Here is a 121,896-nt window from a genome sequence, read left to right as displayed (position 1 = left end):
GCTTAGTGGTTAAGTACTACGGCTGTTAACCAAAAGGTTGGCAGTTCTAATCCTCCAGGCGCTCCTTGGAAACTCTATGGGGCAGTTCTACTCTGTCCTATAGGGTCGCTATGAGTTGGAAATGACTGGACGGCAGTGGGTTTGGTTGTTTTGGGGTATTCCCAAAATCAGGGATTCAGTCACTGAATAGTTGGCTTCATGATATTTCAGAATTTTGTCTAAGGTCAAATATTCAAATACTGCAGGTGTCAACTTGGTATTGTTTTTTGTCTCTTCTCCCTTCCTGATACAGTAGTCGAGTATGCAGCTCCTTGGCCTGATTTATTGATCTTTTGGTCTAACAGGCCTCTGAACAAAATCATGGCAAATTCTGGTTTGCAGTTAGGTAAGACCAGTCTGCTAAATTCATGGACCAGCTCCAATTCCAGCTCCCTGGGGGTGTGGCTACAGATTGACTCCAGGCCTCTTGCCCAGTCTGTCCTGCGGATAGAATAATACTTAATCCTTACTTCAGTTTATGTCATAAGAATAACGTCAAATAAAATACGGTGAGATGAGGATAAATGCACTATGGTATTACAACTAGTGCTTCGAACTCGGTTCCTGCGAAGAGGGTTGTTCAAACCAAAAACCAAACCCAGTGCCGTCGAGTCGATTCCGACTCATAGCGACCCTACAGGACAGGGTAGAACTGCCCCAGAGTTTCCAAGGAGCGCCTGGAGGATTCGAACTGCCGACCCTTTGGTTAGCAGCCATAGCACTTAACCACTACACCACCAGGGTTTCCATGGAGGGTTGTTAGGGACTCCTGATGACTGGGCCTGCCCCCTTTTTGAAGCCTGATTTGACTTGCACAGAAAGTACCGTGTCTCACTCTCAGCCATTGGGTAGGTAACTGAAGAGTTTACAAGACTCGGAAACAGGCACCAATGTCTGGACTGCGGACCTCGAGATGGCCGGTGGACGGAGAGGAAGCTCTTTCCCTGTCCCTTCGACTTCACCACCAGGCACTGCCATCTCCATGGTAACGCCGGGGGAGGTGCGAGATGCCTTTCCCCTCCGCCCAACAACCCGCCCCCAGGCTAGACTGACCAATGATCGAGTGAGTTAGCAAGGGGCTAATATGATTGACGAGGGAGTGGGGCGCGGGGAAGCCCGCTACCGTCGCGGTCCAATTGAACCTGAGGCCGGGTCGTCATCGACCAATCAGCGGACGGAACGGACTGCGACGTGCCCGCCCATCACGCTTGGCGTTGCCTGGAGCCGAAGTGGGTGTAAGCTAATGAGGGGGAAGCTCGGCATTGAAAGAGCGGCGCTGATTAGCGAATCCGGATTGTTGTTGATGAAAGCCCACTTGTGATTCGCCGTAAGTAGAGGCAACCCCCCCCCCCCGTGGGCTGGAACAGACCTGACTGAAAAGCGTGAGTAGAGGTCCGGGGAGAAGGGAAGCCAGGTGATGGGGCGGAGGTAAAGATAGTGGGGCCGCTGGGGAGGGAGAAGGATGGCGGAGGGTCGGGCTGCCCAGGCTGGAAGAACTGTGGGCGGGTGGCTGTGCGCGGACCTCACAGACCAGCCTCACCACCTTACTATCGGCGGCCAATCAATACTTAACTGGAGGCAGGGAAGGAAAGACCGTTTTTTCCTGCTCTTAAGGAGGTCAGATGTCAGTGCCTGATTCAAACATCTTATAAGTGAAGGTCTAATCTTTATTCAGTTATTGGGTGAACATGCTGTAGATTAGACTTGGAATATTTCTTGTCGCCAGCTTGAATCCCCTGCATGGCTGGAGAGAGCGGCTAGTTAACTAGTATGTCCGCAGGCAGCTGCGCTAGGAGCCCCTGGTGATGTAGCTGAGAAAGACCGAGTCACTGCAGCGATTTCAAATCATAGAACCGCCCAGGAGAAGGGGTGCGAGAATGCGATCTGGCTTCACCCAAGACTCTTTGGTGAATTCAGGCCTAGCAGTCTCCCAGTTCCCCTTAAGTTGCTGTCCGACTCATGGTGACCCGTTGTATGCAGAGTAGAACTGCGCCATAGGGTTTTCAAGGCTGTGAGCAGTTCACTCCTTAACCACGTGTGCCACTCAGGGACTCCTCAGGTATTCGTTATGAGTATATCATATTGTATACACCCTTATCGATGGATATTTTTTTTCCTGATTTTTTGCTATTGTGAACAAAGCTGTAATGCACATCCTTGTACATGCCTCTCTGTGAAAGAGTTTTTCTAGAGCAGTAGTTCCCCAAGGGTGTGGTACTTCCCTTTGGGGGCATTTTAGAATTTATGAGGGCATGTTGTTGTTAGGTGCCATCGAGTCAGTCCCAACTCCTTGCAACCGTATGTAGAACAGAAGGAAACACTGCCCTGTCCTGCACCATCCTCATAATCGTGGTTATGCTTGAGCCCGTTGTTGCAGCCACTGTGTCAGTCCATTTCGTTGAGGGTCTTCCTCTGTTTTGCCGACCCTTGCTTTATCAAGCATGATATCCTTCTCCAGGGATTGATCTCCCCTGATAACATGTCCAAAGTATGAGACGTAGTCTCACCATCATTGCTTCTAAGGAGCATTCTGTCTGTACTTCTTCCAAGACAGATTTGTTCGATCTTTTAGCAGTTCCTTGTATATTCAATATTCTTCGCCAACACCATAATTCAAAGGCGTCAGTTCTTCTTTGGCCTTCCTTATGCTTTCACACGCATATGAGATAATAGAAAACACCATGATTTAGGTCAGACACACCTTGGTCTTCAAGGTGACATCTTTGCTTTTCAACACTTTAAAGAGGTCTGTTGCAGCAGATTTGCCCAATGCAATTGCATTGTTTGATTTCTTGTCTGCTGCTTCCATGGGTGTTGATTGCGGATCGAAGTAAAATCAAATTCGTCACAACTTCAATCTTTTCTCCTTCCTCATGATGTTGCTCATTGGTCTAGTTGTGAGGATTTTTATTTTCTTTGTTAAGGTATAATCCTCACTGAAGGCTGTAGTCCTTGATCTTCATCAATAAGTGCTTCAAGTCCTCTTCACTCTTAGCAAGCAAGGTTGTGTCGTCTGCATAACACAGGTTGTTCATGAGTCTCCCTCCAATTCTGATGCCCTGTTCTTCTTCATATAGTCCAGCTTCTGGGATTATTTGTCCAGCATACAGATCGAGTAAGTATGGTGAAAGGATACAACCCTGATGCACACCTTTCTTGGTTATAAACCGTGCGGTATCCCCTTGTTCTGTTCAAATGGCTGCCTCTTATATTATGAGGGCATATTTAGTTATTATTGTGATGGGAGGCATGACTGGGGTTGACACAGCAGGGCCTGGGGATGCTAGATGTTCTGCAATGCATGGGACAGTCCTTCACAATGAAGATTTATCCTGCATCCTGTATAACTTTTGAATATTCCACAGAATACTTGTTTAGGTGAAAAATCTGTTTATAATTCTCTGAGCCTAGATGTAACTCCATTTTCCGTATAAACAATGTATTTTGTTGTTGTTGTTGTTATAGTTTCATATAGTAGAACTTCCAGGAATACTACTGTATTCTAAATGAAGGGAAATTATACTTAGTTGTGGCTTGGAACTTTAAGAAGAGTTGTTCACCACTCTAGAAAATCATGTAACTAAAGGCAGCACAGCTCATGGTATTCAAGTTGCCAGTACAACACACCTTCATCAGTCTGCTTTTGCATTCATTGTGATCCTAAGTGTAGGTACAAACATCTAATTACTGTGCTTTATCATGTATTCTAGTGTAGTCAGTCTGAGCATTTGTATATTCAAACATATGCTATTTTATTATAAAATTATATATATATGTTACATAATAGATCTAGTTTTATTATTTTCCAATTTGATAATCCTTTGTTCCAACACCATCTGTGAAATCATTTACCCACTAAATCATAAAACTACATGTAAAGCTGTCATTTATAAAGTTCTTATAACTGCATGGATCTATGTCTGGGTCTGCTCTTCTATTCCACTGGTCTACTTGTCTGTGTGCCACTGTCACAGTGTTTTAGGTGCCTTGACTTTATGTAATGTGTCATGGTAACATGAAACCAGGTTTTCATCCTAGTTCTCAGAATTGTTTTGGCTATTTTGGGCCTTTAGGCCTACCATATGAAGTTAGGATCGTTTTCAAGTTCCACAAAAAATTATTTTGCAAATTTGGTTAGAATCTCATTGAATTTATACATCAATTTAAGGAAAATTGATATCTTTCAATTTTGAGCCATCCTATCGAGGAATGTGTTATTTCTCTGTTCAGATCTGGGTTATGTCTTCAGATTTTTAAAATAATCTGTCTTTGAATAAAGTTTTATAGTTTTGTCTATAAAAATCGTACATATCTTTTGTTGGATTTAGTCTTAGTTACACATATGCACATATCTTTTTATTACTGAAAATTTCAAATATATGCAAACGTATAGAAACTAGTGTAAATATACCCCCATGTACCCGTCACCCAGCTTCAACAATTAACTCATGGCCAGCTTTGTTCCATGTTAGTCCCCTTCACCTCCTCTCCCCCAGCTAATTTTGAAGTTCCTAGACATCACTTTTTTAAATCTAGAAACATCAGTATATATGTGTTCATATATGTATATGTCATAAAAAAATCTTTTAAAAATATAACCACAATACCATCACATTTAAAACTATATATTTTTCACTTAAAAATAAGCACTGATTTCCTGATACCATTAAGTGTCCAGATACTGTTGAAATTTCCCCAATAGACTCATAAAAGGTTTTTCGAGTTGGTTTATTTGAATCAGGACCCTAACAAGGTCCCTATATATTATATTTGGTTAATATATCTCTTAAGACTCTTTTTTATTTTTCAATTGAACTTTAGATGAAGGTTTATAGAACAAACTAGCTTCTCATTAAACAGAACACATATTGTTTTATGACATTGGCTAACAACCCCACGACATGTCAAAACTTTCCCTTCTCAAAAGACTCTTTTTTAAAATAAACTTTTTATTTTAAAAAAGAAAAGTACGCAAATCATAAGTGAACAGCTAGGTACGATTTAATGAAATGAACAAAACCATGTAATCAATATCCAGATCAAGAAATAGAATTTTATCAGCTCCCCAGAAACCTCCTTAATGCCCTCCAGTCACTATTTTCCATTGTGTGAGAGCCCCAAAATTGAGGTGCTTGACTATCAAAATGACTGACTCGGTCTGAGCCCCAGCTCCATTTTAAACCTGTATTTGTTTCCCCAGTAACCATTAACCTTAAAACAAACTTAATCATGCAACTAAGGAAATATTTTTCTCTGCAGTTAAGCTAAGGATGTGAGAAAAATGTCTCGGCACAAGTCCCTGATCAGAAATCTCCTGCGTGAGCAATTCTCAGGGAATGTTTGCTAAAGATACTATCTTAACAGAATGGTCTCAGAAAGAGTGTCTTGTAATTTCCCTGTGACCACTCTGTAAACCCCAGTTTAGTCACGTACTTCGGTAATTTAGAAGACTAACCAATCTAGGGAGCCCACATATATACTTTAGGCCAGTAATATTAACAGCCCCGCTTCGAGTTGTCCTGCCTCCTACTACCCTAATTTTATAACTTCCAGTCAGAAAATTGTACCTGAAGTTGCTGATTTAACCAAATAAATATGCCTTTCTAACTCCACTACCTCAGAGCATTTAGTTTCACTGTGGTGGACTAAGCATCCCTCTGGTTCAAACTGCCTTGAACCTTTAATAAATCTCTTTACTTTTATTTTAACAGAGTACGTGTTCTTACTCTAGGACATTTCTTGGTGCCAGATATGTGGGATTCGAAGGCAAATTATCTTTGGCGGCCCCTGGGACATCAAGGACGCAGAGTTTCAGTACAGGTGTGGGCCCCTTCAGCCCTTCTGTCTCAACAGAATCCCAGAAGTAGTCAGAGATAAATAGTCTCTCTAGTCGAGCTCCACTTCCTTGCACAGATGCTCTTTGAGATTTATTGTTGAATTTCTTTCCTTTTGTAGTTTCATTTTCAGTTCATACTCTGAATGTTTGGACGAGTTCGTTGCCAAATTGAATTTGGTGAGCCTGTTACTATGATTCTCCTGGGTCTTAGAAGCTGCAAGACAAAACTTGGGCACAGATGGATCAGTAAAAGCCGATGGGTGGTTACCAGCTGCAAAAGTGGTTAAAGACTCCCATGACAGGATAAGCCAGATCATGAACTGAGCAAGAATACTAGGCTACCTGCCGGCTGCAAGCCAAAGTTCACATACTGAAATTACATATTGGTTAAAGCAAAACGCTAGTCCCACCCTGCAGCAAACTCTTTCTAGAATCTTAAAGACTCTGGAAGAATCAAGGTCACAGCCCATTAAGTTCGAGCTCACTTGTCTTCTTTAGTGTACATTCAGGTTTCACCGCACATTCAGGTATCTGCACGTTCAGGCTTTGGTTCACATTCTGGTTTTATAGCACATGCAGCTCACTGTTTTAGTACGAAGGGGAATGCCAGTTCTGAGGAATTGATGGGACCACCTTCAGGCACTCCAGCCACCCACATGAACAAGCTCTTTGGTCCTTGCTCCTGCTTGTTTTTGGAGAGCCGGCATACTTTTACTAAAGACAGCTTAGAAAATCAGTGGCCGATATTGGGCTCTTTTGACCTGAACAAACTAGTTTTCTTGTGCAGTCAATTAGAAAAAAAGGGCTCCCAAATTTGACAACCACAATGGGATGCCTGTTTTTATTGGTATATGGAAGCCTCTAAAAGGCATCAAAAGTCAAATGGCCTCAATGCAAGACACTGTTTCCAAATTAACAAAGAGACAAAAAGAAATGGAATGTCAGCCACCTACTTTTGTTCCTCAGACCCTTAATCCCTCTGCTCCTCCGTGGGCTGGTTCTTCTTTATACCCATCTTTGTCTTCTTATTCTCCTACTAACACCCTTTCTGAATTCACTTTTTTCCTGAATAACCTTCTGAAAGGTTAAGAACTATCCCTGAGATGCCTCTCAAGCTCCATCCCACACCAAGGTCCAGAGTTAGCACTAGGGAAACTACCAGTGAACCTGGTGTGTCCTTTATTCCTTGGATTCACACTGAATTGCATAGCTTTGTTAAACATTTTCCACATTTGCATAAGGACCCTTATAAATTTGCTAAAGAATTTAAAATCCTTCTTGAAGCATACCAGCCTGGATTGCCAGACCTATATCAATTAGTCCATATGCTAATCAGCCCTGGCAATGCCCAATTCTGGTTAGAACATGCTGATAAAAAGATCCTCAAGCCAGTCTTGCCTTGGTGGTGTAGTGGTTAAGTGCAGTGGCTGCTAAGTGAAAGGTCAACAGTTCGAATCCACCAGGTGCTCCTTGGAAATTCTATGGGGCAGTTCTGCTCTGTCCTATAGGGTTGCTATGAGTTGCTATGACTACAGTTCCCTTACCAAAGTAAATTTAGTCCCTTTGGAAGTACTAAACCTGGCACTTGCCATTACTGTAAAAAACCTGGGCATTTTACGAAAGATTGCATAAAATTAAAAAAATAAGTTGAACAACCTGTCATCAGGTGGAACCAAATCTGAGCAGAAATGAAAAGGCTCCAAGGAAATGACAGAGACTTTAAATCCTCAAGGAGAAACAGTTTTGCAAGTAAATGGAGAACCTTGTAAATTTTTTATTGATAATGGCATTGCCCTATCAGCAGTAAATCCCTTATGTTTACAGGGCCTCTGCCCCGGAGTACCCAGAGTTCCAAAGTTGTGGGGGTAGCTAACCAAGTACATACCCTGGCTCATTCCCAACTAGTCCCTATTTCTTTGGGCTCTATTGAAGACATGCACTCATTTTTACTTAGCTCTAATACTCCACTTAATCTATGAGGTGAAATCTTCTATCTAAATGGAATTGCCATTTGCAATATACTGATAAAGGGGAGCTCTTACTGTATTTGCTAGGCACCCATAAGCAAACAGATTTTGAATCAGATAAGAAGGAGGCTTTTTGTTACCTGCAGGCACTTAACTGCCTCTGCAAGAATGCCATCTTTCTGCTGCTTCTCTTTTAGACTCTTTCCTCTGTACCAGAAATTTTATGGTCTTCTATCTCTACAGATGTTGACCGGGTACTATCAATAGACCCAAATAAGATCCAGATTGATACCTCTAAGCTGTTACCTAAAACTTCCTAATATCCTTTGAAATAAGAATCCAAAGAAGGGCTTGCCCCTATTATCCAAGATTTCCTTGCTAAAGGATTAATTATTCCTTGTACCACCCCTTGCAATACTCCTGTTTTCCCTGTTGAGAAACCAAATAACTGGGGCTGGAAGTTTGTACAGGACTTATGGGCCATCAATTGCATTGTTATTCCTAGATTTCCAATAGTTCCTAATCCTTACTTCTTTCTAATGTCCCTCCTGAGACCACTTATTTCACTGTAGTAGACCTCTGAAGTACTTTCTTTAGCATTCCTGTACACCCAGATAGCCAATATTTGTTTGCCTTCACTTGAGGAGATCAACAATATGCCTGGACTGTGAAGTTCTAAGGCTTCACCAAATCTCCTACCTATTTTTCTCGGATTTTGCATGCAGACTTGCAGCGCTTACAATTCACGCATGTGTCTATTGCAATATGTTGATGATCTGTTGATCTGCTCTAGTTCCCAACAAGCTTGTCTTCAAGACAGTATTCTTTTACTAAAATATTTGGCTAATGGTGAACACAAAGCCTCTAGGAAAAACTGCAGTTGGCTCAGCCATCTGTTAAATGTTTGGGACACATAATCTCAGCAAAAGAAATCACCATTGACCCCAAAAGCAAAGAGACCATCTTAGCTTTCCCTGTTCCTACCACCAAAAAACAATTGAGAAGGTTTTTAGGACTCAGCAGCTATAATAGGACTTGGACACCAAATTTTCTTTACCAGCACAGCCTTCATATCAATACTTAAAAAACTTCTGAAGTGGATTCTTTCCAGCTTTCAGAGGATGGCAAGGAAACTATACGGAAATTGAAAGGGTCTGTAGTAGATACTTTAGCTTTATGATTTCCTAATTATAATATGGATTTTTCGCTTTTTATACAAGAGGTATCCGGGAATGCCTTAGAAGTCCTCACACAGAAGTACGGAGGACAACAAAGGCCAGCTGGCTCTTACAGTTTACAACTAGACTCAGTTGTGGTAGGATACCCTTCTTGCCCTAGGGTGGTTGCTGCCACTGTTAGGCTAGCGCAAAAAACAGCAGACATAGTTTTAGGAAATTTTATTGGTGTTTATATACCTCATGCAGGTTCTTCCATTTTAAATTCAACATTGACCCAGTGTCTTTCAGCTAGCAAACTCACCTCATATGAAGTCCTCCTTCTGGCTGCTTCTAATATCCACTTGCACACTACAGTGTCATTAAACCTGTCTACTCTTTTTACCCACTCCAGACGACAGCAGTCACCCTCATGACTGCTTAGACTTAACTGAGCAGCTTTTGTCTCCTAGAAATAATTTAAAAGAAAATACTCTTGTTAACTCTGATTTGTTTTCTATTTGTGGTTGGGTCATATTTGAGACCTGCTTTAGTTTTTTTTTTTTTTTTTTTAGTTATCTAGTGCTGCTATAACAGAAATACCACAGGTGGATGGCTTTAACAAAGAGAAATTTATTCTCTCACAGTCTAGGAGGTTACAAGTCCAAATTCAGGGTGTCAGCTCCAGGGGAAGCCTTTCTCTCTTTTTCAGCTCTGGAGGAAGTCCCTTGTCCTCAGTCTTCCCCTGGTTGAGGAGCTTCTCAGGCGCAGGGACCCCGGGTCCAAAGGATGCAGTCTGCTCCCAGCGCTGCTTTCTTGGTGGTATGAGGTCCCCAACTCTCTGCTTGCTTCCCTTTTCCTTTTATCTCTTGAAGCCACACCCCAGAGAAACTCCCTTTACCTTGGATCAGGGAGGTGTCCTGAGTAAGGGTGGTGTTAAAATCCCACCCTAATCCTCTCAACATAAAATTACAAAATAGAGGACAGCCACACAATACTGGGTATCATGGCCTAACCAAATTGATATATACATTTTTGGGGGAACATAATTCAATCCATGACAAGACCCAACCCCAAAAGCTCTCATTATCAAGGAGGCTATGCCATTACCACTTCCATGGAAGTTTTAGAAAGCAGCACCCTTCCTGAAGTTACTTTGGCATGGATTCTGTATAGTTGATGATTTTGGTATGAAGCTCTTCTATTTCCCTTTGAGATTGCTGTTGTTAAAGTACAAGCTCATCAGACTAAGGGAATACTTCAAACAGAGGAGATTAAAGGAAACAATCTAGCTGATAAAACAGCTAAACAGATTGCCTCCCAAATCCTCCTAGCTCCCATGATGGCTAGAGGAAACTTCATGCATGACCATGCTAGCCCTGGAGAGCCAGGTCATAATGAAAGGAGGGAAATAAAAAGCATTCATGACATTTATCATGGAAGATTGTACTCTTAGTGAAGTTACCTTAGATGACCTTCTCAAAAGACAATAAATTGCCCCAATCACAGAAGTTGAGAAATGGAAATAATCAGGTTGTTTTTTTTGATACATCCACTAGATTACAGATATGACCTAAACAAAAACCTGTCCTTCCTAAATGTTCACATATCCTTATAGCTCTAGCTTTACACATAAACTTCCATGTAGGAGGGGACAAGCTGATTGAAACCTTAAATATTGGTGGGGAAAAATTTTTGAAACTGCTGAAAATGTTACTAGCCACTGTTCCCTTTGCCCTCTTTACAGCCCTAGGAAGCATCTCCAGATGTCTTCTGGGAAATACCCATTGCCCCCTGGACCTATGCTTGAATGGCAGTTAAACTTCATTCAGCTTCCACCTACAAATGAACATAAATATGTGCCAGTAATGATTTGTTTATTTTCACATTGGGTGGAAGCTTTTCCTTGCAAAACGCTACTGCCACTTTTGTGGCAAAGAAGCTTTTAGAGAATATCATCCCTATCTGGGGAGCCCTGAGAACTCCTTGCAGTGACCAGGCTACTCACCATACTGGGCAAGTGATCCAAGAAGTATGCAAGATTTTTCCAATTTATCAAAGACTGGCACTGCACATACCACCCACAATCTTTTGGATTAGTGTGAAGAACAAATGATGTAATTAAAGCACAAATAGCTAAACTTTGTGAGTCCTTGACCCTGACTTGGACTAAAGTCCTTCCTTTAGTCCTCCTAAATTTGAGATCTATTCCATTTGGAAAGTACAAACGCACTCCTTATGACAAAGTAACTGGCAGACCCGTATCCTTGCCATATGTGGTTTACAAGGAACCCAACTTAATCCAACAACATATACTTGAATATTGCCAAACCCTGATGTATTATTCAAAAACTTATTTCCCTGCAAAGAAACTATTAATAACGATGAAGCTAAATCTCATTTTTTATCCCAAATTTCCCCAGGTGATTTTGTCTATTGGGAAAGGCATTAACTAAAGAATTCCTTAGAACCTCACTGGAAAGGACTCTACTTAGTACTTCTCACCGACTCTTGAGTAGCCAAGTTAGAAGGTGTGAACTCTTGGGTTCACCTTTCATAGCTAAAGACAGCCAAGGAACCTGTGTGGACTTGTGTATCCACTGGGGACTTATGGATCACCTATAACTGCCCTGGTGGCTAGGAGCGGATGACTTCGGAAGCAGACAGCTCCTCCCAATATCACAGAATAAGACCGCATGCAAGGTTTTGATATTGTTGAACTTTGTTTAGTTTCAGTAATTGGTAAATCCAATTTATGATTCTAATCCTTACATTAGTAATCCTCATCACTGTCATATTTTTAATAGCCATATTGTGTTGTTTTAATTAGGAACCCACTCATATAGGCTGCTGAAGTCTTTGGACTTTGCTTTATAGTTTTTGCTATACTTTTTTTAAATTGCTTTATTACATTATTGTGGCATAATCCCCCATTTTAACATTTTGTTCTTCCCGTGCAAATAACTGAAGGAGGAATTTGTTTTATTGTAGCCATTATTTTTATGATAATTGCCTTATTATATTACTTCTGGTTAGTGTTCTTGCGTTATGAAGCTTTCCTCAAGTGTTCTCTTATTGTATACCGTGACTCTTGTTAACCCTTGGAAAGAAATGCTTTTGTTACAATACCTCAATCAGCAGCTAGCACTAGTAATCTGACTGATTGCTGGATTAGCCATCAAATCCCAAAAGCGGGACTTGACAATTCTGATCCATTGGCATTGCCCATCTTTAACTTTCATACCTAGTGCCATTGTTAATATCTATGCCATTCCCAAATGAGCCATTCATGTCAGGCTGTGGCATCTATCTAACTTCCTTACCTATCCTTTGTTGTTGTTATTATTAGGTGCTGTTGAGTCACTTCCAACTCATAGTGACCCTGTGTACAACAGAACAGAACTCTGCCGAGTCTGTGCCATCCTCACAGTCGTTGCTATGTTTGAGCTTGTTGTCGCAGCTACTGTGTTAATCCTTCTCCTTGAGGGTCTTCCTCTCTTTCACTGACCCTTTACCAAGTATGATGTCCTTCTCCAAGGACTGGTCCCTCCTGATAACATGTCCAAAGTACATGAGATGAAGCCTGGTCATCCTCTCTTAGAAAAGGAGCATGCTGGCTGACTTCTTCCAAGATAGATTTGCTTGTTTTTCCAGAAGTCCATGGTGTATTCAACATTCTTCACCAACACCATAATTCCAATGCATCAATTCTTCTTTGGTCTTCCTTATTCATTGTCCACCTTTCACATATACATGAGGCAATAGAAAATACCATGGCATGGGTCAGGGGCACCTTAGTCCTCAAAGTGTCATCTTTGCTTTTTAACACTTTAAAGAGAACTTTTGCAGCAGATTTGCCTAATGCAATGTGTCTTTTGATTTCTTGACTGCTGCTTCCCTGGGCGTTGATTGTGGGTCCAGGTAAAATGAAATCCTTGACAACTTCGGTCTTTTCTCTGTTTATCATGATATTGCTTATTGGTCCAGTTGTGAGGATTTTTGTTTTCTTTATGTTGAGGTGTAATCCATACTGAAGGCTGTAGTCTTTGTTCTTCATCACTAAGTGCTTCAACTCCTATTTGCTTTCAGTAAGCAAGGCTGTGTTATTTGCATATCACAGGTTGTTAATGATTCTACCTCCAATCCTGTTGCTGTGTTGTTCTTCATGTAGTCCAGTTTCTTGGATTATTTGCTCAGCATTGAATAAGTATGGTGAAAGGCTACAACCCTGACACACACCTTTCCTGTTTTTAAATCATGCAGTATTTCCTTGTTCTGTTTGAATGATTGTCTCTTGATCTATGTACAGGTTCCACATGAGCACAATTAAGTTTTCTGGGATTCCTCTTCTTCACAATGTTATCCAGAATTTGTTATGATCCACACAGTCGAATGCCTTTGCATAGTCAATAAGACACAAGTATAAAAATGATGTGGGGGTGGTGTCTGACCTCCTCTAACTTTACAAGGGGGAAGGAAAATCAAGATCAACAGCCCAAGGCTGATTCCTATGAGGCAGAGGTCAGACATGCCTCCTCTCTCCACCATCTTTAACAATTCTGACACCAACCGTCTCTCCCACAGCATTCTTTACTTATTGCAATAATTCATTGCAGTGGCCGTTCAGAACTCATAGACAATATTCACGATTATGGGGCTTATTAGGGAAGTAACAGGTTACAACTCACGTTCAGGAATGCTCAGGATACAATTCTTCCTTCAGGACACCCTCTTCTCAGCAGTGCCCTCTGGCCCTTGGCCTCTGCCCTCCTCAGGCAAGTGTCACAAAGCTCTGATAAGTGCCTGGAGGTAGCCCACTCCACCAGTAAGCATTTGCCTGAAGGCACTCAGCTCTAGTTCTGTGGATCAGCAAACCTAACTCCACCAAGGGCTCGGAGATACTCTACTCCACCAGCAAGGCTTCTGCACAAAGGCACTCAGCTTTCTTGCTCCATGGGCCAGGAAGCCCACTGTGCCATCTCCTGCTGGTCTCGCCTGGCACTGCTTTTTGCCATGTTCAGTGTTACAGCTCTCTCTCTCTTGGTCTCCTGGTTCCAGGAGCTTCTCAGTGCAGGGATCCCAGGTCCAGTGGACATTCTCTGCTCTTGGCTCCACTTCCCTGGTGGTGGTGGGGTACTCTCTGCTCTGGAATTGCCTCTCTTTTAAGCCTAGTGGGATGGCAAAACTGACCAATCTCCTTGGGGGGCCACAATTACCTCATTTGCACAGTGCCACCCAATCACTTCGGTGGGAGTTACAAGACCATGGCAAGAAAGGCCACACAAAAGTGATCCATCACACCATAATAGGTAATCATCTTTCTGGTATTCTCTGCTTTCAGCCAAGGTCCATCTGACATCAGCAGTGATATCCCTCATCCTATGAGCTCTTCTGAATCTGGCTTAAATTTCTTGTATTCCCTGTTGATGTACTGCTGAAACCATTTTTTAATTATCTTCAGCAAAATTTTATTTGCATGTGATATTAATGATATTGTTCGACAGTTTCTGTATTCACCTTTCTTTGGAATGGCAGAAATAGGGATATCTTCCAGTTGGTTAGCCAGGTAGCTATCTTCCAAATTTCTTAGCGTAGAGGAGTGAGCACTTCCAGCATTGCATCTGTTGGTGGAAATATCTCACTTGGTGTTCTGTCAATTCCTGTAGCCTTGTTTTCACCAATGCCTTCAGTGCAGCTTGAACTTCCTCCATCAGTACCATCAGTTCTTGATCATATGCTACCTCCTGGAATGGCTGAACATTGACCAATTCTTTTTGGTACCGTGACTCTGTGTATTCTTTTCACCTTCTTTTGATGCTTCCAGTGTCGTTCAATTATTTGCGCATAGAATCCTTCGATATTGCAACTGAGGCTTGAATTTTTTCTTCAGTTCTTTCAGCTTGAGAAATGTCAAACATGTTTTGCCGTTTTTGTTTTCTAACTCTAGGTCTTTGCACATTTCACTTTAATACTTTACTTTGTCTTCTCAAGCCACCCTTTGAAATCTTCTGTTCAGCTCTGTTACTTCATCATTTCTTCCTTTTGTTTTAGCTACTCCATGTTCAAAAACAAGTCTCAGAGTCTCTTCTGACATCCATTTTGGTCTTTTCTTTCTTTACTGTCTTTTATGACATTTTGATTTCTTCATATGTATTCTTTGATGTCATCAAACAACTCGCCTGGTCTTTGGTCAGTATGTCAAATCTAGTTTTGAGATGGTTTCTAAATACAGGTCGGATATACTCAACTTTGTGCTTTGGCTCTCATTAACTTGTCTTAATTTTCTTCAGCTTCAACTTGAACTTGCATATGAGGAATTCTTGGCCTGCTCTGCAGTCAGACCCTGGACTTTTTCTGACTGATAATATTGAGCTTTTCCATTGTCTCTTTGCACAGATATAGTTGATTTGATTCCTGTGTATTCCATCTAGTGAGGTCCATGTGTATAGTTGCCGTTTATATCGTTGAAAGAAGGTATTTGCAATGAAGAAGTGATTGGTCTTGCAAAATTCTATCATGAGATCTCCCACATAATATCTATCACCAAGGCCATATTTTCCAACTGCTGATCTTTCTTCTTTGTTTCAAACTTTCACATTTCAGTCACCAGTAATTATCAATGCATCTTGCTTGCATGTTTGATCAATTTCAGTTGGTAAAAATCTTCAATTTCTTTGTCTTTGGCATTAGTTGTTAGCGCATAAATTTGAATAATAGTCCTATTATTTTGTCTTCCTTGTAGGCATATATATATTATCCTATCACTGACAGCGTTGTACTTCAGGATAGATCTTGAAATGTTCTTTTTGAGGATGAATGCTACACCATTTCTCTGCAATTTGTCATTCCTGGCATAGTAGACCATATGACTGTCCAATTCAAAATGGCCAATACTAGTCAATTTCAGATCACTAATGCCTAGGATGTCTCTCTTCAAGCATTCTATTTCAATTTTGACAACTTCCAGTTTTCCTAGATTCATGCTTTATACATTCCACGTTCTGATTATTAATGGATGTTTGCAGCTGTTTCCTATCAGTTTGAGTTGTGCCACATCAGTAAATGAAGGTCCTGAAAGCTTGACTCCATCCATGTCATTAAGATCGACTCTGATGACATGAGGGGCTCATCTTCTGGCACTATATCAGACAATATTCTGCTCCTATTCTAAGGTTTTCACTGTACTTTTTTTTTTTTTAGACGTAGATCACCAGGTCCTTCTTCCTAGTCTGTTTTGGTCTGGAATTTCCACTGAAACCTGTCCACTGTGGTAACTCTGCTGGTATTTGAAATACATGCAAGCCACTGTAGCACAACAAACTGACAGATGAGCGGTGGACTTATCCTTTAGTGCCCTGCTTTTATCTCTCTCACATTTGGACATGCCCTAAAGTTACACTAATAGATGCCCTATTCCCTTTGTTGGCCATGACCAATATTATACAGCACTGTTATACTTTTGGAATGCTAACAATCAAGAAGCTCCAGTTTTTCTTCATCTTAAGAAAAATCAGAATTAGCAGGGCTGTCTATTTGCAATGACTCCTTTACTGGAAAAACGGCTTGAAAAACAAACCAGACTATCCCTTTTCCAATACTTAGATTGGAACAGGAATGATCTGTGCACTCCCTGGATATACATTTTTATGTAGGGTTCAGCCTATTTGAAAGAAAACGACGGTATCAGGCCTTATACTCGGGCATTACCTTCTTTAGACAGATGGAGCATATATGGCCAATGTACCCTGGGGAGTCCCGTTAAATATCCACTCTTATGACGAGAGCACCCATTGGACCAGAGATTTAAAAATTCTTACCAAATACAAAAGAGATCTCGTAGAACCTAACAACAGCCCTATAACACACCCAGGGATGACTGGGCATTTCTCTGAGGCCTCTTACCACTTGTTGGTATCCCTGAACTTGAAAAATCTATTCACTATTTGTCTACTACTATGTTGTTGTTGTTTTTTTTTTATGTTACAAATAACCAGTGAACTTATTGATAAGAAGCATAAAACAAATCTTTAAACTCCGTTGCCAAAATTGTGTTAGAATATAGAATTGCCCTTGATTTTATTTTAGTTTAGCAAGGAGGACTACATGCAGTTGCCAGTACTTCTAGTTGTACTTGGGTAAACATATTGGGAGAAGTAGAACAAGACATCAGATGAGTCCACCAAAGGGCCACCTGGCGCTAAATACCTCCTATGCATAACTCCCTGTAATGGATTGAACTGTGTCCGCCCCCCCAAATATGTATCAGTTTGGCTGGGCCATGATCCCAGTATTCTGTGGTTGTCCTTCATTTTGTGATTATAATTTTATGTTAAAAAGGATTAGGGTGGGATTGTAACACTCAGGTCACTTTCCTGATCCCAAGGTAAAGAGAGTTTCCCTGGGGTGTGGCCTGCATCACCTTTTATCTCTCAAGAGATAATAGGAAAGGGAAGCAAGCAGAGAGTTGGGGACCTCATGCCACCAAGAAAGCAGCACCAGCAGCAAAGGGTGTCATTTGGACCCAGGGCCCTCCACCTGAGAAGCTCCTCGACCATGGGAAGGTAGAGGACAAGGACCTTCTTCCAGAGCTGACTGAGAGAGAAAACTTCCCCTAGTGCTGATGCCTTGAATTTGGACTTTTAGCCTACTTTACTGTGAGGAAATAAATTTCTCTTTGTTAAAGCCATCCACTTGTGGTATTTCTGTTATGGCAGGACCAGATGACTAAGATACTCCCCTTTCCTAGATATTTTTAATTGGCTGCCTCCCCAAGTTGGATCCTAGATTAGATCAATATTATTGATGGGATTATGATACTGACTGGTGTCATAATAATTATTACAGAAAATGGAATAGTATAAAGCAACGAGAATGAACAAACTATACCCAGCTACACCCAAAAATTAGGATGAATTTCACAAATATTGAAAGAAGCCAGAGGCAAAAGCATTCATACTGTATGGTTCCATTTAAATAATATTCAAAAACAGGTCAAACTAATCTTTGGGGTTAGAAGTGAAAATTATAGCTATTGTCATTGTTAGGTGCTTTTGAGTCAATTTCAACTCATTGCGACAACATGTGACAGAGTAGAACGGCCCCATAGTGTTGCCTAGGCTGTATCTTTACAGGATCAGATTGCCAGGTCTTTTCTCCTGGGGAGTTGTTGGGTGGGCTCGAACTGCCAGTCTTTCTGTAAGCAGCCGAGCACTTAATCATTGCATCACCAGGGCTGCTTATACCTAGGAATAGAAGAGGTGAATCTGAATCTAGTGTATATGCATATTCAGCTTTGTAGATACTGCCAAATAGTCTCTAAAGCAGTTGCCACACTGCTCCTCCAGCCTACTTCTGTCTCCAGTACCCATGTAGGCCTTTGGGCTGCAGCTCCTGCTTACCGCTCAGGCTTCGAGTTACTTTTTTTATAGCACTTAAGGATTTTCCTTTATTGCTTTTGAGCTCTGCTGTGTATTAAAACTGCTTTGTTCTTTTTTTCCCAGCGTTTCTATATGCTTTCCGGGTGGGAGGTATTTCCAGCATTGGGTCTGTCCAGCTCATTGACCAGAAGTTAGAGTTACCTTTCAAAAATTAGATATGACCTTATCACTCCCTCACTTGACTTTTGTGGGCATTTTAGCACTGCTTCATTTATTCCTTTAACTAATATTTATTGAGTATAACTTCTGTTCTAAGAACTCAGGATACAGTGATGAGCAAGATATAAAGTCCCTGTTGTCATGGAGTTTACCATTCTAGTTGGAGAGACAGAAAATAAACCTGTAAGCAAATAAGTAAAAATTATAGACTGAGAAAAAGACATTAACATTGTGACGTAGTGGAGAGTAATTGTTGTGGGGGCTCATTTTAGATGAGGCAGTCAGGGACTACCTCTGAGGAAGTGACTTTTAAACTGAGATTGGAAGGATGAGGAGACACGCCTTGCACATGGTGGACTCCTTGTTTGGGGCAGGAGTCCTTGAGCGGTGCAAAGGGTTAACATGCTCAGCTGCTAACTTAAAGGTTGGAGATTCGAGTCCACACAGAGGCACCGTTATGGAATGCATTGTTGTTAGGTTGTTGGGTGCTGTTGAATCGGTTCTGACTCATACCAACTCTGTGTACTACAGCACAAAACACTGCCCCGTCCTGCACCATCCTTACAGTCATTGCTATGTTTGAGCCCATTGTTGCAGCTACTGTATCAATCCATCTCGTTGAGGGTCTTCCTCTTTTTCACTGACACTCTACCAAGCATGATGTCCTTCTCCAAGGACTGGTCCCTCCTGATAACATGTCCAAAGTACATGAGATGAAGTCTCACCATCCTTACTTCTAAGGAGCATTCTGGCTGTACGTCTTCCAAGACAGGTTTGTTCATTCTTCTGGAAGTCCATTGTATATTTGATATTCGTCAACACTGTAATTCAAATGCAATTCCTCTTCTTCAGTCTTCCTAATCCATTGTCCAGCTTTCGCATGCATTTACAAGGCAATTGAAAATATCATGGCTTGAGTCAGGCACACCTTCGCCCTCAAGGTGACATATTTGGTTTTTAACACTTTAATGAGGTCTTTTGCAGTGGATTTACCGAATGCAATATGTTGTTTGGTTTCTTGACTGCTGCTTCCATGGACATTGATTGTGGATCCAAGTAAAACAAAGTCCTTGGCAACTTCAATCTTTTCTCCATTTATCATGATGTTGCTTATTAGTCTGCTTGTGAGGATTTTTGTTTTCTTTATGTTGAGGTATAATCCATACTGAAGGCTGTAGTACATGCTTCAAGTTTTCATCAATTTCAGCAAGCAAAGTTGTGTCATAGGTTATTAATGAGTCTTCCTCCAATCCTGATGCATGTTCTTCTTCATATAGTCCAGATTCTCTGATTATTTGCTCAGCATACAGATTGAATAAGTGTAGTGAAAGGATGCAACCCTGACGCACATCTTTCCTGATTTTTAAACCATACAGTATTCCCTTGTTCTCTTCAAATGACTGTCTCTTGTTCAATGTACAGGTTCTGCAGGAGCACAATTAAGTGTTCTTCACAATTGCTGTTCTTCGCAATGTTATCTATAATTTGTTATGATCCACACAGTTGAAGCCTTTACATAGTCAATAGAACACAGGTAAACATCATTCTGGTATTCTCTGCTTTCAGCCAAGATCCATCTGACGCTAGCAATGATATCCCTTGTTTCATGTCCTCTTCTGAATCCAGCTTGAATTTCTGGCTGTTCCCTGTTACGGTGTGATCGATTACTTTTGTGTGGCCTTTATAGCCATGGTCTTGTAACTCCCACCCTGGTGACTGGGCAGGACTGTATAATAGGGTAATTGTGGCCCACTGTCTTAGTCATCTAGTACTGCTATAACAAATACCACAATTGAATGGCTTTATCAAAGAGAAATCTATTTTCTCACAATCTAGTAGGCTAGAAGTCCAAATTCAGAGTGTCAGCCCCAGGGGAAGGCTTTCAGTCTCTGTTGGCCTTTTCATCAGTCTTCCCCCAGAGTAGGAGCTTCTCCATACAGGGACCCTGGGCCAAAAGGTCAAAGGACTCGCTCTGCTCCCAGCACCACTTTCTTGGTGGTATGAATTCCTTCCTCTCTGCTGGATTCTCTTTCCTTTTATCTCTCAAAGGTGGTGCAGCCCACACCCCAGGGAAAGTTCCTTTACATTGGATCAAGGATGTGGCTTGGTAAGGGTGCTACAACCCCTCCCTAAACCTCTCTTTAACATAAAATTACAATCACAAAATAGAGGACAAGCACAGAATACTGAGGATCATGGCCTAACCAAGTTGATACACATATTTTGGGGGGGAATAATTCAATCCATGACACCCAACAAGGGGATTGGTCAGTTTTGCCTTACAAGAGAGCCAATTCCAGAGCAGAGAGGAGGATCCTACCACCACGAAGGAAGAACAGCCCAGAGCAGAGAGTGCATCCTTTGGACCCAGGATCACTGTGCTGAGAAGCTCCTGGAAGCAGGAGACAGAGAGAGAGAGAGAGTGTGTGAGCTGTAACCCTGGATATGGTAAGAAGCAGTGGCAGGAGAGAACCGGCAGCAGGGACCCAGCAGCAGGAGACGGTGCAGTGGGGTTCCCGGCCCATGGAGAGAGAAAGCTAAGTGCCTTTGGGGAGAGGCCTAGGGCCAGGGAAGGGCATGCCTTCGAGCACAGTTGGGAAGAAGCTGTCCTGATGGAAGAATTATATCCTGAATTGTAACTGTTACTTCCCTAATAAGCTCTGTAATTATGAGTATGGTCTGTGAGTTCTGTGTGGCAGTTGCAATGAATTACGAAACCCAGCAGAGAAGTTGAGAATGCCGTGCAAGGGGCCGTTGGTGTCAGAATTAGTAAAGATGGCAGAGAGCGGAGGATTGTCTGGCCTCTACCTTATGGGAGTCAGCCATTTTTATACCTGTCTATGTATTGCTACAACTGTTTTTGTATTATCTTCAGCATAATTTTACTTGCATGTGATATTAATGATATTGTTTGATAATTTCCACATTCTGTTGTATCACCTTTCTTTGGAATGGGTAAAAATATGGACCTCTTCCAATTGGTTGGCCAGGTAGCTGTGTTCCAAATTTCTTGGTATAAACTAGTGAGCACTTCCAGCCTTGCATCTATTTGTTTAAACATCTCAACTGATAGTCTGTCAATTCTTGTAGGCTTGTTTTTTTTTGGCCAGTGCCTTCAGTGCAGCTTGGACTTCTTCCTTCAGTACCATTGGTTGTTGATCATATGGTTGAACATCGACGAATTCTTTTTGGTACAGTGACTCTGTGTATTCCTTTCATCTTCTTTTTCTTCTTTTAAATTTTGTTGTGCTTTAGGTGAAGGTTTACAGCACAAATTGGTTTCTCCTTTAAAAATTTATATACAAGTTGTTTTGTGACATTGGTTGCAATCCCCACATTGTGTCAGCACTCTCTCCCTTTCCACCCTGGCTTCCCTGTGTCCATTTGTCCAGTTTTCCTGTCCCTTCCTGCCTTCTCATATTTGCTTTCGGGCAGCTGTTGCCCATTTGGTCTCGTATACTTGACTGAACTAAGAAGCACATTCCTTTGTTTTATAGGCCTGTCAAATCTTTGGCTGAAAGGTAGATTTCGGGAATAACTTCAGTTCTGAGTTAGCAGAACTCGGGGCCCATAGCCTCAGGGGTTCCTCCACTCTTTGTCTTTTTTTGTGTGAATTTGGAATTTTGTTATTAGTTTTTCTCCTGCTCTGTCTGAGACCATCTATTGTGATCCCTGTCAGAGTGGTTGGTGATGATAGCCTGGGCACCATCTAATTCTTCAGGGCTCAGGCTGGTAGAGGCTGTGGTTCATGAAGTTCATTAGTCCTTTGTACTAATATTTTCCTTGGGCGATTGATTTTCTTGATTCTCCTTTGCTCTGGATGTGATGGGACGGACAGGTATATCTTAGATGGCTGCTCACAAGCTTTTAAGACCCCAGATGCTACTCAACCAAAGTAAGATGTAGAACGTTTTCTTTATGAACTATGTAATGCTAATTGACCTAGATGTCCCCCAAAACAATGGTCCCCAGTCCTCAGCTCCAGTAACTCGGTCCCTCAAGGTGTTTGGATGTGTCTAGGAAACTTCTATGACTTTGCCTTGGTCAAGTTGTCCTGACTTCCCCTAAGTTGTGTTGTCTTTCGCTTTACCAAAGTTAACACTTGTCTACTGTCTAGTTAGTGATTTCCCCTCCCCAGCCCTTCCCTGCCTCATAGCCATCAAAGATTGTTTCTTTCTGTGTGTAAACCTTTTCTTGGTTTTTTATAATAGTGGTCTCATGGAGTATTTGTCCTTTTGTGATTGACTTGTTTCACTCAGCGTGATGCCCTCCAAATTCATCCATGTTGTGAGATGTTTCACGAATTCATCATTGTTCTTTATCATTGTGGTGTATCTATTGTGTGTATGTACCATAGTTTGTTTATTCGTTCATCTGTTGATGGGCATTTAGGTTGTTTCCATCTTTTTGCTATTGTGAATAATGCTGTAATGAACATGGGTGTGTGTCTTAGGCTGGTTCTCTAGAGAAGCAAAACCAATAAAGCACATAAATATATATAGAGAGAGATTTATATCAAAGAAACGGCTCACACAGTTGTAGAGGCTGGGATGTCCCAAGTCCCTGGATCAGGATAGAGGCTTCTCTCCATTCAGGTAGCCCCAGGGTTGGCAGGTTGAAGAGCAGGGCTCCCACTCTCAGGCTGTGAAGATCAATTAATCCCAAGGTCTGCAGATAAGCTGGTAGCTCAAGTCTAAAGAGCCGGAGTTCAGTCAAACAGGAGGTAGCCACAGGATCCAAAGTGAGCAAGAAAACCAGAATGTCTGCTTATATTCAGATGCAGGCCACACCTCCAAGGAAACTCCCTTTCAACTGATTGGCTACTCACTGCAGATTCAATCATGGGAATGATCACATATAAACACTTAGAATCATGGCCCAACCAAGTTGACACACAGTCTTAACCATCACAGTGTGCATATGTTATTCATGTGATGGCTCTTATTTCTCTAGGATATATTCCTAGGAGTGGGATTGCTGGACTGTATGATATTTCTACTTCTAGCTTTTTAAAGAGGTGGCATATCATTTTTCATAGTGGTTGTACCATTTTACAATCCCACCCACAGTGAATAACAGTTTCAGTCCCCCACAACCTCTCCTGTATTTGTGTTTTTTTTTTTTTTTGTCCATGGAATATTGGGTGAGATAATACCTCATTGTAGTTTTGATTTGCATTTCTCTAATGGCTAATTATCAGGAGCATTTCCTCATTTGTCTGTTAGCCAATTGAATGTCTTCTTTGGTGAAGTGTCTTTTCATGTCCTTTGCCCATTTTTTAAGTGAATTATTTTCTTTTTGTTGTTGAGTTGTTGAAGTAGTCTATAGATTTTAGAGATTAGACCCTTGTGAGATATGTTGCAGCCAAAAAAATTTTTCCCAACCTGTAGGTTCTGTTTTTACTATTTTGGTGAAGTCTTTTGATGAGCGTGTTTAATTTTTCATAGCTCCCCATTATCTAGTTTATCTTTTAGTGTTTGTGCATTTATTATGGTTTCTACCTTCTTTTGATGCTTCCCTCATCGTTCAATTTTTTTTGCCCATAAAATCCTTCAATATTGCAACTTGAGGCTATAATTTTTTCTTCCGTTCTTTCAGCTTGAGAAATGCCAAGTGCATTCTTATCTTTTGGTTTTCTAACCCCAGGCCTTTGTACATTTCATTGTAATACTTTACTTTGTATTCTTGACCCACCCTTTGAAATCTTCCATTCAACTCTTTTACTTCATCATTTCTTCCATTCATTTTAGCTACTCTACATTCAAGAGCAAGTTTCAGGGTCTATTCTGACATCCATTTTGGTCTTTTTTTTTTTTTTTTTCTATCTTCTTAATGACCTTTTGCTTCCCCCTCCCCCCAAGTTTTATTCCCTTTGTTGTTGTTTTTGTTGAAAATATACACTGCAAAACATACACCAATTCAACAGTTTGTACGTGTATAATTTAGTGACATTGATTAATTCTTCAAGATGTGCAACAATTCTCATCCTCCTTTTCTAAATTGTTCTTCCCTCATTAACATAAACTCACTGTCCCCTAAGGTTCCTATCTAGTCTTTCAAGTTGCTGTTGTCAATTTGATCCCATATAGATAGTTCTTAAAAGAGCATAATGCTCAAGGCAGACCTTTTTTACTAGTTAAGCTAAACTGTTGTTTGGTTTTAAGATTACTTCCGAGGATAATTTGGTTTAAGTTTTTTTTATTATTATTAATTTTTATTGTGCTTAAAGTGAAATTTTACCAATCATGTCAGTCTCTCATACAAAAATTTATATACACCTTTCTATACGCTCCTAATTGCTCTCCCCCTAATGAGACAGCACACTCCTTCCCTCCACTCTCTATTTTTGTGTCCCTTTGGCCAGCTTCTGGCCCCCTCTGCCCTCTCATCTCCTCTTCAGACAGGAGATGCCAACATAGTCTCATGTGTCTACTTGATCCAAGAAGCCGGTTCTTCACCAGTATCATTTTCCATCCCATAGTCCAGTCCAATCCCTGTCTGAAGAGTTGGCTTTGGGAATGGTTCCTGTCTTGGGCTAACAGAAGGTCTGGGGACCATGACCTCTGGGGTCCTTCTAGTCACAGTCTGACCATTAAGTCTGGTCTTTTTATAAGAATTTGGGGTCTGCATCCCACTGCTCTCCTGCTCCCTCAGGGGTTCTCTCTTGTGCTCCCTGTCAGGGCAGTCATCAGTTGTACCCGGGTACCATCTAGCTCTTCTGGTCTCAGGCTGATATAGTCTCTGGTTTATGTGGTCCTTTCTGCCTCTTGGGCTCATAATTACCTTGTTTCTCTGGTGTTCTTCATATTTCCTTGCTCCTGGTGGGCTGAGACAAATTGATGCATCTTAGATGGCCGCTTCTTAGCATTTCAGACCCCAGACACCAGTCTCCAAAGTGGGATGCAGAATGTTTTCTTAATAGATTTTATTATGCCAATTGACTTAGATGTCCCGTGAAATCATGGTCCCCAAACCCCACCCCCACCCCTGCTAGCCTTCGAAACATTCAGTTTATTCAGGAAACTTCTTTGCTTTTGGTTTAGTCCAGTTGTGTTGACCTCTCCTGTATTGTGTGTTGTCTTTCCCTTCACCTAAAATAAAACTTATCTACTATCTAATTAGTGAATACCCCTCTCCTTCTCTCTGTTCCTTCCCCCTCTCATAACCATCAAAGAACACTTTCTTCTCTGTTTAAACTATTTCTTGAGTTCTTATAAGAGGTCTTACACAATATTTGTCCTTTTGCAACTGACTAATTTCACTCAATATAATGTCTTCCAGATTCCTCCATGTTATGAAATGTTTCATGGATTCATCATTGTTCTTTATCGATGCGTAATATTCCATTGTGTGAATATACCATAATTTATTCATTCATCCATTGATGGGCACCTTGGTTGCTTCCATGTTTTTGCTATTGTAAACAGTGCTGCAATGAACATGGGTGTGCATATATCTGTTTGTGTAAAGGCTCTTATTTCTCTAGGATATATTCCTAGAAGTGGGATTGCTGGACTGTATGGTAGTTCTATTTCTAGTTTTTTAAGAATGCACCAAATCAATTTCCAAAGTGGTTGTACCATTTTACATCCCCATCAGCAGTGTAAAAGTGTTCCAGTCTCTCCACAGCCTCTCCAACATTTATTATTTCGTATTTTTTGGATTTATGCCGCCCTTGCTGCAGTGGGAAACCCTGGTGGCATAGTGGTTAAGTGCTACAGCTGCTAACCAAAGGGTCTGCAGTTCGAATCCGCCAGGTGCTCCTTGGAAACTCTATGGGGCAGTTCTACTCTGTCCTATAGGGTAGCTATGAGTCAGAATTGACTCGACGGCACTGGGTTTGGCTTTTTTGGGGGTTGTTGGAGTGAAATGGAATCTCATTGTAGTTTTGATTTGCATTTCTCTAATGGCTAATGATCGTGAGCATTTCCTCATGTACCTGTTAGCTACCTGAATGCCTTCTTTAGTGAAGTGCCTATTCATATCTTTTGCCCATTTTTTTTATTGGGTTATTTGTCTTTTTGTAGTTGAGTTTTTGTAGTACCATGTAGATTTTAGAGATCAGGTGCTGATTGGAAATGTCATCCCTAAAAATGTTTTCCCACTCTGTAGGTAGTCTTTTTACTCTTTTGGTGAAGTCTTTGGATGAGCATAGGTGTTTGATTTTTAGGAGCTCCCAGTTATCTGGTTTCTCTTCTGCATTTTTAGTAATGTTTTGTATACTGTTTATGTCATGTATTAGGACTCCTAGTGTTGTCTGTATTTTTTCTTCCATGATCTTTATTGTTTTAGATTTTATATTTAGGCCTTTGATCCATTTTGAGCTCGTTTTTGTGCATGGAGTGAGGTATGGGTCTTGTCTCATTTTTTTGCAGATGGATATCAGTTATGCCAGCATCATTTGTTAAAAAAAACTGTCTTTTCCCCAATTAACTGACTTTGGGCCTTTGCCAAATATCAGCTGCTCATATGTGGATGGATTTATGACTGGATTCTCAATTTTGTTCCACTGGCCTATGTATCTGTTGTACCAATATCAGGCTGTTTTGACTACTGTGGCGGTATAATAGGTTCTAAAATCAGGTAGAGTGAGGCTTCCCACTTTGTTCTTCTTTTTCAGTAATGCTTTACTTATCCAGGGACTCTTTCCCTTCAATATGGAGTTAGTGATTTGTTTCTCCATCTCATTAAAAAATGTCATTGGAATTTGGATCAGGATTGCATTGTATTTATAGATCTGTTTTGGTAGAATAGACATTTTTATAATGTTAAGTCTTCCTATCCATGAGTAAGATATGTTTTTCCAGTTATGTAGGTCTCTTTTCGTTTCTTGCAGTAGTGTCTTGTAGTTTGGTTTAAATTTTAAAGATTATCTCAGGGCAATCCTTTCAGGGATTCATCCAGCCTCCATGTCCTCAGAAAGCCTAGAGTCCATGAGAATTTGAAATTCTGTTCTGCACTTTCCCCCTTTTGATCAGGAGTCTTCTATAGAATCTTTCATAAAAATGTTCAATAGTGGTAGCTGGGCGGCATTCAGTTCTTCTGGTCTCATGACAAAGGAGGCAGTTGTTCATGGAGGCAATTGGCCACACATTCTATATCTTCTTCCTATTCCTGACTCTTCTTCCTGTGTTGTTCCAAGTGAATAAAAAAGAAGAGACCAATAATTGTGCCTTGAGTGACCACCTGACAAACTAGGTGATAGAACACAAACACTAAACACATTATTAGGCCATTTAACTGAATGTTGCATGAAATCATGACCATAAACCTCCAAATAAAGGAACCAAATCCCATGAGGTGTTCGGTTGTACATAAGCAGTCTCAGCAGCTACATTTTTTTTTTTTTTTTTGCACTGTTGTAAATATATCTGTCATGGATTGTCCTTCAAAAATATCTGTCAACTTAGCTGGGCCATGAGTCCCAAGACTGTGTGATTGTCCACCATTTTATGTGATTTTCCTATATGTTGTAAATCCTATCACTATGATGTAATAAGATAGATTAACAGCAGTTATATTGATGAGGTCTACAAGATCAGGTAGTGTCTTAAGCCAGTCTCTTTTAAGATATAAAAGAGAGCAGAAAGAAGAGAGCAGAGAGACACAGGGACCTCATATCACCAAGAAACCAGCACCGGGAGCAGAGCGCATCCTTTGGACCTGAGCTTCCTGGGCTGAGATGCTCCCAGACCAAGGGAAGACTGATGACAGGGACCTTCGTCCAGAGCCGACAGAGAGAGAAAGCCTTCCCCTGGAGCTAAGGCCCTGAATTTGGACTTGTAGCCTACTGGATTGTGGGACAATAAACTTCTCTTTGTTATAGTCATCCACTTGTGGTATTTTGTTATAGCAGCACTAGACGACCAAGACAATATCTATCACACAACTTTTGCCAGTTCAACTTTTTATAGGGGTACAGCTTACTGATAGCAATTACGATAATTGTTTATGCAACCCTGCCCTTAATCAATTTGATTTTTTCATCACTGTTAACACCCTTTTTCCCCTTCTCCCATACCTCTGGTAACCACTAATAAATATTTGCGTATACAAAAGTTTGCTTTTTCTATACATTTATATTTTCTTGTCTTTTTATATAAGTGAATTCATACAATAGCTGTCTTTTTGTGATTGTCCCATTTCACTCAGTGTAATGTCTTCAAGCTCCAGTCATACCGTGGCATGTTTCAAGTCTTCATTTCTCTGGTTGGGTAGTATTCCATTGTATGTATGTACCACATTTTGTTTATCCATTCATTTGTTGATTTACATTTAGGTTATTTCCATCTTTTGGCTATTGTGAATAGTGCAGCAATGAACATTGGTGTACAAGTCTCTTTTTGAGTTCCTGCTTTAAATCTTTTGGGTGCATAGCTAAGAGTGAAATTTCTGGGTCATATATGAGTTCTATTTTTAGTTTTTTGAGGAACCGCTACACTATTTTCCACAATGGCTATACCATTTTCCATTGCTACCAGCAATGGATAAGGGTCCCAGTTTCCTCATATCCTTGCCAACTTTTTTTCTTTTCTTTTTTTATCTTAGCCATCCTAGTGGCAGTGAAATGCTATCTCATTATGCTTTTAATTTGTATCTCTCTGATGTCTAGTGACACTGAGCATCTTTTTGTGTGTTTGGTGGCCATTTGAATGTCCTCTTTGGTGATATGTCTATTCAAGTCCTTTGCGCATTTAATGATTGGGTTGTCTTTTTGTTGTTAAGTTATTGAAGTTTTATATATATTTTTGGTTATTAGATTATTTTTGGATACATGGTCTTCGAAGATATTCTCGAAGATATTCTCCCAGTTGGTAGCTTGCCTTTTCACATTTTTGGGAAAGTCTTTTGATGCACAAAAGTTTTTAATTTTACCTTTTATTTTCTTCACGTATGATGTCCTTCATGTTATCCCACAACTCGTCTGGTCTTTGGTCATTAGTGTTCAAAGCATCAAAGCTACTCTTCTTCTTTTTTTTTTTTAATTTTTATTGTGCTTTAAGTGAACGTTTACATATCAAGTCAGTCTCTCACACAAAAACTTACATACACCTTGCTACATACTCCCAATTGTTCTCCCCATAATGAGACAGCCCGCCCCCTCCCTCCACTCTCTTTTTGTGTCCATTTCGCCAGCTTCCAACCCCCTCTACCCTCTCATCTCCCCTCTAGGGAGGAGATGCCAACATAGTCTCAAGTGTCCACCTGATCCAAGAAGCTCACTCCTCACCAGCATCCCTCTCCAACCCATTGTCCAGTCCAATCTCTGTCTGAAGAGTTGGCTTTAGAGTGGTTCCTGTCCTGGGCCAACAGAAGGTCTGGGGGCTATGACCACCAGGGTCCTTCTAGTCTCAGTCTGACCATGAAGTCTGGTCTTTTTATGAGAATTTGGGGTCTGCATCCCACTGCTCTCCTGCTCCCTCAGGGGTTCTCTGTTGTGTTCCCTGTCAGGGCAGTCATCAATTGCACCCGGGTCTGGTCTCAGGCTGATATAGTCTCTGGTTTATGTGGTCCTTTTTGTCTCTTGGGCTCGTAATTACCTTGTGTCCTTGGTGTTCTTCATTCTCCTTTGATCCAGGTGGGTTGAGACCAGTTGATGCATCTTAGATGGCTGCTTGCTAGCGTTTAAGACCCCAGACGCCTCTCTCCAAGGTGGGATGCAGAATGTTTTCTTAATCAATTTTATTATGACGTTGGCTTAGATGTCCCCTGAAACCATGGTCCCCAAACCTCCGCCCCTACTGTGCTGGCCTTAGAAGCATTCAGGTTATTCAGGAAACTTCTTTGCTTTTGGTTTAGTACAGTTGTGCTGACCTCACCTGTATTGAGTGTTGTCTTTCCTGTCATCTAAAGTAGTTCTTATCTACTATCTAATTAGTGAATACCCATCTCCTACCCTCCCTCCCTCCCCCCTCTCATAACCATCAAAGAATATTTTCTTCTCTGTTTAAACTATTTCTTGAGTTCTTATAATAGTGGTCTCATACAATATTTGTCCTTTTGCAACTGACTAATTTCACTCAGCATAAAACCTTCCAGATTTCCATGTTATGAAATGTTTCACAGATTCATCACTGTTCTTTATCAATGTGTAGTATTCCACTGTGTGAATACACCATAGCTTATTTATCCATTCATCCATTGATGGGCGCCTTGGTTGTTTCCATCTTTTTGCTGTTGTAAACAGTGCTGCAGTGAACATGGGTGTGCATATATCTGTTTGTGTAAAGGCTCTTATTTCTCTAGGATATATTCCAAGGAGTGGGATTGCTGGATCATATAGCAGTTCTATTTCTAGATTTTAAGGAAGCGCCAAATCGATTTCCAAAGTGGTTATACCATTTTACATTCCCACCAGCAGTATGTAAGTGTTCCAGTCTCTGCACAACCTCTCCAACATTTATTATTTTGTGTTTTTTGGATTAACATCAGCCTTGTTGGAGTGAAATGGAATCTCATTGTAGTTTTGATTTGCATTTCTCCAACGGCTAATGATCATGACCATTTCCTCATGTATTTGTTAGCTACCTGAATGTCTTCTTTAGTGAAGTATCTGTTCATATACTTTGCCCATTTTTTAATTGGGTTATTTGTCTTTTTGTGGTTGAGCTTTTCCAGTATCACGTAGATTTTAGAGGTCAGATGCTGATCCGAAATGTCATAGCTATAAACTTTTTCCTAGTTTGTAGGTAATTTTTTTACTCTTTTGGTGAAGTCTTTGGATGAGCACAGGTGTTTGATTTTTGGGAACTCCCAGTTGTCTGGTTTCTCATCTGTGTTGTTAGTAATGTTTTGTGTACTGTTTATGCCATGTATTAGGGCTCCTAGCTTTGTCCCTATTTTTTCTTCCATGATCTTTATAGTTATAAATTTTATGTTTAGGTCTTTGATCCATTTTGAGTTAGTTTTTGTGCATGGAGTGAAGTATGGGTCTTGTTCCATTTTTTTGCAGATGGATATCCAGTTATGCCAGTTTCATTTGTTAAAAAGACTGTCTTTTCCCCATTTGACTGTTTTGGGGCTTTTGTTAAATATCAACTGCTCATATGTGGATGGATTTATGTCTGGATTCTCAATTCTGTTCCATTGGTCTATGTATCTGTTGTACCAGTATCAGGCTGTTTTGACCACTGTAGCGGTATAATAGGTTCTAAAATCAGGTAGAGTAAGGCTTCCCACTTTGTTCTTCTTTTTCAGTAATGCTTTACTTATCTGGGGCCTCTTTCTCTTCCATATGAAGTTGGTGATTAGTTTCTCCATCGTATTAAAGAATGTCGGTGGGATTTGGATTGGATTTGCATCAAATGTATAGATCGCTTTTGGTAGAATAGGCATTTTTATAATGTTATGTCTTCTTATCCATGAGGAAGGTATGTTTTTCCACTTAGGTAGGTCTCTTTTGGTTTCTTGCAGAAGTGTATTGTAGTTTTCTTTGTATAAGTCTTTTACATCCCTGGTAAGATGTATTCCTAAGTATTTAATCTTCTTGGGGGTAATGTAAATGGTTTTGATTTGGTGATTTCCTCTGGCGATGTTCTTTTTTATTAATGTAGAGGAATCCAACTGATTTTTGTATGTTTATCTTGTATCCCGATACTCTGCTGAACTCTTCTATTAGTTTCAGTAATTTTCTGGAGGCTTCCTTAGGGTTTTCTGTGTATAAGATCATGTTGTCTACAAATAGAGATAATTTTACTTCTTCCTTGCCAATCTGGATGCCTTTTATTTCTTTATCTAGCCGAATTGCTCTGGCTAGGACCTCCAGCACAATGTTGAATAAGAGGGGTGATAAAGGGCATCCTTGACTGGTTCCCAATCTCAAGGGGAATGCTTTCAGGCTCTCTACATTTAGGATGATGTTGGCTGTTGGCTTTGTATAAATGCCCTTTATTATATTGAGGAATTTTCCTTCTATTCCTATTTTGCTGAGAGTTTTTATCATGAATGAGTGTTGAACTTTGTCAAATGCTTTTTCTGCATCAACTGATAAAATCATGTGATTCTTGTCTTTTGTTTTATTCATGTGATGGATTACATTAATTGTTTTTCTAATGTTGAGCCATCCTTGCATACCTGATATGAATCCCACTTGGTCATGGTGAATTATTTTTTTGATATGTTTTTGAATTCTATTGGCTAGAATTTTGTTGAGGATTTTTACACCTAAGTTCATGAGGGATGTAAGTCTGTAATTTTCTTTCTTTGTGGTGTCTTTACGTGGTTTTGGTATCAGGGATATGGTGGCTTCATAGAATGAGTTTGGTAGTATTCCATCCTTTTCTATGCTCTGAAATACTCTTCTCTGAATATTTGGTAGTACTCTTCAGTGAACCCTTCTGGGCCAGGGCTTTTTTGGGGGGGGAGGGGGGAGTTTTTTGATTACCTTTTCAATCTCTTCTTTTGTTATGGGTCTATTTAGTTGTTCTACTTCTGTTTGTGTTAGTTTAGGTAGGTAGTGTGTTTCTAGGAATTCATCCATTTCTTCTAGGTTTTCAAATTTGTTAGAGTACAATTTTTCATAGTAATCTGATATGATTCTTTTAATTTCAGTTAGGTCTGTTGTAATATCGCCCATCTCATTTCTTATTTGGGTTATTTGTTTCCTCTCCTGTTTTACTTTTGTCAATTTGTCCAGTGGTTTATCAATTTTTTTGTCTTTTCAATGAACCAGCTTTTGGTTTTGTTAATTCTTTCAATTGTTTTTCTGTTTTCTATTTCATTTAGTTCATCTCTAATTTTTATTATTTGTTTTATTCTGGTGCCTGAGGATTTCTTTTGTTCCTGTCTTCCTATTTGTTCAAGTTGTAGGGATAATTCTTTGATTTTGTCCCTTTCTTCTTTTTGTATGTATGCATTTATTGATATAAATTGACCTCGGAGCACTGGTTTCACTGTGTCCCAAAGATTCTGATAGGAAGTGTTTTCATTCTCACTGGATTCTGTGAATTCCATCCTTAATGTCTTCTATAATCCAGTCTTTTTTTGAGCAGGGTATTGTTCAGTTTCCAAGTGTTTAATTTCTTTTTCCTGCTTCTTCTGTTATTGATTTCCACTTTTATGGCCTTATAGTTAGAGAAGATGCTTTGTAATATTTCAATGTTTTGGATTCTGCTAAGGCTTGCTTTATGACCTCATATGTGGCCTATTCTAGAGAATGTTCCATGTGCACTAGAAAAGAAAGTATACTTGGTTGCTGTTGGGTGGAATGTTCTGTATATGTCAAATCTACTCTTGAGATGGTCTCTAAATTCAGGTGGGATATACTCAAGGTTGTATCTTGGCTCTCGTGGACTTGCTTTAATTTTCTTCAGCTTCAACTTGAACTTGTATATAAGCAATTGATGGTCTGTTTCACAGTTGGCCACTGGCCTTATTTTGACTGGTGATGTTGAGCTTCTCCACAGATGTAGTCGATTTGATTTTTGTGTATTTCATCCAGCAAGGTCTACATGTATACTCACCATTTATGTTGTTGAAAAAAGGTATTTGCAATGAATAAGTCGTTCATCTTGCAAAGTCCCATCATGTGATCTCCAGTGCTGTTTTATTACCAAGGCCATATTTTCCAGCTATTGACTCCAAATGAGAAGAAACAGCTGGAAACATACATTAATAATTGGAACTTGGAATATACGAAGCATGAATCTAGGGAAATTGGAAATTGTCAAAAATGAAACAGAACATCCTATAATCGATATCCTAGGCATTAGTGAATTGAAATGGACTGGTATTGGCCATTTTGAATTGGATAATCATTTGGTCTACTATGCCGGGAATGACAAATTGAAGAGGAATAGTGCATTCGCTGTTGAAAAGAACATTTCAAGATCTATCCTGAAATACAATGCTGTCAGTAACAGGATAACATCCATATGCCTACAAGGAGGCCCAGTTAATACAACTATTATTCAAATTTACACACCAAACACTAATGCCAAAGAAGAAGAAATTGAAGAATTTTACCAACTTCTGCAGTCTGAAATCACTTAGATATGCAATGAAGATGCATTGATAATTACTGGTGATTGGAATAGATTGAATTGTGTCCCCCCAAAATATGTGTTTTAAATCCTAACCTCTGTGCCTGTGGTTATTGTCCCGTTTGGGAATGGGTTGTCTTTGTTATGTTAACGAAACAGGATTAGTGTAGGGTGTATTTTCAGCCAATCTCTCTTGAGATATAAACTAAAAAAACCAAACCCAGTGCTGTCGAGTCGATTCTGACTCATAGTGACCCTATAGCGACCCTATAGGACAGAGCAGAACTGCCCCATAGAGTTTCTGAGGAGCACCTGGTGGATTCGAACTGCCGACCCTTTGGTTAGCAGCTGTAGCACTTAACCACTACGCCACCAGGGTTTCCTTTTGAAATATAAAGGAGATTAAGAAGCAAGCTAAGAAGCAGAGATGGGGGAAGATAGATGCCAAGCTGCATGAAGGTCACCCAGGAGCAGAAGCTCAAAAGAGACAAGGACTTTCCTCCAGAGAAAGAACCTTCCCCTAGAAGCAGCACCCTGAATTTGGACATATAGCCTCTTAAAACAGAAAATAAATTTCTGTTTGTTAAAGCGATTCGCCTGTGTTATTTCTGTTATAGCAGCCATAGGTAATTAAGACGGAGCCTTGGTGGCACAGTGGTTAAGAGCTTGGCTGCTAACCAAAAGGTCGGCATTTCGAATCCACCAGCTGCTCTTTGGAAACCCTATGGAGCAATTCTACTATGTCCTATAGGGTCGTTATGTGTTGGAATCGACAGCAATGGGTTTAGATAACTAAGACAGGTACTTGAAGAAAGAACTGGTGCTCTACTTTTGAAAAAAATCAGCCATTGAAAACCCTATGGAATACAGTTATACTCTGATACACATGGGGTTATCATGAGTCAGAATTGACTTGACAGCAACTGGTTTGTTTGGGGTGGAAGGTTAATTCCAGGCAGTAGAAACAGCAAATACAAAGATGCAGAGATGGGGAAAAACTTGGCATGTTAGAGTTACTGAGATGGCATCTGTGTGCCTCTAGTGATGGGGAGAATACTACCCAATGAAGTTAGAGAGGCAGATGGGAGCCAGGCTTCTCTCCTGCCACCCCCTCCCTGCCCCCGCTTCCCTTTACTCTGTCAACTTGCCACACTTGAGTCTTTCCCAAACCTGCCGATGCAAAGTTGTCTTCTTTATGAAAGCCCTTCTCTCTATCTCCTCTCTGTTCCCACGGCCCTTTTTTTTATCCCTTATCAGAATGTAACGTGGGTAGATAGCTGCTTACATGACCATTCTCTCCAACAGACCATAGGCCCGTCAGTTAGATGGTGTGTCTTGATTACCTTTGTGACCCCCAGCTTTCAGCACAAGGCTTTACATGGTGTGCACATCATAAATCTTGGTAGAATCTTCTTTTTTTAAGCAGGTCATGCTTAGGGCCTCCTTAGCAAAGCCTTTATAACAGAAATTCTCTTAGGTAATAATTTTTGTAGTACTTCAACCATCAAGGTAAGGAAAACCAGCAACCTAAGGAGGAATTTGTTTGCTTAAAACTTGTCTCTGAAAGGGAAAGTTAGGGAGGCACCATAGCACAGTGTTACCCCATAGTGGATTGAATGAGCCCCCCGCAAATATCAGCACCCCAGAAACCCCCTTCATACAGAAACTGTGGCTGACCTTATTTGAAAATAGGGTCTTTGAAGATGTAATTAAATTAAGGATCTCGAGGTGAGATCATCCTGAATTATCCAGGTGGGCCCAAACTCCAGGCCCTAACTCTTAGGAGAGTCAGAAGAGGAGACAGATGCACAGAGCAGAAGCCCATGTGAAGACAGACGCAGAGACTGCAGTATTGCAGCCACAAGCCAAGGAAAGCCTGGAGCCCCCAGATGCTGGAAGAGGAAAGAAAGGTTTCTCCAATAGAGGCTTCTAACAGAGCTGCGAGGACACCTTGATTTTGAACTTCTGGCCTCCAGAGCATTGAGAGAATGAAGTTCTTGTGTTTTAATCCACCCAGGTTGTGGTAATTTGTTATGCCAGCCTTAGAAAACTAATACATACCCCTTCTCAGTTATACCTCAATTATCTCTTCTGTAAAGTGGGTATGTTAGATAATACCTGCCTCAGAACGTTATTGCCATGATTAAATGATTCAAAAAATGATTCGAAAATAGTGATGACTGCTATTGGTCGTCTTCTTCAAGGACTCAGGAGTTCTCTTCCTTTTGTGAATAAAAACTGAACAGTAAAAAAAAAAAAAAAAAAATTTTTTTTTTTTTTTTTTACAGTAGAGTAGGAAATTTCTGCCTTTCCCATTCCGTGGATTTAACCTGAGAGTGCCAACTTCCACCTCTGCAGCGAACTCCCAGGTCCTGGCACCTTCCAGCCGTCCTTAGTTAGGGTTCTATATCAAGGGAGAGGGCAGTTTTCTCCTGCCGGCTGGGGGAAGAAGTCGAACTAGGGCTCAGACACCAAATGAGAAATAACACATGTAGACCAGAAAGCGGCTGCTCAGTCCCCTGCCCAAAAGGAACATTTTGGGTTCTAAATTTCTAGTTCCTATTAAGGGATTCGAGGAGCCCTGGTGGCTCAGCAGGTAAACACTCGGCTGCTAACTGAAAGATTGGTGGTGCTCTGGCGGGAGACAGATGTGGCAGTCTGCTTCTGTAAAGATTTACAGCCTTGGAAACCCTATGGGGGCAGTTCTACCCTGTCCTATAGGTTACTGTGAGCCGGAATTCACTGGAGGGCCGTGGGTTTTTGTTTGGTTGGTTGGTTATTAAAAGACTCTGGAACTGGACATTGCTGAAGATTAATGACCTGTATTGATTAATTCCCCTAACACACCAGTCATCAAAAACTTCTCCATAATAAGTTAGGGCATTGTGTATTTACCTGACTGCCTCAATAAACACTGGGGCGGGAGCGTGGGGAAAGCAGGCAGTAACTGGAGCTGAAGGACGCTTTGGCTGCCTGTGCGCGGGCGGCCAGTGGCCTGAGCATCAGCTGTGGTGCTGACGCCTCCTTTCTCCCCGCAGAATGGCTGGCACCGTGCTCGGAGTGGGTGCAGGCGTGTTCATCTTGGCCCTGCTCTGGGTGTTAGTGCTGCTGCTGTGTGCCCTGTTATCCCGAGCCTCTGGTGTAGCCAGGTAAGGCACTCCTTCATTCCAGCTGGGAGTCCTAGGTAAAAGCAATTAGAGGCAAATTGCTGACACTCATTAAACATTTAGAATTCAGAAGATCGTTTCTGTAATTACTAGCAGTTTGAATGAGTTGCATTTTAACCTCTTAAGTACCAAGGAGCCCTGGTGGTACAGTGGTTAAGCATTTGGCTGCTAACCTAAAGGTTGGCGGTTGGAACCCGCCAGCTGCTTGGTGGCAGAGAGATGTGGCAGTCTGCTTCGGTAAAGATTTCCAGCCTCAGAAACCACATGGGGCAGTTCTCCTCAGTCCTGTAGGGTCACTATGAGCAGCGGGTATCAGCACTGTGTTAAATATGCTCTGAAGCAGAGGTGGGAGGGGAAGGGAGGAGACGGAGAGTCACAAGAGATGACAAGAAAATCTGCTTTTGTTGCCTATTGAATTTCATGTGTGTGTGTTCTCTAATTGTTTAGATTTATGGCAGATGCTTGCCAGTCCCTAAGGCTCTAGGCCTGGACCCAGAGAAACTAAAGAACATGTAGTGGCTTGGGCTGGCCCTGTAGGAGGTAGTGACTTCAAATAGTTAGGCCATGAACTGACTCAGAGTAAAACGGCAGCATTGAACTCTCCAGCCAGGCATACCAATTTGAAGCAGAGAGTTATATAATTTACTAAAGTATTCTGGTCTGAAAACAAAACCAGAAGTAGGGGCAAGAGAGAGGCTGCTTTGGTTTTTCAAGATTATGTGCAGAGGCAAAAGTGAAAACGACAAATTCTCATTCTTAGATATTTGGAATGACCTTGTTAAGCATAAATGCATCCTGTCTACGGCAAGCGTTTGGGAATGGAAGGGAAAGCATGTCTCAGTTTGTTAGGCAGGGTGGACAGCAGGTATGGGGCATTAGTAAAAGGGCTGAAACACAGAATATTGGCCCCAGGGAACAACCAGGCCAAGCCTAACCGATATGAGGGGAAACCAACAGTGCTTTGTCTTTTTGAACCCAGGTTCTCTGTCATTTTTGTATTCCTTGGTGCTGTGATCATCACATCAGTTCTGGTGCTTTTTCCCCGAGCCAGTGAATTCCCAACCCCAGAGGTGGAAATTAAGGTAAAACTCTTGGTTTAATTTCCTTCCTGCTTTGTAACTCTTGTTCTCTTGACCCAGGCCTCCACCCTGCCCTACAGTGGTCCCTGATATCACATTGGCTGAAATGTGCTACAAGAACTTAACTGTAAAGTTAAAACGATGATGGGCAAGCCCAAAAAAAAAAAAACCTATTTGCCTTTTTTTTTTTTTGCCTAGGAAAGGAATGATATTCTGAACCTCACCTGCAATGTCACCAGGCAGAGATTTGCCTGGTTTGAGCTCACCTCCAACTTGTACCATGTTGAATGAGCAGTGTCTAAAAAGATCCCTCATACTCTTGGGGACAGAAAGAGAGAGTCAGGAATAGGACGAGGCCAGGTCCCTGAGATTGAAGTGCTTCCATTCCTGATAGCCTGGCTCAGATACCTTGATCCCAGGCAGACATACGTATGCCCCACCCTCTGGGTGCTGACTTACATGCTTTCCATCCTCGGGTTTGAATTTTCCCACTCATGATATGGAGAGAATAATTTCGACAGAGAACAGCAGTAAATAAGAGGAACATGTCTATGGAAAGCAGAAGTTGTAGACAGACAAATTCAGTAATGACCGTCATCTGGGAGCTCCTTTGTCCCTAATCCCGGGGCCACATCTGCCAGCACCCACCTCTTTAAATAGACCTTTATCATTTCTTTCATAATCCTTCTCAGGAGCCCCTTCCCATTCTGACTCATTCATGATTTGGGGTTCTGGCTTTACCATGCACAGTCCTCTCAGACCCCTAGAATCTTGATAATGGCATTGACTTCTTATGTCCTATTATCCCTTCTAGGAGCTTCTTCTCTCTCAACTTCCATTTAAATTTTAAAATAGTAATGACAATAGCTAACATTTTTGAAGGGATTACTATGTGCCAGATCTTGTGATAAGCATATTGTTTGCATTATCTCGTTTAAGCCTCAGGACAACTCTAGGTATTAGGAAGTAGATACTATTGTTATTCCCATTTTATAGGCAAGGAAAGTTAAGGTAACTTGTCCAAGGTCATACATACATACATATATATGAGGCAGATCAAAGATTCAAACCGAGGTCAAAACCTGAATTGTAAGGCTTAATCTTAAAATGCATTATCTTTTGTCACCATAAACTCTTCAACTTGCCATTTGACCCCTCTTGTCTACTTTCCTCTCAAAATGGCATTTATTCCACCTCTGTCCTCTCTTTAGTGGCCCAAGATGTCAGTATTTGGGTCTTTTCTCTTGGAAGGCAGAAATTACTACTAAGCTATGATTTTTTTCTTCATATAACGGTACACAAAATTATAATTTCTGAACTACAATTGATGCACACACTTCTCACTCTACCTAGGACTAACGATAGCAAAGGAAAGAAATTAGTTCGGAAAACTCCAAAGAAAATAATACCACACAAATTTAAGGAATTCTTTCCATACCTGCCAGATTTTTTGTCAGCGTTTGAAAACTACTCCAGCAGTCTTAAGTACTATCTCTGTGAGCTAAGGTGTGATTCCCGCCTCAGTTTCCCTGTCTTCTAAATGGGAAGAGTGATGTAGGCTGCCCTGTTTCTGGCTCACTGCCTATGTGAACACTGGAAGGCGGGCACAAAGCAAATGCTGTTCTGCCATCAGTCCCTCTCTCCTCTGTCATATGAGTTTCAGAACCAGGAGAGAAAAATGGGGTTTGAGCAAAACATGCTCGTCAGCATGGCCAGCAGAGTTGGAGTTTTCATTTTCAGATTTTGAGAACTGGGCTTTGCAGCAGCCTGGCTCAATACTATATCCATAATACATGACCTGCACCTTCTGCACCCAAGGCCTGCTAATTGGCTAATTAAAAAGTGAAACTTGCCGAACGAGCAAACATGTAGCCCACGAGAGACCTGTTCAGTACTGGAGCCAAGGTCAAACTTACGTTAAAGCTGTCTTATCAAACTGACCTTTGTAAGTTGAGTGTTGTGGTCATCTCTGGAGCAGCTGAGGTGTCTGCAGCCCTTGTCTTCTTGGTGTCTTTGGATCTCAGTGATCATACCAGTGCTCGGATTTGACAGGTGCTTTTTTGTGTCACTGTGTGAGTTTGTGTATCAATCACTGTGTTAGTTTCTTATTACTGCTTTAACAAGTTACCACAAACTTAGGGGCCAAGACAACTCAAACGTATTATGGTTCTATAGGTTAGTCCAAAATCAGCCTCACTGGGCTAAAAATCAAGGCATTGGGAGGGTTGTTTTCTTCTGAAGGCTCTAGGAGACAGTCCATTTCCTTGCCCTTTCCAGCTTCTAGAGGCTGCCCATGTTCCTCAGCTCACAGGCCATTCCTCCATCTTTGGAGCTAGCAATGTAGCATCTCTGATTCTGCCTCCATCTCCTCCTCTGATCCTCTCTTCTACTTTTAAGAACACTAGTGATTACATTTAGGCCCATCCGCATAATCCAGGATAACCTCACCATCTCAAAGAGAGTTGATTAGCAACAATAATTCCCCTTTGCCATGTAATCTAACATATTAATACATTTCCGGATTAGAATGTGGGCATCTTAGTTTTTTTTTGGAGAGGGGAAGCATTATTCTAACTACCACAATCACCTTTCAGATATTTTGGATTCTCTTCTAGGTACTGGGTTCTTAAAGCTTCTGGAAGCTATGAAGTTACCCAGTCACTTGGTTTGTGTTGCTGCTCCATTGTTGTTATTGTTAGGTGCTGTCGAGTCAGTTCTGACCCATAGCGACCCTATATGTACAACAGAACGAAACACTGCCTGGTCCTGCGCCATCCTCATGATGGTTGTTGTGCTTGAGCCCATTGTTGCAGCCACTCTGTCAATCCAGCTCAGTGAGGGTCTTCCTCTTTTTTGCTGACCGCCCACTTTACCAAGGATGATGCCCCTCTCCAGGGACCGGTCCCTCCTGATAACATGTCCAAAGTATGTGAGATGAAGTCTTATCATCTTTGCTTCTAAGGAGCATTCCAAGACAGATTCTTTTGGGTGTCCATGGTATATTCTTTCCTGTTCAAATGTGAGCACCACCATTTGGATCTGGGGAGAGTACAGCTCTGAAAGTATGCAGCAGGGAAGTGATAGAGCCAACACTAATTGTAGGTTTTTGTCAACAAAGGCCAGGGAGCCAACTGTCTGGTTTGAGGTAAGTTACCTATCCTCTTCATGTTTTAGTGTCTCAGGTAAGTGGCCATTTTCCCTAGAATGCTGGGTAATGAATTTTAGGGGTCAGGGCTCTTTTGATGAAAGCTTCAGAGAACAACCTTTTCATTTGGAAAATGAACCCTCCTGGCTGGCAGTGGGTTGTTGATTGTTGGGGCTGGGTCTTAGGTAGAAGGGAGTTTATTATACTATTGTATTTTTACATATGTTAGAAATTCTTTGTAGTAAAAAGTTAAGAACAACAAAATGAGTCTTTGCAGAACCAAGCAAGCTTCTCATTTACACTTTCAAATAACTGATTTCAGAACTTTTATGTCCTGAACTCATCCAGGGACCTAACAGTGTTCATGAACCTCCTAAATTAAGCCATTTGTTCCTTGTGTCCTGTTAGTCCTTCCTTTACCTTGTATCTCCTGCTTAGAGAGTTGAGAAAAAGATTCTTTCCTGTCTACTTACAGAGGAGAGTCAGGGCAGATGTTACAGGAAGTTATGAAAAAGCTCGTGTTCCATTCATCACGGAGTTCAGAGTAGCACAGCCAGGCTGCTGAAGTGATAGTAACTTCATTTTGTTTTCTTTTTCCAGATCGTGGACACCTTTTTCATTGGCCGCTATGTCCTGCTGGCTTTCCTCAGTGCTATCTTTCTTGGAGGACTCTTCTTGGTTCTAATTCATTACATCCTGGAGCCTATCTATGCCAAACCACTCCGGTCCTCCTGATCACTCTTCAAGAAAACCGAGACCCTGTTTTGATGCCACTGATGAACAGAAAGGCACTCTTCAGACCCTTATTTTGACGGTCTTCATGCCTTAAGGTCTGAGGAATCTCCGTGCATCCCTCTGAAAAATTCCTTGAGTCCTGGGTTCTAAAATCAGGGTTGCCAAATTATTCCTGTGGGGAAAACTTCTCACCAGCTTAAGAAGGAATGGTGCCGTCTTCTTACCACCAGTACTTCTGGTTTCCTACCTGTTTAGAAAGGCAAAAAGTAACAGTGATCTGCATAGAGTAGATTTTCAATCAGGATATTACTAAGTGGATTTTGGGAAAAGGAGCATTTTGGCTTCTGTTGTCAAATATGCAGAAGTACCTGACCCTTTTGGGTAATATGTAAAATTACATGTTGAATGTATTGATGTATTGAAATGATCAGAAGATCATGTGGAAAGGAAAGGTACTCAAAGCTCAAAGGTTGTTTTAATATGGTTATTTGGAAGACTCGTTCAGATGTTGGTTATTGGATACTCTGTGCATATTATTAGTCCACAGAACTGTAAAAGCAAGGGGGTCTCACTTCCCTCTGGGCAAGACAGAAACAATAACCAAACAGGTGACTGACTTCAAAGTCTTGGCCACAGGTTTTGGAATGTACATTTCAAGTTTGCTTGGGGAATTAAAGGAAATATATAGAAATGTTGGGTTTTTTGTCTTACTGCTCTGTACTTTCTGGGTTCTTTTTCTTCTGGGAGTTGGTGACCTCTGTGTATTTTATTTAATTACTATAAGAGTCCCTTCTGGGTTATTGTCATCTCTCTTCATCCTTGTAGCCCTTTCTCCAAAGCTGGTGAGGAATGTATCTTCTCAGGACTAAATATAACTTTATAGCTGTCTGAGAGCCTTGATGAGGTGAGGCTTGTTATTAAGTGGAGGAGCTGTGGGCTGGTTCTGCTTTGGAAATCTTGCCCCGACTCCCTGAGCTATTCGAAGAAGAGTTTCCTGGCCTAAAGTTAAGAACTAAAAAACAATTTGGAAAGAGAATGTTGTCTGAGCACATGCTATATGGCAGTAGAACACTAGTTGCTTTGAAGTTTATTTAATTCTTCCAACAACCTATTTTTCATCACCCCCATCTTAAGGCAGAAAAAACTGAGGCTTAAAGAGATTGACTAACTTGCCCAAGCTTCACATAACAGCAAAACAGTGTGAAAACCCAGGTGTGGCAGACTCCAAAGCCTGTCTAGGATTAGAAAGAAAACAGACTTTTTTTTTTCCAGAACTTTGAGAGTTTTAGAAAGACTACGACCATTTCTCTTTAGCTTTCTCTGCTGGCTCCTTGTCAATGTGGGTACTCAGCCCTGTCACCCAAGGGGATAGGTAAGCTCTAAAGCAAAACAGGAGAGAACTCATGACTTTTTTGAGAGTTAAGGGCTGGTGAGGGTCAGGTATGGTTATCCCTACACTTCAATTATCTCTTTATCTTATTCAGCTTGAAAAACTTTGCAGATAAGGCTTTATCACAGAAACCTTCAAAGGAAATAGTTTCTTAATCTGGACCAGGGTGCACAGGGAAGACAGAAGAAAGCTCCTTCCAGCAGATTAGAGGAGAGGAGAATGCAGAAATACTGAGGGAAGTGGGGTTAACCATGGGATCTCCTGCTGCTGTGCTACCCTCTGGACACTTGTGCTGAGCCTCCAGTGATCTGCACCCCCAGGCCGAGGTGCTGAGCCAACCCAAGAGGAACACGACTCCGGACAAGCACAGCCTGTCATTTGTCACTTTCTCTTGCTGAAAAGCAAATCTGGGAAAACTCTTACAGTTCGCTGACCACGAATCTATCTTTTTTATTCTTCAAAAAAAGTGTCCCACTTATAGCCATGAAGGTTTGTGTGACTATTTTCATGGAGGAAAAAGTGCGTGAAGGTTCAAACTGAATTCCTTTCCAATCACCAGCACTGTATCACCTAATGCTTTTTACACACATGTGACTGTCAGGCTTGTGTATCAGGGGCTGGCTTTCAGCAAAAATGATACTTTGTAAAGTGTATTTCACTGGGTAAATGTAAATCAGTGATAAGATTACTATCTACCTGTATACTCAAAGCAGTCAGATCCAACCTGGAAAAACCCCCTCGGGGTTGGGATAAGAAGTGGAACCTGTGAGGGCACAAAATGAATTTCACTGGGAGTTTTCCATACCCCTCTGTAATGGATGTCTGACATGGTGCCGTGGATGCTCTCAGCCTTCCTGGAGATGATCCCTTAAATACCAGCAAACCATCCCACTGTCCCATTACACATTCTCTGGCTGTGCTGTACTGGTCCCTACCCAGAGGGGACCCCAGGGAAAGAGACTGGAGTGATCCTGTTTAGAAGATGGAGAGTAGGGTCACTATGAGTCCCAACAGACTCAACGGCACCTAACAACAACAACATATAAGAAAATAGCTTATTTCTTAGCCTTTTAAAATTGTATCCTGACAAAAGCTAAAAGAGCAGGGTACTTTTCTATCCCACAAGAGAGATTTGTCTGATCATTTAGGTGGTGCTGTTTTATTTTAGAAGTTTCTCAAGCTGGCAAAATACAATCTGTGGTCCTGACTTTACTTGGTCATTTTTGACATGTTTCCTAAATTTCTCAGCATAACAATGGAAGTAAAGCTAACATTCTTTATTGATGCATGGTGTTAGATCTTTCATCTGAAACTGTACTAGGATTATTGTATCATTATTCAGGGACCACCCCTGGTACCTGAATGCATAGCCACTCCTTCACGCATCCAGCCATTCATTCAGGATCTATTGTTTGCCTATAGGGTATAGAGCACTGTTCCTGTGGGGTTACACCCCAGTGAAGAACTAGGCTCCGAGGTGCCTAGGCCATCTCCCAGCTCCATGCCAGGATGAAAGCATCCAAATGATTTTTCGGTGTTTTTATTCTAACACAAAGTAATCCATTTCTCCTTCTGTTCTTTAAGACATAAACTCTGTCAATTCAATTTCACTGTTGTTGCGGTTGAAGCGTTTTTGTTTTGTTTTCTGTTCACTGTGTAAAGAAACCTGCTCAATTATGGTACAGATGAGAAAACAGGCAGAGGAAGGGGAAGGAACTCAAAGTTTCACAGCTCATTAGTAGTAGGGCTGAAACCTGACATCAGGACTCCTGACATCTCATTTCCCAGTTTAAAGATCATTTCAGCTTCCAGACAACTACTTATTTTTACATTGGTTAATACCATGTCTTATGCCATCTCCCTAACCTATTTTCAAAAAAGTTAAAAGTTTTATTAAGGAATTTTAATTACCATGTACCCTACAAATAACATTTTATCGTAACTTCTTGGTTTAAACCTTTAAGTATTTGGCTATTGTTACATAGGGGCCAATTTCTAGATGTGGGAATGGGAACTGTAAGGAAACAAATCTGGTGAAGTGTTGATTATCTTCATTAAACCAAAAAAAAAAAACCAAATCCATTGCTGTCAAGTCCATTCCGACTCATAGCAACCCTATAGGACAGAGTAGAACTGCCCCATATAGGAGCATAAAAAACTCAGGATTGGAAGAGTTCAATCTTAAACCTTTATTCATCCCAAAACTTGGAAATAAGCCTATTCTTCATGTCCTGAAATCACAGTTTTTATTATATTTAGTAAATGTGCTTGTCATTTTTCTAAGTGCTTTGTATTAACTTATCTCATCCTCATACCGACCCTCTGCTGTAGGTACAATTAATATCCTTATTTCACAGATGGGGAACAGGCAGACCGGTCAGGTGACTTGCTAGAGATCACTAGGTAAGTCGCAGTCGGGACTTGAAAGTCAGGCAGTTTGGCTCTAGAGTCTAAGCTCAGGAGGGACCAAGGCTGGGCAGTGCCAAGCCACTTGATAGAAATACCAAGGAGAATTAGCTGAGTCAAAACCCAGAATCTTACGAGATTGGGCAGGTCTGGAGCAAACCAGTTAAGACTCATGGGACCTTGGAGACAACTTCATCAATCAACCCTGGTTTTGGTGCGTGATTACTGTGTTTCACCCACTTCCCTGGGTGGCACAGTTTGCACTTGTCTACTAACCTAAAGGTTGGTGGTTTGAACCCACCCAGGGGCACCAGAGAAGAAAGGCCTAGCAATCTGCTTCTATAAAGATTACAGCCAAGAAAACCCTGTGGAGCAGTTCTACTCTGTAACACATGGGGTCACCATGAGTCGGAATCAACTCAATGACAGCGGGTTTGGTTCATTTTTTTTAGGGTTTGGCTTCCCCTTGCTTAGAGATACAGTTAAGCTGCTAGTAACTGGAGTTTTCAAGAAGACATACGTAGCAGTCACTCCTTTCAGCACTGACCACCTGGAATCTTTGATGCTTGGGTTGGTTTTCAGAGGACCTATGGAAGGATCAAGGAGCCCTGGTGGCTCAGTGGGTAAGAGCTCTGCTGCTAACCAAAGTGTTGGCAGTTCGAATCCACCAGCTGCTCCTTGGAAACTCTATGGGGCAGTTCTATTCTATCCTATAGAGTCGCTATGAGTCGAAACTGACGGGATGGAAATGGGTTTGCTTTGGGTTTTTTTGGTATAGAAGAATCAAAGGCCCAAACCAACAGTGCTTTTTCCTTGATCCCTGTCTCTAGCAGATCACTGGTGGTAGAAGTAGGATGGTTTTTTTCAGGGGAAAAAAAAAATGTGTCCAAGTCTTCCCCCAGCCCCAAATACGTACTCTTCTCTCAGTTTCCTGAGACCTAGGAAATGACGGCAAGAGTCTAAGTCAGGACTGAACACTACTGACAGAAGGAGCAAGTTCACATATATGGTTTCCTCACATCCTGTTGGCTATTATAAAGGATGTGCACGTAGTTGGCCCAGACCTGCCCTCAGAGAACTCACTGGAGCAGTTACACAGGCAGCATTTATGCTGCACCTCAACCCTACAAGGCCCTCCCCTCCACTTTAATTTGGAGGGGGGTTTCTTTTGTTTTCCTGGGTTTCTTTCCTGTCTTCAAGTTGATCGTGCCCCAGTTCACATGGGAATATGTATTGGCTTCCTACCGCTGCTGTAACAAATTACCACAAACCTAGAGACTTAGAGCAACACAGATTTATTATCTCACAGTCCTGGAGGTCAGAAGTCTGAAGTGGCTTCACAGGCCTAACATCAAGGGAGGCTCTGAGGAGAATCCGTTTCCTTGCCTTGGTTCATGGCCTCTTCCTCTATCTTCAAAGCCAGGAGTGTAGCATCTTCAAATCTTTCTGACATTCGTGCCTCTCTTTCATTTATAAGAAGCATCATGATTACAGTGGGCCCACCCTGATAAGCCAGGATAATGCACCCATCTCAAATCCTTAATCACATTTGCACATATTCCAGGAATTAGGACATGGACATCTTTGGGGACCATTATTCTGCCTCCCATAAAATATATGGCCCATTCTTCCAATGCTAAGGGTCGCATACTTCTACCTTCCATCCACACCCTACCCTACTCCTTGATGTACAGATCTGCCTCTTTATCTCCAGGCCACTCTCCAATTTGCAGGGTTCCCCCATCCGCCCTTAGCGGTAGCCGCAGAATGCTGAGGCCTATCAACAGCTTCTTTCCCTTTCTTTTCATTGCTTCTTTCTTCCCCCCATGCTAGCCCAGCCTCCCAATGGGTCTCTAAAGGAGAAATGCAAAGAGTTACTGCTTTTTAATTACAAGAGTTATTGTAGCATCTATAAGGAAGAACACTTTAGGCTTAATTGAGACCAAATGTGAGTTAAATTAAATGAATAACTAATTAATGTAATGCTCCTGCATTAGCCCCATGTGAGCATTGAGGCCCAGAGAAGGCACGTACCAGGCCCCTGGTGAACAGTCAGTGCCCAGGGCGGAGGTGGGGCAGGGGCCTGGGAGATAAGTGCAAAAGGGCAGATCTCAGGGCTGGGGTTCCCCAACTTTCCCCACCTATGGCCCAAGTCGTCATTTCTAAGGTCAGGCTCTAAGTTCCCACAATGCCTTTTGCATATGTCTGGCACCACATGTATCTGCTGGTATATGGTTGGGTCTTGTTCATTTTCCAGTCCCTAATAGCTTTTTTTTTTTTTTTTTTTTTAATAGCTAACACTGAGCCCTGATGGTGCTGTGGTTAAGAGCTATGGCTGCTAACTGGAAGGGTGGCAGTTCAAATCCACCAGCTGCTCCTTGGAAGCCATATGGGGCAGTTCTACTTTGTACTATAGGGTTGCTGTGAGTCAGAATTGACTTGACAGCAATGGGTTTGGCTTTTCAGCTTAATAGCTAACATAACATATTAGGGGCTTGGTAAGTACTCAGTTTAGCCACCCTCTTCCACCTCCCCTCACCACCTAATCACCCAAGTCCTAATAATTCTTCCTTCATGATCCTTTCACATGTATTCCTCCTTTTGTCACTGGACTCACCCTCCCTCCAGCCCCATCCCTTCATAGCTGGACCAAGGAATAGTGCCACCTCTCAACTCGAGTCACTAGCTCTCTGTATTATTTCTTGTATTGTTTTTAAATGTTTTCATATTCCTATCTTCTCTTCCTAACTAGACAAGTTCCCCAAGGGCAAGGATGTGTTTAATGCTCACTTGTTTCCCTTCACACCGACCCTATGAAGTAGGTGATGTTACCACCACCTTCTAGATGGGGAAACAGCTTAAAGCTAGTTAAGTGGTGATGCAGGGGAAGAGAAAATACCAAAAAAGCCAAAGGAGGACCAGTATCCCATCCCTCCTACCCTGACCTCTGTCTGCAACAGAAAGCTGAAAGTTGCAGGTGAAGACACCTCCTGTCCTCTGCCCACTTTCAGGAGGCAAATGGCAGCACAGGCCCACATTGGGCTCTACCATGGGATTATGTCACCATCTAGTGGCTCATACAAGCAACACAGCTTCTCCTGAGCTAATTGACCAAAATGAGGGTATCAGATCAATCTTTGTGGTCTTGAGAGAAGCCTTCATTAGAGCTGAACATAACACCATGTACTATGGCTCCTAGCCTGTAGGCTCTGAGGCCTTAGTGAGTATCAGGCAGTACGAGACCGACGTATTTGTTTTACCGTCAGAGCCTGGAAGACCCATTTCACTGTTCAGGGATTTGTATCCAGTTCACACACTGGCCCACAGACTGTCCCAGTTAATGTAGTGGTTGTATCTTGTATGGGCTCTAAGCTCCTAGTGGGCTCCACATGTCACTGATATCACCGGCATCCCCACAGTGAACGCCCATTGTAAACAAGCCTCAACACATCAACACGGTGGTCCGGGGCCATCACCTCCAGCAACCCAGGTGAGCCCAGCTTGCTGCCACTGTGCCACGCCCCACAAGGAACAGTACATGCACAGCTGGCAAAAGGAAATCTGTACTGTGCTGCCGGGCAGCTTGAAGGATCAGAGGTAATGCCAAGAGCCAGCCTGGCAGGTAGCAATCCAGGTTTTGGGGTTTGAGGAGTAAATACATTCAGAGTAAGTACATCAGGTACACAGGGTAGAAAACAGGGGTTACAGGTAACTCCAAGCAAGTGCACAGGTAACGGCTACTTGGATGAAGCAGACAGTTCTCTCATGACTTGCCAGTCTTGTCACCCTCACTCCTTGTGCTCAGGGCACAGTATGACTCTGTTTTCTACTTTCACTCTGAGTAGAGCTGTCATACACTAGTACTTTTAGTCATACTCTGTCCCTACCCCCACCACAGCACTGGTCCCAGAGGGCTGGACTAGGGTGAAGCAAGGGAGGACTCACTGTCAGGGTTGGGCAAGCCTGAGGGTGAGGACACCTTTACCTTTTGTTCTGTCAGCCCCTGCCTGGCTTTACCCTATTCCTAACCCTGAAGGATACAGCAATAATACCTTAATCAAAATGGGTAAGGAAGTTATAAATAGGATCCAGTGGAGGGTTGAAGAAGAGGGTCCAACTTGGGGAAATACAAACAGAAGCCCAATTCAGGGACAAAGAGACAAAGGGAGGCCAGGTGTCTCTGAAGCAGGGTGAGATATCCACCTGTCACTAAAGGGACAGGTTGATTATAAGAGATTTAAATTCAACGTGGGAAGAAGAGATCTACCTTTTCCAGTCCTTGGCCCCATAGAACCTCTGCCTTCTGTCTTGGAAGAGCCTGAGCAAGATGGAGACAGCACTCAGCTCTGAGCCCCATCCCATCTGCTTGCAGCTCCCAGAGAGCAGGCCCTTTCATCTTTGGTTTTCTCATCCTTGGCAGTCCCCTTCCCACGGAGAAGCTCCTAAACTCTTAGCAACTGCTGGGCTGTGCCGCCCAGCCTAGCTGGTATTGGGTCAAGAGACTTTGCCTCACCCATCTGTGGAAGTGTCCATTGTCTCTCCCATGGGGAGCACTTTGGGGCCCAAGGGGAGTCCCCCATGCTTCTCTTCCAGTAGGGGCTTCAGATTTCTCTGTACCTGCATGAGGAGGAGAGAGGCAATAGAAGAGAAAACAGGAGACTGAGGTTAATAAGCTGAAATGATGGGGTTGGGGAAGACAGGTTCCGAGGGTCCGTAATGACTGCCTTTCATCTCTGCCTTTCCCCTCTTGACAGGGACAGCAGCGAGAATAACATTAACCTTTTGACATTTATATGACATTTGGTAGCTGTCAAAGTAAGATCACATATCCCTTCTCATCTCAGCCTCCGCTCAGCCCTGCCAGGGACTTAGGGATAAGTAGCCCCATTTTACACATAAAGATGTGGAGGTACAAAGACACTGGGGGATATACCTGAAGTTTTATAGATGAGAGTGAGCAGAGAAGTCAGGATTGTCTAGGGACAATACAGTGCCAGTCCAGTGCTCTCTCTGCTGTAGCCAATGACTCACCACACAGTAGCCTTTCCTCATAGAAGGACTGGCTTAGGACAGCAGTGATACAGAGAACAGCAAATAACTCCACACACCTGGGCTCCAATTGAGGTTCTGCCATGACAAGCTGAAGGTCTTAGGCATATTCCATGATTTCTGAGCCTTAGTTCTATCATTTCTAAGCTAGAATATCTACCTTTCAAGGTTGCTTAAAGGTAAGTTAATATGCCCTAAGTCTGACTTGATTCTAAACACAGAGTAGTTGCTTCCTAAATATTTGTTCTTTTCCACTTCAAGCTTCTTTTCTTCCCCTCCCAATGACCCCTCAGCCCTGGCCCAGAGGAGCATGGGTGGAAGGAACACAGAGTGACACTCTTCCAACCTCCTGCCCTCCTCCAGGGCAGGCCAGGGAGCCACTCCTAATGCCTCCTACTCTCAGTTTTTCTCCCAGTGAGCCTGGATGATGCCTTTCTTAAGGAAAGTGCTTCTCAGATAGCACTTTAGTCACCACGACCCCAGGAGATTCTCCCTCACATTCACCATCCAGGCCAGGTCCAATGCTCTGGCCACTTGTTCATTAGCAAGAGGCTCCTACTTAGAAGAAGAGCCAGAAAGACCACTGAAAGAGGGTTTCCTGACCACCAGCTCCAGCACGCAGCAGTCCCCGCCTCAGCACTAAACTATTCATACCACCTCTATGACCCTCCCACCACTGGACACAGAGCAGAGAGCATATCAGGATGGGTACCGACCCACTTGATTAGAATTTGTTGCAGAGGCTTTGATTAGTATTTGCTTTTCCCTGCAGACCCAGAGCAGAGGGGACAGACGACCTTGGCCTCTGAACTTCAGGAGGCACTTGCACCTTGGGGTCTGAGTTCAGAGGAAAGATTGTTTCCCGCCTCTGCCTCCTCTGTCCTGAGAGAACAGAGCTCTGATGCTCTCCCTAAGAGGGGAGGCTGCCAACCTCTGTGGCATCTCAGACCCCTTTGGAAACTTCCCAAGCACCATGCTCTGTTCAGGTTGTAGAAGTGACCACCAAGAAAAAGAAAGTTGGAGAAATCACATTAGAGGACAGAAGATTTGCATGCAGACCCCGTTCTCATGAGATATTAGCCACGGACTTGACGGAAATACTCACAAAAGTCATGGGACTTGAGGAAAATACTATCGCGGGTGGGTTAGGGCCAGACTAGAGCTATGGAGACACATAGAGGACAATAGGGGATACAGGTTAGTGGGGCTGAAGGGAGGGTCCAGATAGCACGCCCAGGGCCTGGCTCAGCTCCCTGCCATTTGGACTGGAGCCAGTCTCAGAATGGGGTTAGGCAAGCTGAGCATTTGTTTTGACTCCAACAGGAAGTGAGGGTGGGAGAGGTGGGGCTTCAGCCATCTAGGGGGCTCACCCTCTGCTCCTGTTCAGGGATGCCTTCCAGGCCAGGATCTCTTTGTACACCAACCGGCAGAGGAACTGTGGGGAAGAGAAGGCGACACTAGCACCCAATGCTGGGTGACCAAGAGAGTAGCAGCTGGGAAAGGGGTAGGCACAGAGGTTCACTTGGCAGGGCACCCCCCATGGGAGAGAAGGTGGTTCTGAGCAAAGGGCTGCTGCTCTCCTTGTCCCAGAACCCACGTGGCCAATGCTTTGGGCCTCCGGGGTTCCAGCCCCCCAGTACCCACCTGTGTACCTTAGGAGCTCTTACCAAGCAGGCCAGGATGTCGGCCGAGATGAGCATGTAGAAGACATTGTTCCAGCCCGTGGGGGAAATAAGCCCGGCCAGCAGAGGCCCCAGGGCTGCACCTGTATGGAGCACAACCCATGAGATGGATCAAATGAGGACCCTGGCTCTCCCTGCCCACAGGAATCTTCCCAGGACAAGGCTCAGGCTCGGCTGTCAGAAGCCAAGCACGAGAGTCACAGACCTATGGAGCCAGTGCCGTCGATGATGGCCGAGACAGTGGAGAGCGCCTTGGCGTTGCCCTTCAGGCTCTGGTGAGTGCCCTGGGGGAGAGCAGAGGAGGAGGCCTGGCTGAGCAGAGCACCCAGCAGGACCAGGATGGGAGAGGGGCAGATTGGAGGAAGGAGGCCATAAGGGCTTGGGGTTGAGAGGAAAAAGGGGGCCTGAGGTAGATTCTGAAGGACTTTGTGGATCTCGCCTCTGCAGACTGCCCTGCAGAGAATGAGGGCAAGAGAGGGAAAGGGGAAAAGATGCCAGAAAAATGGGTCTTCAGACAGAGGCCCTGACCTCCACCCCCACCCCACCCGTGGGAGATGGCCCTGCTCACCAGGTCAGCTGAGACCGCAGTGGTGATGAGTGCATAAGGGCCGTTGACCAGGGCCCCACAGATGATCAGCATGACTAGGGCAGAGATAGTCCGGTTATCATGAGAGGCCACCACCAGCCTCGGCCCCAAAGCAGGCGAGCATTCCCAGGCATCAGGCTTGAGAGCCTCCACTTCCTGGCCCCTCCCCCTGATGTTCCGAGCCCAGCCTCAAAGGGTAGAGCCAAGGGGTGCCCTTCCTGTGGCCTGGCAGAACTTGATGCTGTCTCCTCACCTATGGAGCTGGTCATCCCTCTTTGGCCAATGTAGTTGTACAGGAACATCTGAGAGGAGGGGGTGGAGAGCTGTCACAGCCAGGCTCTGCCAGGGGCTGCCCTTACTGGCACCACAGAGACCACTTTATTCCTTTTGCCTTTATACCCAGACCCTTCGAGACTTCAAGTGTCCGAAGGATGGAGGGCCTAAGATGTGGTAATCTCTTGTTTTTCTTTTTCCCAAAACATCTTCTCTCACATATAACTTCAATCTCTTATTCTTTGCTTGGTCAAGAAGTGAAGCAGCTGGTCTCCCTCTGCTCCACCAAAGCCACATAGTCACTCATCCCTTCACAAAACTGTCTGGCTCTCTTCCCCAGGTGCCTGCCTTCTGCTGACCCCTCACTTCTCCTTCTCCCCAGATGTGCACACACTCGAGGAAACAGGTGCACACACAGTTCAGGCCCACAGGCACACACTTGCATGCATGCACACACTTTGTTCTGAAGGACATACGTACCATGGGGGCAGCCACGATGAGCATAATGCAGCAGGTGGTGGCCCTGCCACTGGTATAGTCAGAGATGAGCCCGGCCAGGATGCCACCTGGAACACACACCCCACTTGCATATGCCACCCCGGGTGGGGACACAGCCCTCCCACTTGCTGTGCATCCCAAGCTTGGCCCCATCACCCTGCCCAGCTCCAGCCTGGGCCTGGGTACCAAGGTCCCAGAGAGCTTCTTGTTTCCCAGCCCTTTCCTTACACCAATGAGAAGACCTACACACAAGAGCCACTTTCTTAGGGCCACTCAATCGAGCAGGAGCAGGATTGAGAATAAAGCCAGAAGCCCTTTTCCCCCTGATGCCACCTCCCCAGGTGAGTCCCGTTGGCCCTGTCCTTTTCTGCACCCCATAAAAGCAGAGGGGGATGCAGCAACCGCTGGCAGAGCAGGAAAAAGTCTCACCTATGATGCCACCAACATCAAAGAGTGTAGAGAGGTTCCCGGCCTCCTTGGCATCAAAGTGAGCTGGGGAGAACAGAACTGCAGTCAGACCTGGGCCTGGGGCAAACATCTTGGCCTGCCATAGCCAGAAAATTCCCTTCAAAGCATTCAATCCAGTCCCGCCCCTCCTTTCAGAGGAAGGACAGAGGACCAATGGAGAAGTGGCTGGCTCAAGTCACACGATGAGTCTAGCCGTTTAGGACCAGAGCCCGGCCTTGCTCTCCATCCGGTATTGCCCTCTCTCCCCTGCAGAGTGACCTTGGCCTTGGACTAGCGTTTCCCCGTGGAAGCACAGGATCCAGCCCCCAAGAACACAGCCTCACTGGGCCATCTCTCCCAGAGAGCAGAGCTGCTCCCACTAACCTCCCCCTGCCTGCGCCCTATACCAGCCGCCCTTCCCACTCTGCTCCTGACCTAGAGCAGCCCCCGCACCACAACGAGGGCTTCACACCCATTTAGGTCTCTGCCAATAAACAGAGACAGGAAGGAGACATGAAGGAAACAGGGACTTGGTTCTAGATTAAGAAAAAGGACTGTCCAGAAGCCGGAGTTATAGCCCAGCCCCCAAAGTTGATTCATATTCTGAAGTCAGCATCAAGCCACAAAACAAAGAGTCTCAGTGACCAGGACCTGCCCTGGCACTCTACTACAATCTGAGAGAGGCTCCACAGACACAGCTGTGGGGCAAGCCACAGCTTGAGTTGTGGTCATGATTAATCACCGCAGCATCCTGTTCAGAACAAATGCAGGGTGTGACAGCAGCCTATCCCTCCCACAGCCCTGGATGTGACGTCTTTAAGCCTGACAGAGCTTGGAGGCTTGGGGGGCTGGAGGTAGGGGAAGGGGCCGCTCCCTGGTAGAGTTGCCCCACCTATGGAAAAGCTGACCAAAGCCTCCTTCTTCAACCATGAGAGTGACCCCATCTGTGCATCCTGGGGCAGAACAGGGGCAGCAAAAGGCAGATGCACAAGGGGGACACCCTGCCCAGTCCAACAGACCCAGGCACAAAGGTACCAGTCTCCTGAGGCTCCCAGCAGCCCCTTGGGAGAAGAGAGCAGTGGTCACAGCCAGGCTACAGGGAGCATGGTAGCTCAAAGGCTCAAGGGACTCCTGGAGGTATTCAAAAAGCAAACCTTTTCTAGCACCCAACCCCAAAACTACCCACCTATGAGCCAAGAACCTACAGGTGGGTTTCTCCTAGACCAGGAGACTAGATTAAAGGCTGGAGAAGAGGACAGGGGGATTGCAGAACTGAGCCCTCAGTTCCCAATCCCCACACATGTCCAGGGAAGGGGAGGGGGCTGGAATCAGGGTCCAAGGGGTAGCACGCAGGGTTTGTTGCTGTCGTTCATTAGCTGCTGTCAAGTCAGCCCCTGACTCAAAATGACCCATACACAACAGAACCAAGCACTGCACCACCCCCATGATGGGTTATGTATTAGATTGTTGTGATCCACAGGGTTTTCACTGGCTGGTTTTCAGAAGTAGATCGCCAGGTCTCTCTTCTTAGTCTGCCTTAGCCTGGAAGCTCTGCTGAAACCTGTTCAGCATCATAGCAACATGCCAGCCCCCACTGGCAGACAGGTGGTGGCCATGCATGAGGTGCCTTGGCTGGGAATTGAAGTCTTCCATGTGAAAGGTGAAAATTCTACTGGTTTAGGTTCCTATTTAACAAATCTCCTTTGCCCGGAGGAGAGGTTCAGCAGAAATCATGCTTGGGTACTGGAGTCACATGCACCACCATGGCGGTTCCCCCTACCGCCAGAGACCCCTTTCTCCCACCTGCTTTCTTTCCTGCACTTACCCACATTGAAGATGTAGAGGGGCAGCCAGTAGAGGAACGTGTAACTGACCAGCTTGGCGAAGAGCAAGCACAAAGAGAACTCTATCACGCCCTGGGGAGCAAGCCAGAGGGTACAATGGAAAAGGTCCAAGACCTCCTTGGTCCAGAGCTGACCCCCAGGGGTGGCTCAGCACCACCCAGTAATTCCCATCACCCACTGCACAAAGCAACCTCTGATATACATTCAGTCTAAACAAAAGCAATGCATCTGCTACTCAAATGCAAGGCCAGCGTCCTTGAAGGCAAGCTTCCCAGACTACCCTCCCCAACCACTACCCACTCTGAACATCTCTGGTAAGGAAATCCTGAAAACCACAGATCATCCTACTGGCCCCTCCCTGTTGTCCAACAGAAGACTCCAGACAGCCTCTCTTTCATCCCCCCGCTCCCACACTTCTCACCGGGATTCGGAGTGCCCCAAGGAAGCTGATGGCGGCAGGCTTGACACTCGGTTCCTTGGAGCATCTGGCAGTGGCCTCCAGGTTGCTTTCTCTGTCTGAGCAGGGGCCATTCGCAGGGTCCTCAGGGTTGTCCTGGTCCCCTCCTGGAGTGCTCTGAAAAGGGATGAGCCCTAGTAGTGGGGCAAGTCTGTGCACCGCCTCCCAGCAGCTGGCAGGGCAACCCATGTGAGAGAGGTGGGTCTCCTGAGCTGTAAGAGGGATCTGGCTCTCTCCTGGGCTGGGCTGACCTCCTGCAGGCCCATTGGGTTGTGAAGCAGCCAACCCCAGGGCCTAACATTAGGCCTGTGAGGTAACTGTGGGGCCCCAGCTCCCTCCCCCAATTCCCCATCTCTCTCTGGGACCACCCCCTCTGCATGAAGCAAGAAGGCAGGGTGGGGCTGGGAGGGCTCACACTTACATGGTGCTGAGGAGGGGTACAGTCCACATCTTCTGGGTCTGAAAGAAAACCTTTTAAGAAGCTTCCCAGTGGAACAGGCCCGTACCTTGCCCTGGGTCTATGCCAGTTTGGAGAGCCAGCCCCCAGTGTGGACAGCGTACTTCCCAGCATGAGGAGGCTGGGCACTGGGGTCAGGAGGCTGTGTTCTCCTAACAACCGGCTCTATCACCACTGCCTCTGAGACCTCAGTCTTCTTACCTACACAATGGATAACACCTGGCCTTGCTGACTCACAGCTGTCAGAGAATACAGACAAGCTGTTCACCAAATGTAAGAGATTAGGTACTATAAGGACGTACCTTCAACCCCACCTTCCCCTCCTCCTCACACCCCTCAGACCCAATCAACGTCTGCTGAGCGCTGACTATGGCCCAGGCAGTTTACCTACATTACCTCACATTAACTGTCAAAAACCATACGAAGCAGGTATCTTACTCTTATCTTACAAATGAGAAAGCTGAGGCTCAGAGAGGTTAACAAGTCTGTTCAAAGTCACACAGTGAGTCTGCCAATTCCATGACCACAATCTCTCCACTATATCCAGCCGCCTTCTCCCAGAAACCAGGGAGAGGAACTGGGAGGCTCAGCTATGGGGTCTGTGGAGAGGGATGGATCCAGGAACCCCACCTGCACTCACATTCTATGAGAAAGAGGAAGGTGAAGACGCCCACGGCCGCAGTGATGACACCAGGCACGATGAAGGACAGGCCCCACTGCTCATTCACCCAGATGCCGGCAATCAGGGAGCCCATGATGTTGCCCACAGATGTGTGGGAATTCCAGATGCCCATGATGAGGCCTCGCCTGGAAGGGAGGAGAGGGGAGAACAGAGAAAAAGAGAGGAGACAAATACAGTTCACAGCAACAGCCTCAGCCAGGCTCAGAGCTGGCTGCCTGCAGCTCCTCAGAGGCACCAAAGCCTGGGACTCCTAAAGCCCTGAAAGGCGTAAGCCAAGACAGGGAGTCGAGACGGCTTGGCTGGTGTCAACTGCTGCAGCAACGCCGGAGGTCCTGCTTCTCATGTCCGCTCGTTCCTCGCCCCTCCCCAAGCAGCACACAGGGCTTCCCCGTGGAGGGCTCACTATACCTGGGGGCAAGGGACACCCCACCCCCTTTCCTCTCTTCTGTCCACTGATCTTACTCTAAAGCCATGGCCTCACCTTGGGGCTATGTCTGGAGACATTTTTGATTGTCACACTGGGGGTTGCCACTGACACCTTTTGGATAGATGCTAGAGATGTTGCTAAATATCCTACAGTACAAGAGGAATTATCCGGCCCCAAATGTCAGGAGCGCCGAGGATGGACAGCCCTACTCCAAAGCAACAGCTTTTCACAAAAGCCACTTTAAGGAAAAAGGTTTCATTTTCGTCTTCATTCAAAATGGAAATTCCTCTATAATGAGGACAAAGTATAAGAAAGGTTGCCCAGATTAAAACTTCACACTGAGAAAATTAGCACAACTGTTTAACCCCTAAAACTGGGCACTTCAGAATCAGCAAGATGGAGGCAGCTTTCTAGTCTTTCACCCTGAAGTTACATGAGGGGTCAGGAGTGACCTCCTGACTAGCCACAGCCCTTCTGGGACTTTGCACTCCTCCCCCCAGTTCACACTCACCTTCCCTTCCCAAACCAGTTGCCCACGCAGGTCACCACAGAGGGCCAGCCTGTGGTCTGGACAAGTCCATTACAGATCTGCGGGAGGAAGGAGGTGGGGATCGGCGCAGGCTTGGCCACACTGCCAGCTTCCTGCTCTGACCCCTGCTGGGTTGTGGAGGGTAAACATCCATGTCGAGGGGCCCGCCACACCCCACACTCCACATCTCACCCTCACCTCATGTGCTTGTACACACACACCCTAATGTCACGGGCTGACTTCTTCTCTAGCCCAAGATCCTTCAGAGCAGAGACTGAGCCTCTCATGCAGCTAAAGCGACCCCAGGGTGGGGTCCAGTTCAGACTTGCTAAGTGAATAAATGCGTGAATGTCAAGATTGGGAAGGAGGACCCTGGGGAGTGTGACAGAAGGCACTCTTGACCGGGCACCAAGAGCTCAAGTCCCAAATCTGCTGTGACCTGGGGAGGGTAGCAGGACTAACCATCTCTGAGGCCTTTTCTGTGACTGGAACAAAGGACAGAGTGCAGGAAGGGACCCATACCTGGATGAGCACAAAGTACCAAAGCATGTGTATGTTCCAGAAGTATCCCATGCCAAAGAAGGCAGTGAAAAGGCCACTGAGCAGCATCCCGGCTGACAGGTAATAACGAATGGGGAGGCGCTCCCCAAAAATCCCACTGGAGAGACAGAGGTAGATTTGTGGTTAATCTCTGCTATTTCTACTCCTTGCCTCTCTGCCATCTTGGTTCTTCCCCTGCCACACATTGCACTGAAACTGCTCTGGCCAAGGTGACCACCAGTGGCCTCTTTGTTGCCACATCTCAGGACAACCTGAGTCCTCCACTTCCCAGATGTCTCTGCTTTATTTGACACTACTGATCTCTCTCCTTGAAATGCTCACCCCGGGCCTTCACGTTACTGTTGCCTATTTCCTCTTCCTTTGCTGACCATTCCGTCTCACAACCCTCTGGGTAGTCTATTCAATCACTTTTACAGTTTTAACTGCCACCTATATATTAAATTCAGTAGGAAAGCCTAGTGATCTACTTTAGAAAAAATCAACCTTTGAAAACCCTATGGACCACAGTTCTACGCTGACACACTTGGGGTTGCCATGAGTTGAAATTGATTCAACAGCAACTGATTCCCCCCCCCCCAATATATTAAATACCTACAACTTTATGTCTTTAGTCCTTATCTCTCCCCAGATCTTCAGGACCAAATGCCTTCTGGGAAACTTCACTTAGACCCAAAACATTCTAAATTCAAAATTCAACACTCCACCCAGGCCACTTCCTTGAGCCCTTTATCTGAATTAATGGCATTGCCATCCATCGACCACCCCAGCTGGAATGAGCTACCTCAGCCTCCCCTCCCTCTCCTTCCTACTCTTCACATTCAACCTCCAAGATCCATTCATTCTACTTCCTAAATATTTCTCCAGTGTGTCAGATCTCTTCCATCTGTTACTACTGTTCTAACTCAAGATCTCTTGAAAGCTCACCTGGGCTATTGCCAAAGCTGTTCCTTAGTATGACAGGCTTCCAGTCCTGCCCTCCTCAAATCGATCTTCAGCCTCACCCTCAGGGTGATCCACTTTAAACGTGGATTGGCACCAGTTACCTCTGCATCAAACCCTTTGATAGCTCCCGTGTACCCACAGCACGGCACACGAGACCGTCTGTGAACAACCTCGGTCTTCGGGTCCATCTTCTGCCATGACCTCCCTCAAACTTCCAGCACTCTGGAAAACCTGTAATATTTCCTCCCATAGATCACACTGCTTCACATTTACATGACTTTGCTCTCCTGTTGTTTTTGCTTGGCTCCTCATCTGCTGCAGCCAAGCCTAATTCCTCTTCTCAACTCAAGTACTATCTCCTCCATTATCATCTCACTGGCTAGTCCCTTCTCCCTAGCCCCAGCTTGGACTAAGTGACTCCCTGAGCTCTCCGGGCACCCTACAGGCACCTCTGTCAAAGAGCCACCACCTTGCTTTGTAGTTGCCGCTTACATTATCTAAACATTGGTCACCCCCATTAGGCCGGGAACCCTTTGGAAGCAATACCCTGCCTTACTCATCTTTGATCTCTGGCAGTGAGCACCATGCTTACTATGCAAAATCTCCAATGGCTGCACCATTGTGGGCACAGGAGAAGATGAGATTTTCTAAGCTCTCCCTGCCCCAAGATCATCTTCAAGGGATCCTAGCCTGGCACAAACTGTATTCCATCCATGCTCACCAACATGGCCATCTGGGTGAAGAAACTCAAAAGAATAAAAAATAAAGCATCCAGAAAAAAGAGTTACTGAAAGCAGGGAAGTGCCACACTGAGGAGCAGTGTCAGGGGCCATACTATGGGAATAAAGATGGTTGTGGACTGACAGTACACACACAAGTCTTGGTCTCGTTTCCATCTGAGGGAGCCATCAGCTTTTTCACTTCAACCCCTGGTCCCCTGGCTGCCCAAGTTAGTCAAGAGGGGCAGCAGCTCTGACCCTCTGACCCTGGGATGGCCCCAGGCTTGGCCTCTCTCATTACCTGATAAACATGCCGATGGCATAGGCCACAAGGAAGGCATTGTCCACAGCCCCCAGTAACTCCTTGTAGTTGCTCTTGTCTGAAAACAGAAGGGAGACAGAATGCTGACTGCTGGCTGCCCTGCAGGAAGCTCTTCCTGGCTCTGGACAACCCCCTCCTGGAGAGACGGGAAGGGGAGTTAGAGAAGAGCGACTTCCCCTGTTCTTACCAAATGGAGCCCAGCTGCACCACGTGGTGTCATTGATAGTATGGGTATCGTTGATGGGCCTGATCAGATCAGAACAGTTCTGGTGCAGACGACTCTGGAGAGGCAATGGGGTTATCTGGTCATATCAGACCCCTCAGCTCTGAGAGGAGCAGCCTCCTACCCAACCACGCCAGGGCCTCTGCCCTCTCACCTCATCCCGCCCCCAGGCTCCACACTCCTCCCTGCTAACACCTCTCTCTGCAGGAACTGAACACAGAACTAAGTGGTCGTATCAGACCTGATAGTGAAGGCCAACAGGAGTTCACGAGCACAACGCATATAGCCCAGGGTGCCTGCTCTCTTATTCCAGCCATACCCACCAACACGGCTGCCTGGGTGAACCCTTTTTCCCAGGGAAACCTTCCTGGGAAAAGGACTATTGAACGTGGGGATCTGCCAGGGGGGAGAAGCAGTTTCAGTGATCATGTTAAGGGGATGAGGATGGTTATGGCTAAGTTTCAGACCATTCCACTAAAGGGTGTTTCTGCTGGGTCCAGCATCTCCTCCATTCGTTCTTGCCACCAGCCCAGCCTCACCTTGACAACACTGATGGGCTTCCTGGACATATGGTAACAGGTATAAACGAGGAAGGTAAGCAGCAAGATGAAGCCTCGGAACCTGCAGGAAAAGGTGGGCATCTGGGTTAGCAGGAAGGCAGGCCCAGCAGCCCACTGGTGGCCATACCAGCAGCCCCAAGACCTCAGCACCACCAACTCTTCACCTTCAGGCTCCCCTGTAGACACAACTTCCTTGTGGCAGAAACCAAGGGGGAGGTGGAAGCAAATGCCCAGAGGCCAATGTGTTCAAGAGGCCGTTTCTCCCTGGTCCCTGGTCCCACCCCCAGCAGGACAGTACTTCGTCCTGCTCTTGCTACCTTCCATCACCTCTACTTTTCTGTGGCCTCACGAATGTAAGGATGCTTGTGTGTGAGTGAGGGAGAGAAAGAGAACGATAGCAATGGGGCTGAGGTGTTAGAATTGTTTTAAAAATGTCAGAAATGGTAAGGGAGGGTGGGTGGAAGGCTGAAGTGGGAGAAGGGTCCGTCTTTAGGGTGAGATCAATACTCCTCTTAAGCTTAGAATGGTGCAGAAATAGCACCTGCTTTGGCCCGTTTAGAGCAGAGGCTGACCACAGTCAGAAATGAGTCAACAGAGGGAGAGCTGTTGACTGAGCTCAGGTCCTTTTGCTTAGTCCCTGCCGGGTCATTCCACTGGACAAAGTTCATTCTTTCCAGCTGTGGCTCACACATCACATGGGCCCCTCCTCTTCCCATGTCTCCTGACAGGGAAAGAACAGTGCAACTCAGCACCGCTCAAAGTTTCCACTGTGCTCCCAGCCTATCCCCTTCTCCCGAGCATCTGGAGGGGCCACTCAAATGCCTTCCTGAGTCACTGTCTACTTCCCCACAGAGCATCAGCTGAGCTGTCAGCAGCCGGCAGCCACGTGGAAAATAAACCTCAGCATGGACCCCCAGCCCAGGAGAAAGGCCAGGCATTACAAACATCCAGAGCCTTGGTTTAAGGACCCCTGAGGCCCCCTGCATTCCTAGGTTCCATAAACCTAAGGCACAGGACACGAGATTTTCCCTCTTCTGTCTCTAGAAATCTGCTGCCAAGGTTCCACCTGTGAAATAAAGGGTCATTTCAGCAAAGCCTGGATTAGGTTGAATTTAGGCCCCTTCTCACTTCACCCCTGGACATGAGGAGCAGCTTCTGAGCTGGCTTTTCTGTCTCCACTCTCTCCGCTGCCCCACAGTTCATTTTCTTAAGAGAATGAAGTCACACATGGCACCCCCTCCATTACTTTGCTTAAAATTTGGCAGCGGCTCTCCATTTCATTACAAATGAAGTTCCGACTCTGTAGTCCAGAATCCACGCTTCTATACAATCTGGTCTCTGGCTACCAGTTCCAGAGGGTATACGGGTGGATCTCAGAGGCCTTCAACAGGGAAGCTGGGGTGCCTGCCACAGTGACTGGCATCAGCAAGCTTGGGGCAGCAATGATTTCTGGGTCCCACCAACTGGCACAGGGCTCCACACTCCTAGTTCAAGGACTTCAGAATCTGGGGGAAAATTCCCTGAGAGAATTTGGGGACAGTACCTAGTAGATGGAAGAAAATTATAGCCCTACAGAATACACCAATCCAGCACCCTGCCCAGGATCTTGCCTGGTCCAGTGGAAAAGGCTGGTTGGAAAAAAGAGTTCTCTCGCTAATTTACTGTGTGACCTAAAGCAAACCCCTCGATCTCTTCTGGCTCTGGTTTCCTCATCAGTTGCACATGGAGGAGAGCACCAACCCCATCTACCCCACCAGACAGGCGAACACAACATCAGCCTCGCCCCATCCCTGGTTGTTCACCCCTCACAACCCCAGGGCTCAGCTGAGCCTACGCCAACCACATGAAGGGACCGGGGCCCTTGCCTGCCTGTGTGGCCACCAAACCTGGAGACAAATCAGATCCTCTCTGGGTCTGAAAGATCCCCGGTGGCTGCAGCCCCATGGAGGCCCCTGCTTGTGACGGTTCCCTCATGTCAGGCCCAGCTGTGCAGTCCTTGCTGCTCCTGAGCCTTAATGGTGTCTGGAAAGCCAGGCTGCAAATCAGGAGACACACCAAGCACTCTCAGGAGCTGGTCAGAGCTAACGACAGGCCAGGAGGTATGGCCTGGCTGCCAGCAACCCATCTCCTCCAGGACCACTCACCACCATTGGAGGGCTTCACCCACAAGCCCCAGGCCCTTGTCCTTCCAGGAGGGAGCTCTGAACACACTTCCCTGACTTTCACCCTCCCTACCTGCTCCACGTCCCTTTAATCTGGAGTACTCTTCCTCCCAGCCCTGGGCAGCAGAAGCTGTGCCCACTTCTGACACCTGATTCCCTTTGGCAGAAACAGGGCTGCCAGCCCACTTCCAGCACACTGTTTCCATGTGCCAGGCACTGAGCAGGAGTCTCTTTACTCCTGGAACTCATGGGGCAGGGGGCGTAGGGATGGCTAGAAGGGGCGCAGTAGTGCCATGACAGGAAAGCCCTGGGGGACATGGAAGCACAAAGGAGGGACCCCGAGCCCAGCCAGGATGGGAGCAGTGTCTGGAAAGGATTACTGGAGGTGAGGCTTCAGTTGAGTTTCAAAACAAACAGGGCTGGCCAGGCAGACCAGAGCTGGAGTGGGAGGATGTGCCAGGGAGCAGGAACAGTGAGTGCAAAAGCACAGAGGCATGAAATCACGCCACCTGTTTGGGGAACTCCAAGCAGCACAGGATAGCTGGAAGGTGGGCTGCAGCCAAGCACAGAGGGAAAGGTGGCTGGGAAGAGGCAGGGGCCATGGAGTTAGGCTCTCTCTTCAAGCAGATGGGAAAACAGTGAAGGAGCCTGGGGTTTTCTAGGTCAGGGAGCTCTGACACCCTCCAGGCTAAGGCAAGCGAAGACCCAGAACTTCACTCTGCTGATTTTTTGGGAAGCAGCAGACCGGTTTCCTCACTGAGGGGTCGGGAGAGCTTCCTGTGCCTTCTTCACCTTATACCCTCGGCAGGGAGACCCTGGGGAGTGTTCCAGGGAGGTGATGTCTACAAAAGAGCAAGGACTTCAGAATCAAGCAAAGCCTGGTTTGATTCCTTCAACCTGTTTCCCCGTCTGAAAAACAGAGAGTTCGTCACCTTTCTCACAGGGCTACTGACAGGTTACTGAGATGATGCTGTCATAGGTCTTACATAGTTCCTGATGCCTAAAAAAAATGCCTAGTGGGCACTAAAAATGACAGCCAGTGTCATTTCTGTTTTCAGATGAGGACGAAGACCTGGGGCAGGGGCGGGGGGCGGGGGGGAAGAGCCAGGCAGCCAAGATGCTCTGCTGTGGAGGTGAGTGGGATGGGGGTGGCACCACACTCCCCAGGGGAGGGGGGTGGGGACTCCAGGCCCTGGGTCAGCTAGAGGGTAGGGATTTAGAGGCAAGCACAATCCCCTCCTCCCCACCTGGGTCTAGAAGAACACAGGATACCCCTGAGGCTACCACCCTCACCTTGCTGGAGTGAGATCCAGGTGCCTGTGGGCAATGGATCTGCTAAGGCTTTCCCATAGTCTTCCTCCAGAGCCAACAGGGAGGGATCGGCAGAGGTCTATACTGACATTCTGACCTGCAAGATTCCTGACCTGTAAGTTCCAGCCTGGCCTACTCCAGGCTCCTGGCCTGACCTCCCTCCCAGCTCTGATTTCTGTCCCCAGTAGAAAACTTGACTACCAAGATGGCCAGAGACTTGTGATTCCTGGGGAACAAGGGTTCTCAGCTGTGCCATGTGCTGGCTAGAACCTCTGGGACCTTCTGCCTGGACTCTGGGAAACTGAGGCTCAGGGTGCTGGGTGGTGAGCCCAAAGTCATATAGCTGCTTTGGCAGAGCACACTTGAATCCAGGCTCCCTGACTTGGTCCACTGCTCATTCCAGTCCACATTGCCAGCTATTCCAAGGTGCCACAGTTCTAAGGGAACTGGGGCCATCAGTCAGGGCAGGGGCTGGGCTAGGCTGAGACTCTTGCGGAAACACCAGCTGCCTCTCCAGCCACAGGTTTCACTTCTCTTCTCTCAGCTCTTCCCTCCTTCATCAAGAGGCCCCAGCAGGGGACCAGGGGAAAGAAGCACAACTGGGTCTGGCCTAGCTGGCCCCAGAGAGGCTGTGAGGGCGACACAGGTCCTGGGCCAGGCTGGGCATGCAGGCCAAGGGATGACATGCCAGGCAAGGCCCCCAGGTTGTTCCAGGTGGGACCAGCTGTCCTGTGACCCTCTGAGTCTTTGCTAGCTGGAGGTGGCACTTCTTAAAGTCCCACATCCCACCACTCAATACTGGTTACTGAGTAACCAGGTCAGATAGCGAGGTGGAATAGCTATTTGTAACTATTAGCTGATGGGCCAGTGTATAATTTTGAAGGAACATGATAATGGTTTTATCGACCTTGTTAAGACCTTGCACTAGGAAGGTTTCTGGGGTAGGAGCAAGAGACAGTGTGTCCTGAAATAGCAACATACAAAAACAACCGACGAAAACCCCAGAGGACCCATTTTCACTACCATTACAACAACAAAGGAGCCCTGGGGGCTCAGTGGTTAAGAGCTAGCTCTGCTGCTAATCAAAAGGTCAGCAGTTCAAATCCACCAACTGCTCCTTGGAAACTATGGGGCAGTTCTACTCTGCCCTGCAGGGTCACTATGAGTCAGGATCGACTCTATGGCAACGGGTTTGGTTTTGGTCTGGTTTACCATAAAAAGAGGCAATAGAGAAACAGCACATCAGAGGGATGGTGACCTCAGCAAAGGGTGGACACAGGCCCTCTTTCCCTGGTGGCTTCCTCAGTCTGTGCTGCACCAAGTCAGGGCCCAGCCCCTGGATCCTCCTTCCTAGCTTTGCAGCCACACTGCTGATGGTCCCCAACCCAGGTGAAGCCTGTGGGGACTTAGGCTCCCTCACTGACCACACCACAGCATCCCCTGTCACAACCAGCAGCTGCAGGTAGATGTCTAGGGCTGCTCAAGCGGCTGTGTGGCACGCTAGATGGTTGTGGTCACAGGTGGCCTTGGTAAGTGGACTTGGTGGCATTTCCTTGCAGGTGTGTGTTCCGGAGCTCAGCAAATCTGAAAAGGATGAGGGCTGGGCACAATAAGAGCGAAGCTGGGGCCAGTGGTGACACTGTCATCACCCCCACCCCCTGCCAAATCCTCTACTGCCACTGGGAGACATCTTGGCAGGGAAAGGCCACCTGGGAACAGATACCACAGAGGCAGAGCCTCAACTAGGCCTTCAGTACACAAGATGGAAAGGGAAAGGCCTGGCCTGGGAGGGGCTCTGAGGGCTGAGGACGCAAAGCTCTCTTGGGGCAGAGACTCCTCCACCTGTTGCCTCTCCTCCACCTGGACTCTGGAGCCTGCTCATAGAGTTGACTCACAGCTTGGGCCCAAGATCCTTCCTAGAGAAAGGACCCACTGGCTAGTAGCCACAAGGAACCCAGGACTTTCCAGAAGAAATTAGTGGCTAAAATGATCTTTGTTTAAACCCTGTTGCTGTCAATTCCGACTCATAGCGACCCTATAGGACAGAGTAGAACTGCCCCACAGAGTTTCCAAGGAGCGCCTGGTGGATTCAAACTGCTGACCTTTTGGTTAGCAGCCGTAGCTCTTACCCTCTATTCCACCAGGGTTTCAGATCTTTGTTTAGGAAAGAGAAAAAAATAAAAATAAAAAAGATGGATTGTTTTGCTATGAGAAGAAGGCTGAATAGGGGACGCCTGGATGATGAGACTGAAGAAAAGTCCTGGCCTTATCTGCGGTGTGAAATTTCCTCTAGGCAACGGGAATAACTTTGGAAGAGAGTGTGAGAGTCGGTAAATTTGGAAGAGGTAGTGGACCAGGTATTCACTTGGTCCCTCCTCTGAAGAAAGGCTGTTTAAACAACAGTTGATAATGGCCCTGCCCAGGGAATACGTAAGATGGTGGCCTTTCTTTCATGAGGCCTAGCACCAGCCCAGGCAGCCTGCCCACACCTCACCCATCACCTGCCCCCACCCACTACTTCCTCTGAGCATAAAGGATCCAGGGGCCAAAAGTAGAGCAGTAGCACCTTCCCCTCCCCCAGCACATAGACACAGACACAGACACACACACACAAGCTCAGGGACAATCAGAGGGAGTGTCATGAGCTTCAAGCCTCTCCCCCTGGTGTCTGTCCTCAAGTCTATGGTTACTCTGTGACTGCTGAGCTCTGACCTCACTGCTCAGTGGGTACAGTCAGACTGGGAGAAACCAGGTCCGGCCAACTACACAGACGAATCCCAAACCCTTACTGTCTTCCAGACCAGAGCCTGGGGCCTGACTCAGGCAGCCCAGCCCAAAGCCAGATAGACACACAGTCTGCTGTGTAAGGAGGGAAGAGGAACCAGCAGGGTGGAAGGGGGAGGGTGCAGCTGGGGAGTACAGTCATGAAGTTGGGGGGGGGGAAGGGAAGCTGCAGGTCACGTGGCAGCCTGGACCAGCCCTGAGAGGCTGCAGGGCTGACAAGTTGGGGGAAGGGAGCAGGGTCATGGACTTGGTTCTCTGGGTTCTCTTCCAGGATCCCGTGCTCCTCCCCAGAGCACCTGCTTACCACCACAACTCATTTTCAAGCAGGCTTTTCTCTGCCCTTACCAAGCACCGCTTGGCAGTAACCAGGAAAATCACAGAGGAGAAAGCTGCTTAGGGCCCCTGATATGAGACAACCACAGAATAGGGAAAAGAACACTAGACTTAGACCAGAAGTTTTCATTTCTGGTTCTGCTACTTACTATGACCTAGGGCAAGTTTCTTAACCTCTCTAAGCCTCAGCTTCATCTTCTTTAAAGCAGGATAATAAACTCCTGCCCCACAGGACTGTTACAGAATTAAATGAGGCATATGGGATGTGCGTGTATGTGGCACACAGCAGGTTCTGGGCATGTGTCTCTGTAGGATGGGCTGCAGCCTGGCCCTGGGAGTCCTTAGCTCACCCCAGAGGGCAGAGCGTTCATCTCAACAGCGGCTACCAGCCAGCCTCGGCCTTTTCCAGCTCCCACGGGAAGATTAGGGTGTAGGGAAAAACAACGCGAGGCATCATGGGAGGTCACAGCCTCTGGCTCTCCTGCACCCCCTCTTCCTGCTCATCAGGCTGCTCTGCCCCGGTCCCTCCCTCCCATAGCTCCTCTCTGGGTCCCGGGCTGGGCCCCTCACAGAGCTCCAGGAAACAGGCCCAGCCCCACGAGCACCACCACTGTCATCTCTCTGGAAAGATGCGGGTCTCCAGCTGTCCCCAGACACGCCCACGAAGACACGGCACAGAGGGCAGGGACCCGGCCGCTAGGGCTCGGGAACCTCCAGGAACTCTGGGCTCCTTGCCTGACACGCAGGATCTGACAGAACCCACGGGCTCCAGGAGGAGGAAGCCGGAAAATCTGTCTGGGCAGAAACTCCTCAGAGACTGGGGAGTCGGATGTCTGCTTGGACATAGATGCTTCTGCATACCTGGCACCACCTCCTCCCATGTCCAGGGACTGCTCTAAGGCACCCTGTGTGCCTGCGTCCAGGCTGCAGGCTGCCAAGCCTGAACTGCCAGCCTCTTGTCTTCCCTTCATTCCTTGTGGCTCCCTGAACTTGCAGAGTCCCTCCGGGAACAAGTCACAGGCGACCTTCTCCTTCCACCTCTGCCCCCACAGAAATTCAGAAGTACCTAGCAATTACCAAGCACCGACTATCTGCTAGGCTAAGGGCTTTTAGTATTTTCTTACTTAACTTCACCAAAACCCCGTGATGTAGGTGCAGTTGTTATTCCTGCTTATTAGATAAGGAAATTGAGCCTTAGAGAGATTAAGTGATTTGTCGAAAGCCAAATGGGTGCCTGATTTTTCTCCACGGCACACCATTACAGGCAGTCCCTGGATTACTAACGAGTTCCATTCCTAAATCTGTCTTTAAGTTGAATTTGTTAAGTCAGAATAGTTAGGTATGGTTCGTATGGAATGTCAGTCAAATGTCTGTCTTGGTATACAGTGTAACTTTCTACGCACAAAAAACATTAAAGAAACACTTCCAGATACACTAAAGCGTCTTTGACATGCAGTAATAATACACATTTTGATGCCTGAAACAAAGTAGCACCCGTTTGTTAATACAAACCATTCTATGTACCTGAGATTTTTAATACAATAGGTTTTAGGGGGGTTGGTTCACAACCACGAGTTAAATGTAAGTTGGATGTTCGAAACTCGGGGATTGCCTATATCAGGACAGTATAAAGGCTGTGGGCTTAGGAGGCACGCTAACCTGAGTTCAATTTCCAGCTCGGTCATTCACTAGCTATGAGACTCTGGACTAGTTACATTACTTCTCTGCACTTCATTATACCCACATCTTGGATGGAGAAACAGATACCTTACATTCTATAAGAATTGCAAATAAACACCACCTGGCACCAAGTATCAGGAAAATTAGCTAGAATAATAACCCCTAACTAATGTTTACTTAGTGATTAATGAGCCTGGCGTTCTAAGTACTTTACACATCCTATTTCATTTTATCCTCATAACAATCCCATGAAGTAGTATCATTATCTCCATTTTACAGATGAGGAGTCCAAGGCCCAGGGCCAATCCACCCTCCAGCTTCCTGTGCCAGGAAGGCCTAGCTAGGACTGTTTTCTTCACTTCTGCTTAAATGCCTTCCTTGGGACACATGAAAACAGCAAGTTTGACAGAGGATTCATTTCTAATTTTATTTCAGACTGTGAGTCTTTCTCCTATCTCTGCCTACCCCAGCCTATATTTTGTTTAACACGAGAAAGGCGAATTGTGTTACCATCTATCCCTAATAATAACATTGGCATTGATAATGATAATAATAGCTGTCACTTATTGCATGCTTATTGTATGTCAAGGAATTCACACATATAATTGCTAACATTTTTCATGCTAGACATACAGAAGGCAGCTTTCTTCAAACTCACCTCACTGAGTTCTACATTCTCCTAGTTAGTCTTCCAAATGACGTAATACATATGAACCATCGCCCCCTTCATAGTCAGCACATGGGTTGGGCAAATGGTTATGCACTTGGCTACTAACCATAAAAGTTAGGGTTCAAATTCACCCGGGGGTGCCTTGGAAGAAAGCCCTGGTAAACTACTTCCAAAACATCAGCCTTTGAAAACCCTGTGGAACACAGTTCTACTCTGACACACATGGAGGCGCCATGAATTGGAAATTGACTCGATGGCAACTGGTCCTGGTTTTTGGTTTCTAACACTGTTGACTGATGTGTACACACCCTCTCTCCAGGCTGGTCCTTTGTTCTGAGAAGGCAGGACCATGTCTTAATTGTCTTTGTTGCCCTCAGAGTTTATCATAGGAGTCCAAAGCTCAACTCATCCGGAAGGAAGTAAAACACTCATTGAGTACCCTTCCTCAGCCGCTGGTGGTCAAGAATGTTCACATCTATCATTACATTTAAGAAGCCCTTGTGGTGCAGTGGTTAAGTGCTCAACTGCTAGCTCTTTTAAAATACAGTTATCCACTCCTTCCCCACTGTCTCTGTGAAATATACTCTACTTAAAGGTTATAATTCACAGACGTGAATGAGACTCTGCCAAGAGCAAAAGTGGCAGAGAGGTACAACTTTGTACACAAGGTAATGAGACGTGCTTTTGTTTCTTACGGGAAAAACAGAGAATATTTTATCCCCAGGTAAAATGACTGGCTGTTCCAGAACGAGAAAGAAAACAGTGAAGGACAAACCTGAATGGATACTGGCAAGGGCTATACAAAATGACTGCTGTAATTGGTCTCAGTTATTAGTACATGTGAAAAAGGTTGCATTGGCAAGTGTTTAAGTGTGTTGTAAACACGCTTATGATAAAAAATAAATTAAATAAAAATTTTCAAAAACCTGAACGGATAAATTTGTATGTTTGTAAAAAGGGAATTTTATTTGCCTTGGATTATAGCATGTGCAAGTAACGAGTCTGAAAAGAAGCAATTAAGTATGTGAAAATTTTCCCAAAGCTGACTCAGTTTTGATGGGTTTATTCATATTATTTAAAAATGAGGTTGTGGCCCCTTTAGCATTATATATATTTATACAAAATTAAACTTTGGTTTTCTTGCTGTTAAAATGAGAAACTTTTCTTGGAATAGTGGTTGTTGGTCTGCTCTTAAGAACAGGTTGTAAAAGGTTATTTTTTTACTTCTGGGTAATCTTTCCAGATAGCAACGATGTTGTTTCTTACCAGTATAATTTTCTATGCTTTTTAAACTGTATTATTCCTGATTACTGGCACAGCGTTGAGCTATGGCTGCTAACCAAAGGGTCAGCAGTTCAAATCCACCAGCTGCTCCTTGGGAACCCTATGGGGCAGTTCTCTTCTGTCCTACAGGGTCATTATGATGAAGCCCTGGTGGTGTAGTGGTTACGATCTTGGCTGCTAACCAAAAGCTTGGCAGTTCAAATCCACCAGCCGCACCTTGGAAACTCATTGGGGCAGTTCTACTCTGTCCTACAGGGTTGCTATGAGTTGGAACCTACCCGGCGGCACCCAAGAACAAGGTTTCTCACTTAGGAAAGAGCTAAAGTTCTTTACAATTCCCCTTCTATGTTTATTTTTAAATGTTTTCTTGTCATTTTCAAATAGACAAATACTGTATTTTCAGGCACCCATGGTCCGATCTTAAGTTGTCTCCTGACAACTTTTGATTTTTGCCCTATCCAAACCAAATCCTAAATGTAAAATAAAATTTTTAAGATCTCTTTTGTACCTGAAATTATCTTTGAGATGTCCCAGAGGGCCCCTTTCATCTTATGAAGAGAGAGGTGTTAGAAACTATTAGGTTTATTTGATGTTGCTATTGATGAGTTATATGGGAATAATTCTCAAATCGGAAGAGCTGCTCAGCCTTCTCTAGGTTAAGTTTACAGAGGTAAAATGTTATTTATATAAATACTTCAGAAATTATATGCAGTATGAGAAATTCCTACAGATTTCTCAACGCCTGCTCTGTCCACATGTTTCTACTTATCGGCATCCTGGTAAATGCTGATGACAACTGTATAGTGTTACTAGTCATGATTTCAGTTCCAATTCAAATGTTACCTTGGCTGCAACCTTACTTATTTAATTTGAATCTAGCATCTTCTAGGTCAATGACTTTCAAAATGGGGTTACACATCAGACTTTCTTATAGGGTTTTGTTAAAACACAAATGTTTAGGATCTATTCTAGACTCAAGGCATCTCTTTACTTGATATTCTTGGTATATTTTTGGAGTATTATATAAATTATTTCTAAGGATTATTATATGTTATAGCTCAAGGTTTTTTCCTTTGTAAAAATTATGTCCATCCGTTTTTATAAATCAGGTGTAGTGTTCACTGCCTTCTTTGAAAATAGCCTTATGATTTTAGACATTTTATCTAGAACTGTTTTTGGATCTTGTTTCACACACCATAAAAAATAAAAATTTAAAAAATCCATTGTGGTTGGGTTGACTCTGGCTCATGAAGACCCATGTGTGCAGAGCAAAACTGTGCTCCATAGGGTGTTCAAGGCTGATATCTTTCAGAAGCAGATTGCCAGGTCTTTCTCCCCAGGCGCCTCTGGGTGGGTTCAAACCACCAGCCTCTTGGTTAGTAGTTGAGCACTTAGCCATCTGCACCATTCCTGTTAAGAATTCTCATCACATCTTTCACTTTTGAAAATTATTTTACTTATAACTTATTTTGGGAAATAAGTTAACCAGCATCTTTTTAAGTCTCTGTCACTGATGTGTGGTTTTTGTTGAACTCTGATGCTTCCCTAAAGGCTCTGTAATCAGCTATAGGCCAGAGTCCTTGAACAGCCAAGGACTAGCTCAGAAAAACACCGTACCAGGCACTGACGCATGGGTACAGGCTTCTGGTAGCATCGCTTAAGACAACTTTAAGAGAAAGTTCTGGATTTCCAGAGCTCTTTAGTCAAGAAGCAGACAGGCTCGTAAAACTGCTAACCCAAGATGGAACAGAACAAGGATCAATCACATAGGACTGAATGAACTGATGAGGGAAGACTGTCATTTATGTTTGCAATATTGTTGATGTTGCTATAATGTTCTACTTTGTGGGTATATAAGGAAGCCCTTTCTCTTTCTTATATTATCTATCATCAGAAGAATTTAGTAGACTCTGCTTTTACAAACTGAAATGAAACATTTGTAAATGATATGGTATGCTCCCTGCCTGACCCCTGCCCTCCCAATTCAGAAACTCTTACTGTGTCTTCTCACTGTTCATGACAATATGGTTGTTTCCACAGGTTGAATAAGACCCTGTCCTCTTTTTTACCAGGACATCACTGCAAAAAATTGGTTAAGTAGCCAAGGCTTTGCCTGGAATATCATATTTGACAATGATGGTCATTTAATCAGACATGACCAGCCCCTTTTGAAGAACTAAGGTTGCCTCTAAGAAGCCAATGCTAATAAAAGTCTCCCAGGAAAACTGGCTTACTGGTTTCCCGGCCTTATAGGCAAGTATGGAAGGTTACTCCCTTGCAGGCCCAGGTACCTCAGGATATTTAGGAGACCTCGAGAAGAGATGAATTTTCCCACGTTTTCACATATGGCAGGTGAAACCCAGTGAAGACAGTTTCTCGGTATGGCTTCCTAGTCTCAGGACAGTAAAGAGTAAAAACGAAACCAGACCCACTGCCATCAAGTCGATTCCGACTCATAGCGACCCTACAGGACAGAGAAGAACTGCCCCATAGAGTTTCCAGGGAGCGCCTGGTAGATTCAAACTGCCGGCTTCTTGGTTAGCAGCTGTAGTGCTTAACCACTATGCCACCAGGGTTTCCGTAAAGAGTAAAAGGCGTTATAAATTCCAATCTGAGATTCCTTATGAAAACTTCCAGCAAAGCAAACATACAAAAAAAGAAAAAAAAAAAACCCAAACCTGTTGCCATCGAGTTGATGCCAACTCATAGCAACCCTATAAGAGAGAGTAGAACTGCCCCATAGAGTTTTCCCCAAGGAGCACCCGGTGGATTTGAACTGCTAGCCTCTTGGTTAGCAGCCATAGCACGTACCCTCTACGCCACCATAAGAAGGCCTATATAGTAAATTAAGAGTCTTGCTGCACCTAAGTAATCAAACCAAACCTCATGAAACCCAGATTTATTCTGTGATCGAGACTAATCTTTCTTTGAGATTACTTTTTATCAAAATGAGGAAGAGCCCTGGTAGCACAGTGGCTGCTAACCCAAAGATGAGAAGTTGGAAACCCTATGGGGCAGTTCTACTCTGCCTTATAGGGTCACCCTGAGTTGGAATCGACTGGGGTGACTCATAAGCAATAGGTCATAGAAAAAAAAATTTGTTTCAACAGGAAACCATGCATTGTCCAGAGGGTACCCCACCAGGTTATCCGACTCAAGGCTTTCACTGTCTTTGGGCTATTTTCTAATTCTGAAATGGTAAGTAACTGATAAGTCATAGAAAATAACCTGTGCAGTCACAGAAGATTAATAGTCTTTCTTCCCAACCTATAGAAAAATCGGTTTCCTCAATATTCCTATAAATGGGTATGATCTTCGGATTTTCTTTTCAACAAGTTACAACTTATCTGCTGGCTCCCTCATTATGATTAAAATAAAATCTTTAAGACATGTTCCTTTTTATACCTGTAGGAAAGTCATGACTGTTCCTTTTTCAGAAAAATATCTTTTAACAGTCCCAAACTGAAAAGGGACCAAGGAAATGAGTGACGAAGGCTGGACGTGATGAGGACAGTCATCACCAAGGACATCACTAAATGAAAAGCACTCAGGTGGCCAGTGATTCCATTTTGCCCAGGGCTGAGCAAGTTGGAGACACAGGATTTCCAGCTTTAAAACCATAAGCTGATCACCTTAAAAGCACCTGCCCTACCTTAAGCGGGCTCGTCTCAATTCCTATCAATTTAATCTAAGCTTTTCAGCCTCGCATTGCACTGTAATCTGTTTTATTTGTTGTTTTTGCTTCCCTCTCTCCCTAGAAGCCAGGAATCTGGCTATACATGCTACATTTTATAATTTCTAAATGATGGCAAACAGCACAATATTTAAACACACTGTGTACAGAAGCAAGATTTCTTTATATCTTCTTTTAAAATATCAGTTTGTTTTGAATCGAAATTTATTAACTCTTTTCTAGAAATAAATTTAAAATTGTAAAAAAAAAACTGAAATAAAACTTGGACATGAAATAGAAACAAGTAAACCCAACCTTATGTCCACTGGTCATGTGACGCTTCAGAGACATCTTCAAGAAGACTTGGAATACAATTTTTTCACTGTACATCTTTATCAGAACAAAGTCTTAAGAACAAAAAGAACTACAGTGAAATGTTAAACCTCCCTCAGGAATTTTACTGTTTGAGTAATAAGAGTATTGATAGTTTGAAGTTATTTTCTCTATATTGTACGCTAAACCGAACGTGTCATCTTATTATATTCATGATGGAAGGAAGATTTCCCGTGTAAGAAAAAAGATCAAGCAAACCGCTCCAGCGTGCAGCCTCCGACGACCAGCCGGCTGGAGCCCTTCACCCCACCACACACCCCACCTGTTGAGGTCTTATCCAATCGGTAGGAAAGCAGCTGTTGGAGTGAAGGAGCAGAGGAGATGGTCGGAGAGGCTTGCCCTTCCTAGGTACTTCTCTCTGAGCTTGGAAACCCTCAGGGCAAGCTCCCAGGACCACTGAGTTATGGCCTCTGTGTTACCCAAGGGCTAAAGGCACCCAGAAAGGCGCCCAGCGACTCCACTGGCCACTTCCCAGCACTTCCACCACCCCCTGGCCTCGGTTCCCTAGTCTGCAAGTCCCCGGGTGCTCAATGACATCAAAGTGGGGCGCTCTGAAGGTCTGCCCTGGGGTGTGCGTGTGCGTTTGAAGAGGAGGATGGCGAACCGCGGGGACGCTCCTAGGCAGCCTGTGGCTCACGGGAGGAGTGCGGAAAGCCGAGAGTCAGGTAGCGTGTGTGAGCACCGGTCCAGGCTGTGCCCCTCGCTGCAGGAGCCCAGGGCCACAGCCCGCCAGAATCCCCGGCCGTGGCCGGGACGCCCAGCCGGTCTAGTCTAGCCTCCCAGGGCGCCACCTCAGCGCCCGGCACGGCTGGAGCCCGGGGCGGTCCCGGTCGGCGGGGAGCTGCTCCCGGGCCTCCCTCCCAGCCCAGCTCACCAGCTGTCCCTGGAGAAGGCGCGGAGGAACCAGACGCCTGGGGCCAGGGAAGCCCGCATCTCGCCAGCTGGTCCTGGAAGCGGAGATGGGGAGCGGGGAGAGCGCCGAGCGGCCGCGGCTTCCTGCGCTCGGCGAGTTTAAATGCCCCGCGGCGGCCCGCCCCGGCCGCGCCTCCGCCCCCTTGCACCTGACCGCCCCCTGGTCGCGCTGGGCCGGAGCGTGCTGCCCAATGCTCCTGCCAGTTCTCCAGCACGTGGGCGTCCCTGTGCTTTGCCTCCGGGCGGGGACTGATCACTCTCAGTGTCTGGGGGCTCCTCTTCGCCCTGCACTTTCCGGCTCACTGCCAGCGGGGGGAACTGAAAGCCAGGATGCCAGATGTGACCGGCTCTCTGTGACGTACCTGCCAGCCCACAGCTGGCCCCTACCCTGAGTAGTGGCTCCCGACACAAATCGGGAAACTGAGGCACCCTGGAGGGCTAGCTCGACGGCACATTCCGCTGATCGGTGTGCGGGCGCCCCCTGGGAACACACAAGGTTTCTCAGGGCCCTACAATATTGCCCAGAACACCCGTTTCAGGGCCCAGCTGAGCTTCCTGTGCCTCTCAGATTGCAGACTCGACACCCAGCCAGCCAGGATCCTACCACCCCTGCTTCTCAGAAGGGCTGGCCTCCCCACCGACTCCCAGGGGGGACGGTGTGACAGTCCTTCTTGCTCTCTCTCTGGCGGCAAGCAGCCAGGCAGCAGAGGAGGGCCACTCTCGGGCTACCAGGTAGGGAGTTCTGTGCTCACCAAGCCCAAACCAAAACCACCCTCACTGCCATAGGGCTGATTCCAACTCATAGCGACCCACTCGCCAGGCTCTGATAAATGACTCTCCCTGGCCTAAAGGTTTCTGGGTGTGCTTCTACCTGTAAACTGAGATACTGTCAAAGCCTTGGATATGAGCTCAAGGTGAACCACAGAAGGGTGGAGAAGGCAGCATGCCCCTGGACAGTAAAGTTGTTAATAGAACATAAAATAGGAATGTTCTGTGCAAATGGGTTTCAGCCCTAACCCCACCCTGCCCCTAACTCCTAGGAGTGACCAGGCCCAAGTGCAAGGTCAGGGAAGTGAGGCAAAACTCCACCAAACAGGTTAGGGCCCAGAATGATGGGCTTGGCTGTTACCAGCCCTGGAGTCAAGCAAAAAGAGGGTAAGTAGAGTTGTAAAACCCTCTGTTAATGCCAGGCAATCAGGGGCATGGGTCCAGTGGCAGAAATGAAGAGAACAAGTCAGGGACAGGAAGTAAAGGGACAGAGAGGAAAGAAGAAAGGGGATTAGAAGAGAGATATAAACACTAGATTAGGTAAAGTACGGAAGAACACCAAAGGGGGAGTATAACAGCACTAAGTATATACCACACGCTGTGCCAAGGTGCACACCTATTTAATTCTTACAAGTCAGTGGGGTTGACATTATCCCTCTGGGTAGGGTGAGTATAGACTGTGGTTTGCCTGGAGCAATCCCAGGGGACACCTGCTATCTCAGAATCGATGATGAACTGGCTGTAGGGTCAATGACACCCAGCAGACATTAGGCTTGAAAGAAGGCAGGTTAAGGGGCGGAAAATAAACAAGAATAATGATGTGGAAGACAGCTACTTGTTTCAAGAGACTAAAGGGAAGGATAAAACTGGAATACAAATCAGGCAAGGAGGCAGCTTAAAGGTAGCTGGCAATGACAGAGCATGGGAGGCGCAGCAGAGGAAAGAAGAGACCATCTTCAAAGCTACAGAGGTGCCATCCAGAGTCTGGGAGTGTGAAATATCTGTCTCCCCATTTCTGAAGGAGAGAACCCAAGGAATAAGGCTCCTTACCACTCACTTTTCATGCCCCTTTGGAGAAACTGTGTTAGTGGCTCTCAGAGGACCATGCTTACCCAGGACTGGAACTATCAAAGAGGCATTAAGAATATGCTCTCAAGGAAGAAGGAAGAAAACTAATGATACAAGGGAAAGATTAGTCCAAAGGACTAATGGACCACATCTATCACGGTCTCCACCAGACTGAGTCCAGTACAACTAGATGGTGCCCGGCTACCACCACTGACTACTCTGACAGGGATCACAATAGAGGATCCTGCACAGAGCTGGTGAAAAATGTAGAACAAAATTCTAACTCAAAAAGAAAGACCAGACTTGCTGGCCTGACAGAGAATGGAGAAACCCCCAGGAGTATGGCCACTGGACACCCTTCAGCCAAAGATTGGACAGGCCCATAAAACAAAACAAGACTGAAGGGGTACACCAGACCTGGGACAAGGACTAGAAAGCAGGAGGGGACAGGAAAGCTGATAATAGGGAACCCAGGGTTGAGAAGGGACAGTGTTGGCATGTTGTGGGGTTGTTAACCAATGTCATAAAACAATATATATACTAACTGTTTAATGAGAAACTAGTTTGTTCTGTAAACCTTCATCTAAAGTACAATAAAAAAAAATAAACAAAGGAAGAATATACTCTCATGGTGGTATGGCTGTTATTCATGGTGTGCCAACAAGTCACCGGGAGCAGGACCAGTCCTGAAACAGTCTTTGCCTTGTCCCGGTTAAGTCCTGTGCATTTTGGCACCAAATCACTGTTTAGGGGTCACGATGGCAGCTAGAACACTCCTACTATTGTTGGAACTCTTTCTTAGTTGCTCCTAGGGGTGAGCTGAATGAGCTCTTTGCTTCCTGCTGCATGGCGGAGTGACAAAGAGGGATGCCATGGCTCAGGTATTCCTTTCACTCACCTACACAAGCTCTCCACCCTTGACTCACCTTCCTGTTGTTACCTGGCACCTCTGCACGCACCACCTCCCCAAGCTCTGCAGGGGTGTGGACAGTCCCCAAAGGAAATAAGGAGAGAACGAGATGAGCTACTGAATCAGAAACTAAAGGAAAAGCCCTTCAGTTTTTAAGTGGATAGCTCTATAATTGGTCAAAAATCACTTACTACAGTTTAGTGTCAGACATTTGTGACAACGGAGTTGGCAGTTAATGGCCATTTAAAACTACTAAATGCCAGTTCCTCCTGCTGGCAACCTTCACAGGAGTTTGGAGGTAGCCAGTTAGTTGTTTGGGTCCTTCCAGACATGGCAAAAGCATCCTCAGCTGTTTTTTTCAAAGGGGCAAAAACACCTGAACACCTGAGAAAGTCTAGGAGAATAATTGCCACGAGACTAAGCCAGTAGGCAACAGAACTCCAACCTTTAAAGGAAAAGAAATTTCACCACACACGCAAGCATCATTCTTTGAACACTTTATCCTCCTACTTCTGTCTTACTAACAGAGAATAGCAGAATATTTTTGTGATAGAATCAAGACCCAGATTCTTGATTGAGGGGTAGGAGTTGGGATATCAGAAGAAATAGAAATTATTCAATTTTTTAAAGACTCAATTTCATGCTAACCTCTTGCTGCCAAGTCGATTCCAACTCATAGTGACCCTATAGGACAGAGTAGAACTGCCCCGTAGGTTTCCAAGAAGCAGCTGATGGATTTCAACTGCCAACCTTTTGGTTAGCAGTTGTAGCTCTTAACCACTGTGCCACCAGGGCTTCAATTTCATATTAGACCTTTTTATTGAGAGGCAGAGTGGCATAGTGAAAAGTACCTGGGCTTGGAGTCAGAGTTAATCTTGGCCGAGATACTTAGTACTTCTCTGAACCTCAGTTCTCTTACCTGTAAAATGTATATAATAGCACCTACCTTGCAGAGTAGCTGTAAGAATTTAAAGTTATGCATATAAAAAGTGTTAACACAGTGCCTGGCCATAGTAAGTAGGTTCAGTAAGTTGAGCAATTATTATGTGGGCATGATCTTACATACAGTATTAGGATCAGATATTGACCACAACTGAGAAAACCAATGGCCATAATAAATGAGAGCAAAATATAGGTGTCAAGGATCAGACTCCTTAAAAAGCGTCAATGAGTATAACAGAATAGGTTTGACCTGCAAAATCCTTAACATCGTGTGCGTGTGTGTGTGTAAATGTGTATGTATGTGGGTATCCACGTATATGTGTGTGTATATAGACAACCCATAGTTACTGTAAGCATCATGATAACAGATGTTGAGTAACATAGGGTTGGCCAGGATGATTGGATGAGTCAAGTAAAGTCTCATAAAAATCCAAAAAGCTATTTAAAAATATGTCAGACACTGAAATCTCTCTAAGTCAACATAGTCAAAAGATAGATAAGCAAGGTGACCATGTATCCAAAAAGGTTTTGTTTCTCAATAAAAGCCAATGTTATGGAAAGGTTTGGCAAAGAAAGTCCCAGCCTTGATGTAACTGGTCAAAAGTTGGGGTTTCATGATACTCAAGACTGACCTAATGGCCAATTATAGCCTGAAGAATGGACTTTGGGGACCACTGTCAGCAATCAAGAGTGCAGCCTTGCTTTCAAATATCAACCTCCTTTAGACACCAGTGGTGGCAGCAGGTATCTATGAGGATAACTTGAAAGCAGGCAGTCCTCAGAAAAAAAGGAGTGGGATGGGGAAGACGGTAAATTATTAAAATCTCCCAAAGTCACTTTGTTCAGGGCAAAAATAAGAAGGAAAATATGGTAATGACAAAAATGAGGTAGCCTCTGGCAGACTAGTCACACAAGTTGAGGATAGTTTTTCATTGCTCTAGTATCTGGAAGTAACCATTCATTTAATAAACATTTGTTGGCAATCACAACACAGTGCCGCCTCCACCTACCAGGGCAGTATCAGAGGAGGCCTGCTAGAAGAGATTTAAATAGATTCAGAGTTTCATAACCTAATTCCAAAATGTCTAAGACCTAAATGTACAGGATTCAGTTAAAAACTACTCCTCATACCATGAACTAGGAAAATCTCAGTTTGAAAGAGAAAAGACAATCAACAGATGCCAACAAGAAGAAGACAGATGTTAAAATTATCTGATTAGGATTTCAAAGGAATCATCATAAAAATTCTTCAATGAACAATTATGAACATGCTTGAAAAAATGGGAAAAAGAGAGGAAGTCTCAGCAAAGAAATTTTTGTTGTTAGTTGCCATCAAGTTGGCTCCAACAGCAAAGGAATAGAAGATACCAAACAGAAATTTCAGAACTGAAAAAATACAATAACCAATAATAAAAATCTGAATGGATGGGCTCAACAACAGATTGCAGAGGACAGAGGAAAAGAACCAGTGACTTTAAGATAAAGCAAAAAAACAAACCCAGTGCTGTCGAGTCAATTCCAACTCATGGCAACTCCATGTGTTACAAAGTAGAACTATGCAATAGGGTTTTCTTGGCTGTAATCTTTGTGGAAGCAGATTGCCAGGTCTTTTCTTCCACAGCACAATTGGGTGAGTTTGAACCTCCAATCGTTAGGTTAATAGTTGAGCACAAACTGTTTGCACCATCCAGGGACCTGAAGTTGAAGGTGTTGGTGATGGCAGTTGTCATCAAGTCATTTCTGACTCGTAGTGGCCCCATGTATGCAGAGTAGAACTGCTCCATAGGGTTTTCAAGGTCCATCGCCAAGCCTGTCTTCTGAGGCACCTCTGAGTGGGTTCAAACTGCCAACCTTTCAGCTAGTAGTCAAGTGTTTAAATGTTTGTGCCACTTAGGAACTCCTTGAACTTAGAAAATAGAACAATAGAAATTACCTGATCTGAATGATAGGGAAAAATAAATTGGGGGGAGGACAGGAGGAAAAAAAAAACAATAGCACTCCAGAGACCTGCAGAGCTATAGCAAAAGATCTAACATTTGTGTCATCAGAGTCCCAGAGGAGAGGAGAAAGAAGGTGGGCTAAAAAAAATACTCAAAGGAATTATGGCTGAAAATTTCCTAAATTTGGCAAAAAAAAAAAAAAAAGCATAAACCTATAGAATAAGAAAACTGAGTGAACCCCAAAAAGGATAAACCCAAAGAAATTCATGCAAAGACACATTATGTTCGAACTTCTGAAAACTAAAGACAAAGAAATCATCGAAGCAGGAAGAGAGAAATGACATCTTACCTGTGGGGAAAAACAATTCGAATGACAATGGATTTCTCATCAGAAATCATGGAAGCCAGAAGGAAGTGGCATAATATTTTTCAAGTGTTAAAAGAAAAGAACTGTAAACCCAGAATTCTAAATACAGTGAAAATATCCTTCAAGAATGAAGGTGAAATCAAGATATTCTCAGATGAAGGAAAACTAAGAAAATTTGTCACCAGCAGACTTATCCTAAAAGAATGGCTAAAAGCAGTTTTTCAAACAGAAAGAAAATGATTTTTCAAAAGCAATCTTGGAACATAGGAAGGAAGAAGAAACAAAAGAAAGTAAAAATACAGGTAAATAAAATATACTCTTGTAATCCTCTTGAGGTTAAATTGCATTTGACAATTGAAACAAAGATTGTAACATTATTTGTGATAAGGTTTCTACAGTTTATTCAAGTTAGTAAAATGTAAACACTAGCAGACTGTAGTAAGTTATGTATGAAAAATGTAACACCTAGAGCAATCATTTAAAAATCTATTGAAAGAGATACACTTAAAAACACAACAGATAAATAAAAATGCAATTCTAAAAAATGTTCAAATAACACATGGAAAAGCAGGAAAAAGAAAACAGAAATGAAAAACACAGAAAACAAAAAATAAAATGGCAAAGTTAAGCCCTAACATATCAATAATTACATTAAATATAAACAAAAGCCAAACACACTGACACCAAGTTGATTCCACTCATGGTGACCCCATGTGTTACAGAGTAGAACTGCTCCATAGGGTTTTCTTGGCTGTAATCTTTATGAAAGCAGATGCCCAGGACTTTCTTTCACAGCGCTGCTTTGTGGGTTCAAACTGCCAATCGTTAGGCTAGTAGATGAGTGCAAACCGTTTGCATCGTCCAAGGACCTACATTAAATATAAATGATCTAAGTTCACCATTTGAAAGAGGTTGACAGAGTGAATAAAAAAGATGACCAATTACACGTTGTCACTTTCTTAAAAAAAAAACAAACATACACTTACCATGCAATCCAGCAGCTGCAATCCTGGGCATCTCTCCCAGATAAATAAAAACTTATATTTACAAAAAAACCTGTTCACAAAAGTCCATAACAACTTTATGTGTAATAGCAAAAAACTAGAAACAACCAAAATGCCTCCAATAAGTGAATGCTTAAACAAACTGTGTTACATCCATACCACGGAATATTACTAAGCAACACAAAGGAATGAACTATTGATACATGCGATAATTTACAGATACATTTCAATGATGTTATGCTGAGTGAAAGAAGCCGATATCAAAAGGCCACAGAGTATATGATTTCATTTATGTAATGTTCTCAAAAGGAAAAATTACAGAGATGGAAAACAGATTAGTGGTGGCCAGGGGTTATGGATGGTGTAGAGAGAAGGATATGACTGTATGCAGGCAACACAAGGGAGATCTCTGGTGAGAAAACAGCCTGTATCTAGATCGTGGCGTACTTACACAAGCTAACACGTGGTAAAATGGCACAGAACAGTACACATACATTGTACCAATGTCCACTTTCAGGTTGTAATATTGCCCTATGTTGGTAGGTGCTGTTGAGTCGGCTCCTACTCATAGCACCCTATGTTCAACAGAACGAAACACTGCCCAGTCCTGCGCCATGCCCACAATCGTTGTCATGCTTGAGACCGTTGTTGCAGCCACTATATCTATCCATCTCGTTGAGGGTCTACCTCTTTTCCGCTGGCCCTGTCCTTTACCAAGCATGATGTCCTTTTCTAGGGACTGATCCCTCCTGACAACATGTCCAAAGTATGTAAGACACAGTCTCACCATCCTTGCCTCTAAGGAGCATTCTGGCTGCACTTCTTCCCATAGTTATATAAAATGTAACCATTGGGAAAAGCTGGGTGATGGGTACACAGGACCTGTCTGCATTATTTTTGCAACTTCCTGTGAATCTATAATTATTTTATTAAAATTTTTTAAGTTAAAAAAAGGGCTGTTTGTTAACTTTTAAGTTCCTTTTAGTAATTTGCTAATTTTAGAAATGAAGGATGGCAAAAAATTTACCTTTTAAGTATAAATCTTGCCTTTTGAGAATATTTAAAGCACTTGGCTGCTAACCAAAAGTTCGGCGGTTCGAACCTACCAGCCACTCAGCAGGAGAAAGATGTGGCAGTCGGCTTTGGTAAAGATTTACAGCCTTGGAAACCCTAGGGGGCAGTTCTACTCTGTCCTCTAGGGTTGCTATAAGTCAGGATTGACTCAACAGCTGTGGATTTGGTGGTTTGGTTTGAGAATATGCTATGGTTAGCTGTCCATGTTAGTTCAAGTTTATACCTACCTAACTTTGCCCACATCAGTACAGATTTCAGTATTTTTTCTTAGAACCCAAGGTATTACAACTCTTATCTAGCAGCTCCCTCTGCACCTCTGGATGGTTAGGAGAACATTCCTTCCCATTCTTCAGACAAGAAGGTTAAAGCTTAGGGAGAACAGGCATACATGACTCACGTGACGATAATGGTGGAAAGATGAGATATCAGCTCTCCCCAAGGGCCACTTCATTTGTAAAATCAGATTGGCTTTGACCAATAAAGCCTCCAACATTGCTCAGGGAAGTTGTGGGAATGCCTCCATTCCTTATATTGCCCCTGTCTTAGTTCTACAGTTGGGAACACATTTTTCTTGTGACATTATGAAACAAGAGGAATGAGACAGGGAGAACAGGTTGGACAAATGAAAGTTGGAAATCAGAGTTTAGAAATCCAAAACTTGTACTTCAAAGAACTATGATGTTTTTCACCAGCAAGGATTAGATGGTCTTCAGGGGAAAAGTTTTACTAGTGGGATGGACGAAGGTCTGAGTCAAACCAATGCCACACAATGAAGACTGAAGATATCCCTGCTGTCCCTGGGTGTCTATTCCAGATCTGGAAAAACTCTAATTCTTGTTTACTGTGGCCCAACAAAAACTTCGTCCTCGGATTTCTCCACAAAACTCTCTAGCACTGGCCTGAGATCCTTGGCGCCTAGTACACTGTTGGCATTCTTTGTGAGGAAATATGTAAAGGACAGACAGCAAGACTCAGGAATCAAGATTGAAATTCCTGGGAGAGAGAGTTCTGAGCCTAGACCTACGTTCTTGGAAACTCATTCTCAAGCCCAAGTCTCCTTTTCTTCAGAATCAGCTAAATGTTCCAATTATCTAAATGTTCACTGTATGCTAGAGTGTGCCCAATAATTTCTCTCTGCTTACTGAGCACTACTACTAACGCTTTCCCCTCCTTCCTAGTAGTGAACTAGAACAGTTCACTATGAACGTGGACAGGTTCTTCCTAGTTGATAAAGACAGAGCTTCAGACAAAAAAAAAAGAGATGGTCAGGCATCTCTAGAACAACAGAAAACTCACCCGTTTCTTTATCAATTCTTTGTATCTTGCATAGAATGTGATTTAAAACACACACACACACCCCTCAAAAATTTAAAAAATCCAGTCAGGCCAAAGACAGATGAACTCTGAATGAATATACTGCTGTTGCTGTTAGGTGCCATCGAGTTGGTTCCGACTCATAGCAACCCTATGTACAACAGAACGAAACACTGCCCAGTCCTGCGCCATCCTCACCATCATTGTTTTGCTTGATCCCATTGTTGGAACCACTGTGTCAATCCATCTTGTTGCAGGTCTTCCTCTTTATTGCTGGCCCTCTACTTTACCAAGCATGATGTCCTTCTCCAGGGACTAATCTCTCCTGATAATATATACAAAACACGTGAGATGTAGTCTTACCATCCTTGCTTCCAAGAAGCATTCTGGTACTTTTTCCACGAGAGATTTGTTTGTTCTTTTGGCAGTCCATGGTATATTCAATATTCTTCACCAATACCACGAATCGATGGTGTCAATTCTTCTTCAGTCTTCTTTATTCATCGTCCAGCAGCCCAGTAATTGACAAGTATGACTGAGGTCTGTGCTCAGTACTGGGTTATGCACTTCTATCAGGGAAAATGGGTTGGTGAAATATGGCACTGAAGCAGTGTCTCAGTGAAGACGTAGGGAGTTAGCTGTCAGAGACTGGGATGGGACAGAAGGTAAGGGGAATATACATATAATAGTTGACAGCTTTAAAAGCAGAGGTGAATAACAACAGCCTGTAAAAACAAAGGAAGACAGTCTAAGATGGTCAAAGTAAGAGGGACCAGCCTTACAGGTGAGTGAGAAGGTCACTGCCTGGTAGGCCCAGGAACCTTAGGATATTTTGGGGACCTCGAGAAGAAAGGAATTTACTCACATTTTTAGGTACTTAAGGTGAAACATGGAACCCTGGTGGCGCAGTGTTTAAGAGCTCAGCTGCTAACCAAAGGGTCGGCAGTTTGAATCCACCAACTGCTCCTTGGAAACCCTATGGAGATAGTTTCTTGGCCTGGCTTCTTTGCCTCAAGATAAAACAAAGAAAGACACAAACAAACCCATTGCCATTGACTAGATTTCGACTTGAAGCTACCCTATAGGACAGAGTAGACCTGCCCCATAGTGTTCCCATGGAGTGACTGGTGGATTCAAACTGCTGCCCTTTGGGTTAGCAGCCATAGCTCTTAACCACTGCACCACCAGGCCTCTCTAGGGCTCCAGAGCAAATATTAAAAGGTCTTTAAAAGTCAAATCTGAGATTCCTAATGAAAACGTCCAGCAAAGCAAAGTTAAGAAGGCCTAAGTGATAAATTAACACTCTTGCTGAACCTGTATAAATCATCAGATCTGATCTTATGAGACCACCTTATTTTACAATCAAGAGTAGGCTATAGAAAAAAATGTATGCCTCAGCGGAAAATTATGCATTATCTAGGGGACACTCTTCCAAGTTGCCTGATTTTAGCATTTAGTTATCTTTGAACTATTTTACAATTCTGCAAATTATAGATAACTGATAGACATGCAAATTATGCTCTGTCAGGTGGAGGTTTAATTGACTTTCTCTCCTGCCCTGTGGAGAAAAACCAGTTATGCCCTTATTTGCATACTCAATTGAACATTCCTTTATCCATATAAATCTGTGCATTTTTTTCCTTGGAACCTGTTATAACATCTGTTTGATTCCCTTATGAGTTTAAATAAAATCTTTAACAGATGTTCATTTTTATTTCTGTAGGAGAGTCATGATTTTGCCTTTTTCTGAAAATTATCATTTAACATACATAAACAGTTATCATGTAAGGCAGAAATAAATGTGTGCTAAGTAGAGTTGTAAGTAGCATACTATTGTTGAAGTATTTGCTTCTGATTGAGTGAAATCAGGTAAGTCTTCATAGAACAAGCGGTAGTAGTGCTTTGCCTTAAGGGTGAGCAGAGTTTTAAAACTGAGAATTGGAAGGTCATTTCAGGCAAATGAAAGACCTCTCTTGCTAACTAAACTAAATGTTGTTTGCCAGTACCCAGCTCCCTAGAATTCCAAGGAAAAGTCAAGTTCAGCCCTGTGAGATTCATATACAGGCAATACCAACTTGGAAGCCACCCCGGTGATTTCTTTATAAATCATTTTTCCTGGGAAGGCTTACAGTTCCAACTGCTCACCTGAGAAAGGGCTCCTGGCAAGCTCAGAAGCATGAGGCATATCGGTAACTGGGGTAACTGGCTCACCAGTTCAAAGCAATGTGTCTTCAGATAAGCATCACAACCTATTTCCTATATGCCATACAGCAGAATTATACCACATAGTATAACCACGGCCTAAGGAGAACACCAAGCAAGAAAACACATAGCCCATCCCCTGCTGCCTCTGCGGGCCAGGTATGGAGGGATATGGATCCAATTTTATCATACTCCTGGAGCCAAATTAAGTTTCATGAACAGCTATTCATCTATACATTTCCATTTTGCCAATGGTCAAGACAAAGAGGTAGGCAAGGGGTTCAGAAAATGCAATAGATTAGAAAAATACATATTTAGCAGAGCATTAACTAAATCTCAAGCTATGGTTGTTTACCTGTGTCAGATCACATTCTCTGATAGATTTTCCAGCCTGGGCCACCATATGGAAATCTGCTAGGCTAAAGACAAACACTTCCACAGCTCTCAGAGACCCATGTCTAGCTAAACTACTGATTCCACTGTGCTGGTTCAAGCACCAAACCTGCTCTTCCTTAAACTCTCTCTTCTCTTGACCATCTATTGTTAATCTTGGTCTCTGCCCTGCTTCTTGCCTTACGTCTGTATAGTCTCCCTTCCAGTCTCACCTCTGTTTCTGGCTCCCCATCATCTGTCTGTGACCCAAGTTACTTGAAAGGTAAGAACAAGGAGTTACAGCTGTATAGAAAAACTTCTTGACTCTGAACCCCAAAAGACAGAAGGTTAAGTTTTAACTGTAAGACATGAAGTCCTAATGAGTGACAGCAAAAGATGTATTGCCATCTGTATGGCAAATGCTTTGAACTCCTTACAGAAAACAGTGTCTACCTGGGAAAACAGGGTAAGGCTTGTTCCTCCTCAGGCTGAACCATAACCCAATCTGGAGGAAGTGATAAGGTGGGTGGATTTTGCCTAATGAGGGTATATACAGCTTTGGGTGAAGATGGATTTAGAGGTAGGCATCATCTAATTCTCTGGTTGAGCAATAAAGAAGGCGTGCTAATTTGCAATTTAAATGGCACACCCATCCATTTGGCAAGAAGGCACTCTTTTCCCTTGATTCTCCACCTTCAAAAAAAATTTAGCTTTGGCCCAGGGTAAGATGGAGCAATGAATAAAATCAAATCACCAAACGCAGTATCATCATCACCTACACGTACACACACACAAAAAACAAGTGCTCTCAAGTCTATCTATTTTGACTCCTGGTGACCCCAGGTGTGTTGGAATAGAACTGTGCTCCACAGGGTTTTCAGTGGGTGATTTTTCAGAAGTAAATCATTAAGCTTTTCTTCTGAGGTGCCCCTGGATGGGCTCGAATCACCAACCTTTCCAGTTAGCAGCTAAGCGTGTTAAGTGTTTGCACCACCTGGGGCTCCCACCGTTACCTAGGGGCATAGAAAACTTCTCCTCTCAGGCAGTTATACAAAAGGCAAAATGAGACGTTCCTGTGTCCCTATGCCTACCTAGTTCATTCCTAGCTGGGACAGCTGAAACATCAAGGATTCCGTGTGGGCCTCTTGAATTGTTGAATGATAGTGATAACAAGAAATGAATAGAAATATTTGGATATGTAGGACCAAGAACATGCAATGGTGATGCTGCTGATGATAATGGAGGTAGGAATTCTGGTAGTAGTGTCCAGCGTTTATTCACTTAGCATGTGCCAGGCATTTTGCTAACTGTTGAATAAGCACTATCTCATTTAACCCTCCCAACAACTCTATGAGCTAAAGACTACCGTTATTCCCATTTTGCAGATGATGAAGCTGAGGCTCAGAGAGCTTAAGTAACTTGCTTATGGTCACACAGCTGATAAGTGGCAGAGCCAGGATTTAAATTGTGACTTCTGTCTTAAAAACTGAACAAACTATCCTATAGCAGTAGGGCTTCTGAGGACAGAGCAAGAGAGTCTTAAAAATAAAAAGCAAATTTTTGATCTCTTCAAGATAGTATTCAGAGGGAACATAGAAATATAAATGGTTTTTCCATCCTTGAACTGAATCAAATAAATACTCTCTCTTACTCCCATCTCACCCTAAAATTTCAAAGCTTCTTTTACGAAATTACCGTTTTGTTCTTTTTGTCATTTCTACTCTAATGTTCTTCCCATGATCTTCCATCCTTGATTCTTCCAGCTCTTATACGTCTGCGAATTTATGAGCTACACCTTATAATGGGTTGATGGGTTTACTGGACATCTTATAAAAACAAGTGACAGATGCCTATCTGATTACTCAGGGTGTGAGTTATGTCAGTAAACATCCATGCAGACCTGATCTGTTGGAATAAATCTAATTTCTATTTAATCAGTCTTTCTTATGGGAAGACCACAAAACACTGACAACTTCTAGGTTCTAGTCACCCCTTGATAAAAACTAAACATGTCAGAAGTCCCCGAACTAAGGGATACTACTTTCCCATCTAAATCTCCTGTTATTTAGGTGGGCAGGAGAGGATAATCATAATGTCAATAAAGTCATTTCAGGCTTGTTTTCTAAAATAAATGACTTTTTAAAAGAAAATCTAATAGACAAAATATGTAGAGCGATTAGTATGGTGAAACCTTCACACAGCCATCACCTAGATTCACTACTATCAAGTTTACTTCATCTCTTTTGTCCCGTTTTGTTGAATTATTTAAAAATAAAATGGGAACATTATTTTATTTCATCCCTAAATACTTCAGGGGAGCCTTGGTGACACAGTGGTTAAGAGCTTAGCTGCTAACCAAAAGATCGGCAGTTCAAATCCACCAGCTGCTCCTTGGAAATCCAATGGGGCAGTTCTACTCTGTCCAGTAGGGTCACTGGATAGCAAAATTTTTTTTTTTTTAATATACTTTAGTATCCATCACTGTATAGATATTTCTCTGATTGCTTCAAAGATATATTTTTACAGATTATTTATTCACTACAGGATTGAAACAAGGTCCACATATTACATTTGGTGGTTGTTACGTATGGGTTTACCTATGTTAGTATCTGTTGATCCAGAGCCATCTTCCCAGTTTCTAAATTCAAGCCATTAACTTGCTGAAGAAATTGGGTCCATTTTTTTTTATAGAATGACTCATATTCTCCATGTCTGTTTGCTTCTATGTGATGTAATTTAACTTGTTTTCCCTTCTCTTTATTTTCCATAAATGAAATCTCTGTGGCTTTTCTCTTATGTATTGTCATTATCTAAACCAAAAAACACAGAAAATAATTTGAGGGGCTATTTTCTCAATTCTCCCAAGGATGGTACATAAGTAGTACCATTCTAGATGAATAGGACAGAAGTTAATTTATTACTTACAATGGATTGCTTAGGGCATTAGGGCTTAATTCTTTCCTAGAACCCTTGTGAGAAAGGCTGAAATGCTTGATTATATTCAGTTTCAACTTTTTTGGCAAAAATACTTCATAAAATGTACTGTATGCATCTTACTGCATCACATCAGGAGGCACAAAATGTCTGCCTGTCCCACTTTTAGTGATGCTAACATGGATTAGTGGGTTGAGATGATGACACCGTCTAATAGTTTCATCCATTAATGACTGTCGTGTATGCTTGAGCTGGGGAGAGCCTATGTCAAGAACTGAGTGATAACTTCCAACAAGGGTGATCTCATCTTGGGGCCTGGAAGAAATGATGGCCCATGCAGTACAAGACCAAACTGCCTCCATCAAATAGAATCAATTTGACTTCTCTGTGGCATACCCCCAATTGTGGTTGGTAATACTGAGAGCAAGACCAGAGATGGACTATTCATTTCCCCTTTAAGAGAGCTTGAAAAATATAAATCAACATATTCAAAGACTTTTACCCAGTAGAATGGGCCCAGAATGACAGAAGGACACATGATTTTGTCTTTCTCTACAATATTTCCAATTTTCCAAATTTTTTTTCTTCTGAGAAGCATGAAAAAATGTCCAAGATGGGACATAAAGTGAAGTATGCTCACTACACTTAGAGGAAAACTAAAGGGAAAGATTTTGCTTCCATAAACAGTCTAAGTAAATAAACAGGGAAAAGTAATACCTGCTACCTCCTTTAAAAGCCCAAAGCCAAGCCATTGCTGCCGAGTCGATTCCAACTCACAGTGACCCCTACTCCTTCCTTTATCATAACTTAGATGGCTAGAAGAAATGAAAACAGCAGTTTCTGGGCTCTGTAACCAGTGGGTAGTCAATAAAGTTGTTGCCAGTTTTATTCCTGCCCATTATAAAAGGGCTAAACAGGTAAGGGTGAGGCCTGGAGGATTAAGTAATATACTGAAACAATACAAGGGAGTGGACACACAAGTTTTCAAAATCAAAGTAGCTGGAACAAGCCACTTCAGGTTGGACTGCCTGGGATAATATGCCAAGCACCAGCTGGTACCTGAACATCCCCTGTTGCTGCCATAACCCTGGAACTGTCTCTATCACATACATGTCCCATCTCTTGGTCTGGATTCTGGAAGTTCCCTTCTGGGTAAGAGCCAAGGTTGAGCTTTCATGGGGTTGTTCCTCTCTTGCTGGACTCATGCCCATACTCTCCCATACCCTCTTGTTCTGCCCTCCTATTCCCCTTTGATCTATAGAACACGCATCTACTCTGTCAACAAGATCAGTGCTGCCGTCACAGCAGAGGAGAATGCCTTGCCCTTATCCTACTGTCCACAAGTAAAACCTACCTCTATACCTCTATAGTCTACAATAACTCAGCAGAAACAGCAAGTGAAATGCAAACCTTCAGAAAGAGTGAGGCCAAAAGTATACAACCTAATTACTTCCAACAAAGAAAAATCCTAAACCAGGTGGCATCACTGGGGAATTATACCAAACATTTATAAAAGTGGTCCCAATTTTTCTTAAACTTTTCCAGAAAATAGAAGAGGAGGGAACACTTACTAATGCTTTCTATGACAGTACATTACTCTGATGTCAAAGATACCATTAGAAAACTACAGACTGATATTCCTTTTGACTAAAGATGAAAAAACCCTTAACAAAATACTAGCATATTAAAAGGATTATACACCATGATCAAGTGGGATTTATTCCAGATATGCAAGGGTGGCTCAACATTAGAAAATCAATCACGTTAATAAAATAAATGAAAAGAACCACATGATCATATCAATTGGTACAGAGAAGGTATTTGACAAAATTTAATGCCCTTTCATGATAAAAACGCTCAACGAGCTAGGAATAGAAGGAAAATTCCTCAATCTGATAAAGAGCATTTATGAAAAACCAATAGCTAACATCGTACTCAATGGAGCAAGACTGAGAGCTTTCCCCTTAAGATCAGGAAAAAGACAAGGATGCCTGTTCTCACCCCTACTATGTACTAGCTAGAACAATCAGGTAAGAAAAAGAAATAAAAGGCATCCAAATAGGGAAGGAAGAAGTAAAACTATTCCTTTTCACAGAGGACATGGTCCTATGTCCAGAAGACCCCAAAGAATCCACAAGAAAACATTGGAATTAATAAATGAATTCAGCAAAGTGGCAGGATACAAGGTCAAACACAAAATTCACTCAGGTTGTTATACATCATCAAGGAGCAATCTGAAAAGGAAGTCAAGGAAACAATTCCATTTACAATAACACATAAACGAATAAAATACCTAGGAATAAATTTAACCAAGGAAGTGAAAGAAAAGAAAAAGATTTGTGTATAAAACTATAAAACATTACTGAAAGAAATTAAAGAAGACCTAAATAAATAGAAGGATTCAGTGCTCATGGATTGGAAGACTTAATATTGTTAAGATGTCAATACTACCTGAAGCAATCTATAGATTCAATGGAAGACTCATCAAAATTCCGACAGCCTTCTTTGCAGAAGTAGAAAAGCGAATCCTCAAATTTATATGGAATTACAAAATCGAAAAAAACAAAACAAAACACCAAACCCAGTGCCATCGAGTCGATTCTGACTCATAGCAACCTTATAGGACAGAGTAGAACTGCCCTATAGAGTTTCCAAGGAGCGCCTGGCAGATTCGAGCTTCTGACCCTTTGGTTAACAGCCGTAGCACTTAACCACTATGCCACCAGGGTTTCCATGGAACTACAAGGGGCCCTGAATAGCTGAAGCAATCTTGAAAAAGAACAAAGTAGGAGGACTTACACTTCTTGATCTGAAAACACATTATAAATCTACAGTAGTCGAAAGAGCAGGGTACTAGTATAATGATCGCCGTAGACCAATGGAATGGAATTGAGTCCAGCCAGAAATAAACCCATATATCTGTGTTCAAATGATTTTTGACAAGGCTGATGAGTCTGTCCAATGAGGAAAGAACAATCTATTTAATAAATGATGCTGGGAGAACTGTATTTCCACAAGCAAAAGAATGACCCTGGAGCCATATCTCATACCATATTCAAAAACTAACTCAAAATGGATCAAAGACCTAAATGTAAGAACTGAAACCATAACACTGTTAGAAGAAATCATAGGAGTAATGCTTTAGGACTTAGTTTTTACAATGAATTCTTAGATATGATACTGAAGCAAAAGCAACAAAAGAAAAAGTAGATAAATGGGACCTCACCAAAATTAAAAACTTTTGTTCATCAAAGACTTTATCAAGTAAGTGAAGAGATAACCTACAGATGGGGGGAAAATTTTTGAAAACTAGGGCTATGGTCACTAACCAAAGGATTGGCAGTTCAAATTCTCCAGCTGATCCTTGGAAACCCTGTGGGGCAGTTCTATTCTGTCCTCTAGTGTCTCTATGAGTTGGAATCGACTTGAAGGTAATAGGTTTGATTTGGTTTGGGGTTTATATTTCAGATAAGGATTTGATATCCAGAATATATAACAAACTCTTACAACTTAACAACAAAGACAAACAACTCAATCAAAAGTGGGCAAAGGACTTGAATAGGCATTTATCCAAAAAAAGAAATACAAATGGCCAACAAGCATATAAAATGATGCTCAATGTCATTGCCCATTGCCCATTGCCCTCAAGCCAATTCCAACTCACAGGGACCCTATAGGTCAGAATAGAACTGCCCCATAGGGTTTCCAGGAGGCACCTGGTGGATTCAAACAGCCAGCCTTTTGGTTAGCAGCCGTAGCTCTTAACCACTACACCACCAGGGTTTCCTCGATGTCATTAGTCATTAAAAAAAAAAAACCTTTGCTGTCGAGTCATTTCTGACTCATAGCAACCCTGTCTTAGGCTGGTGTGCTAGAGAAGCAAAACCAGTAAAGCATATAAATATATGTAGAGATTTATATTAAGGAAAGGGCTCACATGTTGTAAAGGCTGGATCTTGGGTCAGGATGGAGGCTTCCTCTGAGTCATGTAGCCGCAGGGGCTGGCAAATCCACGAATGGCAAGTTAGATAGCAGGGCTCTGGCTCATGGGCTGAGAAGACCAACGAATCTCAAGATTAGCAGACAAGATGGCAAGTAAACTGCTAGCTCAAGACCCAAGAACTGGAGGTCAGACAAACAGAAGCCAGCTGCAGGATCCAGCACAAACAAAAGCCCACAAATCTTTTACACATTTTGGAGCCCTGTCATTGATGTGTAAATATTTATTATGGTTATGTCCTCCTTGTGTATTGGCCCTTTAGTCATTATATAGTGTCCTTCCTTACCCTTTGTGGTGGGTTTTACATTAAAATCTATTTTGTCAGAAATTAATATTGCCTCTTCTGCTCTTCTTTGATTGTTGTTTGCTTGATGTATATTTTTTCCATACTTTGAGTTTTTTTTTTTTTTAAGTTTGTGTCTTTAAGTCTAAGGTGTGTCTCTTGATACCCATTGCCCATTGCCATAGAGTTGATTCTGACTCATAGCAACCCTATAGGACAGGGTAGAACTGCCCCATAGAGTTTCAAAGGAGTGCCTGTTGGATTTGAACTGCCGACCTTTTGGTTAGCAGCCGTAGCTCTTACCCACTATGCCACCAGGGTTTCCTGTCTCTTGCAGGCAGCATATGGACGGATCCTGTTTTTTCATCCATTCTGCTACGCTCTTGCTCATTATCGGTGCATTTAGTCCATTTACATTCAGCGTAATTATTGATAGGTATGCTTTTAGTGTTGTCATTTTGATGTCTTTTTTTGTGTGTGTTGTTGACACTTTCTTTGTTCCACTTAATTTTCTGTGCTGAGTCATTTTTCTTTATATATTTTCTTTTCCTCTTTTTCATTGATGTTGATTTTGTATTTGCTGGTCTTTATGTTTCTCTTGTTTTTTTATTTTGATGTGCAGGATTGTTACTTTCCTTTGTAGTTATCTTAATATTTACCCCTATTTTTCTAAGTTTAAACCAATTTTTTATTTCTTTATATCACCTTGACTTCTTCTCCATATGAAGGATCTCTGACAACATTTTTTAGTCCCTCTTTTTTATTTTAATATTTCATAATTAAGTCTGTGTTTCCCTGTTTCAAGTGTTTTAGCTTTGATTTATTTTTGTGATTTCCCTAACTGGGTTGCTATCTGGTTGCTCTGTCCTGTGCTCTAGTTTTGGGTTGTTATCTGATGTTATTGACTTTCTAACCGGAGTTCTCCCTTTAGTATTTCTTGTAATTTTGGTTTGGTTTTTGCAAATTCCCTAAATTTCTTTTTGCTTGGAAGAGTCCTAATTTCACCATCATATTTGAGAGACTGTTTTTCTGAATATATAATTCTTGGCTGGCAATTTTTTTCCCATCAAGACTTTATATATGTCATCCCAGTACCTTCTTGCCTACATATTTTCTGCTGAGTAGGCCGAGCTTAGTCTTCTTGACTCTCCTTTGTAGGTGAATTTTCGTTTATCCCTAGCTGCTTTTAAAATTCTCTCTTTATCTTTGGTTTTAGCAAGTTTGATTATAATACATCTTGGTGACTTTCTTTTGGGATCTACCCTGTGTGAGGTTAGATGAGCTTCTTTCACAATATCAGGGAAGTTTTCAAACCTTCAACAATTCTCTCTGTATTTTCTGTTATCCCACCCGTTCTGGTGCTCCAATCACTCATAGGTTATTCCTCTGGATAGAGTTGCACATAATTCTTAGGGTTTCTTCATTTTTTTTAAATATTCTTATCTGATTTTTCCTCAAATATGCTAATGCCAAGTAAAAGCCCACAAATCTCATCAGAAAGTCCATTTACATATTCGATGCATGCCACACCCCCAAGGAAACTCCCTTTCAACTAATTGGCTACTCACAGCAGATGCTATCATGGAGGTGATCTCATTATAGCAAATCTCATCATGGAAGTGCTCACATAATTGTATGACTGCCAAACTACATCATAACAGCCAAACCACTGAAAGTCATGGCCCAGCCAAGTTGACACACAACCTTAACGATCACAGTCCACCCCTTGTCAACTCGGCAACTGTACGTATCTCCTTAAATCATACATCATCTCTGAATAAAGACAATTATAAAGTCACCCTTGCTCCTAACATGATACGACAAATACACGTACAACCAAACACGCACTAGCCCTTTTACATCTTTCATTTTATCAGTGACACTAAAATAAAAAGCAAACTCGTTGCTGTCAAGTCAATTTAAACTCATAGGGACCCTACAAAAGGGAATAGAACTGCTCTGTAGAGTTTCCAAGAAGCACCTGATTGGCTCAAACTTCTGACCTTTTGGTGAGCAGCCATAGCTCTTAACCACTACATCACAGGGTTTTTTAAGAAAAGAAAACAAAAATATCTGATGCACGCATACAAGGAAGAAATGCTCCTAACAATTACAGTCCTCATTTCTGAAACTGGTCACATGGTCATAACTGGTATTTAGAACTTCCACCACCCATTCCATATTCCCTTTGCCCTCAGCAAGCACCTCAGCTGGTTGTGGTTCTTTGCCTGGTAGGGTGACCAAACCTTCATTCCTGAAGGATCTGGGCTGCTTTTAGTCATGTCAGAATTGAGTTACTATAGTTTTCCATTAACTTTAATCACAGAGCATGGTAATACTAAGAGATGCCCTAAGGGATCTCCTGCATTTCAGACATAGTCTTCTTTACCTCCATTATGTAATATCAATCTAATTTCCTCTTGGTTATCAGGATCAGTCACACCAGCCAATACGGTAACTCTTCTTTGCCTGCTGATTCAGAAGCACAAGGAGCTCAAAGTGGCCAGGTAGCATTCTTAACTGCTAGTTCAATGGAATCAGCAATGTGTCTCCAGAAGGGAGCATTCTTCCCTTTGGAACTAAGACCTCTGGACCTGCAGAGCATAGGGTTGTGGCGACAGGAAGCAAAACTTTTGTGAGTGGGTCACTAGGAGTAATAGTGAATAGTGCCACTCCCATTTCCACCCCTTTACTCCTGGACCCATGAATCCTGGGTATAGGAGAAACAGCACCATATTTTGGGTGATGGTTTAGAGCATGTACAGCCTCCTGGAGAACATTTCCCCAACCCTGCAAGGTATTGCCACCTACCTAGCACCATAATTTTGTCTTTAGAAGGCCATTTCATCATTCTATCAAGAGAGCTGCTTCAGGATGTTGGGGAACATGGTAAGGCCTGTGAATTCCATGAACATGGGCCCATTGCCGTACTCATCTGCTCTGAAGTGAGTGCCTTGATCCAAGGTAATGCTGTGTGGGATATCATGATGGTGGATAAAGTCTATCCACATACCTCTTCCTCATACCTCCTTGTCTCCAATTTTCCAATTGTGTTCCTTCCAAGTCCCTAATCACCCAGCCAAACCAGTGGGAGTCATGGCCCAGCCAAGTTGACACACGACCTTAATGATCACAGATCCTGTGAGACAGAGTAGAACTGCTCCATTGAGTTTTCAAGGAGCAGCTGGTGGATTCTAACTGCTGACCTTTTGGTTAGCAGCCAAGCTCTTAACTGCTGCACCACCAGGGTGCCATCATTAGAGAAATAAAAATCAAAACCATAACGAGGTGTCACACCCACTAAGATAGCTATATAAGATTTTTTAAAAAACCCAAAAAAACAGAAAACAACAGGTGTTGGTGAAGATTTGGAAAAATAGGAACCCTCATCTATTGCTGGTAGGACTGTAAAATGATACACCAGCTGTGGAAAACATTTTGGCGGTTCCTCAAAAAGTTAAACATAGAACTACCATATCACCCAGCAATTCCACTGTTAGGTGTATACCCAAAAGAACTGAAAGTAGGAACACAAACCAATACTTACTTGTACACCAATGTTCATTGAAGCACTATTCACAATAACCGAAAGATGGAAACAGTGTAAATAACCATCAATAGATGAATGATATCTTAGGCTGGGTTCTCTAGAGAAGCAAAACGTATCACTGTATATACATATATATATGTATACACACACACTTTGGTTTTTAACACTTTAAAGAGGTCTTTTGCAGCATATTTGCCTAATGCAACGCATCTTTTGTTTTCTTGACTGCTGCTTCCATGGATGTTGATCGTGGATCCAAATAAAATGAAATCTTTGGCAACTTCAATCTTTTCTCCATTTATCATGATGTTGCTTATTGGCCCAGTTGTGAGAATGTTTATTTTCTTTATGTTGAGACAGACAGAGAGAGATAGACAGAGCTTAATCTCAAGAAGTGGCTTATGAGGTTGTAGAGGCTGGCAAGTTCCAAGTCCATGGGTCAGGTATCAGGCTGGAGGCTTCCCCAGACTCATGTAGCCGTGGGGGCTGATGAACCCAAGATCTGGGCCCCACTAGAAACTAGGAGCTTTTGAGTCACTTGATAAATAGACACACCCAGATGAGGGATATGTTGCCTCCAAAATCCAAAGAGGCCCACCAGGCATTGTGCCTCCTTTTAGTTGTAGGAGGAGCCAGGTGTAACAATTTATCCTTCAGTTTAGAAGAAATATCTTCATATGCCCCACAACACTGGACTCCTAGAAATTTCACTGAGGTCAAAAGTCCCTGAATTTTTGTGGGATTGATTTCCCATCCTTTACCACGCAAATTCTTTACTCATAATTCCACAGTCATTGATAATTCTTCCTTACTAGGCCCAATCAGCATAATGTCATCAATGTAATGGATCAGTGAGACCCCTTGTGAAAGGAAAAGGTGATCAAGGTCCCTGCAAACTAAATTATAACATAAGACTGGAGAGATAGTATACTGCTGAGGTAGGACAGTGAAGGTGCATTGCTGGCCCTGTCAGCTGAAGGCAAACTGCTTCCGGTGTTCCTTCGAAAACAGAATTGAGCAAAAGACATTGGCCAGATCGGTAGCTGCTTACCAGGTACCAGGAGATGTATTAATTCTCTCAAGCAATGAAACCACATCTGCAATAGCAGCTGCAATTGGAGTCATCACCTAGTAGCTGTAGTTCTTCTTAGGTGTTTTGCAGTCGGTTCAAACAGAGAGCAACCCTAAATACAACATAATGTAACAGTGCCTGGTCCTATGCCATACTCAAAATTGTTATGCTTGAGGCCATTGTTACAGCTGCTGTGCTCATCCATCTCATTGAGGACCCTATAGTGTACCAAGCCTGATGTCCTTCTCCAGAGACTGGTCCCTCCGGATAACGTGTCCAAAGTATGGGAGACATAGCCTTGCTGTCTTTGCTTCAAAGGAACATTCTGGGTGTACTTTTTCCAAGACAGATTTGTTCATTCTCTGGCAGTCCATGGTACATTCAATACTCTTTGCCAACATCATATTTCAAAGGCATCAATTCTTCTTCAGTATTTTTCATTGTTTAGCTTTCAGGTGCACATGAAGCAATTGTAAACACCATGGCTTGAGTCAGTCGCACCTTAGTCCTTAAAGTGACATCTTTTTTTTTTTTTTAACACTTTAAAGAGGTCTTTTGCAGCATATTTGTCCAATGCAATGGGTCTTTTAATGTCTTGACTGCCGCTTCCATGGGCATTGATTGTGGATCCAAGTAAAATGAAATCCGGGACAACTTCAGTCTTTTCTCCATTTATTATGATGTTGCTCATTTGTCCAGTTTTGAGGATTTTTGTTTTCTTTATGTAGAGTTGTGATTCACACTGAAGGCTGTAGTTTTTGATCTTCATCAATAAGTGCTTCAAGTTCTCTTCACTTTCAGGAAGCAAGGTTGCGTCATCTGCGTATTGCAGTTTGTTAACAAGTCTTCCAATCACAGTGCTGGGTTCTTCATATAGTCCAGCTTCTCTGATTATTTGCTCAGCATACAGACTGAATAAGTATGGTGAAAGGATACAACTCTGACACATACCTTTCCTGATTTTAAATCATGCAATATCTGCTTGCTCTGTTCAAACGACTGCCTTGTGGCCTATGTACAAGTCTCTCATGAACACAACTGTTCTGGAATTCTCATTCTTCATAGTGTTATCCATAATTTGTTATGATCCACACAGATTGAATACCTTTGCATGGTCAATAAAACATAGGTAAATATCTTCCTGGCATTGTTTGCTTTTAGTCAAGACTTATCTGACATCAGCAATACTATCCCTTATTCCACGTCCTCTTCTGAATCCAGCTGGAATTTCTGGTAGATCCCTGTCAATGTACTGCTGCAACTACTTTTGAATTATCTGAAGCAAAATTTTATTTGTGTGTGATATTAATGACATTGTTCAATAATTTCTGCATTCTGTTGGATCAACTTTCTTTGGAATGGGCACAAATATGTACCTCTTCCAATCAGTTGGCCAGGTAGCTGTCTTCCAAATTTCATGGCATAGACAAGTGAGCGCTTCCAGCACTGCATCCATTTGTTGAAACATCTCAGCTGGTATTCCGTCAGTTTCTGAAGCCTTGTTTTTTGCCAATGCCTTCAGTGCAGCTTGGACTTCTTCCTCCAGTACCATCACTTCTTGATCATATACTACCTCCTGAAATGGGTGAAAGTTGATCAACTCTTTTTGGTACAATGATTTGGTGTATTCCTTCCATCTTTTTCTTATGCTTCCTGGGTCCTTTAATATTTTTCCTGTATTTTCACCACTTGGTTAAGTTTACTATAACCCACTGTCATTCTCCAAGATCCATCTATTTTTTGCACAGGCCAAATAGGTGAGGTGAATGAGAATGTAGTGGGGATCACCACCCATGCATCCTTCAAGCCCTTGACAGTGGCAGTAATCTCTGCAATCCCTCTAGGAATGTGGCATTGCTTTTGGTTTACTATTTTCCTAGGTAAGGGCACTTCTGATGGCTTCTACTTGACTTTTCCTAACATAATAGCCCTTACTCTACTCGTAAGGATTCAAGTGTGGGGGTTCTGTCAGTTGCTGAGTATGTCTATTACAATTATGCATTCTGGAACTGGGAAAATCACTACAGGATGGGTACAGGGACCCTCTGGACCCACTGTGAGGACGGACCTGACTAAGACTCCATTAATAACTTGACTTCCGTATACCCCCACTCTGACTGGTGGGCCACAGTGACATTCTGGGTCTCCTGGATTTAGTGTCAGTGAAGAGCCAGTGTCCGGTAATCCTCCAAAAACCTGATTATTTCCTTTTCCCCAGTGAACAGTTACTTTTGTAAAAGGCTGTAGATCCCTTTGGGGGAGGCTGGGAGAAAGGTTAACAATCTAAATTTTGGCAGTGTAGTGGTGTCCTTCCTCAAGAGGACCTAGCCTGCCCTTCATTCATGGGGTTGTGGGTCTATAAACTGGCTCAAGTCCGGAAAATGATTGAGGTGTCATGACTCTCTGTTCTGGTGATTCAAGTTAGACTTCCGTTCAGTTGACCTAGATTTCTTCCACTTGTACAAATCAAGTAAATATTTAGTAGGTTTCCCATCTATTTCACTCTTAGGCACACTGTGACTAAGTACCCAATGCCATAAGCCCATGTGAGTCAGACTGTTCTGATTACTGCTTTGACCTCACTGTCCATTATGGTAACCATGCCCACCTTGTCTTTGTCAATTAAGAGCTGCCATTTGGCCCCTAACACCGTGGGGTCCAATCATCCCTATTGTAGTTAACCCCAAAATTATTGTAGTTAGGTGTCTTAATTCATTTAGAAAGTTCCCAATGTCAAATCTGACTTACATAAAATAGCAATCACAGCAGTCTTCAAGGATGCTGGGGCTACGTTCACAAATTTGTTCCTCACTGTTATGGTAGAAGATGTGTTTTGGCCACTCCATATGTGGATCTGTGGGTCTAACCTGATAAATCCACTCTAATATGCCAACTTCCCTAAGTCTTTAGATACCTTCTTCTACAGTATACCAAGGCATATCGGAGACTTTGACTTGATTTAGTGTAAAAAAAAACTCATTGCAATCAAGTTGATTCTGACTCATAGTGACCCTACAGGGCAGAATAGAACTGCCCCACAGGGTTTCTGAGGATTGGCCTTCGGATTCCAACTGCCGACCTTTCGGTTAGCAGCCGAGCTCTTAACACTGAGCCACCAGGGGTCAGATTTAGTGTAGTCCACCACTTAATCCATGCTTCTAAATGCAACTAAATAAACTATTAGATCCTTTTCCAATCTTTCAAGCTGAAACATTGAATGCAGGATCAATAAACTCAGACTAACCCAACTTTATGTCCCTTGCATCGTTATCCCACACCCTTAATAGCCATTCCCACACATATTCCCCAGGTTTCTTTTTGTACATACTAGAAAACTCAAGCAGTTCATTTGGTGTATAGGGTACCTTCTCCTGGGTCACACTTTCTACTTCACCTTTTGGGGCTTGCTGGGACTTAAGTATAGTTATAGGTCTAACAGAAAAAATAGGTGGTAGGGATGGGTCCTGGGGACATTCGGCAATGTCTTGTACAGAATTTGCCCCAGGTAATGCCCCAGGTGATGACTCAGAGGTGCTTCAGACACAGCTGGGTTAATCTCATCAGATGGGGGTGGAGGAGCTAATCATTTTACTGGAGAGTGTGGTTTAGCAGACAAACATGGAGTAATTGCTTTAGATGAAATAGGAGGGCCAGTTTAGTTGGCAGGACTGATTCAACAGAATTTAGGGGCTCAGTGTCCCCAGTTCCTGATTATTTGCCCATATGCCCCCATCCCAATATTCATTATCCCATTTCTTCCCACTTTAACTTCAGACACCATTCGAGATTGGAAATCCAATTGGCATTGTAATTCAACCACTCTTACAATAAGACTCTGGGTTTGGTTTCCAGCAATATCAGTTCTGTTACTACAATAAATAAAGCTTTTTTTCAGAGTACAACTGGCAATATTGAGGTCATTTACGTAGCGCTTGAGCTGTGATTCTGAAGCCCTGAGCCCATCTCTTTCTTTTACGGCTTTGTCTAGTGCAATCAGGACCAATCAACTAGTTTCATTATGTTTTTCATTCTGACAAAAAAGTAGAAAAGTAGCAAACACGCAATCACCTAGAGCCTCACCTCTCATGGATGCTTGATCTACTGGTGGTAAAATTTTGTCTATTTCTATTGCCATCTCATGACATGGATTAGCAGTACCCTCTTTACTACAGGAAGCAGAGACATCAATATCTTTAAAACTAATCAGACTTGAGAACCAATTTAGAAAACTCATCTTTACAATTTTGTTTTTCTAGAATCAGCACACTTTTGGTACCAAATGTCTTGGGCTGGGTTCTCGAGAGAAGCAAAACCAGTGTAGCATCTGTATATGTGTGTGGGTATATATATACAGTATTGTTAATATCACATGCAAATAAACTTTTGCTGAAGATCATTCAAAAGTGGTTGCAGCAGTACATTGACAGGAAATTACCAAAAATTTAAGCTGGATTCAGAAGAGGATGTGGAATGAGGGATATCATTGGTGATGTCAGATGAATCCTGGCTGAAAGCAGAGACTACCAGAAAGATGTTTGTCTGTGTTTTATTGGCTATGCAAAGGCATTCGACTACGTGGATAATAACAAATTATGGATAACGTTGAGAAGAATGGGAATTCCAGAATGCTTAATTGTGCTCCTGAGGAACCTGTAAGTAGGTTAAGAGGAAGTCGTTCAAACAGAACAAGGGGATACTGCATGGTTTAAAGTCAGGAAAGGTGTGCATCAGGATTGTATCCTTTTGCCATACTTATTTAATCCGTGGAGCCCTCGTGGCACAGCGATTAAAAGCCGGGCTGCGAACCAAAAGTTCAGGAGTTCAAATCCACCACCTGCTCCTTGGAAACCCTATGGGGCAGGTCTACTCTACCATATAAGGTCACTATGAGTTGGAATCGATTTGAGAGCAATTTTTTTTTTTTTGTATTCAATCTCTATGCTGAGCAAATAATCTGAAAAGCTGTAGTGTGTGAAGGAGAACACAGCATCAGGATTGGAGGAAGACTCATTAACAACCCCAGTTATGCAGATGACACTACCTTGCTTGCTGAAAGTGAAGAGGACTTAAAGCACTTACTGATGAAGATCAAAGAGCACAGCCTTCAGTATGGATTACACCTCAACATAAGGAAAACAAAAATCCTCACAACTAGACCAATAAGCAACATCATGATAAATGGAGAAAAGAGTGAAGTTGTCAAGAATTTCATTTTACTTGGACTCACAGTCAAAGCCCATGGAAGCAGCAGTCAAGAAGTCAAACAACCCCTTGCATCGGGCAAATCTGCTGCAAAAGACTTCTTTAAAGTGTTGAAAAACAATGATGTCACCTTGAAGACTAAGGTGCACCTAACCCAAGCCATGGTGCTTTCAATCACCTCATATGCATGCAAAAGTTGGACAATGAATAAGGAAGATCGAAGAATTTATTCCTTTGAATTACAGTGTTGGTGAAGAATACTGAATATACCATGGACTGCCAGAAAAATGAACAAGTCTGTCTTGGAAGAAATACAGCCAGAATGCTCCTTGGAAGCAAGGATTGCGAGATTTCATCTAGCATATTTTGGACATGTTATCAAGAGGAATCAGTCCCTGGAGAAGGACATCATGCTTGGTAAAGTAGAGGGTCAGTGAAAAAGAGGAAGACCCTCAAAGCAATGGATTGATCTGGGGGCTGCAACAAAGGGCTCATCCATAACAATGATCATAGGGATGGCTCAGGACAGGGCAGCGTTTCATTCTGTTGTACACTGGGTTGCTATGAGTCGGAATCAACTTGACGGCACCTAACAACAACAACACACATGTATACAAGTCAGTTCCATGGTATGAATATATATATGTGTATATATATATGTATGGAAACCCTGGTGGCATAATGGTTAAGTGCTATAGCTGCTAACCAAGAGGTCAGCAGTTCAAATTTGCCAGGCGTTCCTTGGAAACTCTATGGGGCAGTTCTACTCTGTCCTGTAGGGTTGCTATGAGTCAGAATCGACTCAGTGGCAGTGGGTTTTTTTTTTTTTTTTTTTTTTTGGTATATATGTATATATAATACTGGAAGCTTTGCCACAGGTATTTCAAATACCAGCAGGGTAACTCTTGGTGAACAGGTTTTTCAGAGCTTCCAAACTAAGACAGACTAGGAAGAAGGAACTTCTGAAAAAAATTGGCAGTGAAAACCTTATGAATAGCAGTGGAATATTGTCTGATATAGTGCTAGAAGATAAGCCCCTCAGGTTGGAAGGCACTCAAAATACAACCTGGGAAGAGCTGCCTCCTTAAAGTAGAGTCAACCTTTATACCACAGATGGAGTCCATCTTTTGGGACCTTCATTTGCTGATGTGGTACTACTCCAAATGAGAAGAAACAGCTGCAAACATCCATTAATAATTGGAACATAGTATGTACAAAGTATGAATCTAGGAAAATTGGAAGTCATCAAAAATGAAATGGAATGCATAAAGATCAATATCCTAGGCATTAGTGACCTGAAATGGACTGGTATTGGCCATTTTGAAACAGGCAATCATATGGTATACTATGACGGGAATGACAAATTGAAGAGGAAAGACATGTTCATTGTCAAAAAGAATATTTCAAGGCCTATCCTGAAGTACAGCACTGTCAGTGATAGGATAATATCCATACACCTACAAGAAAAAGACCTGTTAATATGACTACTATTCAAATTTATGCACCAACCACTAAGGCCAAAGACGAGGAAATTGAAGTTTTTTTTTTTTTTTTTACCAACTTCTGCAGTCTGAAACTGATCAAACATGCAGTCAAGATGCATTGATAATTACTAGTGACTAGAATTTTAAAGCTGATGTCTTAGTCATCTAATGCTGCTATAACAGAAATACCACAAGTGGATGGCTTTAACAAAGAGAAGAATACTCTCTCACAGTCCAGTAGGCAAAAAGTCTGAATTCAGGGCGTCAGCTCCAGGGGAAGGCTTTCTCTCTCTGTTGGCTCAGGAGGAAGGTCCTTGCCATCAGTCTTCCCTTGGACTGGGAGCATCTCAGCACAGGAACCTCTGGTCCAAAGGATGCACTCTGCTCTCGGCGCTGCTTTCTTGGTGGTATGAGTTCCCCCTGTCTCTCTGTTCACTTCTCTCCTTTATATCTCAAAAGAGATTGGCTTAAGGCACTACCTAATCTTGTAGACCTCATCAATATAACTGCCACTAACCCATCTTATTACATCATTGTAATAGGATTTACAACACATAGGGAAGTCATATCAGCAGATAAAATGGTAGACAATCATACAATCAAGGGAAACATGACCTAGTCAAGTTGACAGATGTTTTGGGGGGACACAATTCAATCCATGATAGATGGAAACAAAGAAGTGTTGGTAGTTGGAAAATATGGCCTTGGTGATATAAATGGCACTGGAGATCACGTGATAGAATTTTATAAGACCAATCTCTTTATTGCAAATATATTTTTTCAACAACATAAACAGCAACTATACACATGGACCTCACCAGATGGGAAACACAGAAATCAAATTGACTACATCTGTGGAAAGACATGATGGAAAAGCTCAATATCATCAGTCGGAATAAGTCCGTGGGCCAAGTGTGGAAAAGACCATCAACTCCTTGTATGCAAGTTCAAGTTGAAGCACAAGAAAATTAGAACAAATTCAAAACAGCCAAAATACAAACTTCAGTATATCCCACCTGAATTTGGAGACCATCTCAAGAATAGATTTGATGCACTGGACACTATTGCCCAAAGACCAGAAAAATTGTGGTAAGACATCAAGGACATCATACATGAAGAAAGTGAAAGGTCATTTAAAAGACAGGAAAGAAAGAAAAGACCAAAATGGATGTCAGAAGAGACTTGGAAACTTGCCTTTGATCATAGAGTGAATGGAAGAAATGATGAAGTAAAAAAGCTGAACAGAAGATTTCAAAGGGCAGCTCAAGAAGATAAAGTATTATAATGAAATGTGCAAAGACCTGGAGTTAGAAAACCAAAAGTGAAGAACATGCTCCACATTTCTCGAGCTGAAAGAACCGAAGAAAAAATTCAAGCCTTGAGTTGCAATTTTGAAGGATTCTTTGGGCAAAATATTGAATGACACAGGAAGCATCAAAGGTAGATGGAAGGAATACACAGTCACTGTATCAAAAAGAATTGGTCAAAGTTCAACCATTTCAGAAGGTAGAATATGATCAAGAACTGATGGTACTGAAGGAAGAAGTCCAAACTGCACTGAACCAAAACCCATTGCCATGGAGTCAATTCTGACTTATAGTGACCCTATAAGACAGAGTAGAACTACCTCTCAGGGTTTCCAAGTAGCATCTGGTGGATTCGACCTACCGACATATTGGTTAGCAGCCAAGCTCTTAACCACCAGGGCTCCAAGCTACACTGAAGGCACTGGCAAAAAACAAGGCCTCAGGATTTGATGGAATACCAATTGAGATGTATCAACAAATGAATGCTGCATTAGAGGCTCTCACTCATCTATGCCAAGGAATTTGGAAGACAGCTACCTGGTCAACTGACTGGAAGAGAAAATGTTGAAATAGTGAAGGATTTCATTTTATTTGGATCCACAATTAACTCCCATAGAAGCAGCAGTCAAGAAATCAAATGATGCATTTCATTGGGCAAACGTGCTGCAAAAGACCTCTTTAAAGTGTTAAAAAGCAAAGCTGTCACCTTGAGGACTAAAGTGTGCCTGACCCAACCCATGGTATTTTCAATCACCTTATATACATATGAAACCTGAACAGTGAATAAAGAAGACTGAAGAAGGATTGATGCCTTTGTATTATGGTGTTGATGAAAAATATTTAATATACCACAGACTGCCACAAGAATGAACAAATCTGTCTAGGAAGAAGTACAGCCAGAATGCCCCTTAGTCAGGAAGATGGTGAGACTTAGGGACCAGTTCCTGAGAAGGACATCATTCTTGGTAAAGTAAAGGGTCAGCAAAAAAAGAGGAAGACCCTAAATGAGATCAATTGCAACAATAGGCTCAAACGTAGCAACAATTGAAAGGATGGTGCAGGACTGGGCAGTGTTTTGTTCTGTTGTACATAGGGTCGTTATGAGTTGGAACCAACTCCATGGCACCTAACAACATAAAGAGATATGAAGTCCTCATGCATGCTGTAACATGGATGAACCTTGGAAACATACTGAATGAAATGAGTCAGTTATAAAAGGACAAATATGGTATGACCCCACTCAAATAAAATACCTAGAATAGGCAACTGTATCAAGCCAAAGGTTTTTTTTAACTGTATTTGTTACAACCTTTTGACACAGCAGGTGAACTGGGCATTACATTTCCACTCACAAGCTTAGTGGGGTTATTTTTCAAGCTACCCTCGCAATAGCCTGTTGTTGGTAGGTACCATAGAGTCAATTCTGACTCATAGTGACCCTATGTACAACAGAACAAAACACTGCCCTGACCAGTGCCATCCCCACAATAGTTGCTATGCTTGAGCCCATTGTTGCAGCCACTGTGTCAATCCATCTCATTGAGGGTCTTCCTCTCCTTCACCAAGAATAATGTCCTTTTCTAGGGACTGGTCCCTCCTCATAATATGCCCAAAGTATGTGAGGCGAAGTCTTGCCATCCTTGCTTCTAATGAGCATTCCGGCTGTACTTCTTCCAAGTCAGATTGGTTCATTCTTCTGGCAGTCCATGGTATATTCAGCATTCTTTGCCAGCACCATGTTTCAAAGGTCTTCCTTATTCATTGTCCAGCTTTCACACGCATATGAGGTGATGGAAAACACCTTGGCTGGGGTCAGGTGCATCTTAGTCCTGAAGTTGACATCTTCACTTTTTAACTTTAAAGAGAGCTTTTGCAGTAGATTTGCCCAATGTAATGCATCTTTTGGTTTCTTGACTGCTGCTTCCATGGGTATTGATTGTGGATTCAAGTAAAATGAAATCCTTGATAACTTCAAGCTTTTCTCCGCTTATCATGATGTTGCTTATTGGTCCAGTTGTGAGGATTTTTTCTTTATTTTGACATGTAATCCATACTGAAGGCTGTGGTCTTTGATCTTCATCAGTAAGTGCTTCAAGTCCTCTTCACTTTTGGCAAGCAAGGTTGTATTACCTGCTTATCTTGGGTTGTTAATGAGTCCTCCTCCAATCCTGAAGGCACATTCTTCTTCATATAGTCCAGCTTCTTGAATTGTTTGCTCAGCACACAGATTGAATAAGTATGGAGAAAGGATACAATCTTGATGCACACCTTTCCTGACTTTAAACCACACAGTGTCTCCCTGTTCTTTTCAAATGACTGCCTCTTGGTCTATATACAGGTCCCACAACATCCCAATTAGGTGTTCTGGAATTTCCATTCTTCTCAATGGTATCCATAATTTGTTATGATCCACACAATCAAATGCCTTTGCATAGTCAATAAAACACAGGTAAACATCCTTCTGGTATTCTCTTCTTCCAGCGAAGATCCATCTGACATCAGCAATGATATCCCTTGTTCCACATCCTCTTCTGAATCCAGCTTGACTTTCTGGGAGTTCCCTGTTGAATGTACTGCTGCAACTGCTTTTGAATGACCTTCAGCAAAATTTTACTTGTGTGTGATATTAATAATATTTTTCAATAATTTCCTTATTTTGTTGGATCTCCTTCCTTCGGAATGGGTACAAATATGGATCTCTTCCAGTCCATTGACAACCAACTGCCTTCAGTGCAATTTGAACCTCTTGTTCGGGACCATCTGTTCTTGATCTTATGCTACCTCCTGAAATGGTTGAAGATTGATCAATTATTTTTGGTACAGTGACTCTTTGTAATTCTTCCATCTTCTTTTGATGCTTCCTGTGTGGCTTAATATATTCCCCACAGAATTCTTTAAAATTGCGACTTGAGGCTTGAACTTTTTCATTTCTTTCAGCTTGAGAAATGTGAAGCGTGTTCATCCCTTTTTGTTTTCTTCTTCAGGTCTTTGCACATTTCATTATAATACTTTACCTCAGGAAGAGCTTAGTCGACTTCTTCCATGCCTAGGTAGGTACATAATTTTGCTACTCTAATTCATACTTTCTTCTTTGGAAAACAAGCCCTTCGAGTTGGTTCAGTGTAGCATACTAACATCTAGAGACCTAGTACACTCACAGTTGGTAACTACAGGGGATGGAAGGCTTAAAAATAAGATACTAGAAGGTGAAACTCAAGTTATTTTAACAAAGATTTTTCTTTTAAACATCAAGGTATATCTCAAGACTTCAGTGACAAAAAATTTCATTTACTAAGGAATCTGCCTAATAGCTAAACACTTTAGGCCACTGAGTTAACATTAGGTTACATACACCCTACAAAAAACATTACCTCGATCTGTTAAATAAGGTAATGTGAAACTAGAAGAAAACTACTAGCTCTGCACAGTATCACAGTTAGCAGTAGAAAGAAATCTTAATCTTCCCCTTATTGTCATGCCATACAGATTTTTAAGAGATTAACAAAAATAAAGAAAAAAAATCCTTGAAAATATATTATCAGAGTGAATGAGGATAAAGTATGAAATACATGTACAAGTGATCCCTCAGGCAGAGCTCAGGAGACTTCTTCCATGCACGATGTGCCATCATCTCCTTCGAGGGGTGACATTTCTTCAGTGACAGCAGCTCTGGTATTGTCAGTAGGACCATCTTCATCAATACCCGGACCAAGTTTGATCATCCTGTAGATCTTGTCAACATGTGTCTGGGGATCTTCTAAATTAAAGCCAGAAGATAGGAGTGTGGTTTTGTAGAGTAAGATAAGCAGATCCTTCACAGAGTTATCATTCTTGCCAGCCTCAGCCTTTTGCTCAGTAATGGAATGGTCACTGTTTATCTTCAGGTGTTTCTTTGCTGCCATATAGCCCATTGTTTAGTTGTCTCTTAGGGCTTGAGCCTTCATGATTCTTTCCATGTTTGCCTTCCAGCCATATGTGCTGTGACAATGCAGCAAGGGGACGTGATGAATCAGTTTGACACTACCACCTTTTCAACTTTTTTCTCCAAGATGTCTTTCATGATTTTGCAGAGATTTTCAAACTCTGTTTTTTTCTCTTCCTGTTCCTTTTTTTTTTTTTCTCCTCTTCTTCTCCTGGAATTTCCAAGCCCTCTTTGGTAACTGACACTAAAGTCTTTCTTTCAGATTCCTTCAACTCGTAGACACAGTACTCATCAATGGGCTTGATCATATAGATCACTTCTAAGCCATGCTTCTGGAGACTTTTCACAAAGACCAAGTTAGCAACTTGGTCCTTGGTTTCATCAGTGATGTAGTATATGTGTTTCTGGTTTTCCTTCATTCTGGTGCAATAGTCCTTGAAAGAAACCATCTCATCCCCTGAAGAAGATGTGTAATATCTTAACAGCTCTGAAAGCTTCTTCCTATTGAGAGTCTTCATGTATTCCAAGCTTAATGTTTTTAGAGAACTGCACATAAAATTTTTGTAGTTCTCTTTATCTTCTACCAGTTCAGTGAAGAGCTCTAAGCACTTTTTGACCAAATTTTTTCTGACGGCTTTTAAAATTTTGCTTTGTTGCAACATCTTATGGGAAATATTTAGAGGGAGATCTTCAGAGTCCACCATGCCTATGATGAAATTCAGGTATTCAGAGATTAGCTTCTCACAGATATATATGTTAAAAATTCTGCGTATGTACAATTTAATGTTATTCTTTTTCTTTCTGTTTTCAAATAGGTCAAAGGGAGCATGTCTTCGGACAAAGAGACCAAAAACCAAACCCGTTGCCATAGAGTCAATTCCGACTCATAGAGACCTTATAGGGCAGAGTAGAACTGCCTCATAGGGTCTTCAAGGAATGAATGGTGGATTTGAACTGCTGACCTTTTAATCAGCAGCCAAACTCTTAACTACTTCACCACCAGGGCTCCTCTGACCTTCAACTGAGAAATGCTTCACGGCCAAGTGATCTTCCCAGTCACTGGCCAAGCTCTCACAGAATTCTCCATATTCTTCATTGGTAATATTGTCAGGATTTCTGATTCAAGTGGCTTTGTTTTGTTGAGTACCTCTTGGTCGACGTACTATTCCTTTATCTCCTTTTTCTTCTTCTTGTCACCATCCTTCTTTTTTTCTTTTTCTTCATCAGAACCAACATCTATTTCAGGATTGTCATCAGACTCCATCTCTTCTTTTTCTCCCATTTCTTCAGCCTCATCATCACTCACTTCTTTATCTCATTTTTTCTCCACAAAAGGAATAATTGGATCACCAATAAATTGAGAATTTTTCTTCACTATCTCCTTCATTCTTTTTTCCTTCATGTACTCAGTTTGGTCTTCTTTCAAATGTAGGATAACCTTTGATCCATGACCCATAAGTTCACTTGTGTCCATCCTAACTGTGAACAACCCTCCTGCTGAAGACTCTCACACACGCTGCTCATCATCTTTGTGTTTGGCGATCACAGTCACTTTCTCAGCAACTGAGTGTGCAGAATAAAACCCCATCTCAAACTGGCCAATCGTGGAGATGTCTGTGCCAGCCTCAAAGCTTCCATAAACACTTTGGTGATCCCAATTCCAGTGTCCACAATCATGAGGTTTCAATCTCGCTTGTTTGGAATGAGATTAACATGCAGCTCTTGCCCAGACTCTAGTTTACTGGGATCTGTAAAGTTTCATATCTGATTTTGTCCTGAACATCTGATGAAATTGAAATAAGCTTAGTCAGAAAGATCTCTTTCTTCGAGTAGAAAATATTGATGATTGTCATGAATTGAATTGTGTCCCCCAAAAATATGTGTATCAGTTTGGCTAGGCCATGATTCCCAGTATGGTGTGATTATCCACCATTTTGTCATCTGACATGATTTTCCTTTGTGTTGTAAATCCTACCTCTATGACGTTAATGAGGTGGGATAGGTGGCAGTTATGTTAATGAGCAGGGCTCAATCTACAAGATTGGATCGTGTCTTGAATCAATCTCTTTTGAGATATAAAAGAGAGAAACCAACAGAGAAACAGAGAGACCTCAAACCACCAAGAAGGCAGTGTGGGGAGCAGAGCGTGTCCTTTGGACCCAGAATTCCTGTGCAGAGAAGCTCCTAGTCCAGAAGAAGGTTATGAGAAGGATCTTTCTACAGAGGAGACAGAGGAAGAAAGCCTTCTCCTGGAGCTGTCGCCCTGAATTTGAACTTCTAGCCTATGAGGCTTTGAGAAAATAAATTTCTCTTTGTTAAAGCCATCCACTTGTATTTCTCTTACAGCCACCCTACATAATTTGAGACAATGATCAAGGACATCAACCAAAAAATTTTGACCTGGGAGGCAAACGTCTCCACATCTTTCTTCTCCATGGCTTGTCTTGGCTCTGGGTCTCCTCAGGCATCTTGGAAAAAAGACCCGCAGCAGCACCAGGTCGCAGAAGCAACTCAACTCCAAAATTTATTAGTTGTTACTAGGGGTAGACAGGAAGGAGGGAGGGGGAAAGGAGGATTCAATGCTTAGGGGACATTGAGCTTTTGGTACCCATTGCCACTGAGTCAATTTTGACTCAAGACAACAGATTAGAGTTGCTCTGTAGGGTCTTCAAAGTTGTTATTTTTGGAAGCTGGCTGCCACATCTTTCAGAGCGGCTGGTGGATTTGAACCACCAGTCTTTCGGTTAGCAGCCAAGGGCTTAACCACTGCACCACCAGGGCTCCTTGAGCTTCTGTTAAGGGTGGTAGAAAAATTTGGGTGATGGTTGGACAAATGATGATCGTTATTAATGCCAATGAACTGTATATGTGAAGATTGTTGAAATGGCACATGTTTTGTTACTCATGTATTTACCACAATAAAAAGTATAAAACATGATTAATGGATTCATAGAATGTCAGAGCTACAGGGGAGACTAGGGGTCACTTAGTACAGCCCTCTATTTTAACAGAAGAAAAAACTGTAGCTCAGTAAAATTGAATTATTTGCCCTTAATAACAATAGCAATGAGGAAATGAAAAATGAAATAGAATGTTTCATAAAGATCTTTTTGAGTAAAGATCCAAAACATTAGGTAAAACTACTAATCATGTCGAAATATCTGGAATTTTTTTTTATGAGAGGCCTCTTTGATAAGGTAAGTACAGCACTTTTGACCAAAGACTTAAAACAGGTAACGAAGTGAACCAAACATTTCCTGAGGGTCTAGTGTTCCCAGACAAAGCAAACAGCAAATGCAAAAGCCCTGAAGCAAAACTGTCCTTGGAATGGTCCATGAACAAGATCAATGTGGCTGAGCAGAGTGATCAAAAAGGGAAGTAGTCGAAGGTAAGGTCTTAGAAGTAATCAGGATCAGGGCCTTGTATGACATAGTAGGAAATTTGGCTTTACTTAGAGTAAAATGAATAGCCAAAGGAGGGTTTTGAAGGGAGGAATGACACGATCCTACTTTTTTTTTTAATGGGTTTTCTCTGACTGCTGTCTATAGGGGGCAGGGATGGAAGCAAGAAAACCAACCAGGAGACTAATGCAATAATTGAGGTGAGACATGATGATGATTGGACCAAGGTGGTATGGGGCAGGTACTAAAAAATAGTTGTATTCTGAATATATTTCCAAAGTAGAGCCAACAGAGATTGGAAATGGGTTGTATAAAAAGACATATGTGAAAAGTTGACACCATACTTATTTTGGATGGCGTTGTTATTTACTGAGATGGAAAAGATGGCAAGAGGAATAGATTTTTTTTTTTACTGTTGTTGCTTTGATTGGTATGTATGTGAATGGAGAGGGTAGAGAACAGAAAGTTGGCTTTTGGATTTGTTAAGTTTGACTGCTGTGTTGAGAAAATACACAAGGTGCAAGCCAGTAAAATTACTTGGAAAATTCTTAACAATAATCCGTGAAAGTGATGAAGGTAGTTTGAAATGAGTCCGGCAGTGGCAACGTGAAGTGGAGATACAATTTAAAGGCAGAGATGACGTGTTTTGCTAATGGACTGATGAAAGATGAGAGAGAGAAGGAAAGGAATCAATAATTTCTCTAAGCTTTTTGGTCGAAATTAACTAGAAGGATGGAATTGCTATTAATTGATATGGGGCAGACTGTGGGAAGAGCAAATCTGGAGGGAAAGAACGGGGTTACTTTTCCGACATTATTGTTGTTGTTGAGTCAATTTTGACTCATGACAACTATGTGTGCAGAGTAGAGCTGTTCCACAGAGTTTTCAAGATGGTGGCCTTTCAGAAGCATATCACCAGGCCTGTCTTCCACGGCAACTCTGCGTGGGTTCAAACCTCCAAACTTTCGGCTAGTAGTTGAGTGTTTAACAGTTCTCCCCACCCAGGGACTCCATTTTGGACATATTAAGTCTGAAACATCTATTAGACAACCTTGTGTAAATGTCAGGTAGACAGTTGGGGGTATAGGAGTAGAGTTTAGGGGAGTTCTGGACCAGAGATATAAATTCAGGAGTATATAAATAATATTAAAGCCATGAGATTGGATGAGATCACCAAAAGAGCAAGTGTAGGTAGAAAAGAAAACTCAGGACTCAGCCCTGGGACATTCCAATATTAAGAGAAAGGAGATGAGTCAGAATTGACTTGACAGCAGCTAACAACAACAGCAGGATACGTGGGAAAACCATCAAAGGAAACTAAGAAGCAACAGTCAGTTGAAGTAGGTCGAAAAATCAAAAGCTTTGGTATTGTGATTACAGTGCTTCAAAAATAAGAGAATATGAAGTCCTGATACATGCTACAACATAGATGAACCCTGAAAACATCATGTTGGGTGAAGTCAATTATGAAAGAACAAATATTGTATGATCTCATTTGTATGAAATACCTAGTATAGGCAAATGTATAGAGATCAAAGTTTAATAGTGGTTACCAGGGCAGGAGGGAAGGGGAAAGGGGGAATCATTGTTTAGGAGGAGACATTGACTTTCTGTCTATGGTGACTGAAAATTTGGCAATGAATGTTGGTGATGGTTGCACGACACAACTGATGTAATTCCAAAAAAAAAGCCAAACCCATTGCTGTCAAGTTGATTCCAACTCATAATGACCCTATAGGACAGAGTAGAACTGCCCCATGGGGTTTTCAAGGAGTGGCTGGTGGATTTGAACCACCAACCTTTTGGTTAGCAGCTGAGCTTTTATCCACTGCACCACCAAGGCTCCAATTGGTGGTACTGAATACTACATGTGAAAGATGCTCAATTGCCAAATGTTACCTATATTTTTACAACAATAAAAAAAAAGCACATGAAGGATTGTGTTTAATTCTGTTGATAGGTCACGTAAGATGAAATCTGAGACTGAGCACTGGATTTAGCAATGTGGAAGTCTTTGGTGGCTTTGAGAAGAGCACTTTCATTGCGAGGTAAAGGCAAGTAGTCTTACTAAAATATATTCAAAAGAGAGTGTGAAGAAAGGAATAGAAACAGCAAGTATAGACAACTCTTTCAAAGGAGTTTTGTTATAAAGGGAAACCATGAAGGAGGATGTGGGCTAAAGAAAGGAGATGTTCTCTTTCCTTCCTTCTTTCAGTGTTTGTTGTTGTTTTTGATTTTACTGTGCTTTTAGGTGAAAGTTGACAGCACAAATGAGTTTCTCATTCAAAAATTTGTACACAAATTGTTCTGTGACATTGGTTGCAATCCCTGTAATGTCAGCACTCTACCCCTTTATGCCCTGGCCTCCCTGGGCCCATTCATCTAATTTTTCTGCCCCTTCCTTCCATCTCTCTTGCCTTTGGACAGGGGTTGCCCATTTGGTCTCGTACACTTGATTGAACTAAGAAGTTCATTCCTCACATGTGTTATCGTTTGTTTTATAGGCCAGTCTAATCATTGGCTGAAAAGTGAGCTTTGGGCATAGCTTCAGTTCTGAGTTAGTAGGGTATCCGAGGGCCATAGTCTTGGGGGTCCCTCCAGGCTCTCTAAGACCCGTAAATCTGGTCTTTTTTTGTGAATTTAAATTTTGTTCTACATTTTTCTCCTGCTCTGTCCGGGACCCTCTATTGTGATCTGTGTCAGAGCTGTCAGTGGTGGTAGCCAGCACCATCTAGTTCTGGGCTCGGGTTGGCAGAGGCTGTGGTTCATGTTGTCCTTTAGCCCTTTGGGCAAGTGTTTTCCTTGTGTCTTTGGTTTTCTTTATTCTCCTCTACCCTTGACAGGATGGGACCAATAGATGTATCTTAGATGGCTGCTCGCAAGCTTTTAGGACCCCAGTTGCTACTCACCAAAGTCGGATGTGGAACATTTTCTTTATGAACTATGTTATGCCAGTTGACTTAGATATCTCCCAAAACCACAGTCCCCAGCCCTCAGCCTCAGAAACTCAGGTCCCTCAAGGTGTCTGGATGTGACTAGGAAGCTTCTATGACTTTGCCTTGGTCAAGTTGTGTTGACATTCCCTATATTGCATATTGTCCTTCTCTTCACCAAAGTTGACACTTGTCTACTGTCTAGTTAGTGATTTCCCCTCCCCATTCCTCCTCTCACCTGTAACCATCAAAGTTTGTTTTTTTTTTTTTTCTGTGTGTAAACCTTTTCTTGAATTTTTATAATAGGCGGTCTCATATGATATTTGTCCTTTTGTGATTGACTTATTTCACTCAGTATAAAGCCCTCCGGATTCATTCATGTTGTGAGATGTTTTGTGGATTCATCATTGTTCTTTATTGTTGCATAATATTCCATTGTGTGTATATACCATAGTTTACCCATTCATCTGTTGATGGGCACTTAGGTTGTTTCCATCTTTTTGCTATTGTGAATAATGCTGCAATGAACATGGGTGTGTACATGTCTATTCATGTGATGGCTCTTATTTTTCTAGGATATATTTCTAGAAGGGGGATTGCTGGATCATATGATATTTCTATTTCTAGCTTTTTAGGGAGGCACCACATTGTTTTCCTAGTTGGTTGATTTTTAAGGGTGGGGAAATGTTTGTATACTGATGGGAATACTCTAGTAATCATGAAAAACTGATGACGCAGAAGAGGGGGGAAGAAATGCTGAAGCAATGTTCGAGTAGGTGAAAGGGAACTGGGTCTAGCCACAAGTCAGGGTAGGCCTGAGATAGGAGAACAAATAGTTCGTCCACAGTCACAGAAATTAACACACACAGAAAGGTGTGCAGACAAGATGGTGGGATGTTGTAGAAGTTCCTTTTTGACTTCTGTCTTCTCAGTGATACGCCAACTGAGAATGACAATGGGGAAGAAGTTATAGAAAGTTGGAGGGGAGAAAAGAAATGAAACTGTTATCTAAGAAAATGTTCATTCTCTTTCAATCTTTTTCAGGTGAAATGCCTGCCATCTACCCCATTTGGATTCTGGTCCAAAGTTTAATCCTGTTTTTTCTTGCCAGAAATAAAAATCCATCTCATTTAGGCCTCCTTTAGCCTCAAGAGTCTTTGTAGCTTCCGCTGTCATTCTCTTCTTGCTTCATGATGAAAACATCATGCAAATTGAGAATAGTAAGGAAATTCCTTAGTCTGATAAGGGGCAAGTACTAAAAACCCACAGTATCATGCTTCAGCGCTGGAAGTGCTCACTCATCTATACCAAAAAATTTGGAAGACAGCTACCTGGCCAACCAACTGGAAGAGATCCATATTATGCCTATTCCCAGAAAGGTGATCCAACCGAATGCAGAAATTATCAAACGATATCATTAATAATGCATGCAAGAAAAATTCAAAAGCAGCTGCAGCAGTATATCAACAGGAGACTACCAGAAATTCAAGCTGGATTTAGAGGAAGTTGGAGAACAAGGGATATCATTGCTGATGTCAGATGGATCATGGCTGAAAGCAAAGAATACCAGAAAAATGTTTACCTGTGTTTTATTGACTATGCTAAGGCATTCGACTGTGTGGATCATAACAAATTATGGATAACATTGCAGAGAATGGGAATACCGGAACACTTAATTGTGTTCATGAGAAATCTGTACAAGGATCAAGAGAAAGTAGTTTGAACAGAACAAGGGGATACTATGTGGTTTAAAGTCAGGAAAGGTGTGCATCAGGGTTGTAGCCTTTCACCATACCTATTCAGTCTGTATGCTGAGCAATAATCTGATAAACTGGACTCTAGGAAGAACGGTTCATCAGGATTGGAGGAAGACTCATTAACAACCTGCATTAT

General features: G+C 43.1%; 2 protein-coding genes and 1 pseudogene across 4 annotated transcripts; 1 reads left to right on the top strand and 2 right to left on the bottom strand.

Annotated features, from left to right (window-relative positions):
• The first annotated feature begins 1,287 nt into the window (after positions 1-1,287).
• TMEM218 (transmembrane protein 218) lies at positions 1,288-42,710 on the top strand. 2 transcript variants are annotated; one of them, XM_049856725.1, is made up of 4 exons: positions 1,288-1,366; positions 37,611-37,721; positions 38,719-38,821; positions 42,564-42,710. In XM_049856725.1, exons 2-4 carry the CDS (start codon positions 37,612-37,614, stop codon positions 42,696-42,698), a joined length of 348 nt encoding a protein of 115 aa, XP_049712682.1. In that variant the 5' UTR covers positions 1,288-1,366; position 37,611; the 3' UTR covers positions 42,699-42,710. The 2 variants fall into 2 exon arrangements, with proteins under 2 accessions (XP_049712682.1, XP_049712683.1); XM_049856726.1 differs by lacking the exon at positions 1,288-1,366 and adding an exon at positions 1,405-1,421.
• Positions 42,711-48,743: 6,033 nt separating this feature from the next.
• On the bottom strand, positions 48,744-78,042 carry SLC37A2 (solute carrier family 37 member 2). 2 transcript variants are annotated; one of them, XM_049856723.1, is made up of 19 exons: positions 77,917-78,042; positions 62,732-62,813; positions 62,157-62,250; positions 61,949-62,027; positions 59,948-60,083; positions 59,408-59,484; positions 58,428-58,594; positions 57,752-57,789; positions 57,295-57,447; positions 56,855-56,945; positions 55,012-55,074; positions 54,565-54,650; positions 54,065-54,113; positions 53,794-53,867; positions 53,431-53,509; positions 53,211-53,308; positions 52,914-52,978; positions 52,649-52,705; positions 48,744-51,111 (listed from the first exon to the last, which is right to left on the bottom strand). In XM_049856723.1, the coding sequence occupies exons 1-18, from the start codon at positions 77,973-77,975 to the stop codon at positions 52,675-52,677; spliced, it is 1,521 nt and encodes a 506-aa protein (XP_049712680.1). In that variant the 5' UTR covers positions 77,976-78,042; the 3' UTR covers positions 48,744-51,111; positions 52,649-52,674. The 2 variants fall into 2 exon arrangements, with proteins under 2 accessions (XP_049712680.1, XP_049712681.1); XM_049856724.1 differs by lacking the exon at positions 52,649-52,705.
• Positions 78,043-113,343: 35,301 nt separating this feature from the next.
• LOC126060191 (heat shock protein HSP 90-alpha-like) lies at positions 113,344-116,137 on the bottom strand (annotated as a pseudogene).
• Between the last annotated feature and the right edge of the window lie 5,759 nt (positions 116,138-121,896).

The sequence above is a fragment of the Elephas maximus genome, chromosome 17 (genome assembly GCF_024166365.1).
Source record: "Elephas maximus indicus isolate mEleMax1 chromosome 17, mEleMax1 primary haplotype, whole genome shotgun sequence".
Lineage (NCBI taxonomy): Eukaryota > Metazoa > Chordata > Mammalia > Proboscidea > Elephantidae > Elephas > Elephas maximus.
This window is presented reverse-complemented; position numbering and strand designations above follow the sequence as displayed.

Bases quoted from the DNA above. Each gene is read 5' to 3' on its own strand.
- TMEM218 (XM_049856725.1), top strand. From the start codon at position 37,612: ATGGCTGGCACCGTGCTCGGAGTGGGTGCAGGCGTGTTCATCTTGGCC. The intron at 37,722-38,718 runs GTAAGGCACTCC...TTTTGAACCCAG, and splicing joins CGAGCCTCTGGTGTAGCCAG to GTTCTCTGTCATTTTTGTAT. The intron at 38,822-42,563 runs GTAAAACTCTTG...TTCTTTTTCCAG, and splicing joins CCCCAGAGGTGGAAATTAAG to ATCGTGGACACCTTTTTCAT.
- SLC37A2 (XM_049856723.1), bottom strand. From the start codon at position 77,975: ATGCGGGCTTCCCTGGCCCCAGGCGTCTGGTTCCTCCGCGCCTTCTCC. The intron at 62,251-62,731 runs GTGAGGCTGGGC...TTGCCTCTCCAG, and splicing joins AGCCCATCAGTGTTGTCAAG to AGTCGTCTGCACCAGAACTG. The intron at 54,114-54,564 runs GTACGTATGTCC...CCCTCCTCTCAG, and splicing joins TCATCGTGGCTGCCCCCATG to ATGTTCCTGTACAACTACAT.